This window comes from Thunnus thynnus, chromosome 1 (genome assembly GCF_963924715.1).
Source record: "Thunnus thynnus chromosome 1, fThuThy2.1, whole genome shotgun sequence".
NCBI classification, from domain to species: domain Eukaryota; kingdom Metazoa; phylum Chordata; class Actinopteri; order Scombriformes; family Scombridae; genus Thunnus; species Thunnus thynnus.
In genome coordinates, this window is record NC_089517.1 from 37455566 (window position 1) to 37599744 (window position 144179).

The following is a 144179-nucleotide window of genomic DNA, read 5'->3' on the forward strand; positions in this document are numbered from 1 at the left end:
ATGTCTAAATGTGTCCCACAACATCTCTGCTGTAGACCTACAGTACTGCAGTATGAGGGAGGGATTTTTTTTTTTTAAATCTTTTGATAAGAACTGGTTACAAACCTTGAGTATTTAAGAGTATTATTGTTAAATAATCTGTTAAATATAATACTCTACTATGAAATATCAACATCACTGTAATAATTTGGGGTGACGATATTTTCCAACAATATATGTGATTAAAATTATTTTTTCAAACCGTTTACTGAGACTTTTTATCAACTGTTGAGTTCAATATGTGACATTTACTGTGTTTCTGGAATCTGATGCCCCAGTGGGTCGTATGGCTAATGATACAAAATAATACAAATGATGACATTACCGCTAAACACACATGTATGTTTTCAAAGGGTCAGAGTTGAGATAATATGTGTGTAATGAGTGTGTGTGTGTGTGTGTGTGTGTGTGTGTGTGTGTGTGTGTGTGTGTGTGTGTGTGTGTGTGTGTGTGCGTCTTACTCAGCAGCCTGCTGAGCTCCCTGGCAGCTGAGGACTTGGAAAGCAGCTCGGATCCCCAGTCGCCTCCTGATGATGGATGTTTGGACCGACATCTGGACCGAAACATGAACAGTTCAAATATTTGAACATAACATCACTGTGGATTTATGTCCATTTAATGGCAATCTGTAGAATCTGTCTTGTTGTTTCCTCTGCTCACTGACACGCTCTTCTGAAGCTTAAAAAGAATCAAAAATACGGGCAGACCATCTACACCATTTCTGTTATTATTTAATCATGGAATGTGTATTATGTTACCGCAAATTGTAGCTTATATTTTGTGTAAAAATATTGTTTTTTTAAGTATACACTGAAAAAATAAGAAAGTAAGAAAGAGAGAGAGAAAGAAAGCCTGGCTTTCACAAAAGGGACCAACACTTCTAAAGCTCACTATTCAGAATTTCTAGTATGGGCTCAAATTGGACATGGTGGCCAAACCGTGTAATTACAACGTCACGTGATGCACACTGGCCGAAAACACTTTTTTCCATAGATTTACATTGTGAAAGAGACGTCTGTAAACCAGCAGATACATTTTTTTGAGCGTCACAACCCCCATGAAATGACTCGACTCACTATCAGAATTTGATCCATTCAGTTTGACCACGTTCAGTCTCTAGTGAGCATGCTCCATGAGCGCATGCGGCCCATAGAGTGTGCGCAGTATGTTTTCATCCGAGTAATTTGTTTACAGCGGGAAGTGGCTTTTTTAGCCTCACGCACCACTGAATAACTTTCATAGGAATGAATGGGGCCCAGTTCTCTTTCTACATCCATGGGTGCAGTGACTGTGCTCAGCTCCCTGGAGTCTTGTTATGACATATGAGGTTGCCAGGTTTGTCAAACCACCTATATATGGCAACTTGTGCTATAGCCAGAGCATCTTTATGCTATAGTGGAGAATTTCGCTGCTACAGAACCTGATATTTCAACTTAAAAGTTGATGATATGTCAATGTTGTTTGAAGTTTGATTTGAAGTACCACTAATCTACTGCACTGAACGTCTCTCAGCTGTAGGCCTGCAAATCAGACTACAGTATGTTAAAACTAGCCAACGATTTGCCAATGACTGAATTTATGTTTAGCACAAAATAATACATCACTACCTGATGTAGGGTGTATCTCTCTGCATATGCCAACGCTTGGTTTTCCCATTCCAACACACGTCATAGTCATATTTCCATCTGGGAACAATTTCATACCAGCGGTCACCAGATTTGTCTCTACTTTGTCTGCCACACATAATCAAAACATCAGTCACCAACAGTGCTCACTGGCCACCAGACTGTGCTTGCACGGGCAGCGGGTGTGAATGTAAATGTTAACTGCTCAGTCAATGTTCCCTGGATAAATAAGCATGATGTTATGCTGAATGCGTGACTCACCAGTAAATATCCTCTGAACTGGTTATAGATGATGGCTGTCAGTAAGTTCATCAGAAAGTAGGTTCCTGAGAGGAAGCAGAACAAATGACCTCAGACAGTTCGATAAAAACAGGTTTCAAAGTAATATAATAAACTACTGTCACTTCAAGTTATTTGAAAGCTGCTGCACAGACAGCGAGAGTCACTGCTTACCGATTACACTGAAGGTGACGAAGAATATGGCGTAGCCTCTGTTTAGGGAGTAGGCGGGGATCATCACTGTAACGAGACAGAACAAATGTGGAAAAGATGATTAAACTATTCAAATAGTACACTTCTATAACATCATAGCATGTGACTGACTGCGTACCGTCAGGGTTGTTGGCTGTTGTGAGCAGCACCAGCAGAGAGGTGAGGGAGTTCGTAAGGCTTCTGAAATGCAGCCTCCACTCCTCGTTCCTCTTTGGATCCTGAACAGAAACACAGAGAGAGAGAGATTTAGCAGAGTACTAAAATGTGATCAATATCAAAAGGCTTCACACGTTTGCTGTTTTTTTTTCTTTTCTTTTTGTACACTGATTAAAGACATGACTTTACCCTCCAGGGATGTCTGACACACATTTATTGTTGATTTTAATGTTTTATAGACAATTTGACTCATAAACATATCAATATATACATTGATCATGAAACAGTTATTAGTTGCAGCCTTTAGTTAAATCTGTGTTTCACAAAGGCAGATAACATATGTCTTTTATTGACCGTATGATCGTTATCTACATTATTTCTTTGTTCATTTAATTTCCACTTTTGTCTCTTGATTTCTGATCTCTGTTCTCTCACAGATCTCTATTTCTTCACACAGTCTTCAATACATTTCTCAATGTTTGGAACACACATCCACATTTATGAGGAGGTCATGTGATGTGACACCACCTGACCTAACACCACCACACCCACTGCAGATACAGGAGTTAAAAGTCTTCAGCCGACCAATTGGTACTGCCATACCAAGAGTTATGCCGTTACCATGGCTAATAAAAAACACACACATGTCCATGCAAGCTCGAGTGTCAGCAGTACAGTACAGTAGTGTGTAATTAACAGGGCGTGACCACAAAGACTGGAACTCACCTCTGTTTTAGCAAACAGCAGCATGCCGATCATAGTGAAGAGACAGAGGTGAAGCGCCAGCAGCAGGATGACACTGCAGAGACAAGAGAACATACACACAAGCTTGAGTGGCAGTGAATCTAAATCTTTCCTGACTTTCCATTTATTTAGAAAAACCTTCATTCAGTTAGAAAGGAGCCACTGCTTCCAGAAGTACTGTATGTTTTCCTCTATAAATTCCCAATATTCCTAAAAATAAACACTCCTGAATAATGTAAGAATACTATAAATCTATGCTTTGGAATTCCATATGAATAATTTCAGTTTTCAACTTTCTGAAAAATCATGTTTTCCCAGTTTGGCTCTAAATACCCATGAGGCTCAGCTGCTGTTGCTACAGAGCTGCTTTGTCATTGCAGTTGGGATCAAATCACAGCACCATAGTTACTGAATTCATCCAAAATTGACCCAGATTCTGTTTGAAACTGCTGTGTGTTCTATCACCCTTCTAACAAAGTTTAAACTTCAGCTTCTGTTTACATGTTAGAGGTGGACACAACAGATCTTAAAGCTTGATGATTGCATGGTTCTCAGTGAAATTCTCCCTGAGACTTATCTCCTTCAGTTTTCATGTTCACAAACTTGTACTTTTGACTTTTTATCATAAAAGATATTTTCTAACGCAGGTGTTGATCTTTTGAGCTGATTATTCAACCAGGAGAGTTTTCACCCAACGCTGGTACGAGTGTTCCAAGTCAGATTCAACAAACTCTAAACTGCATTAACTTGTTGTAAATTGCTTGTTTCAGTCTGATGAATGTCAGCTTTTCATAAGCAGGTGCATATGTGCTCGTGATATGTAATAAATAGCAAAAGAATCCTAAAATTGCCATATACAGCAAGGTTATGTGTTCTGATTATTTCATTCACAAAAATGTTACCAAAGAGTAAAAGGAAGAATTTCACACCACAGACCTTCAAGTCCTGCTGTCAGAAATCAGCTGACAAACACATAAACACAGGAGTGCTTGCAGCACGTGAAAACTTAACTGAAGTATGTAATCAACCTTAAAAATTGTCTGATTTGATTTTCCGTTCATAATGTGTAGTAAAAGTTGATTCAAAGTTCCATTCATAATGTGTAGTAATGCAGTGCAAACTGCAGATGAATTTGAAGCATATGAATTGCATGTACTGTGCAGTGATAACATATGATGTGATCTTTGTGTGTCCAGCAGCAAACAGCAGACAGATGCAGTTAGTGACTAGCTGGTGAACATAGTGGAGAAATTGGCAGCTGAAGAGACAAATATTTTCCTCAGGATTTGGTGGAGACCAAACCAAAGCTAAAGGAGAGTGAATGTTGGACTTACATTTATCAGGTGGCTAGAAACATGACTCCAAATGAATGATAATATTGTTCCATGTCTGCTGATTGTATAAGTAGGTAAGCTAACATGTATGCTAACAAGTTAGTAGTATAAAAAAGGTGACAATATTTCAATGTGTTCAGCAGCTTGTTTCCACTATTCCAAGTGTCCTAAAAAATCAGTCATCAGTTATTACAGGTTTAAAGCTACCCTATGGAGTTTTCTTGTAAACAAACCATTTGTCACCAAAACACTGGTTTGTTAGGTCACTGTATCCTTGTGGTCTAACAAACCTGTTGAATGTATTTCATTCCTCATAAAACATTTTCAATACTAATCTTTAAAATATTTTCAATCCTGTATTGTTTACATCCATGTTTGCTAGCTTGCAGTCTTCTTCTCTGCCTTTGCTGGCAAACTGCTACATTTGTTGGCAGGTCACTGCTGCCAGATGTCAATGAGTAAAACGGTGTGAAATCCTTGGCAGGATTGTGTATCACATTTCTGTGTGTTTATGCATGTGCGTCCTCATTCATGTGGAACAAAACTTGGAAACCATCCCTCCATACCACTACTAGTGAATCAAACACTCCACAGCGTACCTTTAAGTGGTGATAGCATGATCAGTCTGTGGTCACATTATAGGGAAGCAGGGACTCGTTGACAGAAGTGAGAGTGCTCTGAAGTCTTTGGTGGCTTTTTTATTTCATCAGAGGTGAAATAAAATTCAAGATAACCGAGCCAACTGTGGTTTGACACAAATAAACACACCCACACCTCTGCGCAAACCTGCAGGAAGGTGCCACAATGCCAGATTTTGTGTGAATGCAGAGCTTTATCCTGTCCGCTGTGGCCTCTCTGCTCTGTGTGTTTGTAGCTCTGCCTCGCCCTCGGTCAAGCAGAAACACACACCTGCAGCTCTTTATACATCCATAACACAGAGACAGAGAGCAGAGCGGAGAGACAACCATGTAATCTGGTAGCATGTTCCCACCTCACACCTGCATGCTGTTATTGGCGGGGGGCTACACACCTGCTGCCAAAAGGTTGATGCCCAGAAACATCCCGAACACAGCAAAATAATAAGAAACTAAGAGAATACAGGCAGAGTCTCTGTACATACATACACCATCACACACTTCTAGTGGGTCATAAGTGATGATTGAGAGGGATTACTTTTGTATGTGTCTATCCGTTGTTTTAATAGTGGTATACCATACCTCATACAGCATTCCCATTGCTGCATTATAAAGCACTAACCCTAAAATCACCTATCATTTTCTTGATAAAGACCTGATACAATGCTTTGATGTTATATAAAAAAAGTTTGACAAAAATTCAAATTATTATTTCAAAGGTTAATAAAAACCTTTAAACTCAATAAATAACTTCAAGCCATTTTATTTCCATCTTTAGTACAAAGAGCGCTGTCTATTACTGAATTATCTTTGATTGATGATTAGTTGTAGCACCTTTTTAGGAGAAAAATCTGTAATAAACGTCATATTTACTCAAACGAGCATATTTACATTTCAGTCAACTCAGAGCTTCTTCCATTTGGATTTTGGCACCAACTAAAGAACACACAAGAACTAAAACTGTAAAGTGAGGAGGATTACAAACCGATTTTGAAAAGTGAGGGGGATTTATAGTTGTGTGTTAACTGCTTCAGTGTAGTTAAGGAGCAAAGGCATGTAGGCTACCCAGTAGCTGACAAATGCCTCCTCAGAAATGTAATACATGTTGAGGCTGTAGCAGCTACAGAGATACCACATTCTGATGCCAAATGTCTAATGCCAGTAGATACTGATCAGAGACAAGACATCGTTAAGGAACTTAAAGAAAGGTTCAGTAATGTTGTAAAGGCACCTCCACTGCAAACCCTCTGCTTGCTGCTCAGTCACAGTGAATGACATAATGTAAATGTTGTGACATCATGACAGTGATTCAGTGATGTGACAATAGAAGCTAACTGGATGTAACTGCAGCTTTGCTGCTCTATATCACAAAACCTACTGAAATTGAAGCTCATACTCTTAAGTTATTTTCTTAGGACTATGTCATACTGTCTTAAGGCTAAGTGCACAATATAATACTGTCTTCTCTGCTTTCTGTGTGAAAATATCCAATCCATTCAATCAATTTCAAATTCAGCCTTCAGCCTTCACTTCTCATAAGACAGAGGTAGAGAAGGAAACTGCCTTGGGAGGAAAGGCAGATAAAGATTCAGCCTTCAACTCTTAATTCTCAGCAGAGACTGACAGAAACTCCCTAGAGATGCAGCAAATTAATTAAAAAGATCTGTTAGGGTGATGAATATGGGATGTTTTGTGATGCACACGTCTGTATGTACAAATACTTTCACTGAACTTCATACAGTATCTTTCAGCCTCAAGCGGTCTGATCCATTTGCTGATGTTGATATTGCAAAAAAAGACTCTTGGAGACAGCGAGCTGTTTGTGCAAAACTGTAGGTATCAATGGTGGAACTCCTGTTAACCCCTTGAGTGATATATAAATCCAGCTTTAGAGAGGCCTGCCCATGTAAAGGAGTCGCATACCTGGCAATCTCTGGCAGAGTCCTCTTGATGCACTTGAGTGTCTTTTTCATCAGGGAGGAGTTTTGCAGGAGAAAGAATGGCCGGATGAGTCGCCGTACTCTCAGTTTCTGATCAGTTAAGAAAAGAGAAGATTACTTATTGGAATGCAGAGTGACTGACACATAGTTTAGTTAAATTCTGTTTCATGTTGTGCTGAACCACTGACAGCTCTACAGCTACAAACATACTGTGCATAAGATATAACACTGTGACTAGTAAAGACAACAGTTGTTAAGATGAAATCATTATTGGTTTTGGTCTTTTCATGGGATTAGTTGCTATAAAGTCAGAATATCACTTGCCTTATTCTTTTACAGTAAATTATCTTATCAAGCTCATGTCATGTCTTACTAGCAGTTTTTTTCTGTCAGCTACAAGTTTTTGTTTCACTCCTGTATCAATCACTTTAATGAACTCTGCTGTTTGATTCCACCACAACCTGAGCAATAAATGCTGGAAAAGCCTCACCTCATCACAGACCATGCTGACAGACAACACCCAGTCGATGACGGAGATTGAAATGACAACAGTGTAGCCGATCAGCCATTTGCTCTTCCTGAATTCCTCCCAACCAATCAAGTAGCTCTGAGGATAAAACGGATGGAGTGAGGCGGTGCTTCAAAGCCAGATTATCACTTTGGAAATGTCATATGTGTGTGTTTAACCAGACAGCTGCCAATGTCCTGGGAGCAAAATGTTTCCATCCTGGCTCAGCTCACCTTGACAGCAAGATCGAGAGTGAAGATGATGAGGCAGACCATCTCAATGCTCTCGGTGAAGCCACAGGGAGGCTGCCAGGGCGGAGAGCGATGCCGAGGGTCCGAGGAGACGGACAGGGAGGACGGGCGCTCCACGAAGGCCAGCAACAACACCACCGCAATAGTCAGGCCTAAGCCCCTGCACAGAGAGAGATGGGAGAGCGGATGGACAAATGGCCAAAAGCTTGTTGTATAGATGTGATTTAAAAGAATTCGATGCATATCAGCCATTCTGATGTGTAAATCTTTCCTGTAGCACCACCATCATGCTGTGTTTTCCAGCTGTACGCATAAAATAGCAAAATCTAAAATACCGAGACATTAAAAAGGCTCCGAGAAAAAAACTCAACCTGGTAGACTGCTTCACTAACTTCCTGTTGTTGTATCTGCTTTCCCTCAAATTTCATTTAGGTTAGCAATTTACAACCTATAGTTCTTGTTTATTTTTTCAAAGGCCCAGAGGCTGATCTAGAAAATAAAGTTTTCAACAATTTGTCAATTAATAGTTTAGTCGATCAACAGAAAATTGGTGACTATTCTGATTCTGATTAACAGTTTATGTCATTTTTTCAACATTTGATGATTTCAAATGTGGAACTTTGCTTCATTTCAGTGCTCTATATTAAAGGAAGTTGATTCTCTTTGTGTTTTGGACTGTTAGTCAGACAAAACAAGACATGTGATGACATCACCCTTGGCCATAGGATATTGCACCAGGCATTTTCCCTGATTTTTAGTGTTTCACAGATCAAATGTTTAATTAATCAAAAAAGTAATCTGCATTTTAATTGATACTGAAAATAATTGTTTGCTGCAGCCCTAAAGTATCTTAAAGTAAGCGTTTAAAGCATCTGGTCAAGTCATCTCTGATCAGCGAGTGTATGTGTGCCTGCAGACAGTAAACACAGAGAGAAAGTGTGAACTAACCACTGGCATATCCTTGAGTAGTACCATCGATACAGGCGGAGTGACCTGGCGTCCACCCGGTGGTTGATGGACCGGTACTGTAAGCAAGCAAGCAAACTTGATTAATATAGGACTTTTTAAAACAAATGGAAGATGACAACATAGTCAAAAATAAAGGAGACAAAACAACAAAGAAAAGCAATGGAAAATACAGTATGCTTAATACTTTGATTCTCTATTTTGTGGGAGGCTGTATCAGACCAATCTTTGGTCTGTATCCCTACACACTCAACGCAGGGTATCTGCTATACTGAGTACCAATCCCCTACCAGTGCTGTCTTTCACCCAAATTCAAAACTATATATATGTACTTCACTGCATGGAGCTTATTGAGATCACTTTCAAGTAAGCTAACAGCTGGAGTCTAACAGAGATGATTTACTGAGGCAGATGAACAAGGTAATGTAAATGCATGAAGGAGGATGAGCATGGATGTTTAAAAGAGATCTGTGAGGTCCAGTCCTTCCCAGAATACCATGCATGGTAATTTAAGTACTCACCTGTATGGCGTCCTCGATGAATACAACAGCTTGTTGGATATAGAGGTCCTCGTCATCTGTGGACAGACAGACAAGTGAGAGTAGTCCAACCATCTGAACTCTTCCTTGATCTCAGAAGCAGAATGAACACAGATCTTTACATATTCCAGAGGGGCTATGTTCTGAATCTACATCTGTACCTTCACTCCGTAACTTTGTGCAATAGTCTGTACACAACATGTCCTCTGAGTGAAACAGACAGCAGAAACTGTCTCTGGGATGTTGTTGTCTGTGGAACTGGTTGGATTAGGAGTTTGTTTTTTCTTGAGGCAAAACTGGGAGCAGTAACTGGGAAACAGCTGTGTGCTGTGTTAAAGGTGTGGCTCTCTGGTCACGTATCAATACAGTATTTAAAATGTCAGGTCACAGGACATTTTAATGTTAGCTGTACCTCATGTTAGTGCTTTATAATGCAGCACACTCAGCTCCCTACAGATGGAGTTTAATGAAAAAAACTATGAAATTAAAATCTCTCATCTCAATCTTTTGACTCAAGTATTTGCAATTCCACTTTTAATTGTTTTTCTTAATTTGAATCTAATGTCTAACTTGACCTTTATTTGTAAAACTGGTGGAGTGCCCCTTTAAAGAACTCACCAGTAATTACAGTGTGATAGTTGGTCTTAGTAGTTTCAGTAAAATTGAAAATGGTCTTTAAAAATGATAAATTTGGTAAATACTGGTCTGTGCAGATAGATAGCCAAGACGCTGGACATTGTTCAGAAACACAGAGGCCACATAATTCCCTGAGTATCACAGATATTTTAAGATGATTTCTATGTCTGGTGCTTTCACGGAAGGAAAATCTACTTATTATTACAAATCCTACAACTGGCTGTCAGTAAGTGTATCATAATTAAATGGTTGTATAGTAATATAGATACAAAAACTATGAGAACTTTATGAGATGGAGCCAATCACATGTAAGCCAATTATAAGCCCTAATTTATAGAGAGGTGGAGTCCTGCAATGATGTTACAGTATTCAGTCCATTCTATACTGTCTTAATATACATACATACCATACATTTCCTGATAAATTAACTGACATGTACTTCTTTATTTTTTATGCATTTATAAGAGCAGGAAAAATGTGAAAGCAACTGGAAACTGGATAAAGATAAACTGAAATGTTAAAATGTGAAATTATACTGAACCTGTGCTGCACTGAATAAAATGCTAATATCAAAATAAAATCTAGGTAAAAAAAAAAAAATCATTAAATGCAAACACTAATGCAATATTTTCTAAAGCTAAAATTATTAGTTGAATAATTGAGTCAATTAGTCAATCAGCAGAAAATTAATCGAGTATTTTGATAATTGATATATTGACAAATCTTTCACAACTTTCTAATATTTACTGGGGATTTGATGCTTTTCTTTGCCATATGTGTTAGTAAATGGCACATTTTTGTGTTTTTGACTGTGAGTTGGATGAAACAAACAATTTAAGTCATTATCATCATCTTAAGCTCTACCAAACTGTTCACTATTTAATCAATAATGAAAATAATTGTTCCTGTAGTTTTAACCCTAAAATCTTGTAAACGCCACCAAGTGTCAAGTCAAGTCCATTTATTTTAGTGAACTAAAGCCAAATCAAGCATATCTATCAAGCAGAAACATCTGCCTTAACCAGTTGGGTTGAGAGAGAAAAAGGGAGGGGGAGAGGAGAGACAGAGACACAGAGAAGCACAGCAACAATAATAATAATAATAGAAATATGACTAGTAATAATAGTAATCAGGGTGGACCATGGGGGCAGCAGCCACAGAACCATAGAAACCCACGACACAAGAACGCACATAACTTCGGGGAAGATGTCGAGTTAATAACATGCATTGATGGGACATGAATGTGTACAGATGGAGAGGAGGAGGAGGAGAGAGGAGCTCAGTGCATCATGGGAAGTCCCACCGCAGTCTAGGCCTATAGCAGCATAACTAGGGGCTGGTCCAAGGTGAGCTTGGTCAGCCCTAACTATAAGATTTATCAAAAAGGAAAGTTTTAAGCCTACTCTTAAACATAGAGAGGGTGTCTGCACCCTGGACCGAATCTGGAAGATGGTTCCACAAGAGAGGAGCCTGATAGCTGAAGGCTCTGCCTACCATTCTGTGTCTCTCTCTCCTCTCTCCCCCTCCCTCTTTTTCTCTCAACCTGACCAGTCAGGTTGATCTTAGAGAGAAAGGGAAAGTCAGATATAGGTCTATAGTTGGCTAAAATGCATGAATCAAGAGTAGTTTTCTTAAGAAGAGGTTTAATTACAGCTACTTTAAAGGAATGTGGTACATAACCTGTTACTAAACACAGATTGATCATATCTATTAAAGAAGCGCTAACTAAGGGTAAGACTTCCTTAAACAGCCTAGAGATGAAGAAATCGTTGAAGTTAGTTCAGGAAGGTCAATTGGAGAAAAACCGTCTAAATCTTAAACAGCTCATGAAGTCGTTACTACTGAGAGTTATAGGAATATATGAATCAATAGAGTTATGACTCTTTGTCAGCCTGGCCAAAGTGCTGAAAAGGACCCTCGGGCTGTTTTTATTCTCCTCTATTATTGATGAGTAATAGGCTGCTCTGGCATTACAGAGGGCCTTCTTATGTGGTTTAAGAGTTATAACTTATATTAAGATATCTTTTTTTGTTTTTGCCAATCATGCCTGCAGCCAGACTCAGCCAGAGAAGGGTGTGCTTTAGAACAGGGTACAGCAGTATAAAGCAGAGTAGCATTATAGAGATAGTAGAGATTATAGAGATAGTAGAGATCATAAAAGAATAGAGTAGAATCAGTCAGGCTGTTGTTAAAGGCTATCACAGCACCAGCTTGACTCCCAGCTGTCAGGTCATTATCTTCAATGACTGTAACTTTCCTATACATGGTTACATAGACATAGACATGATGAGTCAGATCTGGATGCAAACACACAAACACACAAACACACACACACACACACACACACACTTGACTCAAAACATCACAGCAGGATGTGTCATGGTGGTTGTGGAGGAGGGTGCCAATGACAGGGGACTTCACATTTAAAACGGTCACAGTTCTAACACACCCCCAACACACCATGGACAAATGAGTGTGAGCTGCATATCTCTCTCTCTCTCTCTCTCGTGTAAATATGAATTGAAGTGGCTGCATTGTTGATATGACAGACAGATAAAGAGATTTCGTCATGAAATAGGGTTACGCCACTAAATATCATTGATAGAGGAGTTTTACGTTATTACTGTTTTGAAATTTATTGATACCTATTATGATCTGTGTGTCTCCAGTGCAGAGATGTCCAGTTTAGCCTAGCTTAGCACAAAGACTGGAAGCAAGGGGAAACTGTTAGCATAGTTCCCTTCAAAGTAAAAAAACAAACACCTGCCACCAACTGTAAAACTGTCCTTTCACCATATTTTTTCTGTCTCTATTCTTAAGAAAGGGAGAGAGGGACATATGACATGTGACAAAAGTCTCTAGCTGGAGTCAAACTGGGGACCCTGCACTAAATAGTCCAATATTTACTCTCCTTTTAGCTTCAGTTTTACTCTCCACCCACTCCTGAGGGAAATATCTGTCTGTTTAGCTGCTAAATGTTCTGCTTTCTTCACCAGCTAGTTGCTAACAGTGTCTGTCTGTTGTGTGGTGCTGAGCAAGTAGTGTACAATGGTCTGCTGCTGATAGATAGACCATCCAAACAGTAAAGCTAAACAATAAGCTAAAAAGAGGATATAAAGCTCTATAGAGCTGAGGGGAACTGCAGAGTCTGTGAAAATTCTTTGTGGGTTCATCACTTTGAGAGACCTCTTTCACATTATACCTAGTCGTTTGATCAACTGTTAAAATATTAATTGTTTAATATTGATTAGAGCTGCTTTAACACTCTGGGGTTTTATGTGCAAATGCAAAAGTATTCATTTGTCACTTAACAATATTTCTAAATGAATTGACTTGGCATTATGTGTCAACTAAATAAGCATCCTTCTAAATGAACTTGATATACTTCCATAGAATATAATAACTTAATCAATGAAGACAACAGCCTATCACCACCCTGTGTTCACGGTGAGATCGGCAGGACTCCTGGATGAACCCATGTCTTGTTCGGGTTTGAAAAGATGAGACAAGATGAAAAATGTAATTACGACAGAAACAATAAATAGTAAATAAATCAGATGTAAATAAAACTTTGGAACTGTTACTGGGTGTATTTTTCACTTTTGATGGATCTATGCTAGCAGTTTCCCTTTGCTCCCAGTCTTTGTGCTGAGCTAAGCAGATGTATCTCTGTACTGGATGTACAAACATGAAACTGATCTTCTCATCTGAATCTGGGTATGAGACAGCACAAAAGGATTAGAGCTGCAATTATTAGTCACTTAATTGATCGGCTGAAAATTAATCAACAACTATTTTTATAATCAAGTAATTGTTTCAGTCATTTTTAAGAGAGTATGCAAAACATTCTCTAGTTACAAAAGTGAAGATTTGATGCTTTCTTTTGTCTTTGATGATAGTAAACTAAATATCTTTGGTTTTTGGACTGATGGTTGAATAAAATGATGTTGAAGGGAAATTATAACAAGCATTTTTCACATTTTTGTTACCTTTTATAGACCAAACAAACAATCGATTAATTCTGAAAGTAATTGGCAGATTAATCGATAATGAAATTAAAAGTTAAAAGTTGCAGCCCTAAAACTTATTTCCCAAAATGTTGCACTATTCCTTCAAGAATCATCCTTAATCAAAGGAAGTCTGATTTTAATGTACAGTAACTATTAGTTTCTGGAAATATTAAACATCCTTTGTGTGTAAATGTCACACACTCAAGTCCTTGTCCTTTGATAATGGACCATGAGGTTGTACCAATAGCATAGATTCATCCCTATAACAGTAATATATAACAGTATATATTATAAGGAGATTTCATCTGCCTTGGTGTGACATTAGGATTCCATACAAACTTAGCATCCAGACAGAAAACAGATTAGACTGGAGACATGACAGTGGAACCTTTCATCCACAATACCCTGAGTCACAGGATAGATCACTGCAGCTTTAACTCTATTAGCTTTAAAGAACATAATAAAGGACAATACCACTCATACTTCAGTTTATCCACTTAACTTGCACAGCAATGTACTACCATGACTGGAGATCCATACAATGATGCTGTTTGTCACAGGAATTAGACTGAATGTGTGTTTTAATTTTACAAAAGGTTAAAGACACAGTCTGTGTCAGTGGAGTGTTTACTTAAGTAAAATTGCCAATAGCACATTAAAGTAAAAGACACAGTCCTGCATTCAAAATCCTACTTCAGTAAAAGTACAGAAGTATTATCAGCTAAACTTACTTACAAGTATTAAAGGTAAACTTTTTATATAAATATTAGATTATTAATAGTGAAGCATCAGTGTTAGAGCAGCATGTTACTGTTGTAGCTTCTGGTGGTGGAGCTAGTTTACACTACTTTATATACAGTTAGCTAGTTTAGTCCAGTGGTTCCCAACTTAGGGGTCAAGCCACTCCAAAGGGTCACAAGATGAACCTGAGGGGTCGTGATGAGTAGGAATGAGAGGAAAGAAGAAAAAACAAGATTCTGCAACACAAATTTAAATTCATTTTTTCTGACTTTTCTCAAATCTTTCCTTTTTATGTGAAATATTTGAAAGTTGTACCTCTGTGGGTCTAGACACTTATTTAAACGAAACCATGTGAGATGTTTAGAGAGGAATGTTTAGAAATATTCAGGAAAGACTGAACGCCAGGTGGAATGTCACACAGCAACATTCTTTAAGACCTGACCTGAACATCAGGAGAGAAAGCAGGACCCATATTAAGGTGTTTTATTGGTGGATTTCCCCAAACTATTTCAATGAATTTAGCACAAACCAGGTGACACACAATGTGGATCTTGCGCGGCCCCTCATTTCAAGGGACCACGGGGCTGTTGCCTACTTTGGCCAGTCAATAATCTAGTGTTGCTATTTTGACTGCAAACAAGTTGATGGTGTTTGCCTGTTTATTGTTTTTGACGGTCAGAATAAGATTATTTACTCAAGTACTATATTTAAGTAGAGTTTTGAGGTACTTTTACTTGACTTAACTTTTTCACTTTCACTTCAACTTTATTCTTCCGCTTCACTGAATTTCAGAGGCAAATATTAGTGACTTTATAATTACAACAATCAAATAGAACTTACACACTAATGCATTAATAATTCAATATAATAAAACTGAAAGGTAAAGCTGGGTTAACAACTGGGCAAAGCTATTGTCTGTTAAGTCAAAACACTGGAAAAAGTTAAGTAACGTAATAATGTAATTAATGTTAATTTGATTAATAGTATTTTTGAATGAATCACTAAATTATACTATCACCTGAAATCCAAATCATAAGAGACTCTTAACAGGTCTCACATTAACACCTGATCTTATGGCCCGGTATCAAAGACTAGATTTAATGTGTATGTATGATTTAAACTTATAATACCGGTATTGTGCATATTCCTATATAAATCTGTTATAGTTTGTATGTTTAGTTTGTATAGTTTAAGGCAAATGGGTGGGTCACTGGGCTATGCTGACAGGAGCCATTTTTCTTCATTAGTTTATTATTTATTTATACTTAATGTACGATTTTGTACTTTAACTTCTGTAACATTTTGAATGCAGAACTTCTAGCTGTAAAGGAGGACTTTAAACCTTCATCATACAGTCATCATCCACTACACTAGTATGTCTGTCATGAAATGAACACTTTGTCTCATCTCCGTGGACGACCTGAGATTTCATCAAACCCCACCTCACCTGTTCTCCCCTCCACACTGCACGACTCCCCGGCGACAGAGTACGACATCCGTCTGCTGCCCGGGGCCCCTCCGTGTCCCGTGCCCGACCCGGAGCCATACTGCCCGGAGGCTCCGTTCACACTCCCGCTCAGCAGACTCTCCGATTCCATCCAGGAAATCTACAACTTATTGTTTCCCCGCTGTAATTCTTCTGCCGTGAAAGTGAAAGTGGCAGATCTGGTAGGAGACGGTGTGAAATCCGCTGCGGTGGAGTTTAAATGTAATCCGTGTGTACAGTCAGTCAACACAAACATGTAAAGTTACAAACAGCATAAGAAGCTTCCAGCAGTAAGCAGAGGTATGTGTTTTTAGGAAGTCGCTCGCTCTGCGCTGCTCCTCCCTCCCGTCCTGTCCTCAAGTATCACTTTACACTGACTTTGAAAACACACACTCCACCTACAGCACACTGCACATGCTGCAAGCTGCAGCCCACACACACACATGACAAACTGACAGGACAAGACAGAAAGTGGAAAAAGTCCCATGAAAAAAAGAGGTTGTTGTAGCAGCAAGCTGTAGGTCTAATCCATAGAAACTAATGTAAACTCCTCTGAGAGAGCGAGAGAAAGAACTGGTTTAAACTAAGTACACACACTGCTTATAACAAGGTCACATCAGCAGGCCCAGAACTAGACAGCTGTCCAGAATCACGGCAGAGATCATACATACTGTACTGATCAACTGTCAGGTATGGAAACCCATTTCCATCAGAAAACATAAACATTATAAAATTATAAAAGAATTAAAAGTTAGAAGTATCAAACCAGAGTATCAAACTTTGAACTAGCCCATATATATATATATTTTAATTGTCGTAAGTGGTTAATTTCAACTAATCAACTAATTATTAGTCACTGTTGTTTGCAGTGACTAACAATTAGTCATTAGCACTGTTAAAAGGTAATCATTTAGACGTAGTGTCTCATAGCTGATTTTAAAAGTCAAAGTTTGAATTATTATCTCATAATTTTTTAAAACCTTAGTAGCTCATAATCGTGATTTACTGTGAGTATTTTTGCCATTCCTAACATTTGATTTACTTTTTTTCTTTTCCTGGCAGATATGAGCTTCTGTAACCAAACATTCACCAAACTCATTTGTACGCGAGACAGACGAGCTTCTTAATTTGTATTTAAGCAAGTGATTATACGAGCACCATCCACTTCATATGAATGGCTGACTGAGTACAAACAGTTTATCCAGTGCAGTTAAAGGTTGGAGCTGCAGAGGTCCCACTAAAGTCATTAAATACTGGGGGGGAAACAAATAAAAGAGGACTATATGTACATTATAGAACATGTGCAAAATAGTATTTACTAATGAGGATTAATTACAGCCCTTAAAACACACATCATGCTACGCTGTCATCTGACAGCTAAATAAAGCACCACATACTTTCTCTACACTACACTTGCTTGCAGTTGCGTATGAGAGCTTTCTCCAATATGTCTTCCACCCATAATCATTTACTTTGTCATTAAACTTTTGACATGTAGAAAACATGTTCAATCCACTGTGTCAATGGGAATCACTTTATTTCTACACCACACTACCCGTCCCATACAGGGTGTCTCACCAATGACATTTAACTCCAAATAGCACACAGCCTGTGTGATCCCATAGCAGCAGTGTTCCTGTGATTGGAATAAAAGGTATTTCACATTCTTAATCTAATCTGGCATAGTTGTACTAAATTAAGTACCATTACTCCTTACTGAGGATAGTTCCAGGAGGAAATCATACAGAAGTAATTGAGTGATAAGTCACTGTGAGGGTTTCAAACACTGAAACTATCATATTAACAGCATATTTTAGCTCAGTCCATTTCCTTGTCTCGTACAGACATTTTCTATCACTCGCACACTTTCATACAGAGTTGGGACAGTTTTTAGGGTCCAAGCAGCAAATTTGCCAGAACCCCATTGTTTCTGTTAGGATTCTTCTTCTTCTTCTTCTTCTTCTTCTTGTGTCCTAAAAGTATCTGGGTCTCAGAAACTAGAACAGCTACAGTTCCTAAACTTGGCAGATAGGTTGGAAATCTCACCCACTACTGAGACAAAAAAAAAAAAATACTGATTGACCAGATGGTGGCGCTGTAACAATGCATTTTACATTTTGGCCTATAACTGTTGTACCCTAAATCTCACAAACAAAATTATTCTTTTCCTGGATTCTGTGGGTCCAGATGAATCTATCCATATAAGCCACACCCATTTGCACCTAGATAGATTTTCCACCATTTTGAATTTTGTCCACATCTGTTTTTTCGCTAATCCTACAAATTAGCTTGTAATGGAGTGTGTTTCATTGTGGTATTGTTAATTTTACAAAATATCTCAGTACTTCTTCCACCACTGGACATTCCCATCAGCCTCAACTGTACTTTGTCTTTAGTGCTAATTACCAAATGTTAGCATGCTAACACGCTAAGTACACATAATACCTGCTCAACATCAGCATGTTAGCATTGTTACTGTGAGCATGTTAGCTTGCAGAATTTAGCTTAAAGCACTGCTGTGTCTAAGTACAACCTCAAAGAGCTGTTAGCATGGCTGTAGACAAGTTCTGTGTGTCTTGTTTTCATTTATCATAAATGGCCAAATTCTCTGTAACTCTGTAAAGAAAACTACTTTTACTATATATCTTAAAATCCAGAGCGTTTTTCACCGTAAAGGTTTGGGTATCGATGATTGAGAATCTGTAGTAAAATATACAACCATGGTTTAGATAGGGAGTCATGTTTCTAATAACAAATGTACAAACTGATCATTATATATGCAATATTTATTTGAAATGCAATTTTAGGATTCTGAAAACATCTTAAACACGGATCATGCAAGTAAAACCTCAAGAGCCATCCTTACAGCTACTATTGCAAGTCACAGCAAATTCTGTACCATGTTAAAATAAAAGCTTTTCCAAAGTTAGAGTTTTATTTAATGTTGTTGGTTTTTAGTGCCGTATGACTAGCATGTACTTATGTATTCACTGTACCACAAACTGGACAGTGGCTTCAGCTGTATGTTGTGGCATCATCAAGACTTTGTTTCAAGTTCCACCTCAAATGACTATATTTTCACATGTGATAAGACTTACAATGATCCCATACCTCTTAGCAAAGTTTGGAAATGAAGTTAACTATCACATTTGTGTCTAGGCTGCTAGCTTCTTTGATCAACTTCACTGAGGTAGAACAAAGGTTCAGTATAGTCACAGAAAAATGGTTCTTACATTGGTTGGCTTACTTGGCCATTCAGGATAAAGTCTTAGACCAATCGAAAACATCAAGTATTATCTGATAGCTTACTACAGCTACAGTTCTCATGGATTTATCTGGATCCTCAGGCTCTTACTGCTTGGGGTGGGTGTTTGTTGCCATCTGGGACACCTGTGTGAAAGGAAATGAAGAATGGAAACAACTTCTTAAAGATGTCCATTGTAACCAATGATAATTGTTTCCAGCTCTACCAAATACTATAAATCATGTTAACCATCCTTATTCACACATTACTCCTGTATGTCTGTTTTATTGTTCTTTTCTCTGTCACATTTTACACTGATTTTCTAAGTGCAACAATACATCGATTGCTACCTGGTTGTCGATGCACCTAAACTGCCAAGTCCAGCGTGCGTTGTAGAGGAAAGGTCGGAGGTCAAAGCGGTTGTCGTCGGGGCTGTAGCTCTCGGCGTGGTAGGACGGTGTCACTGTGGTCATCTTATGGCGATTCACTGAGTACATCCTGAAGAAGCGCTTCACCTTCTGCGCCACCTGAAGGAACACAACACAGTTACTTTTAGATAAAAGCCTTGCTAACAGCTGCTACAGTAAACGTACGATAATTTTTTTAACAATGTTCACATTATTCATGTCAACATTCGACACCAGTTTGACAAGGTCAGATAAGTAGCTAGTAGGTAGCTTGTTAGCTGTAAATGACAGACAGCTGACAGCCAGAGTTGCAGAAATCTCTCATTACACTTTTTAAGCACATCATATTATCGCTTTAATCTTCTCACTTTGAAAGCTTTGACTCTGAACCTTCAGGTTTTAGTGTTTGTCAGTGTGAAGCTAATGCTAATGTTAGCTCAAGCAGCTAAGGTGCAGAGCTGTCAGTTGTATAATCAGGCACTTGACAGGCAGAAACATGACTTACCTCTGTGGGCGAGAGCGCATCCTTCCACATGTGGATGAGTTTACAGAACATACTGAAGGGGCCGCATTTGGAGATCTTCCTCAGTCGTCCAATCACTGATAACTCGGAGTAGGTCATCCCCATGTCCGCCTAAGGAAGGAGGTGTGGTGGTGGTTAGAGAAAGATGGAAGAAAACAGAAATGTACATGTAAAGAGGAACTCAGCCAACACTCATATTCCAGTTTAGAGTCTTTACAGGTTAAGTCATGAACATGATTAATTACTATCCTGCAACAAAGCCCCGCTCAAGTGGGATTTATTCCTAAAGGGGAGACAGAACTGTCCCTATAAAAGTTGAAATTGAAATTACTGGTAAATACTGAAATTATTGGTGAATATTTAAATAATACTAATATGACAAAAAAAATCAAATAAATATTTGAACAGGCCCTCTATCATACTCAATGATCAACTGTTTACTTTCTCCTGGACTTAGCTGTTAGCTTCTTTTTATTGCAGTTCTGCTAAAAGATCAATAGTTATATTTCCATGTGTATTATGAACCGTCTCACTACCTCATCTGTCTGCGACACCTGTCCATCTGTAAGCGGCTCCAGTTCAGCTGTGGGCGGAGCGGCCAGGATGCTGCAGAGGAAACCAAAACCACTGACAAACTGAAAAACACCCCAAGATGCTTCATTGTGGTTTGACTATACCAAAGTGTTCATGAAACAATGACTGCGGCAGGAAACCTAAAAAAAAATGCAGACTTTAAGATGTGCTGCAGTTAGTATGTGTGAACACACATGCCGTTGCCTGTTTGCTTCAATGAGATCATGGCCGAGTCTCTATCTCACAATGAATGTACTGATGTTTCTCTGCCTCAGCACCTTTTCGGTGTCTGTAATCTCAGTACTTAACAAATATGATACCCAACTATTGAATCTCTCACCCTCTCAGAGCGGTGAGCTGGAACTGCTCCACACAGTACAGCAGGAAGCTCTTCAGGTCTGTCTTGCTGATGCCTCCTATTGGGTTGATGTCAGCACTGGAGCAGTCATACTTGGTGAAATACCCTGTCAGACTGAGCAGGAAATCTGGTTTAATGGGAGGAAAGATGGGTCTCATGCAAGAAGCATTCATTTGTTCTTAAGTGGCACATATGGGTGGTTAAAGAGAATTCGTGCCATTTGCCAATTTTCCTGTTCCTGATGTACAAACGAAATTCACCAGTGTTCCAAACCAGTCATACCAGTCAAACAGTCTGACTTTCTCCACAGGGAGGAAAACACTCAATTGGTTTAAGAATTATAATGCCTTAAACTGAATCAATCTGGAGTTTAAATATAAAATATATAACTACAACAAACACCATATCATCATCACCAATATACTGAGATTTTTTTTTTAGGTTTTATGATTTTTAGTGTCATATTTCAGCTCAGCAGTATTACTTGTAACCAGCTGCCTCTTTCTCAGGTCTCTGTCCAGTATCATGTTGTATTGCAGCTGACAGTGTAACATCATCTACTGTAGGCTGTAATATTCTCTCCTCTAATATCTCTGTGACTGTCACACGACCGACTCTCATATTAGTCATGGAGCGTTTTGCTTTAGAAAGACTTTTTTTTTAAACAATTTCATGTCAAAGCTCTTTATTTCTCTCTGTGGTGTAAAATTATTCTTTTTCCTCTTTGGTAACGTTTTTGTGAATGAAACGGAGCTGAACAGGTTGCCTTCTTTGGTAATTTTAGGCGGGTTGATTATGCTAATGATCATATCTCTCCAGTGCACACTTCCTCATGAACAGGTGGCATTTAAAAGGCTGAACCGAGACCCTTCAAAGGTTTACTGGATGCCAAAACACTGCACAGCGAGCTTTGAAAAGTTATTACGGCCACAATCATTTAAATCGTTCATGCACACTGGCTTAGTCTGGCTCGTGGAGGCCACTTTGATCTTGAGCTACATTTATTTTCCCTGTGAAACAACTGCAATCCCTGAACTTATTTTAGAAAGCTAATAGCTCCAGTAATACCTCTCATCTACGTTGGCTGAGCCCAGCACCAGCAAGCCGCCTGGCTTTCCTCTGGCCCACAGACTCAGCTGGGCAAACAGGTAGGCCAGGACCATCCTGACCCGAGCCTGGGAACACACACACATACAGAATACAAAAGTGTCTGTGACACTGATGGAAACTACAAAATGGTCACAGTAGTGTTAGCATCAGTGTGAGGAGGACTGTGGTTAAACTGTCATTACGTGTTTGTTAGCAAAGAAGGTGTGATGAGAGAGAAAAAAGTGATACACAGAGTGAGGCAAAGAAGCTGTCGTGATGATAAAGGCATCATGAGACACAGTCAGAGCGTGAGTGAGTGAGTGAGTGAGGGTCTAACCTGTACATTCTGCAGAGCCAGGTTTTCTCTGTGACTTCCTCCGTTGATGCGAAACTGAGGCAACCTCCCAGTAACCACTGAGAAGATACCAAGAACGGCTTTGACTGCCATGTCTATGCTAATGTTCATGTGTGTGCTGCAAACCCAGAGATAAACGACAGAAAGGAAAACATGTTTACTCCATAGCTATTAAAATATGTATATAGTATGTTATTTTTAACAAATATTATTGTCTGTTGAAAAACTAATATGCATTTATGTGTCCACCTGTCATTAATCTGAAAGGAACCAAACAAGCCAACAGATACGCCACCTTCCTGTTTGTACTAGTGTGATTTGGTCTTTTCTACTCCTTACCTAGTTATCTCTGCTTTAAGGCAGAGTCCCTGAGCCTCATGTCAAATATGATGACAACTCATACACTGATATTTACTTTTTAACATAAACACACATTTTTGACAAAAAACCATTAAATTTGGTTATTGAAGAATTGTGACAAAGAAATAAATGTACTAGGCAGGACAGTTTACAGTTGAACATACATTTGTTAGTGCTCTCTCATGGATGAACTACAGTATGTTACCTACATATCTGGGAAATGTACTTAATTGCCAAGACTTAGATGAGAAGACCAACACCACTCTCATGTCTATATGGTTAGTATGGAGATGGAGCTAGGAGGCAATTAGCTTAGCTTAGCATAACAAGGAATGGTTGTTTACAGGTGTTGAGAGCCAGGCTAGCTGTTATGCCCCGCATCCTGTCTTTAGGGTAAGCTAGGCTAACCATCTCCTGGCTCTAGCTCCATACTGAACATATGAGACTGATATTCATCCTCTCATCTCACTCTCTGCAACAAAGTGCATTTCCAATAATGTCAGACTATTCCTTTGATGGCTGACATATTGTATATACAGTACCAGTTAAAGGTTACATACCAATACAATCTATCTCTGATAAGCTAAAATCATATTGCCACACTGATCAGGCTGTACTTGGAATTTGTATGTTGATCCATAAACTCAGATGGATTCTACTTTGACACTTTCATTCTAATAAAATGATTTTATTCATATCCTCATGCCATTTGTCATATATTTGTTTCAGCACAAATTTGTACATTTTTTATTTTATAAATACCACAGTGAACTTTTCTGTTTTCTCACAGTATGCTCTACTTTTTTACCCCCTGCGTAAACTTTTAATTTATGATTTGTCTTAATATTATCTCATTTTGATTTCACACATTAACAACAATGATTCAACTAGTATTTGGCACTCCATTAACAACCATTTCTTCAGGCAGATGCTACTTTGTATGGTACATAGCAGCTTACAATAACACCTTCAGTCCCACCTACCTGCCGATCTGATTGGCCAGGTCTTTGGCCCGGTTGCAGGTGTCCGCTGAGGAGTTTTCACTGGCCATGTAGCAGGTGGTGAAGATGCGACCGCACAGCTCCTTCGGGTGCTGAGGACGATAGGATTCATCTCCAACCAGACAGCGAACCTCCTTCAGTACCTGACTGTCTGAGAGGATGGAAGGAGGGAGGGAAGACAGAATGGAGGGAAAAGAGCGATGAAAGACAGGAGACTGAGGAGGGTGGCGTACACTCATGGCGGGACCCACAGTAAGAAGCTGTATTTATCTTGTTGTTTAGATATCTGTAGCTTGTGACGACAAAGTACACAGAGGTTCATTTCACTGTTTTCTCTAAGTGGCAGATTCCAACAAAGATTCAATCAATTCATTCATCTACTTACTGACTTATTCACTGAAGTGCTGTGTGCAATCATTGCTTTGAATGTTCACATAAATGTGCTCTAACTGTTGTCCTGAGGAGAATCAAGCTGTCATGACACAATCATCAAATGTGATTCAAATCAGAGAGCCACACAGAACCGGCATTTATTATTGTGGTTTGCAAAATGAAAAATCTTTTTGCAGAAGGCCATAATCTCATGTATAATTATCTACTGCTAACAGGCATGTCTGTGCTCATATTAGTATTTTTTTGTAAATAAATGTATTTATGCGTTTTCTATGATCTATAACCAATAATCCTACTGGCAATTGAATTAGAGACAACCAATCAGTAATCAGTTAGTCTAAAGTTAGGCTATTCATTTTGCACGTGTGTAGTACTATACATGCTCTACAAGGCTTTTATAATTATGAACCAAGATCTCAAGTTATAAGCAGCGTCTTTTTTCTCTGATTGCAAAGTGGATTTATTAATGTTTACCTTTAACACATCAAAGAGAAACTGTCATCTTTGTAAAATCAGTTGATTTTTTCAGCGGGTATGATGTCTTTTTTCGTTCTGGTTCTGATTTTGATGCTTTGATCCCTTTGATAGCAGAAACAGTTGCTGCATATGAAAGAATGTCATATAGGATGTATACCAAGACAGAAAAATATTTCCTCAAAGTGGTGCATGTATATTTCTAACCAACAACGTGTTAGTTCATCTCTCAATACTTTCAAACTTTCCTACCTGTCTGTTTCACTCAGTCCCAAACTCACTGCTTCCTACTGAAGATGTAAATCTTTACAAACAGTTCATGAATATATGTGTTGATTTTAAAAACAGCCGGATACTCAAACAGGAGGAAACTGTGCATTTGCTGGGGACTATTTTCAGCAGCGGATTAATCCACGTTTGCTGCTGTACTGAGTATTTCTGCTGTGTGTAGGATTGAGTGAAAATAAACTACAGTGTCTCATGGTTGTGAAGGAACATGTCACCCCGTGCAAAACAGTGTGACCCAATGAGGTGTTTTTAATAGTTCTTGTACAACAATGGAGCTCTGCGGCACAGAGGAAGACGAGGCTTTGATACACACACAAGACTTAGTAGTATGTTGGTTTTTGTATTTTTATGGCATTTGTTGACAATTAAGAAAAAATAAAGAATATCAGCAGATTGTTTGTTTAAAAGAACATGTTAAATTTAAAGAATTTGGCCATTTGACAAACTGAATGATACTCACTGCCGTCCTCTACAGCCTGGCAGAGTAGCACACACATGGAGTGGACAATACAGGCAGTGGAGGAGCTGTCGACGCCTCCACTCAGAGGCAACAGAAAACCAGCCTGGAACCATCAGATACACCAAAGTAAGTTCACACTGTCAGAATCTAATTATCTTGTTAGTCTGAATGATTTATACTGTCTGTGTTCCTCCTCACCTGTCCACTTCTCCTCAGGTAGTCCCATAGCCAGCAGGCAGGTCCGAGACTGAACAACACAGGAGACAAATGTGTTATGTTTACATGAAGGTTTCTTTTATTGGCCCTCATGAAAAGCTAAACATGATACTGGTTTTTCCACTGAATCAAATCTATTTTGTACCTGATCTCTTCCTCTGCTGTGTGAAAGTGCCATGTTATTGGTTGGTGGGTGGGGAGGTAGATGTCATCACCACTGGATAAAGAGAAGTCAACTTTCACTCTGTGGCAAGGTTTGGGTTCACTTTCCTGGAACAGAGACATATTAAGAGTGATATTGATATGGAATGACAAAGGGACACATGTAACTGAGCTATGTGTGACTTTAACTGAACCAACTACAAAAATATAAGAGAATAAACTTGAGAAATTTGAAGTGTGATTACATACAAACAATCAATCAAAGAGGACACAAAGAGTGAAGAAAACAGTGTCCTTCCTAAAATTCTGTATGTGCCGAAGACACTTACAAGAAGGGGATACGTGTATGACTTGAAATCATGTCGGCCTCAAATCACCTATTTGAATGTATGAAATGGACAGCTTAAAGCTGCAGTGTCTTATTTTGGCATCTTGGAGGCTGTGTAACAAGCTGAAAGTGTTAAACCCACAGAGTGCAACCTGACTCAAGGGGTGACAAATTTTAGAAATTATTTATTATGAAAGAATAAATGAAAAACACAGTAATCAGCTGATCCTCAGAGGCATCACTGGTTCAAGTGCCAGCTGAAGAACACAGCACAAGCCCACAGCTGATACACCTGCAGGTGATCTCATGCCTTTTATACTCAAAATAGAAATGTTTGAAATTGATTGGGGGTTGTCTGTAAACATGCAAGATGAAGTGTCTATATATAAAATAACACATCTAAGGAAGTGGGCAATTACACTAGCACAACTTTTAATATATTATCCCCCCTCAATTTCCTCCATCTCCACTTGAAACCTGATTTTGGCCCACACCACGTACTGGCACAGATTTGATGGTGCTGCTACTTGCTCAGACCTCTGTATAGAGAGCTCATCATGAGAGCTCATCATGAGAGCCTGATCCTAAAGCAAGCCTCTGCTCCAGTCTCATTAGCTGTAATATGTGACACATAAACGTCAGGCCTGCTACTTTCACCTCGGGTCATTAAAGACATACAGTATGTACACTCAACTGTAAACACAGCTACATCTCACATCGTATATAACCAAGTCTCTTTCAAATTCAAATTTCAATACACTTTCAATATGTTGACGTAGGTTATAGCGCCACAGACCACAGAATAAATATAGTAAAAATGCTAAGTTTAGACTAGATTTATTTGTGTACCTACATGAGGCTTATTGTTTATTTTGCCACTTAAGATAATCAATGAGACAATCACGACCACAGTTGAGGGAAATACTTGTTTCCTTACCTGTGGTAGTGTTGTTGATGAATGGGCAAATCTAGTAATACGATGCATCAAGACAGCAGTTCATCAGTTAAACCACTGTACTAAATCACCATGCAACCTAAAGTGCATTAACAAACAATAGGTAGCCATAGCAACAATGCTTATGTTTCATACCTCGCGCACCTCTGATGGAGAGAGACACATCTACTCTAATCAATACAGTTGTCTACATAGCTCGTGTTTTACTCGTGCTATATGCAGATAAAGGCAACCTGAAACATATTTTTGCACTTTGAGTCTACAGTGATCATGTATTGGGATCCAAGCACTTCCAAAATGTGGCTGACCTACACTCAGTTCTGTACCTGAACACATCCTGCTCACAAAAACAAAGTTAACATTTTGATGTTTTGACCACGTTCACCATCTTAGTTCACCCACGTCTTGGCAGTGTTCAGAGCGCAACACACAATATCTGTAGTCATGTGCATCAATTAGAAGGAAATAGACTTTCAGTATAAAACGCAGCTGAAAGCCCTCCTGTGTAGACAAGCCTTATAGCAAATCTTCCTACTATAGTTTGTTTCATGGTTTGTTAACATAGCCTCCAAGCATCTCACCATGTGTGGCTGGCACATTTCTCCTCTGTAGCTACGCACATCCTCGAGGTCAAGAGTAGCTGCGATCACCTCCTACAACACATACACACAAAAACAAACATCAGTCTGGCTCTCTTGTGCTTACATCATCTTCACATCACATTTGTCTGTAGATTCAGGAAAGCTACCTGCCTGGAAACACCTTCCCAATATACATTTTCACATTGCACTGCATGACTGATCTGCCTTCCTCTCCATTACCATTTATCATTTTCAAATACACACACAGAGACTTATTTTGTGGGTACATTCTGACCCAGGTCTGGTTCTTCTCATGCCCATACATACCACATCATTTAGGGAGAACTGTGCTCCCTGTGCCACTATGTCCCCGTTGATGGCCACCATTGCACACCCATCATAATAGAGCCGGTCTCCATCACAGCCCCTCTGATTGGCATACAGATAGATACCTCCACTCTGGAGGAACACCAAAAACACACTGAATGTAGTACTGATTTTAATATTGCATGCTCAAAAAATATCGCAGGAATTATTCTAAAAAGACACAATGTTATGGAGATGCTAAGTCCTAGACTTGTGGTACCATGCTGCCCTCTGGTGATCTCTGCTTCACATTGTCTGTTTATGTACAGATGGGTGACAAATAATGTTTTTTTCCATAAATTAAACTCCAAGTCTATATGTGTCTTAAGCGACATATGTTTGTACAAAGCGTAATCACAAATTTGTCATACCTTGGTAGTGGCTGACTTGACCAGGTTTACTCTTTGGTCAGCTTTGCGGAGCTCGTGATGGCTGGCAGAGGAGTTGGTAAAGATTTCAACCCCATCCAGACCCATCTGAATATGAGGGCTGAAGAAAAGAGAGAACATCCAGTCATCTGGAGTTATAACGGTTTCCAATATTACACTATTGCTCTACCTTCTGGGGTTCCATAGCTCTGCGCAGATCTCCGTGCCAATGCAGGTGTCCTTTGTGGAGAGCACACAGTCACCAAATGGGACTGTATCCTGATGGACACAAAAGCACAGGGAAATAAAATACACTGACCCTCTCTCTTTAATGTGCAGAATAAATGGCCTGGATCTTCTGTTAAAGTCTTCACAGGTGATGATGGGATTCTTACCTGCCCTGTTACCTCCTGGATCATTCGGGGCAGGAAATACTCCTCTACTTTCCTTGAAAAAAGCAAAATGACAAGTACTTTTATTACCATCCATATCCTTTGACTTTTGAATGTAATGGTGACTAGCTTGCTAGCTAACAAGCTACATCATATAAATAAAACAGCTTGACAGAGTTGTAAAAATGTGTATTATTTCACTTTTAAGAAGCGCTAACTGTTTCCCCAGCTCAGTCTTTGTGCTAAGCCAGGCTACAGTTACAGTATGTTTGTACTGGACCTAAAGAGGTTAAATTAAAGGACCAGTGTGTACGATTTAGTGATCTAGCAGTGAGGTTGCAGATTGCAAACCAACTGAATTCCCCTCCCGTCACGCTCTCCCAAGTGTGTAGGAGAACCTACAGCGGCTTTTTGTGAAACTCACAAAAAGCATGAAAAGCCCTCTCTAGAGTCAGTGTTTGGTTTGTCCATTCTGGGCTACTGTAGAAACATGTCTTATTATCATGTGATTATACACTTAAACATACCTATGAATATTATATTCCATTTCTGCCAAGTCTGTTATACTAAATGCCACTAAATTCTACACACTGCACCTTTAAGACAAGTAAGCATATTTCCCAAAGTATCAGAGGTCTTTTAAAGGACCACTACTAATTTTTAATTCCCTCTTCCTGTTGGGAGGCGGGTTTAAAACTGATCCAATAATGCTATGATAGTACAATTATAAAAACAGCCAGGCCAACACCTCCATACCCCTTGTGATTGTTCATTTATGTGCAGGAAAACCATTTTACTGCATTTTGAAAGACATTGGCATTTACCAGGCAGAGGAATAACAAAGAGACGCTATCCTGTTGTGTTTTGGGAAACGTAGGATCCAGTGTTTTTGGAGTTTAGCCCATACTAAGAACTAAAAGTTATCACTGAGTTCTGATTTAGATGGAGAGGCAAACTTATAATGTTCAATAATTGTTCAATAATTGGAATAAAGCTATGTGGAAAACATCCCTGTATTGACCTGTTCATATCCAAACAAAGACCTAAAAATATAATGTAAGATTAACTGCACATGAAAGTACTAAAACATCAAAAATTTTTGCTTAAATTTTTAATAAAATATCAAGAATCTGGGTTCTCATGGAGATACAAAGATTATGAGGGTCTTAAAATATCAATGCAGCACAATCTGCTATGGACCAACCTTAACTGGTTCCAAGGTGAGAACCAGCGCATCTCTCTGTAAATCCCATGGTTGGCCATCAGCATCTTTGGTCTGATCAGCAGAATCTTTCTACAGGATGGAAGAAAAATGAATCAGTTCTGTGTTCTTAAAGCAGTTTAATACAGAAAAAACTATTGATCAATCTGTTGAGTAAAAATGCATGAGTGTTACATCATAAAATAAGTCATTTGCATCTGCTGGTGCTCCATATGCTCCAACTGACATGAAAAAAGTCCACTAAATGTATAAAAATAAGAAAAAGCAACATGTTGTGAGGCTGGACCAGTGTACGGACGTACCTGTTAAGGAACAGCACTCGACAGTTGTAGCGGACATTGTGATGCATTATGGGCCTGAGGGGAGCAGAATTCACAACTTTGTCAAATGTGATACCAGACTTAAAGCTGCACAAAGTGAGATTTTAAGGTAAAATACATTTGTTTTGTTAGTTTAAAGATCCCTTCCAGACATGTATTAAGACATATACAAATACTCTGCTAAGAACAATAATGTGTGCCTGATATGTTTTTTCCACAAAAAAAGTATAATTGAAATATGCAAATACATTTCATTTCTAAAGTTTAACTGCTGGACACAAGATGTCTCCTACTTCACTGTAAAGTCCATTCTCACTGGAGGCTTCAATTTTCCACATCACACTTGTGCGAGTTGAATATTGGACCAGGAGTGACTCCAAATAGTTGTGATGTCACAAATCATGCTCATAGACCCAACCTTAAAAATCTGATTTTCAATGAGCACAGAGAAAATTTCCACTTTCAGCAGATGACTGTGAAAACAGCCTTTTAGTGTCAAACTCTGCACATACATCATTCTGCACAGTGAAGCACAAACACTCTACTGTTGGAACAAGAAGAAAAACATGTTTTTGAGTGGAGGGGGACTTTAAATTCGGGGTTAAGGGCTTTAAAAGACAAGAGAATATATAGGGTCACAGCAGTCTGCAGTGCATCAACTGTTGCCTTTCATGATTTATGGAAAATAAACTTTCAAAAGTTCAATTCTATCCTCCTGCCACAGGGTGCTGCTGAAGTATCACGTTGACTCGTGCAGCTTTAAGACTGTATACTGTTTTTGGACTGGTCTGACTGTTTGATGGTGATACCAACATTCCCACGTCACAGATGATATCCTGGGTGATGGGAGATTCCAGAAGCTTCCTCAGGACCTCAAAGCTGTGGAGTAGTGTATCTGATTCATAGAAGTGGTCTGCACAGCCATACCCACTATAAAAATGCAGTTAATTAGAAAACAGATGTCAGCTGAGTAGGCAAAGGACAGAAAAGGAAGCTTAGTTTAGTAATTAAAGTGATGATATTTTGCACAATAACCATTTCGGCCAAGATTCATACTGTGACCTTTTAATATGGGAAAATACTGTGCATACTGTCTCATAAATGGAAGAGGTGCACTTCTTATTAACAGTGTGAAACCTGAACAAGCACCTTAAAAGAATTTCCCAACATACCTAATCTCCAGCTCAGGGCCCAGTCTATATTTGGCTCCATGAGCCTTTGCAATCTCAATACCTGCAGGGAAACACAGATACAGACAACAGAGAGAACAGAATCATTGCTTTTTTGGCAAAAACGATTGTTGGTTTAATGTGTGCATTAACCTGTGGTGGGAGAAGAAGTCAGTTCCTTTACTTTAAGGGTTCTCCAGTGTTTTATTGTACTTCCACAAAGTCAGGGGACTTGCAGGAGACAAGGTTGAGAGGTATCCTGTCTTTTAGTTTGTAGTGTGGTTCATGCTCCAAAAACACTGGGTGCTTGATTTACATTGTGCAACTTGATAACAACTTGTTAGACTTACTCTGAATGAAATGCCTACATCTTCGAGCCCAAGCAGAGATAAACCTAATGTAGTGTTTTGTTTCATTATTCCTAAGCAGTGATGTCTAAACTGCTGCATCTGAGCTTGCTTAAAAACTGCAAAAACCATGTGACTGATGACATGTGAAGCAGGCACACATCTGAGTCACACAGAGGCTAACTGGCTGTGCTTCCCTCCGGTCATGCTGCGGCTAACGCTCTGCTAGCTTCTCAGCTAACATTAGCCCCGGTTCTCCAACCGGAGCACCGAGTCCCGGTTTGTTATTCAGGTTAAAGCGGGAAGAAGCAGCAGGTCTGGCGGGCAGCTTAAGTGAATTGGAGCCTGCGGGGGAAGCACCGGGACCGTCAGGGTGAAACAGTCCGTCGAGGAGCTGCTATGTTCGGCTGCACAGAGAGGAAACACCTCGGCTGACAGGATGTACCCATGGATGTATTGTAAGAGCTGGATACCGGACTAAAAATGGCGCCCATTCAGTTCTATAGGAATTGCTCACCTGGCGCATACGCCAAAAAAGTTTCTAGCTTCCGGGTTTGCTTCCACGTTGTGCGGCCCACTGAATGTGTGCAGTAGTGTTTCCCCCGCTGGCCCCGCCCGCGAGCTCCCGCTCGGCCCGTAGACTTTAAATTGTGATGATGTCACAGATTTTTAAATCGCTTTTCTAGGTTCGAGGAAAGTTTTACTAACATAAAACCTCCATGAATGAAAAGTTCATAATCGGCAATCGGCCACAATAAGTTGGAAATATCGGCATATTGGATATCGGCAAAAAATCCAATATCGTGCATCCCTACTGCAGGACATTTCTTTTACCAGTAGATGGCAATATGCACTGTGTCACATAAAGCTCTGAGTAGTGAACCTATAGTTTCTTCAACACAGTGCATCAGGAAACATGGAGAGAGCTTTATTTTGCCCCTATTATCCTGATGACATCATCTTATCAGGTTATTTTCTCAAACTCAAAGTCCCTCCAGAGCTGTTGTTACTGTCTCTGTTGTGGCTGGAAGTGAAGCTAATTATCACTATATCATACTCTGTCATGTAGTTCAATCTAAAACATGCATTTTAAAAGATGTGCATATGTTTTACATGTTTTTGAATGTAAAATTTTACTTTAATAACGTAACCCATTGTCTGATAAATATAGTGGAGTAAAAAGTTCTAGCTTGTATGGACGAATGCAGTCCTACAAAAGGAATAAGTGAAGGATGTATGAAGTTAAATGTGTGTGCATTTGTAATCTGTGTGTGTGTGTGTGTGTGTGTGTGCGCTATTAGAGGCATGTGACTCCCCAAATTGTGTAAAGCACTTGGGTAATGACATTTGAAATGTAACACAAACTTGTTCCCTGCAACCGGTGTTACCTTTATTCTTGCAAGTCCCATACATTATGTTAATATCATTTCACGCTTCATTTCCACTGAAGAATCCAAGAAAGCAACATTGTTTAAATGTCATAACTCCACGAGGTTAAATGTCAGTTATCTAAATGAAACGTCTATTACAGCGTCAGTCTGTCAGTGATGTACTCCAGATGAAAGTGCCTCAAAGACACAACTGTCCAGTAATATATGTGATAAGCATATGTAATATAAGTTAGTAATAGTCTGACTTACTCTTCAGTATTCTCTCCAAGTTGCCGTCAAAGTCCAAAGCCCACTGATTCAACGAGCAAGTTGCAAGGGTCACTTTCCTTCCCATTTTCAAACGGTGAGTATCTAACGTGAACAAACCAGGTGTACAATGCAAACACTGGCATTCACTCTAACGTTGTGTGCAAGTGTAGTTTTGTAGTCTATCTATAGTTATGTTTCTATATGTGACCGTAAATTTAAGTAGGCGGTGCTCCAGTTCCTGCTGCTTCTTCTTTATGATGTTGTACGGCGGTTGGCAAGAAACAAAATGGGGCATTATCGCCACCAAGTGGTAAGAAATGTAATTCGGGATTCTAATATTAATACTGTACTAAATAATCTCTTAAATAGTAATTCAAGTTCATTTCTCTTGGGGCTCAGAATCAAGTTTATTGTCTCTGTATAACATCTTAAAACCATTACTTGGTCTACACTCTCTTATCAATCACAAAAATCAGACCTTCCTGTATGAGTTAAGATAAGATAAGCCGTTATTGAGTAAAATATAATTTATATAGCACTTTTCATGGGTTACAGGTGCTTTATTCATTTATTTAATGTTTATTATAGTAGCCTAGAGCGCTGACCAATATACGCTGTGATGACACACCACGGCATTTATAGCGTAAGCTAGATGGGCCTTCATAAAAATACTCCTCATCCTAAACGTCCAGAAACCCTAGAGGCTTCATCAAGTCACAGCACCTGAGGAGCCTGCTTATTTGGGCATTTATTAATGAATTTAATATCAGCAATTTTAATGACATTATCAAATTACAGAGGAACGAAAGTATCCTGATTGGAAACATCATAAATTGGCATGGGATGTGTATATATATATGTCTATAATATGTCTATAAACCTTCAGTTATGATTATTTAGAGATCTACGCACATGATTGATTTAAAGCTGTTAAATAGTCATATTCATATTATTCTTTGCTGGCACTGTGATTGTGGCTCTGCTTCCTGACAGGGTGTTTGATTAATCAGATCATCAGACATTACAATGTGTAAAATTTAACATATAAATGGAAGGGTGTGAGGGTAAAAAGACTTTCTGTTGGCTAAAGGCAACAACATACAGTAGAGACTTAAATTAATTAAGTTTGGTTTAGAGTAAATAATGACCAGTTTAGGACATGAAACACAAAGTTTATAGGACTTGGACTCGACTTGGACTTGTAGGTCTCGACTTGGGACTTACCTGTCTCCTCTATGGGCTCAACTTAGGACTTCATAGCTGAGAACTTAATACCTGGAATTTACTTGTGACTTGCAAAACAGTTACTGTGTCCCACGTACTGTATGTTCATTCATCCAGTTTATTTAACCCTAAAAACATTTGATTGTTGAACCAGTTTAACACATATAAACCTAGATGTCATATTTCAACTTAATGTCCAATAATTCACATGTTAAAATAGTTTAAAAAACAAAAACAAAACAAAGCATAAGCAAAGGTCACATTCAAGGGACAAACATCACGAGAGCTATACCATTAAGTAAGTAATGGACTTTATTTTTTTCCAAAACATGCACTTGGTGTGTAGACAGTGTAAATGGTGAAAAGAACATTTTGTCATTGATTACAAAGCTAAGGGGTCATAGCCATTGGTGAGAGCTGACACTGTCATTGCGATAACACTACAATCACAAACACGCACTACAACCATCTGGTGCTTTCAAACCATCCTGTTTCTCAGCTATTTTCATCAGTCACCTCCTCCACTTAGCACTTTGTTTTGTCACTTACACAAGGGGTGTTTCATAAAGCAAGAATGCCTGTCAAGCCATGCTTACTTCAGTAAATCTGACTTATTTTCAGGAAATTCTGATTAAACCACCACTTTGGTCCAAACTGAAACATCTCATGTATCCTAATAATTTGGGTATTTCCTCTTAGCATCGCCATTAAGTTGACAGTTTTGCTTGTAAGTGAAATACTTAAACAAATACAGGATGCATTGCTGTTAAATTTGATTTAGATATTCAAATTTAATAAAACTTAGTTATCCAATACTTTCGTTTATGATCAAATACCAACAAAATTAATGACATGTCCATCAGGCTCAACTGATACCAAGTTAACATGCTAAACTAAGCTAAATAATTCATTCATTGCTAACAAAAGTATGTTAATGTTGTAATTGAGAGACTGTTCATATGCTGACATTAGCATTTACCTCAAAGCCCCACTGTACCTCTGTAGCTGCTTGCATGGCTGTAGACTCTTAGTCTTGTTTTGCTTTTGGCTATTCAAGTAATTAAATTAAAGGTAATAAATACATCGGATCCATGGTTGTAACCCTATAGTAAAAGTAGCATTTTCACCATTTCTCTCATAAAAATTAAATAAATCCAGAAATACTACTATTCAGAATGCATGCAGGGCAGACAGGTATTTAAACAGAATTACAAGCATATGGAGTTTATTATATCACTTGTCCAAAATGAACTTAAGAATCCTAGAAAATGCAAATGATCTTATTTTCTTGCAATAAAACCTGACTGGGGCTGTATTTGATACTTCAAAGTTGTTTAATACATATTGCACGATTTTAGCACTTAATACAAAGAAAATTCATACTACTCAAACAGGACTTGAACCCAAGATGGGATGATAACAAGCAGACCTGGGAGTTAAGTGGTGCTGAGTTAATCTCTACTTGTGTGAGAGTCTGAGCTGACCTGGTCCACAACATGCTGCCAAAGGTTTCCTTTTGCTTTGTTTATAACAGTACTTTTGTTCCATTTTGCTTCAATACTTCTATATTACAAACTTTCTACAAACAGCTCTTTAATCAGACTTGACTTGAGTCTGATTACATTAGCTCAAACTTGGCACCATGAAATATTTTTAATCCTGGTTCAATTTGTAAGGCTCATTCAAGTCAGGCTTTTCACAGTAAGCCCTGCTTATCTGAGCCTTCTTTATGAAACACCCCTCTGTGGGATTCCTTCTGCTACAGTTTCTTTACAAAACCAAAACAGCAGCATGGCACAGACATAAACAGAGATGATGTGATTAGTCTAAGGCCAAAAAGATTCACACTGTGAGAGGGGACAGTGCAGAAGACAGGATGGTACATGTGTTCTTGTTGTGCACTCAGGTGCAGAATTATGTGTGATGAGCCACCCTGACAAAGTGTGGACTGGCTACCATCTGCTTGTTCAACACTACAAGGTACAAAAAACATGGTGAGTGTCTGCGTTTTAAATGAACACATGTTCCAATAATCCCTCATGTCACACATCTCTCTCCCTCTCTCTTTCACACACGCACACACACACACATGCACACACGCATATACACACACACACACACACACTCATACGTACACTTCATATGAAATAAATAGCCATATGTACAAGAGTTCCTCAAGTGGGCAGCAAACTCGGGTTAAACAGTATGCAAGTACACAAAAACACATCTACGCACAATATACAACTTACATCATGTAAACAACCAACAAAATGCTTAGCCCTGTCATGATAAAAAACATAAACCATAAAATGTTAGTTGCAAGGATTCCAGCATTAATCCAGCTAAATCAGATCTAGACACAATCCAGATACGAGGCATTTTATAATTGTGTAAAAGTGGTCAGTGTGTTCCCAGACATCACACTGCTGTGGTAAAATCTCCACGGTCAGATCAACAGTCTTAAACGCTTACAACAGAATTAAAAGGCAGAATTCAAAGGATGATCTCCCATTAGAGACCATAGCTGAGAAAGCACGATTCGACCTTTTTTGTCTAGGCAGCCTGTCCTTCCTGCATGCTAATCATCTCCCTCCCACCGCTACCTCACCTCTGAAGTCCCAACAAAATGAAGAGCTAAGTTCTTTGTCAGACAAGATATAACAGAAGGCAAAGGCATTATGTAGCAAAGTCAAGCTGTCGGGATGAAAGACAACAACCTTAGATGGTCACCTTAAATGGTCATATGGACAGCTTTGGGGTATATGAAAGGCCTGTGACGGGAAGCAGGGTATGAGAAAAAGTTAACATGGTTTGACTGGTATGTACTACTAGGGTTTCACTCATACAGATGCAGGTCTAGTTTAGTGTCCTCCAGTGATTATGATACATTTTGACAATAACAGAGTTGATCAATACTTCATCTGTGGGAAGACTTTGATCTCCAAAAATGCTAATAACACTAAACCTCCTTAAGAATGAGGATGTTATCAAAGGATAAATCTGGTTTATTACAGCTTGGGCCTTGTTTCAAGCATCAGTGACAATAACACTGTGCTTACTAAAGTAATTAAAGAGATCTGGGAACATATTGATGGAGAAAAAAGGTGTAAATGATCAGACAGGCTGTAAACAAGCAAACAGCTTAGCCAGGGGATCTAACCCATTTTATTTGGAGGTAAAACTGAAAGGCAGGGTACCCAAAATGCTGATAATAATCCCTCATTGCACTGTGCAAACAACTACAGTACAGTTCTACAAGGACCTAAACTAAGACCTGGATCCAGCCTGTATCCACATCCTTTCGACCTGACTGACTGAACCTGACTGTTACTGCTAAATATGAGATCTGAACCCGACCCAAGCCTGAAGCTTTACACAACACACCAGCATAAACCCGAACCAAAACTTGATACTGTCTGGACCTGTCAGGTTTGAGCTGGGTTGCAGAACTCTTAACTCATTCCCTTATTTCGTAACAAGTTTCATCCTACTGTTTCCTGTCCCATTGAACTTCTTTTTACTTGCCAACATATTCCTTGATGGGTACAATGATATTATTAATGATAGAAATGATGGACAAAACTACAAAGATGACCTAAGTCGTAGTAAATTCTACTTTAACAATCTGTTTAAAAGATCGCCCAAGTGATGTGCCTTGTGAATGCAATTTCCATTGATCAGACGATGTCCTGATACCAGATCAGGTCAACTTGAGTGGAAGCAACAGAAAGTGTGGAAGAGGCCATACATGTGAAGCTGAAGAAACCATTACCGAACAGACTATGACACAACCTGTCTGCTTATGACGACACTGCTACTGTATAACAGAGATTTCTTGGTAATTTCTGTAACCTAATGAGACACTTTTAGGCTTCATTTTTGCCCTATTGTCATATTATAGGGGCACTTCAGTGGTTGAAGTACCCCTTGCTTAGCCAAAGTGGCCCTTTGATTGGCCGTAGTGCCTTTCAGGTTGGCCCAAATACTCGTATCATTTACTTAAAGGTCCAGTGTGCAGAATTTAGGGGCATCTAGTGGAATGGACTTGGCAGAAATGGAATATAATATCCATAAGTATGTTTTAATTAGTGTATATTCACCTTAAAATAAGAATCATTGTGTTTTTGTTACCTCAGAATGAGCCCTTTATATCTACATAGGGAGCGGGTAGTCTTCTACAGAGCCCAGGGTACTCAGTTGGTTGCTGCTCGATAACACTCAATCCTAGACACTGGTCCTTTAAGTGCCACTCTGGTGTGACCTTTGGTAAAAATGAATCTTCAGAAAACCTTTATTTAACCATGCTGTGTCTGCAGCACAGTTCCATGATTCATTTTGGACCCAATTTCACATATCACTGAGGCTTTTAGAGGCACACTGAGTGCCCCTTATGTCCCATCTGATTAGCTTAAGATCTGCTCTGGTGTGACCTTAGGGCAAAAATAAATCATAACCCTGTGGGAAGAAGAGATGCCCCTTTATTCATTTCCACCTCTGTCAATTAGAATCTGTGTATGCCAACGCTCAAACATGTTTTCTTCTGTTTCAGTGGAGAATTTCACAATATAGTATGTAGGGTTTTGTCACTCTAGTAAGGAAAAAAATATTAGGGAAAAATGAATCTCATTAAAAAAAATCTGGCATTCAAGTAGTCAAAAGTAAGGACACTGAATACCAGTTATTGGCAGGTTCAATCCAAATGTATCATCAGTCAGGGCATTCAAAAATGTATGCTCTAAGCCTCCCTTCCATTTCTAACCCTTGAATAATATAAGAAAAATAACTGGCTTGTGCAAATATAGCAGAATGTAAGTATGTGGCCACTAGGAGGGGTAATAAGACTACATCCCAGAGAAGACTGAAGCTCTAAGGGCAAATGAATATCCAGTATAGTACAGGAGCCAATCCAGAGAAAATGAATCCGATCACAGTTTCCTTCCACAGTTCAGAGCGGTTCAGAACCTCAGCGCAGCATACAGATCCAGTAACTGCAAAGTCACATCAGTTATCAGCAAAGTCAAAGGCATCGATCCAGATGCAGACATACAGTGAAATGATCAAGTGTTCTTCATACGAGTGTTTCAGCTGGCACTGGTACACTGGGAAATTTCCTCATGGGAACTCAAATTTCAGTGTACTTCAGATGATAGCACAGTCCATGTGGTGCTATTAAGGCACCATGCAGCCCCGGTCCACATTGATCCCATGGCAGCTATTTGAAACTTGTGTCACTCTTGGAGGTGAGAAACTCAAGCCAGAAGAACAGATCCAGCTTTGCTAGTCCTACTGTATACCCATAATAAAAAAACAATGGGCATTGGATGAAAATTTGGCATTTCATTGATTCATCACTAAAAACCTTGGTAAAAACGCATGACTCTCACAAACATAGGTGCATTTTGTTAGTCCAATATATCTGGATCACCATAGCTAGCCACCAGATCTAGCCAGGTAGCTAGCTAGTAGGTAACAAGATAGTAACTATTCAGTGTATCTGTAAAGGTCTCAGTATGCTTCAAACAAACCAATTTGAATGTCTTCTGACCACATCTAAGAGCTAAAGCATTTATAGCTGTTCTGAATGGCTACACTTGAAGCTGGGCCTGGTAATCTTGATGCAATGTATCATTTAACATTTGTGCTGTAGGGTCAGGGAAACTGACTGCCCTATGTGACGTCATGCAAGATCTCTTCTCAGGGCATTGCTCAAAGTGAATACTCTTACTCTGAATTTCTACCATTATGGCTTGTAAAACTTTAGAATCATCATCATAATTTCCAATAAACTCTTCCAGTGCAGCTATTCAGAACATGTCTTTTAGACATGGTTAGACAAAATGTAGTACAACCTATGTTATTTTAAGCACACTGAGAGCTTTAAATTCTTACTTTACAGAGTAGACTATACAATAATCTTCAAGGCAGAGTTTCTCAGCCTGAGAGTGGAGAAACGTCAAATATCCCCCCTCTACTGTGGCATTGTGGGAACTGCAGTCACGTAAGGAAGCCCAATTTCCTTGCAGTCTTTTGCAGAGTTCTGTTTTCATTTCCTGCTTTCTGCATTCAAGATGGTCTGTCGGCCAGTGTTAGTCCCGCTTACAATATCTCCTGTGAGGTGTAACGTTGGGCTGTAAAACAAATATAAGAAGGGAGTGTGGGTATTTGTTTCAGTGTGTGAGTAGTGTGTGCCTGCATGCATGTGGGTAAGTGTGTGTGTGTATTTTTCAATGTCTGTTTCTCGTTCTGTGTGTGTATGTCACTGTCCAGGGTAGGTGGGGTAGTGTGTCGGGGAGTGTGTGTGTATGTGCGGCTGGGACTGTGCATGTGTGTTTGCCATGGGCAGTGTGGCGTGGCGGTCAGGAGGCAGGCGGGTGGACAGCAGGTCGTCTTCTGCGGCATCACCTGCAGATGGAGCAGAAATAAAGCTGTTACTGTAGCACTGTGACTTTATGTCTCCTGGGAGTTAACAGAACGAACCATTACTACAACCCATCATTTTACTTCTTTGCAATAGAAACAACCTGTTTCAACAATTTTTTTGAAATGTAATTTGCTTGATACCTCTGCAGTTTTCTACAAGTCAGAATAAAAGGAATACTTAAGAGGAATAGTTAAGTATTTTGGGAAATAAACTTATTTGCTTTCTTTCTCAAAGTTGGATATCAGTCAGGATGCTGTTAGTTTAGCTTAGCATAAATCTAGGAGGCAGGGGGATCAGCTAGACAAAAATATACTTTCCAACACATCTAAAACTACTTACTAATTAACATGTTGTATCTCGTTTTTTAAATTCGCACACAAAAAAGAATTACTTGTAAAAATGACAGTGTGAGCTTTTAGGTGGAGTTAGGTAATGGAACCAATGTATTTCTTGGTCAACAACAGCTGGGTCCAGTGACAGCTTCCTGAAGTCACAGTGATGTTGCCAGGTCTGATACCATCACACCTGTACAGAGACCAAAACCAAAAGATGTGCTCACTGACTCTATCTGGTAACCTGCGCTGTAGCCAGAGACACTGCATGAAAGTGCTTGATGGTTGGATAAACTCTGGTTTGTCAAAAAACTTTTCCAGCACATAGCTCCCCCTAAATTCACAAAGTGGCATTTTTTTCAGTTTTAGTAAAACATGTTAATTAGTGCGTTTTAAAAGTGTCGGTGGGTGTATTTTTAAACTTTGGACAGAGTCACGGTGGCTTTATCGTTTACAATCATTATGCTAAGCTAAGGTAACCTCGTCCTGACTCCAGCTCTGTATGAGATTCAAAAGTCATCTAACTTTTGGAAAGAAAGCAACTTTATCAACACTTTTAACACTGAATATGAGATCATTATTGACTAGTTAAAGGATAACTAGTTGATAAAGGTGATATTTAATCAATTGAAAGATAATAATGAGAAGCTGTGAGTATCATCTATGGTAAGAATCACCCATTAATCTAACCCAGTACAGACTCTATCAGTCCTATTATATCAATTTATATCTTGACTAGATGAAAAAAAAAATATTTAAGTGAAAAACTCAACATAAATTGAAGGGTTTGTTTTCAAGTCTGTGTGTAGGCACCTTTAACAAATAAATCATAAAAATTGCTCTTTTTGCATGTAATAAGAGTAATTGGGGCATCAAGGAATGCAAGTGCAATTTTATGTCTATACAAGTACAGAAATTGCACCACACCAGCAGATAACCGAACAACCTCCATGGTACAATCACGAAATTAGTTAAAAGCAGAATGGACTGGTGGCAAAAATAGATAAAATACACAAATATTGTTTAAAGGCTCATGTGGCTTACCGCTGCCAGGGTCCATGCCGCTCTGGTTTCCAGTAATGTGGTGCCAGTAAGCGGATCGGGGCAGGATGGCGGTGGGGGTGCATGGGTAGGAGCCAGATTCTGAACCCTTAGACATCAACTGGAAGTCACACACACACACACACACATCATCAGGGATTTAAAACAAGTGCAATGTGTGTTACATACTTGATTAGTATTTCAACAAACCTCTTCAACTTCACTATAACAATGATATTTTAGTGAATTTTTAACACTGCATGAGGATTAATAGCATGGTTTGGTAACACCTCTAATAAAGATCAGAAGTGTAGCTGTAGGTAGAAAATTGCCACAACTGGATGAGATGTATACCATCTGCTGAGGGAGGAGGGCACAAGAGTATTATCAGTGACATTACCCACCCAGGTCATCACTTACCTTTACACCTGTTCTGTTCTGTAACATCCACTTGACAGTATTACTATCATTATATAGTGTATTATATTCAGTACATATTATAGTTTATTTTGCACCTGTAGGAGATCCATGCTTACACACACACACACACACACACACACACACACTTATTCTCCCCCTTTGGTTTTTCACTTTGCTTGAAGTTTAGTTTATTAAGGATATAGTCATCTTGCAACCTATATATTATTGGTCACAAAATAATACCAGTCAAAATGGTCCAACTCTGAATTTTCTATGATAACATTTAACTAAGTTAATCATGGATAGATTAAATTGCCACACACTGCATATAAAACACTGCCCTCCACTGGTCACCTTTAGTAAGGTTTTGAACACTGAACAGAGACCTGCTGTAATAATGTATTCAATTTTCTGGCTATTTTATTCACTAAATTGTTGTTAAACCTTATATGACTTGTAGTAGGAATTTGATGTGTGTATGAAGGATTATTTTGATAGTTGCAATAAAGAACTGATATTCAGTGGTCCAATAGAAATATAACTTGGAATGATATTATGCATGTGTAATAAACTGTAGATATTTTATTGTGCTTTTCCAATCATTATATTTACTATGTACTAGACATTAAAAAGTTTGATAATTTTATTGTGTAACCTAATGAAGTTGTTCAACCAAGGTATTGGGAAAATGAATTACATTATAGACATGTATTGTCTCTGAATATTCAAATTATGTATTGAACTATGCAATTTATGTATAGATGTGATTGATCATGGTGAGCGTGGAAGCTTTGATTGTAAACTTAATCTCGAGTAATAATTTAGTGCACCAACTCAGAGGGAATCACATGTTTTCTCTCAGACAAAAGATTTTCTAAAACACGCCCATGCCGGAGGCCAGGATAAATAACATGTCAGCCTCCACGTTGCTCTTCCTCCTTTTTGCATCTCCAAGGAGACACATGTCACGTATCTAAGGGCTTCTGTCATATTAACTTTGTCTGCACTATCTTCTTGTATCACATGATCTCCTAAGTTAACTTCATTTTCTTTTGTCGAGCTACGTGCAGTATTGTAACATCCAGTGAAACAAACTTTATGTTGAAATTCTTTTGTGCTTAGTAACATGAAGTATAGTTTTGTTTCGGCCAGCAAGGTTATTTTTTCAATTTATTTAGTAAGGAAGTGAGTATACTCAGTCAGGAGACTTCAAGGCAAACAACCCGCTCTTCCACAGATCAAGACATCTTTAACGCCGTGTTCCCAGAGACAACCGTATCAAATTGTTTTTTTCTCTTCCTTGTCTAATAGTTGAACCTTGTGGTGATTTGGTGACTCACCTGAAGAGACCATTATAACAACACTGTGTCTTAAGGATCCTACAACGTTCACAAGCAGAAAACATCTGCCGGGACGCCACAGCCACTTAACAGCTGATTTCTCATTGACCTGACGCAGCAGACAGCCTGCTGAGTCACCAGTTCATCTGAGGACAAATAGGAAATGTAGGATAAACAAACCTCTCCTGCTCTTCATCCTCTTCTGTGATTAAAGAGTTGGTGTTGGTTAGTCAGATTACCTTACACTATAGAAGAAGGTTTTAAATTACAGACTGTGTTTTTATTATTCATTGTATGTATTTTGTAAGAAGCACAAACTTTTCACTGCATCAGAATACATCATTGCCAAATTAACCTAACATGTTAGCAAACTGTTACCTATTTACACATCAAGAAGACACAGAGCAATGTAGCATACACTTGGAGTTGTGCTTCTGGCCACCTGATGAATTCCAATATTCCTTCTCCTTTTAGCTCTGCTTTAGTCTCCACCAACTCCTCAAACAAAAAATATGTTTAGTTTGTGGGCAGCTGTGGCTGCGGAGGTAGAGCGGGTTGTTTACTAATTAGAAGTCTGCATGTCGAAGTGTCCTTGGGCAAGATACTGAACCCCAAATGGCTCCTGATGACTGTGCCATCGGTGTGTGTGAGTGTGTAGGTAAGTGAACGAGTATTAGAACTCCTGATGTGCCGATTGGCACCTTGTATGTCAGCCTCTGCCATCAGTGGATGAATGTGTGTGGAAATGGGTGAATGTTGGCATGTAGCATAAAGGGCTTTGAGTGGTTGGAAGATTAGAAAGGCGCTATATAAATGCAGTCCATTTACTATTTAGCTCTTAAGCTGCTAAATGCTCCACTGTGTTCAAGAGCTAGTTGCTAACTTGGGTTTATTGGAACTTCTTCACTGAAAACAGCTTCCTGCTGCTGCTAGAAACAAGAGCTGTTGAGAACAGTGAGACTGAAACAAGTCAGTTAAAGAGGACCTATTATGCTCAATTCAGCTCTAAATTTTTATTTTTGGACTCCACTAGAGTAGCTCTGCTCTGACAGCTGAGGGGAGCTGCAGAGTTGGGTGGTAACTCTGTGGGTCTGTCACTACAAAGGACCCCTTTCTAATTATATGTAGTTATTTAAGCCATATTTAATACAAAAATATTGATTAGTGCAGCTTTAACCTTACTTGAGGTTAAAGTTTACAATAACAAATGAACAATTAACATAACTTGATTTGTATACAGGGCTCCTTTACAAGACAGGACCACAAGATAATGTAATATTACAAAACGTAATAAGAATATCCATTTAGACCATGACTAAAAAAGCAATATAACATCTGTTGACTGATTTCTGAAGCAAAGGTTTCTATGTGTGTTAGCCATGCAGCCTCACCCTGCTGTTTTTCTCCATCTCCAGCAGGACCTTCTTGTGCTGTTCAGCGATGGCCAGCGTGGAGGAGTGAACTCTCTGGTAGATCTGCTCTCCCTCTCTGGTCTGAAAGGTGTAGAGGCCTTCACCGCTGTCACACATCCTACACACAACAGCAACTCCGTAAGGACAAAAAACATCTTTGGCTGACATACAGCAGTGATACTGGGCAATATTATGGAGGATTTTAATCAACAGTCTGTAGAACCTGCAGTACTGCCGGCCTCATTGTGCCTTAATGAGCTCCTACGGTAAGACACTTAATGGAAGTTCATCAGTGCAGAGTTTTCTCATGGAATTCATGTTCTTTGATCTAAATTCTGTTTCATTGACTCTTCCATCCTCACAAGAAAACAAATTTTAGGGGAAACACAGAATTATTGTCAGCTTTAAAGCCATTTGATACAGGGTTTGAATCAAAGTTCCAATGCAAAAATGCAAGAAGTGCACAACTGGTCAACAATAGATTCTCTGAGCTCTAGCAGCAAAGATAATACTTTCATACTTCTCAACAAAATAAAAAGGAAGTATTGGTGAGACGTCAAGAAGATGGTGAGTTTGATGGACTGGCAGTGTTAGGTAGGATCATAATGCTTTATTTGTTTACAGGGCCACTAAATCTTTGTTGTGCATGAAAGAAAGAAAACTCTTTTCTGTTCCTGAGAACTGAAAATGCATAAGCTTCGTAAACACAAACCCAGACCAAAGGTGAAGCTAGTGATAAATGTTAGCTTAATGAAATGCACTGGCAGTAAACTAGCTAGAAATGAACAAGTCCCAAGATCTGGTGGCAGCCTGTTGTAGCAGCTCCTTCTTTTTCACCCTTGTTTTGACTTTCTCTCCCTATTTCCTCTACGGTAAACACTGAATTTCTCCCGAGTATTGTAATGTTTATAATGTATATAGATTGACTTCCATTTACTTGACTTCTTATTTTGTTTGTATTTATTACTCCTAGTTCATATCTGTTTCCCTTGTCTCCTGCACTGCTGTAACATGCGAATTTCCCCTCTGGGGATCAATAACGTCTTCTTATGACAGTGATGCAGTACAACAGACCCACAGCCAGAGTGCGCTCCTACTTTTTCGCTTTGTTCCAGACCTCACACACATACACACACATACACACACACACACACACATATGCTCTGTTATCTGCATGCTGACCCAATCATAGCTTGTCAGGTTTTATCAAAGAAGAGGAGATAAGGAGGTCTGGCCCAGCATTGATTCAGCGTCTAATCTATTCAATCAATCTCTTCATGGGGCTCAGCCCAACACAACCAAGCAGTGCGTGTGTGTGTGAGAGAGAGAAAGAGAGAGAAAGAAAGAGAAAGAGAGAGAGATAGAGAGATAGAGAGAGAGAGAGAGAGAGGGGTATCCTTGGACTGACCGGAGACTGACTGACAAGTACACACACACACACACACACACACACACACATACACACACATGTTGGTTGTAAGTTCCGATAAAGGTCTTAAATACACATCGATGTAACAAAGGATCCCTAATTTGACATTGACTTTGTATGTATGTGTGGCAAACTGTGATGTATATAACCTGTGTCTATTTGGGGACAGTCAGAGATCAAACATCTCCCCCACCTTCTGCCTCTCCCTCCCCCTGCCCTCGTATCTCTGGTCTCACCGTCCGGCTTCGAAGGTGAAGCGGGTGGCGTCACGTCCGTAGCGCCGCAGGGAGCAGAGCGGCCAGGTGACCAGCTTTGTGCGAGGGTTGTGGATGTCCCAAAGGTAGATGTTCTCGTGGGTGATCTGCATCATGCACTCCCCGTAGATATCCAGGTTGGGACAAGGGAGGAGGAACACATTGAAACGCTCTGAGGAGACCAAGCAGTGACAGGAACAGTGTCAGGCACTAATTATCAGTGTGGTTTGATGATTTGCTTCAGGAATTTCACCAGAAGGAAGCCATGGTAGAGATCTGAAGTGCTCTGTTGCACTGGCTTTCATTGTTCATGGTAATGTGTCATGGAGAAGCTCTTTCATCAGTCTTTCTGAATGGTTTGGCCTAATTGGCTCAACAATTGTGTCTAAGGTGAAGAGAACTAGAGAAAGGTCTGTTTTTAAAAGCTATCAGTACTTCTGTAGCCTCAAACTGAACCTCTGTGGAGTTCCGCTTCACTTGCTCCTGTTTGGACTTTCAGATATCAGCCTCATTGCTTTACATCCAGATCAGAGTTAAGTTACTGCTAATGCAAACCCATCATTTCCTGCTGCTGCTTCATATTAAAAGTTTACCACTGGTGAATCAGTCGGAGGTTTTTATTGTGAAGCTGCAATAGGAAGTGCATCGCATTTGTTAAAGGGTTAGTGGAGCTTCATCAGTGGTGCTATTCTTCAGTAAAAACAGCTCTACACATCAAGATACGGACATAGTCTGTGTTATTTGGTCAGTGGAACCATTTTAAATATTGCAGGGAGGAGCAGCACAAGCAGAAACAGCTACAGTGAGATGTTAGATAAAGAGCTCTTACTGCATCTGTGCTGTGCTGGGGAAACACACTCACATCGCACCAGCATGGCCTGAGCGAATGCAGCTGGTCACAGCTCAGCTTGGCGCAAGTATCCCCTCTCACATGAAAAATAGCCGAACAATATTTTGTTAACATTTAATAAAGTCACAAGGCTTTGATAGTGCCTGTCTGGTTAAACACCTCAGTATGCTTTACATTAAGGGCTTGCTGGATTGTCTAAGAGCCTCTAAAGCCCACTTTCCAATGGATGTGTAGATGATTGAAAGTAGGCAGTACTTCTTCTTAAGTTCTCTTTTTATTCTTCACACTGTTTCAATTAAACTGTTTCCATCACTTTTTGTGTGCACAACTGGGCATAACAGTACGAATGCTTTCAGTGAGCATCTGTCTGAAAGTGTGCTCCATTATCTGGCTCTGTCTTGTACACACAAAGCACACTGAATTCCTGCAGGGAGATTGAGGAGGCAGAGGGATGCCGGCCATTCAACACTTTCGCCTTTACACATGGTCTGACAACACATCGTATAAACTAGTCTGCAGCCTTAAGACTCCTGGCATATGAAGATGTTGAATGCTGCAAAAAAACAACAACTGTTTGTTTAATATTTGTGAAACTCCAGGAACAAGCTTTCAGCTTTTAATACTGACTAGTGCAGTGCCTGTTCAAAACGTGCCTGTTCAGAACGGGACGATTGCTTAGCCTCTGGCTGCTACTTCAACGCATAGAAAAATTAATACAGTTGATATGAGGTGTGAATGAGTATATACACCAACAACATGAAAGAGACTAACGTTCAGTTATACACAGATATAATAAATAATAAGTACTCTAAAAGTAAATAAATGTTCTTTTCTCATTCCAAGTAGCCTAAAATAAGGGCTGCATTTAAAAATAAAATAATGCGCATCCTAAAATAAAGTAGATCAATCATATTGGGCTCTTAAATCGCTCCTATTTTCTGTGCCTTCAGTTCGGATTTGAGTGGGTAGTGCTGCTCCAAAGATTTGTGCTTTGTCCATAGTGACGCTACACAATCGCCACGGTCTTGGAACATCTGAGACAAAGTAGTTTTGAATTGCTTTTGGGAAGTATTTTCTACATGTTTCATGCGTAACTACAATCATTGTGTATTGGGCTCTGGGTGCTTCCAAAGTGCCGGTGACCTACACTCAACAATGTACCTGAACGCCTCCTGTGTAGTCACTTGTTGCTGACCTGCTAAATGTGCTGCTAATGCAATGCTTTCTGTCTAGACATGGCTTGACAGTGTCCATTCTTGATCAAAAGCTGTTTTTGCTGTCTACTTTTCTCTTTTTAGAGCATTTTTCTTTGACTTGTGTCACACCTCGTCTCTGGTCTATCTGACATGCTGGAGTACATACATACAGAGATTCCTTCCTTTAGTAGAGAGATGATATGTGAGTAAGCAAATACGTAAAAATGAAAAATGAGATAAAATGGCCCTAGATTCCAGAAATTGTTTCAAGCAAGTCAACTTTTGAAACAAATTGAGTTAAAAACACATATTTTATTGCATTTTTGCCTCTTATTTTCCTATCTATTTCCCTATTCACTGCAGTCACTGCTAGCTCCACTGTTGAGACAGACAGGTGTCTCGTCTGTTATACGTGGTGCAAGCTGCGATCCCTCACTGGCTTCCCACTCACCAGCACTGTCAATTATGTTTGAGGGAGTGCCAAACTGAGCTTGAAGCTGGAGCTGTGAATTACCTGTGTGTTCACACTGCACCCCCGCTGCCAGGAGGTCGGGCTCTCCCATACTGATGTCATTAAGCCGTGTGCCCAGACACTCGATTGACAGTGTCTTGAACCAGTCCTCTGCTTCCAGCTCTGGACAGAGAGACAAATATGGTAAACTCCCTCCAGCAGTAAGAATTGTTAAATTGAGAATAACATCCAGTGGAAATCATGCATGCAGAATTCCTCAAAACTGTATTAAGATTACAGAGGAATGTACTATAGCCCACACCACCTGCGGGACACAATTAGGTCTGATCCCTTAAATTCTGTTTTGTAGTTTCACACTATTCCAATAATCTGCAAGTGGCTGTAATGCAAGAAACACAGCAATGTGCAAACAAAGGAACAAACAAAAAAGTTGTGAAAATAACTGAATTCATGTTTATTCTACGAAGACATTCTAAAATAGCCTGGACAAAATCATTGGTACCCTTTAGAAGAAATAACTGATTTGTAGTGATACTTCAAGCAGACTATTGTGTTTAAATTAGTATCACAGATGTTTTCAATCTTATAATCACTCATGCAGCTCAGTTTAAAAGGAGAAAATTACTCACTCTGCTGTTTTTGCCACTGTGTGCATCACATTGAGCATGAAAAACAGAAGGAAAACTAGAGAGTGGTCTGAAGACAGTAGAAAAAAGGTAATTCCAAAGCATGGTCAACATAAAGGTTACAAGACCATCTCCAAAGAGCTTGATGTTCCTGTGACCACTGTTGACAATATTGTTAAGAAGTTAAAGGCCCATAGAACTGTAACCAACATCTCTGGACGTGGTCCCAAGAGGAAAACTGGCCCGAGATTGAACAGAAGGATTGAATCGAATGATCGAGAAAGAATCAAGGAAAACTTCAATACAGATCCAAGCTGATCTTCAAGTTCAAGGTACAATAGTCAATCAAGTCGCACCATCCATCGCCGTCTGAATGAAAATGGGCTCCATGGTAGAAGACCCAGGAAGACCCCACTTCTAAGAGGGAGACAGAAAAAAGCCAGACTGGACTTTGCCAAAATGCATGTTGTCAAGCCACAGTCCTTCTGGGAGAATGTGTTTTGGACAGACAAAATTAGAGCTTTTTGGTAAATAACACCAACCCTATGTTTACAGAAGAGAAAATTAAGCCTTCAAAGAAAAGAACACCATGCCTACTGTGAAACGAAAATGGAGGAGGCTCAGTGACATTTTGGGGTTGCTTTACTGCCTCAGGCACTGGGTGCCTTGAATCTGTGCAGGGCACAATGAAATCAGAGGAGTATCAATTTTGCATTTTGGCATTTTGGAGTAAAACGTACAGCCCAGCGTCAGAAAGCTGTGTCTTAGTTGCAGGGCATGGGTCTTCCAGCAGGATAATGACCCCAAACATACATCAAAAAGCACCCAAGAGTAGATGAGAAGAAAACATTGGACTGTTCTGAAGTGGCCTGCTATGAGTCCTGTTCTGAATCTTATTGAACATCTGTGGAAAGAGCTGAAATTTGTAGTTGGGAGACGGCACCCATCAAACCTGAGAGAATTGGAGCAGTTTGCTCAAGAAGAGAGGGCCGAACTACCAGTGGAGAAGTGTAGAAACCTTAATCAGAGTTACAGTAAGTGATTGACTGCAGTTATTGCCTCCAAAGGCTGAGCTACAAAATATTAAGTTAAGGGTACCAATATTTTTGGCCATGCCATTTTCATTTGTTTTATTGTATTAAATAATATGTTAAGTTGTAAATCAAAATCAAAGTTTCAGTTATATTCAATTTTAAATAAAGAAGGATGGATACCATATACTTCTGTCAGTTTCAACTTAATACAGAGAAATTTTTTTTTTTTTTTTTTTAAAAAGTGGAAAGGTACTAATATTTTAAGCCATGTCTAGATATAGTATATATAGTCTTGCTCTCTCAGCCAAAAACTGACACACTATTCTCAATATAAAAACAGTTTCAGTAGGACTGTACAGTGTTTATGCATTAAAGACAAAGTTCAACATTTTTGCTTATGTGTTTTCCTCGCAGGAGTGAGATGAGAAGAAGAATACCACCCTCTGAAATGAGTGTGGAATTGATCTTCTCATCTATTGTACAAAAAACTGTTTTTCACAATGTGAATCCACTACTTCACATACATTATCCACCATGTTGAATCTCCAAAGTGCAGAAAACCAACCTTTAATGAACTGAAAATCAAGCAGAGTGTGTGTGGACTACAGTTTGTCTCCTGGGTCTGGTGTGACATGACTGTATCCACAGTAGTAGGCATGGTCAAACATGGTTGGTGCTGTTTATCACCCCATGCCATCTGAAAACTGAACATGTTTGTGTGTGTGTGTGTCCATACATTACCTGATTCACAGGTAAAGGTGCGTGAGGTGTCATCCGTAAACACAATGGCCACAGCCTGTCGCTTGGTATCCCGCGGCAACCGTGTGACATTCTTAACGTTGCTAATCTCTGTCACCTAGACAATAGGTCAAAAGTAAAACAGTCAATGAAAATATCTTGTATTGGTACATTATATGTGATCAACCTTTTTGTTATTGTTTGATTAAAGGGATGAGACCACAGTAAAGTCAGCTTGTGAGAAAAAAAACAATGTCACTAATAAACTGGAGGTCTTTGAATTGAGGTTGATTAGGGCGATACGCTGATCATCCTGTGAGATTTGCTGTTACTTTGGAGAGGAGTAAATGGCAGTTCTCCTGAATACACACCTAAATATGCACTCTATCATACTTTCTCTAAACTATCACATCCTTCAACAGCTCTTTGGGAAACTGTAAACCATAGAGTTGCAGAGTGGGAGGAGTTATTTTCTGGTATCGACGGTTGAGGTTCAGTTCATTCATCCATAAAAACATGGAAATTACAGTGTTACCAAGATAACTGACCAACACTGATTACCAAAACATAGGAAATAAATACGCATAAATACCAGTACCAAAATGGAACTTGGTTGTTGCCAGGTTTGTGTGCTTGTAATCAGTCACTCCGACTCCAACAGAGTGATAGGTTTTCTCTCTAGAGGATCACAACATTTTTTCCCATTCTCCAGTTAAACTTTCATTTATATCAGATCAGTAATTTAAAGGAAGCTTTCACAATTTTTCAAGTCTGTCTTAAAAAAACAGTCAGGAGCCGAAATGAACATTGAAACATGTTTTTCTTGCTGTAATTATTCCTCCTGTTCATACTGACCATTAGAAGATTCCTTCATAATGTACTTACAATGGAAGAGATGGAGGACAAAATCCACAGTCATCCTTCTGTGCAAAAATGTATTTAAAAGTTTATCTGAAGCTAATATGAAGCTTCAGTGTCCAAATGAGTCAAATCAAGTAGATATCTTTCAACGTTACAGTCTTTTTAGTGCCAAAGTCCCTCTTTTTGGTACTATACTTCCACCACACCTCAACAGGGAAACACTGTCTGAGGAAACACAAAGAGGGAATTTGATGGTAAAAAGACTGTAAATGTGTCAGATATCCACTTGATATGACTAACTCAGACTGATAAAGCCTCATATAAGCTTCACATCAACTTTTAAATGACTGTGTGGACACACTGTGGATTTTGGCCTCCATCACTTACATTGAAATCACATTTGAAGGGGATCTTTTGATAGCCAGTATGAACAGGAGGAATGATTACAGCGAGGAAAACCTCTTTCACTGTTCATATGGACACCTGACTGTTGTTTTAAGACACACTTGAAAAATTGTGAACCTGTCCTTTAAATTGATGAGTTTAATAGTTTTGAACCAGGACCTTCAGTATTTGGATTAAGTAACTCCTGAAAAATGTTTGCCAAAGTCAGCAGTCCTCTGCTGCTATGTCAATAACTATCGGATTTGACTCTGTATCAGCAGATACCCGATATTAACAGATTAGGAAACTTGAGTGGAACACCCCAGTCATTGTACTAATTATCTGTTTGGTTTCAGATTTGTGATGTGTGTTCACTCTGCACCTTCCAGACAACAATATGATCTAATGGAGAAGCTTGACTTAACTCATGCTTAACTGTGATTGGCTCAGCTGTTTCAGAGCTATAACACCAGTGATGTGACTGGCTAAGAGTGTATTTATTAATCACCACACCACCACTGATCTATATTCACCTTAACCCAGACCTTTGCACTTTGTAGCAAAGTGGCAGGTGGAGATGCACACACAGTCCCTGTTGAGCCAAGAATATCATTTTGTGAAGTTTATTGATTTGTGGAATAACACTGATTGTTTTGTATAATAGTGAAACCTTCAGTTACACCTTCACAGTGAAAGTAGAGTACACAAAGCAAAGACATTCTACAACTTCACCTAAAGTCCGCTGGTGTGTTGACAGATGCTAAGTGAAGGAGTGTGAAAGTAGACAAAAAAGGTCAGGTGAAGGAGAGGTGATGATGATGAAGAGTGAAAGATGAATAAGATCTGAGAGAAAGAGAGAGAAGAAAAAGAGAACAAGAAGGAATGTTGGTTCATGCAGAGCTCTGAAGCAGAAGATTTGACTTTAATGTGAAGGCTGACTGCTTTCATCCCTATGTGTTTGTGTCTGTCAACTCTTTATGTTTGGTTTTCTGCTGCAGAAAAAAAAAAAGAGTATACCTGTCGCGTGCACGCACACACACACACACACACACACACACACACACACACACACACACACACACACACACACACACACACACACGCATTCACCTTAGGACAGGCTCTGATGTAAGCAGACTTCTCATCAGGATATTTCTCGAGACGACGAGGTCCTTTACTGGATGACTTCTTGAACACCAGCCAGCAACGCCGATAGATCTGTAATACACACACACACACACACACACACACACACACACACACACGCACAGAGTTAGGATCAAAGAAATTTAATATCAAATCCTACTTTTACATCAGTCAGAAACAGTGAGTTGATGTGACGGAAGCTAAGAAAGATGGAGAGAGTGAGGTGAAGTAGAGTAGACCGCACTTGATACATTTTACTCAAGAATTTGTTATTTAAGCAACTTTTAAAACTTTGCTTTTGCCACATAATGGAGGGAATTGTAAGTTTAACCCATAATATCACCACCAGCCACCCAGCTAACCATTTCAAAACCAGTGGTGGAGAGTGAATAAGTACATTTAAATATTGAAGAACTTGCACATTATTTAAGTATTTCCATTTTATTTTACTTGATACTTCTACTTCACTACAATTCACTGCGGGACACTGCTTTACTCCCTTTTGATATTAAAATTTACATTAATCATCTTACAACCTGTCAGATTTATCTGGTGACCCTTTGGAGGGGCCCGACCCTTAGGTTGGGAACCTGTAACTGTATATGAAGTAGTTCAATAGTGCCTCCTTGACCAGCTACAACAGCAAATCAGTATTAATAATGTTGTCTATTAAAATATATACTATACTGTATATATTTTATTTATTCATATAAATATAAATATATAGGCTGATTTTCTGCAAAACCAGTACTTTTACTTTAAAATTATAATAAAAATATTATCAATATTATATAATATATTAAATTTCACTGATAATAGCCTTTTCCTTTTACTTAAATATGATTTGAAATGCAGGACTTGTAATAGAAGTAAGTAAAGGGTCTGAATACTACAACGTGATTGGTTGTGGATTTTTTTCATGTCATAAGCCGAATAGCTTTTAGTACACAGAACAGCATATTGACATGAATTCATATGCAAAACTCATCCAGCCATCCCCTCTCTTTCTCTCTCCTTTAGTCTCTCAGTTGTTTACAAGAGCTTAGTTCAGTCTCGAGGGCGGGAGTGGGAGACAGAATGAGAAGTTCAGGCTGATCTTTACTGAACAAGTGTGGAATACAAATACTTTCCAACCTACATGCTCAAAAAGGAAATCTGAACACAACAGTTCATAGATTTTGCCTTTCTAAATTAGGATTGATACAGGGTAGGTCAACGGAGCAGACTCTTTCAGTGACACCCCTGCCCATTCACACCTGGACACTGATCCATAAAAATGATTTTTCTATCTTGTGTAATCACAGTCATGGTGTTCAGCTGATGCCTTTATCAAAAATGATCAGGGAGCAGTTCAGAGGCTCACTCAAGGACACTATGACCAGACATGATTATTGATGGACAGAACTGGTTGCTGTGAGGGTTTGATCATACGTGTCCATGCTGTGTCACTTCATGGTCACCCTTAAAGCACTTTTATTGCCTGGAAACGCCATTGTTTCTTGTGTGGAATTCAAATGCATATGCACACACAAGAGATGGACAGGAAATGAATCCCTTGTGAAATGAAGCTTACACATGCTCAGATGAGGTGATATTATAACTTTGAGTTTACACGAAGTTGGTGCAACATTCTGCAGCGCAGACTAAACTACAATCCCTAGTTTTCCTTTAAAACATACTTGCTGTTACCACCAGTAACCACAATTGTTGCCAAATCATCCATTTCTGAAATCTTCAGGACTTTAAAGGAAACCTACAGGTTTGACTTCACTATAACTTCAAGCTGTTAAAGACAAACACAGCTTCTTAGGGGGGTTATAAACCTGTGTTGTTTAGTCTGAACACAGCAATCTTACTCGGGTGTGGACCAAAACAACTGAGACATATTTAGAAGAAGTGGTCAAATTCTGGAGCGGTTTGTTTGTTGTGGGAACATAATCCAACCTTGATGTGACCCAACTACAAGGCTGCAAGTTTGAGCTAAATAGCTCCTGTAGCCAGGTGCGCTCTGCATGCTGGGATGTGGATGACTGAAATCAACAGTTGCAAGCAGCTAGCCGGAGAATGAATCAAGGTCTGACCTGGACTAACAACCAAGTATGTTGCCTTCTTGATATTCGGCCAGATGACCTTCTTCGTGCGTTAACATTCTCACTCCCACCCAGACACCAATGAGCAGAGTGAACATTCTCATGTGGATTTTAGTGATGCTTTTTGATTCACTTGAATTTTTTGTGTGAAAAGAACCCAAACTAAGAGGAAATCTTTAGCAACTCAAAAAACAGTGTACTAACTCATCCACTGATTGTGACCAGAGAAAACAAACTGGGTTCAAAAAAAGGCCCTTACACTGTCAGTACATCTGTGATGATGAAATGGTCCTCAGTGACTTCACTGGTGTTCCCTTAACATCCTCTCTACTTCTGCTTCAGTTGGTTACTTTCCCAAAATTAAGCTGAACACTCCTGAGAGAAGCTGTGACTCTTTCCACCCTTTCTGAAAACACTGCATTCTGGTCTGTGATGTCTTAGAAGACACCACAAAGCAACAAAATAAGCACAGAAATGAAACACAGTCATTTTTACTCAGCACTAGGATTAAGCCAGTTCCATGTGACTTTTTGGCTTTAAGTTTTTTGTGTAGGGTAAATCTGCAAGGCAAATCACATAACAGCCTTAAAGATGAATGTATGTATATATGATAGGCATAAAAAATAAATAAGACTATTCCTTTTGAAACAAGGAGGCTGGAAGAAGGATTTCGAAATTTTCAGAGCATTCTTCAATTAATAAGAGGTATCATTTTCTGATAAATAATTCTGTTTTGCCACTACTGTTGTGTGCTGATGGAACGTAACAGTGACTCACCCTATGAAAGGATGAATAAATATGAATAACATTTTCAATAACACAGCAGTACTAAATCATCATATGTCATCCTTTTCCAATCCCCTCTTTCTACTTCTCATCTTTGCTCAATAGTGTCTGAACTTTTTTTTTTCAGGTTTTGACATTTTAAGTTCACATTTTTACGTTAGAAATCTACTCTGAGCACACACAATTCACTGGCCGGTAAAAAAAAAATACTATCAAGCTATTTTAGTTGAACAGAGGGGCAAATGTGTGATCAAGGAAAACAGCCAACCGTTATTCAAAATGCACATGTATCCATTTAAGTTTACTGTCGACACAGCACTTCAAGGTTACTCTAATGCCACGCCTGGCGTAACAACATCATTTTCTGATACTTTCATGTGAGCAGACCCCCTCTGGAATTACAGCAACTCCAAACTGTTTGGCATCAGTTTCATCTTTGAAGCTGTGAGAAGGGAGCAATTAGCACTTTGTATCTTCATCCCTCCCTCCCAGCCTCTCCTCAGCCCCCTCTCTTTAACTTCACTTAGCACTCCTTACAGCTAGTCTGTCTGCTGAGACCCAGTTACTTCAAATACTGGATGGTTGAGAGATAGAGGGAAAGGAAAGATGAAAAGTAAGAGGGAGGATAGTAGAAATGAAAGCAGTAGGGATATGTTTAGTAGCTTTAAACAAAAAGCTACTAAGGAGTTAGTAGCTGATCATTGTAAGATGAAAAACCCAACATTAACACATAGTATCTCTTTTTTAAGGGCACATCCTTTATCCTCCGTCTGGTTTACTGTATCTGACACCAGTCCAAAACAAATGAAGACTGAGATTGGCTAACAGTTCTATAATTTGAAATCATGCCAATAACAAAGCTGTAACAGCCTCATATTAATGCCCATGGTGGATTTTAATGAGATGGAGCGACACAGGTGGGTGGACATTCAGTTGGCCATGTAGTGTAAGGGCGTGCTCAGACAGAACGTGAAACAAGTTTTCCCCTTGTTGTATCTGACCCTCGGAGTGTTTTTACAGTCCGTATTTATTTGCCCCTGGCGACTGATTTACTGCCTGTATGTTAGCTGTAGCTAGCTAGCAGCAGCTAACTACGCAGCAACTGTGTGTGGATTGTGTCTCTGTTTGTTCATGTGAAAGTCACCCCCCAACTTATATCAGAACTTATCAGGAACAAAAAGTTTTGAAATAAGTTGGCAGGTTGAATTAGTTAACAGCTAACAACTTCAACAACAGAGCGGTCACTCCTGCTGCTAAATGGATTGGACCAGGGCACCCCCTCAACAATCAGTAGTCCCAGATGACCTTGGTGGTAATATGCCCAACCAGCTAAAACTGGACAAGTTTCCAGCTCAAATGATTTCAGGGAGGGGGAAGAAATGGACTTTTGCAAGTGCATGTCCCATGTCCCACGCTGTTTTCCCTGGTGAAGCACTAAACATGGCTACTAATTCAGCCCCAAACCAACCTGCTTGCACCAAGTTTCACTGAAGTACGCAAGACATCCAGGAGTTTAAGACAAGTTACAGGAGAGGGACTTTCCATCACTTGCTGAAGTAACTTACTGGATGTTGTTGGAGGTGTCCCACAGGATAAAACACACAGACTGAACTCTCAATTATTGGACTAAGGTTACTGCATGGCTCTGAGAGAAAACTTAATGGGGTCTTGCGCTGTTGTTTCTGCATCACTGGTTTGATAACTACTGCTTGTCTTTTGGTGCCTGCTAATCTCTATGTATGGTTAATGCTGCTGGTCTGCCAGCTCTGTGTGTGGTTATCAGGTGATGCTGGACTATTTGTTGCTTTGAGTGTAGGTAGATTTACGTTAGTTCCTGTAATGCCTATTGACTACACTCTGGTGAATAGCAAGTATAGTTATCACTGAAAGCTTACTGCTGGATGAGGCCACCAATTTAAATCATACATATTAAAACATTATATAGCCTTCTTGAGGCTTCATTTTAGAGCTGGTACTATTATTTTCTTTATCATTTAATCTGCTGATCTTTATTATTTGGTTAATCATTAAGACATCAACACAAAATTTCCTCTGTGTTTGTCTGAATACACCTTAAAGCAGCTATAATCAAAAGTTTCATATTAACATTCATTTGAAATCTCATTTCTAGCCACCTGAGTAAGTAAGTCCAATATTCACTCTCCTGTCAGTTCAATTTTTGGTCTCTGACAATTACTTACGTAAACTTTGCCTGTTATACATATTATGGCCTTGTAAAGTTGATATGGCTAACATACACATCCTGTAGACACAGAGCACCATTTTCATTCATTTGGAGTCATGTTTCTGAAGAACTGATGAATATAATATATTTACTCTCCTTTTAGCTCTGTTTTGGTTTCCACCACTTCCAGAGGGAAATATTTGGCTCATTAGCTGCTAAATGTTCCACTATGTTCACCAGCTAGCAGTGGTGTAACGGAACGTAGTTGATCCATGATCCGTACGGATCACCCCCCATGGTTTGGCACATATGTGAACCACAGATTAACTGCAAAATTTAATGTCTCATTTAAGACAAAGTAAACAAACTGCTGTGGCTACAAGTCATGGACAGTCAGTGTGTTGCTAACAGGGATTTTGAAGAGCAACGACCAAACCAGCATCTAACTGGTCCATAGTGACATCTGCAGGTATGTTTACATGGGCAAAAGTTCCTTGCTGTAAGTGTGTTACAGAATATATGGAAAGCAAAGTTTTGCCCCCCCCCCCAACCACATGGTCAAGGTTAGGGGTCATGGTTTTTAAAAAAAAAGTTGGCTCACAGTAAGAAACAGGAAGTAAACAGTGGTCTCCCATCTTAAAGTCAGATGCTTTATTGACCCATCCATCCACAGGATTTTTACTGTAGACCTCTGTTGTTGTCCAAAAACCATTAAAAACACGTCAGTGAACCACACAGCTGCACTGGGTGACATGTTCCTTCTTTATGAAGAGTTTAGTCACTTTAGTTTGTCTGGAAACAGCTCCAAAGACTAACAGCAATCACGTTTTCAGTTTCTGGAGAGTAGTTCTGTGTAAGGCAGATGCACTGTGCTACATATCACAGCCTCATGACTTTGTATTAAAGTTATTTACAATGTATAATGTAGTACAAAGTCAAGAATTTTGAATCAGTTGGCCCTGTTATTTACATCAGGTCACATTACTGCAGAATAGCGTGAGCCACCATGTCTGTTTCAGTACCAAGGTCAGTCATATGCTCTCATTCTGTGGTTTTGGTATTGAATATGTCGTATGCTAAGTTGTCTTCTGCGCCACTTCTGAGTTCAATTTTTAACTTGCCTTAAAAAGCAAAAATTGTGTGTGCGCACATGTTGAGCCTTGACTGAACCATGCACTGGTTATCAGCAAGTCATTGGTGTTACATTGTATAGAGTATGAGGCACACTGGTGGTACTTTTCTGCTCTGAAATGATTCAGCTATCATCAAGATTCATTAAAGATAAATGAGGCTTTTAGAAGAGCCAGTGGCTGCCCGGCTGCTGACCTCACTGCACCTCACTGCCCTTTGGACAGAAAGAAACATTCAGCCTCTGTCTCTTCCTCTATTGTATCTACTGCTCTTTTCTCTTTGGGTTGAATTTAGAAAAGAAGAAAAACATCTTCACTGTCTGGAAGCATCAAGGCTGTCCATGAAGACACAACATGCAAATAAGCAGTAGTTGAATGTAACAAAGTACATTTAAAAAACTTAGCAAAGCTATTTTGCAGATTATTTTTCACACCAGACGGAAAATATATCCGTCTTATCGAGTAATTGAGTCATTGAGTTATTTTACTAAAAAGTCTGCTGTTGTAGTGAGAATATTTCAACCTGTGCTCAGTGTAAATCAACTTGTTCCAAGAGCATCATTCTAGTGCTTTTAAATCAGTTTATTTAAACACAAAACAGGTTGAAATAATCTTACTGCACTGACGGATTTTTTCCACTCATTTAAAGGCAGAAATGTCTTTATAAATTAAAGTTTAACAGTATTAAAAGTATTAAATTAGCATCACCTTAACAAACCACAATAACAATGCTGCTCACACATAATTATGACAATAATCCTATAATATATAACGCTATGAAAGTGGCCATTTGGCTGATGAGTATTTATTGTGGTTTTTCATCAATAAGGACCTTTTACCTGTACTACATGTAGTGGGGTATTTTTACTTTAAGATACTTTTTATTTTATTATTTTATTTTTTATTCACAGTAATAATGTCTTTCAACCTCACACTGTTCAGGTTATTGTTAGCATGAAGAAATGAGAGTGAAAACTACAGCTAAATTAGCAGTTGCAGGAGTGGTAGGAATCACCAATAAACTGTAATTGCATCACACACACACACACAAAGACACAAAGGGAATTGGAAAAAAAAAAAGCAATATAATAGCAGCTGCAGTAAATTGACTTACAATTTAAAAGCCCATTAAATTTTGTCAAACAATATACAGAGGATGAAGGGAGGGAGGAAGAGGAGGAGAACAGAGCAGAGGACAACAGGGACAGATAATGAAGCAATAATGAAGGAAAGAGGAGTAAATACAAAACACTGTGTGCTGGTACAAGATTGCACAACAGTGGAGGACGGAGGTTTGTGACTGAGAGGGAGGAAGAAATGAGAGAGAAGAAGACAGGTGAGAGAAGAAAGACGTGGAAACGACTTCAGTCACATTAGGGGATAAGAGCAATAATACACCCAAATTAAACCACAAAGTTTAACTGCATCATTACAAAATCTTTATATGGATAGTTACACTTAAACACATCATTTTTCACACACTTACACTCTCTATAGCAGTTTTATGGAAACCAGTTGATTAATATTAGCACGTCTGCTAATTTTATTTGTTAAAATATAAACATGCTGTAAAATGTGTCATGTTGCTCTTAACACACAGACTTCATTGGTGCTGTAAAATTTTAGGAAAATAAAAGAAATTCTGTTTTTTGACTTCCCTCAATTTTTTGTTTTACTTTCGAAATGACACCGTCCTCCAAAGAAAAAAGACAGAGTCAGTTGTTCCAGGAGGTACATATGTTTATGTTCAAGCGCTCTCTCATGGCTGTAGTAATGATGATGGAAGCAAAGAGGGAAATCAGCTGAGGTCGGGGTTGATGGATGGATCAACAAAACCTCAGACTTTGGCAAAGGAGATCACTGTTCATTTCCCAGTTTCCAACCAATCATCACATTCCAATCAACACTGTTTTTAAATAAAACATGACCAAAGTCATCCCCTAACCTTAACCACATAGCTATTATTGTAACCATGACAACAGAGGCCCCCTAGCCTTAAGGAAGTAGTAATCCTAACTATGGATGCCCCCCAAAACCCATTTCTGAATTGGAACCGGTCTAAAGGGCAGGTCATAGTCCAAAAACTGAATGTGGACAGTAGATGCCCATGTGGTTCTAGTTTTTCTCCATTTGGTGTCTGAAAAATGTGCGTATCTGGGCGATGTGTTTCCATGCATCGTTGTCCTTATTCAAGTCCCGGTGGCTTGTTAAAGTTTTATTGTAGAGAATTGGGGAGCTGTCCTCCATTTTGTTTGAAGTGCTTTTACATAGTTGAGTGGGGTAGGAAACAACTTCTGCTTTACAAGGGAATCAAAATGAGTATGACTGGTTCTCTGTGGGTTGTTGCTCCTGTATGTCAGATGACATTTGCATGAAGTTGATCCTTTTTCAACTTCCCTGCCAATGGGCCACTTTTGATTCCTTAAAATCAATGAATCATGAAATGTTCAAACTTTTTCAAGTGTATCTTAGTTTGCCATAGTGTGGAAATTTTCCCACCGGTTAATAAACTCATAACACCGGTGTTACTGGTTACAATGGACATTTTACAAGATAAGATATTCGTTGATGATGCTCAGACAGATCGAGAGCAGGCTGAGCAGACAGAGACGCGGGGAGACATGAGAGCAGCTGCTCGCTAACAGCTACATGTGTTTACAGCAGAGAGCAGGAGGGAGGACAGACGTCTCACTCTGAAGGAGTTTTGTATTTCGCTGTAATGTAGCACAGTGTTAACAATAATTAATATAAGGTCAACTCTAGAGCCTTCTTTCACTCCTTACTCTCGTCATATAGGCTTGCCGTAGTCGTCGATGTTACGGGTGTTACATGGTGTTGGGACAAACACCGATAACATTCCCTGCCCACTGCCCATACCGTAGTTTTTCTTTATTAGTTTATTAGTTGGTGGGAGAATTTCCTCATCGTGGCATCCCTATCATCATATGATAAGTGAAATCTGATTCCACCATGGACTCTGCTAGTCTGTGCTGCAACTCTGCTGCATACGTGGACGGAGCAAATACACAGAAATGAACTAAATGGGTTTTGTTTCTAATAAAAAAAAAAAAAAAGCTAAATGACAGTGTGGGTGGTGGGCATGTAATTGGTGTATGCCCACAGTAACAGCGACTACTGTAGCAAGCATAATCTACCTTGACCATACTCACAAGCCCCTATGTATGAAAGAAACAACTGTCTCACTTGCCAAAGAAATAGACCTATAAAAGCTGTCAGGTCTGTGTATGTGAATGGGGGGCAATCAAACTCAGGTTCAGAGTCAAAAGGAACCCAGTATCTGGTAATTCACTCCTGACCTTGCTGTTTCCCAGGAGAGCAATTCATCACCTCCCAGCCCCCCCTGCTGCCACGGTGAGCACCTGCCTCTTCATGCTGCCACGGTAACCAAACCATCCCATTGCCACAGTATTACAATCCTGCTGAGTGTGCAGTTCTGCATCAGTCCTTCTGACATAGACAAAGGGAGAGGTGTGTTTGTGTGCCCAACTGAAATCACTAAAGTCATTCCTTTCTGTATTCAAATATTATATCTAAGTGATTTTGTTTACTTTTCACTTTTTATTACTGTAAGGAAGTTAATAGTATTTGCAGGTATGTGCTGTTTAATGTGCTACTGCTGACCAGCTAATTAGCTATCTGCAAACTGATGTTAGCAGTGCATGCTTCCCTAAGTAGATGTTTCTTTCCAAGTCCAACTTGAGTCTATTAAAAAAAAAAAGGCCTGAGCCTGGCCCGAATCCATTCAACGTGTCAGGACCCGTCGGGACCTTTCAGGACCCTGGAGGCTTGCAGACCTCTACATTGCTTGTGGACAGTTGTGTAGAATCTGAGTCAGTTTCTGCAAAATTTGGAAAATATGCCAGCTGGTGAAGTGTGACACAACTGGTCTTTGCTGATTTTAATGTGTGAAATCACAAACATAATGTGATCTTCTGGGGTGGTGGCTCTGCTCTCTGCCACTACATGCTGAAAAGTATGAGATTCTCTAACCACTGTGAATGAACTAGTTTTTATGTTCAAAGTGTCCTTAATCCTGAAAAAATACACGCATTACAGCATGTATGCAAAATGTAATCACAATCACTAAAATGATGACCATGTATCTCTCTGAACATCAGCCAGGTGTGTGCAACATATGGTGCTTTCAACATCAAAGCAAGACACATTTAAGGACTACCAGCTGAGGTATACTGAGGTTGCAAAGCAACATTTGCTCGCCAGCATTTTTTGACAATTTTAAGAAGTTGAAGTGCTAACGTCAGCATGCTAACATGCTCACAATGTTAACATGCTGATGTTTAGCAAGTGTAATCTTTACCATGTTCTCCATCATAATTTAGCATGTTAGCGTGCTAACAATTGCTAATTAGCACTAAACACTAATGTACAGCTGAGGCTGATGTGAATGTCATTAGTTTTACAGATTTGTCAATCAACTTTTTCAAAGGTCAAGAATGAACTGTCATGCTTAAATTAGGATTCATCCACTAGGGACATATATCTGAATATCTGTTCAAAATGTGATGGCAATTCTTCCAATAGCTGTCAAGAAATTTCACCCAGAGCCAAAACTGTCAATCTACTGGTGGTGCTAGATGAAAGGTCAAGGGATAACCAAAGTCAGCCCTGTAATGCTGCTTTATCCTCTAGGGACCATGCACGAATGTACCAAATTTCCTGGCAATTCATCCAATTTTGGATTATTTGAGTCTGGATCAAAGTGGTGGACTGACTGACAGACAAACTGACATTGCCGCTAGCGTGGCTATGAAATAACATTGTGTTTTAGTGCTGCATGTTTTTTGTTAATTTAGCACCTCCTGCTGGCCATTTCGTATAATAACAACAGACTGATGTAACTTCCTGTTGTGGCCGTTTTGTAGTGCCAGGTGTTGAATGAAGGGGATGCTCATTGCTCTTAAGAGGCACTACCTTTAAGTTTTTATGTTTTTTTGAATATATGTTGTTTGTTTGCTTATATGTAATTAACATATATTTGTTTCATACTGTTTTCACTTTCACACTTCATTTAAGCAAAGAGTTTCAACATCACATCGTGGTGCTGAGAGGGACTTATATGGAGGTGTTTATCTTTCTGGATTATTGGCAGAGAGAGATTCAGTGATACCAGTACAAAAAGTAATAGTAAGTCAGTCATCACATCTCAGTCATTAATGAGAGCCTTAGAACAAAATTCTTTTTATTAGCAACATTAGCGGAATGGCTCTAGGGATGGCTATGTCTGGCTGTTGCTCAATTGGTCCATCACTGGTCAAGAGATTAATGTCCCCAGAGGATGAATCTCAGTGATTTTGGTTATCCCCTGACTTTTCATTTAGCACCACCAGAAGGTCAAAGTTCAGTTGTTCATATACTTGATGGATTGGTACAAATTTGGTACAAGCATTCATGTTTGCCCTACATTTGGATCAGTCAGGTCAAAATTTCACTTTGTCCAATGTTATCTAGCTACTTTTCTTTACAACGAGGATTAGAGTTGCACAGAGTTACTGGAATGGCGGCGGACTGTTTCAGTAGACTAAGCTAACAGAAAGGCAGAACTGATAGGAGTGTCTTAATAATTACAGTAAGGTATACAGCTGTAGCTACATATTGCTTAAAATAAACTAAAATTAATGCAACTAAAAAAAACAATTAGGAGGTTCATACATATAATGTTATCGAGAAAGAAATTTGCCTTTTACAGCAGCAGCTAGCTTCACGTTTTCACTGCTTACTTATACAGTTACACAAATTCATCAGTGGGAGCCTTTACTGCTGACCACACACCGCCCAGTGTCAGTCCCTGGTCCACTGGAGTTATGTGCCTTGATCTAGTGCATCTTGATAGTAGTTTTAGAAGCAGACAAAAACATCTCCCTCCACATCAGCACTGCGCCTGCCAATCACACAGAAGACTGGGGTTCAATTCACAGATGGTGGGTGAGCTGCACAAACAAGTGCGACCTATTCCTATCAGATTAGACGCATCTATCCCCAGCAGGACAATCAGCTTTGAGCACGGCGGATCGATGTGTTGTTGCAGTGCCTCTGGGAATGCTGCTCTCTCTCTACACAATGTCCCCACAGGCATCATTAAAGTTTGATCTGATCTTATCTTACCTTACCTGCTTCATTAACCTTTAGGCTGCCACCTCTGCTGCACTAGCCTAAAGCCTCCAGACTAATGGCAGCATATGACTCCTTTCAGCAACACTGGCTCTGTAATAGTCTGGCTGCTATTTTTGGCGATGACTCGTCTCATAGAAAGCAAGGTCAGTGCTAACTGCTACCAAGATAATGATTTTGAGTGATCATCTGGGTGTTTCACTTCTCAATGTGGAGATGGAAAAGACATTCAGAGTCATTTCAATATCTCCCCGTAAGTATTCCATCATATCTGGTTGGTCAAAATGTGCTGCACATCACTGAGTAACTGCTAATGCCTTGTTGACAGAAGCAATGTCATTCTGCACAGGAGAATGAGGAGAGTGCTGCATCATGGGATGTGGGTGATCACGCAGAGAGGTTATGTTGGTCATCACTGCCAAGGAAATGTTAATTAGGATTAGAAAATCTGCCAGGAAGTGTGGGAAATGTCACACCAGCACTGGCAAACATTAACACTTTGGCAACAACTTTCTTGTGAAATGGGTATTTCCATTTTGTCCGTTCACTCTATTGCATTACAAAATTTCATTAAGAGATTTCTCATTTGGTCTCCATAATATTTAAACGCTAGTCTACTTCTAAAGGCTCTGTTCCAATGAGGTTAATGAGGACGATGACACTGAACCAAAATAGTAAAGTTGCAGGTTGGAAAACCAAAACAACCTAAAACGCTTCCTGAACGCTGAAGGGAAGTGTAGAGTCGGGGCAAAATTCTTGGTGGGTTTGTCACAACACAAGACCCCTTTCACATTACACATGGCAATTTGACCCACTGCTAATGTAAAATTAATTATTTAAAAAACAACTGCAAAAATGTCCCCATTTACTCTAGTTTCAGGCTACAGCATTCCTTGGAAATTCTTTCTAAAAAGCCTGTATGAAAAACTTTTCACAGTGAAATGTCCTTTCTCTTTTTCAGCATTTACAGGCTCAAGGTTGTTGAGCCAGAGGACAGAGGTGGACAAATGAACCTGGGAGCAGACCAGTATGGAAAGTCTGTGTGTGGGAGGCAGAGCGCCTAGAGCACAGAGATGCTCATCATCCAATGTGCATGCATTCACACATGACATCTCACTTTAAAAATACATCTTTAGTAATTTTAGAATAATGCTGGTGGTTAGTGCGTGTGTGCGCACTTGTGCAGCAGGGTCATAACTTCAGCATGAGTCCATCTTTCTCCTTGTGCCGCCACAAACTTCCATTTGCTGAGCATACAGAGTTTTATTGTGCATAAACTGCAGACATAACAAATGAGCATCATGCTGCCTTCAGGTGCCTGATGGTCCCAGTCGACTTATCAAATTAACATTTTTCTACCTTCAGGTATAATGTCAGAAATACAAACAGAGTGCACATGAACACTATAAATGAGGGAGTAAATGTGACAAACAGGATTTCCTATGACACCAGTTCATGTCTGAAGGCAGGTTTTGGTGCATGGTTCCTAGAATATATAACAGCATAAATAAAATTACAAATTACTTGTAACTATTTGACAGCATTTCAAGCATTTAGCTTTAGAATTTCTCTTTATAAACTGTTTCGATAGGTTTGGTGACTCAGCAAAACATTAACACTTGATATTGAATTCATCTTTGGTAAGGATGTTGAAATTGAATGTGTCTTTCATTCACCCAAACAAGATGGGTTATCATCTACAAAGCTAGTATTTACGTTCTTCACTAGAGAGAGTAAACATCTCCCCTCACCTTTACTCCACCGTGCAGCATCCTGATCATCATTTTCAACAGTTGGTCACTGTCCGAGCTGTTTGTCAGAGCAAACAAGCTCCGACATTATTCGAGATTTGGCCTTTAATTTGAGATTTCACAGTAATCTTATTTTAATCTATATACATTTTTTTTTACATATATACACATACATATTTCTCATAAATCTTCACACATTGAATTGGCAGATGATACTGTATTCTTGCAGTGCACTATAATAAAGCTTATGAAGCTCCATCTGTCCAGACTGAGTGACTGAATTTTTGCCTCTTGATAACCATGCCACTGACTGTAAAAACACAGAAAAGGAGCACCAGATGAGGAGAGGCGGTATCAGTGTGCGTAGAAGCAGAGGAGGATATTGTATGTGTAGGAGCAGGGAGGTCAAAGTGCCTGCAGTCAGAGCAGTGCTGGGAGGAGAAGTGAAACTGAATGCCAGATCAGGGAGCTGAGCTCTATACAGCAGGCTACCTATAGTCTCAGAGGGCTGCTTACATAATGATGCCTTCAAGGTACATAAAACAGATTTACAGGTTCTTTGGACTGAATAGAGAAAGCTGGATGTGGCAGGCTGAGTGTGAGATTGGACTAGACTGTAAAAAGATTTACAATGTGCTTTCATTTTAGTATATTCCTTTGTGCCTGTGGATCCATTTCTTTAGTTTTGTGTGCAGTATAGAGGTATGTTAAACTGTGACATTAGTCTATTTTAGCTAAATGTTTGTATTTGATAATATTGAGTCTAATATTAAAGTTGCACTAATAAATATGTTTATATTATCAATGGATCATGTAATGTGAAAGGGGTTGTTTGTAGTGATGAACACACATAAAATTATCACTTCAGCTCTGCAGAGAGTTTCAGCATCTTTCAGCACATGGTTTTGATTTTATGGCCCATGATGTTATTGTTTTGGTTCCTGGTCTCATTAACTTCACTTCCAGCAGCAGTAGGCAGCTGTTTCCAGTGTAAAACTTTGATAAACCTACTGTATACTTCATGCTCAGCACCAAACAGCAGACAGACAAAGTCAACAACTAGCTGGTGAACATAGTGGAGCGTTTAGCAGCTAAATGGCCAGATTTTTCTCAGAAGTTGGTGGAGACCAAAACAGAGCCAAAAAGAGGGAATGTTAGACTTACATTCATCAGGTAAACACAAGCACAACTCTAAATTATTATTTCTTTAAATTGTTAATGTTGCTCTGTGTGCTGGGTGTGTAAATAGGCAACCGTTTGCTAACACGTTTCCTGGAACAACTTTATGAGGTGATATTATGTCAAAGTTGTGTTTACAGCTTGTTTTGCCCTCAATTGGCCAAAAAGCTAAATTAATGCTGCTTTACACATATTTGCTTAAAAAAACAACATTTTGACAAATACATACACAACACAAACACCTACGTCATGGTTTTCCCTGCCTTTGAAAATTCCGGCATGTGATGTTGACATAACGAAAAAGGTGGAACTCAACTGCGAGGGCAGTGCAGCACCCAGACAGTCTACAATGTGCACACGCCAGAGTTATCTTGCAGTTCATCTTCAAAAAAGGCAGTGGTTGCAAGCATTTTTGATTTATTGACTAAATAATTACTTTTGTGAGACAAACATGAAGTATATTGTGAATACCTTTTACGCCGTCACAGAGACTAATGTTAGCAGAGCAGACATTAGTCTGCTGGCTGACCAACAAACAGCAGTACTGAAACAACTTAAACCAACTCTGAGGTGAAGAAAATAACTCGGTGCTCAGTAGGTTTCACATCAAAAATCCTGCACATACTCAGTGTCTTGGACAGCGATACGTTTCCCCGGATCTAACGGTACAGCAGAGAGGCGTTAATAACACAGCAGAGCACTCCGCCTCTCCCTAAGTTTATGATTCTCATACAGGCAGTTAATACCGTTAACTTTTTAAAATATGAAAAAGCTGCAGACCATTTATCTTTTATGTTATGTTTCATATTGTATTTCAGTGGATTAAGGACACCAGTGAATGGTTGGCACACAGTATACTGGAGAGAGAGACTGAAAATAATGTCCCCTTTTCTAGTCATTCAATCAAGAATCAGTTTTCAATCAAGAATTGATTCTGAATCGTATGTGTACGTATCTGCAGCCAAAGCTTCCGCATGTGTCTGCAGCCCTTAAATCCAACCCACTTATTTGGTGCGTTTGCCAACAGCGAAAGTGATTTTAATGGAAACACTCTCCAGCATGCTTACTTACTTATGATTACCGAACTCATCCTCTTGTCTTACAGATATCTGTGCCGGATAAGCAGAGATCAGAGCGGGTCTCTGAAGTGATACATCCTTCATGTTAGCTCAGCTACATCCACCAGCTCTCACCTACGCATGTGTCGCCTCTAAGTTTGCTCAGGCCTCAGGCGATGTCACATTTAATTCCATCTGTGAGATCCTTCCAGCACTCCAGGGCACTGAGGTAGGTGTTTTGGCTTCTATTAATCTATATGAATAATTTACAGTTTGTTTTTTCAAACATAACATATCTGCTGAGCAGCCTGTATGGTCTTTTAAAGGGTGCTAAAGCTAAGTGTAGGAAACATGAAATATTGTGGACCATTTTTGCTTGGCTGGTGTATGGATGCATTTTTAGGGTACTCTAATCTCTCCTGAATGCGCCATTACTGGAAATGATGTCCATGAACTACTTGAATGCCAGAGTCGTGCATTAAGTACAGCTCTCTCCATATTCGTATACACACTTGTCTAGAGTAAGGAGTGTTTAGCCTGCTAATCTCAAAGTCTGGAATGCGTCCAACGCTTCAGTGTGTGGATGCATTTGAAGGATTGAGAATGTATTTTACTGCTACTTGCAGAATGTGGGGGGAAAAAAAACTACACAAGCATTTCTTTTCTTATACCAAAAAAAGCACACCTAAGCATGTGAACAGATGGGCCAAACACATCTCACATATGCTTCCAGTCTTGGTGCCTATCAGCTATTTGAATGCATTGACTTCATGCTTAATCAGTGGAAGACTGGTTATGGAGGATGTGGGGGTTTGAAACCCTTGTTCCACACCCACAGGCGGATCAATAGAAATCACATCAATACAATAGTTCATTGTACTCAGAGGACTGTGATAACACTACAGCAGGAAACGAAAAACAGACCTTTATGTGTAAACATTAAGGCTCTTAGGGTGCACCAGTGCGCCCGAGGTTAGTTTAAGTCAGTGTGCACTGGGACTTGGCATGTCTGGGGCTTTTTCCTTTGGCTTTGTTTTTCCTGTTGAGATAAATTAAGCATGACTTTGGTAGTCTATCTACCGAGCCTTGAGGAGGACCTCAGCTGTGCCAGTCCTCTGTGCCCTAAGGATGCAGAGACTAACTCAGATAACCCTCGTTTTTACCTCTCTTTGTATTCATGCCCTCCTCTCTCTCTCTCTCTCTCTGTCTCTCTCTCACTGTCTCTCCCCTGGGTTTCCCACAGCACTGTGTTAACTCACTGAGTGAAAATGTTCACCCTCCAGGGTCTCCTAAAGTTTCATCAAATCTGAGGCTTATTAAGCCTTAATGTTAATGCTATACTAAATTTGAATGCATCACCAATTTAAAAAAAAAAAAACCTAGCAAAATCAGACTTGATTTTCCAACATAAACTAAATGGACTGCATTTATATATCCAAAGTGCTTTACAATATGCCTCTCAGCTATCCATCCACATACACACACTCACACACCAATGGCAGCAAGCCAGCATGCAAGGCACCGGCCTAACCATCGGGAGCTATTTTGGGTTCATTGTGTGGCTCAAGGACATTTCAGCATGTGGACAAGAGGAGCTGAGGATGGAACTGCCAACCCTGAGATTAATAAACCTGTCCTACCTGCTGAGCATCTCCACTCATCAATATTTTTATATTAACAGTGAATCTAATTATGTGCAATGTGAAAGGGGTCTCTTGCAGTGACTACCCTTGCAGAAAACAAAATGTCAGTTTTCACATTCATGTTTGGGAAAAAAAAAAACTGTTTCTCTGGAAGATAAAGGTTTCAATGAAACACCTGAAACCAGAGTAACAGGGACATTATCTCTGGAAAGAGATATTCCTCATGAAATTTTTAAAGCTGCACCGACCAGTATTTTTATATTAACAGCCCACAAGTTTACTGTTTTGGTTCAGTCATAGCATCAACCCCCAGCAGCAACAGGCTGTTATGTTCAGAGAAAAACCTCTCAAGAAAACAAAGCACGCCTGCAACACCTATCTGCAAACAGCAGACGGACAAACTAGCTGGTGAACATAGTGGAGCATTTAGCATATTTTTCTCTAGATAACAGAGCTAAAAGGAGAGTGAATATTGCACTTACATCTGTCATGCAACTTCATAAGGTGATAATATGTCAGTGTTGTGTTTGCAGTTTGATTCTCTGCCCCCAAGTGGAAAAAAATAAATAAATGAATTCTGCTTTAACATTGTTGATGAAGGTTCTGACCTTACACACATGCTGCATTCATGCCATGTTGGCAAAATGGAAAAAACAGGAAAACCTCAAATACTTAAGTTTGGGAACATTTTTATTTAAAGATCCCACTGCTAGCAATGTAGCTCCCCTGAGAAAAAATGGAAATTATGCCTAAATTAGCTGTTTAGCATTTTGACAACAAGTGAAACCATACAATCCTTTTTAATATGCTGAATCACAATCATTACTGTGTAATACAATTACAGTGCTGTGGATGTTGAAGCTGAGCACTACATCAGTTAAAACTCTCTTTTTACCAGTCACTCATTATTTCAACTGTCACCTGTGGTCATGAGCTTTAGGTAGTGACCAAAAGAATTAGATTGCTGATACAAGCGGCTGACATGAGTTTCCTTCAGGATGTCTAGGCTCACCCTTAAAGACAGGTGAGGAGCTCAGATAGAAGAGCTTCTCCTTTGCATTAATGGGGGAACAGTAAGGGTAGACTTTTTGTAGTTCTTTTTGACCACATGGAGATGTTGTAGTCAGAAACTCCTGATATCTCTGACTCAGAATTACAACTAGGAAGCTGGGTTTGTGTATTAATCTAAAGAATCAACAAAGAAACATCAGAAGTTATCATCTTCTGTCATTTTTAATGTTATCCATCACTTTCCCAAAGTAAAACCGAATGAATTAACTTGTCATATTGGCAGATGCATTCTACTAGTGCCGAACCATCTCTGCTCCACGCTACACATCACAACGTCTGGACAGACCGCTAGCAATACTGGCACAGGGGAGAAGATGGATTAAGAGAGCAAATGAAAAAGGACAAAGAGAGAGAGATGGATGACACAGAAAGAATGTGGCGGAAGGAAACAGATAATGAGGCAGAAAAGGAAGAATGAGATGTGAAGAATCAGAGCTCCAGGCAGAAAACCACAGAGAGAAAAGAGAAGACACAGAGCAATTAAATGACAGGGGCAGCGTGAGAAAGTGAGGAAAAAAAAATAAGACAGGGACAAAAATCCAGAGCAGTTAGTGTTCAAAACAAAACACGGAAAGATTAGCAAACAGCAGAGAGAGAGAGAGAGAGAGAGAGAGGCAGACCATAAAAGCCAAATTTGTTTTGGTCCAGTTAATTCGGCTACCAGCTCGAGGACCAAAATGTACTGTCAATACGTGTAAATGATTTACAAATAAAAACGATGCTGGTTATGCCAATCATACCACTTCCATGCTCTTGTCTTTGTAGCACTCTTCATGGGCCAATCAGTTTAGTTTGAATACTCCCAAAACTCATATAAAATTAGTGCTAACTGAGAATCTGTGAGATAAAAAAAGGGAAAACAAACAAAAGCAGACATATACTCAGACCTCCGGCTCTCAGCTTTAAGACAGAGGACAGAAAACAGTCATTCTCATCATCACAGCCAGAGAGTTTCTACAGCCCAACCCAAGCCTGCTGAGAGAGGACACACAGTACAAGGAGACAGAAGAGGACTCAGAAAGCAGAGCTCTGCCCTCACAAAACCTCAACTGGGAAATAATCTGCATTGACTCCGCCGTCCGACCTTTTTATATCAAAGCCCTGCTTCTTTAACACAGAGCGCAGGGATCCAGCACAGCCCAGTGTCCCAGTGCTGGATAGACAAAAGCCTCCAAGGCTTTATGAAGAACAAGGATCCCGGCTATGGTCTACAATGCTGCCTAAAACCAGAGCTGGAAGGTGACTTTTCTCTCATTGTCTCAGCCAAGGGCGTCATGTATTCAGTTTTTTTTTTGAGGGGGCAGTTTCACAGTCCTATGCATATGTTAATGTTCACTCCAAACCAAGATGTTACCAGTAAGTATCTGCTTTGTGTGCTATGTTTATCATCAAGCCGCCCACCTATCAGTAGCAAAGCAAAGCTCATTTTATTTATATAGTGCATTTAATTCCAGGGGAGATTCAATGTGCTTCACATTAAAAAAACAGAACCCACACACACAAAAAAGCTTTTATATATGCAGTATGTACATGTATACATTACCAGTCAAAAGAATGGGAAGGTGTGTTCAAACTTTTGACTGGTAATGTACATCATACACATATACTGTACAATACATACTGTACACACACTGCATACACACATACACTGTATACACACACTGTACATACATACACATGCAAACATAGCCAAGTAACCAAAAACTAATCAAACGCACAGGAAAACAGGAAGGTCCTCAGTCTGCTTTTAAACAGGCTTGATGATGAAGCACATCTAATACAATCTGACGAGGTATTCCAGCAGCTGGGGCCACAGAAACCAAAAGCTGCTTCACCATTTTTGTTTTGAATCTCAGAACAACTAGAAGGTCTGAGCCTCAGAGTTCAGATTGAATGAATAGGTCAGAGAGGTACTGTGGAGAAAGGCCGGTTAGGACTTTATAGAAAAGGAGTATAATCTTGCAGTCTGTTCTGAAACTAACCAGTGGAGAGATCTACAGGTGTGCTGTGATTGAATTTGGTCTTTCTCGTTAAGATTCCGGCTGCGGTAGTCTGCTCACAGTCTGTCTAGGCAGACCAGTGAGGAAGGCAGTAACCATCTAGAACAATAATTGAATGACAGTCCAGTAATTTACTGTTCAATATTGAATTTAATAGCATTATTGAACAAGAAAATGTTGGCAAAAGACTAACAGTGCTGTCAGTTTTTTGGGGGACAGCAACAATAATAAGTTATCTACTAATAATAGAAAAGGACAACAAGCCAACACTACGTTAATTACTTGTGGGTTATACTTAAGACCACTGATGATAAATCACTTTTACAAATTCATTCCAATAATGTCAAACTGTTTTATGGCGTGAGCTGAGAATGCTTATTCATACCTCACACTGCTGTTATGACAACCACAATTTACAACAATTCAGCACGACTGCCACAGTCTACCAGCTCCGCTGATACTATGCAGAGCTTTCAAGCTGGAAGGAACCAAGTAGCCTAAGGGGGGGGGTTGTTTGTGGCAGGCTGAGTTAAATATGAATACAAACATACAGGAAAGCATCTCTTGTTTCTAAATGATATTATAAAGGCTAATTAAAAACACTTATTGTGAAAAAAGAATTTAACATTTTCCAAAGCCATCCAGTCTCAAAAAGTATAGAAAAAAAATCAGCCTCTTTCACTTTGTTATACAATTCCAAGTCTGTGCTGCATTAGATAAATACATTTTACAGATTAAATTCACATGTCACATGATAATCTGGGGTTTGGGAGAAAAATCAGCGCTGATATTCTGTTTGTTGCCCACAACTGGCGGGCGAGGAGCTGTTTGGTGCCAATGTTCATGTAGTGTATTTAATATTCAACAAGTTTGCAAGACAAATCTCCGCAAAAGCACTGTCAAAGCAGATTCTTGTGACCGTCTGCTTTCATTCACAACACAGCCCTACCTGCATTTTCCCTGAAATGTTACTAGGTCTTGAGGTGGGAAACGGTACAGATTTCCCTGAATATCAATCCCTGCTCCCATTCACACATGACCCCATGCAGGAAATGTTCCTGAACATTTCAGTGATAGACTGCATGTGTGAAAAGGGTTTTAGATATGTATGTCAGCAAGTAGATGTTGAGGTAGTTCACTGCACTAAAGGAAAAATAAAAAAGTCAGGATCACAAAGGTCAATAGGATTCATCCTCTGGGGATCATGAATGTCGGTCCAGATTTTCATAGCAATCCATCCAATAGTTGTCAAGATATTTCAGTCTGGATCAAAGCGGTGGACTGACCTACATTGTCATCCTTGGAGCCATGCTTCTATCATGTCTACAAATCTGAGTGTGTGGGCTTTATTTCAAGATTAAGCCAAACTCTAATCCTTAAGGCAATTTTCAAGTATGCGTTGTTGACTCTGTGACTGTGTGTTGCTGATGCACACAGACACACATGCAGCACATTAACAATCGCTTTCCAGCCTTCATTTTTTGTTGTTTCAGCAATAAGGTCTGGATCTGCAAGTAAGAGTAGGCACAAAAACACCACACAGTTTTTCTCTTTCTCTTACACACACATACACACACACTCATACACAAGACACTTTAAGAATAAACAGAATGGTCAGTGTAGGTCAAGTATTAAAAAAATCAACATTTTTTTCCCATAGGCCATGTTGTTGTCAATATTTAAGCCATTAACTGAGCTAAAACTTGAAGAGAAGAAAATGTATTTTAATATGTTATACACTGAGTTCATGCTGGAATGTGAATTTCATCCGTCCCCTCAGAGAGCTAACCAGCATCATTCATTCGGCTGTGTGAGCAGTGATAGGAGACCATTATTTGAAGTGAGAACCTGACTCAAATTGATTTGTGTTGGTTTCCATATTATGAGTCATGCAAAAGAAAAAAATAAGTTGAATTCCACTGCCTACGCTATTTGAATATGACTCACACTCACTCAAATTACCATTCCCCATGCAGTTCATGCAGCTCGAGCCACAGGCAGGAGCACAATGTACATAGACTGGATGGTGGAGATGTTCAATCTGTTTAACAAGAGGTCAAACAAAATATACATCTTGAAGTCATTCAGTAGCATACATACATATGTAGTTTTTGCCTCTAACATAAATCTACTTCTTGTAATGGTTTTTCTGCTGATCTGCTGGCCTTGTTTCAAGACAATAACGACATTAACCTACTTCTCATTATTGTCATCTTTACTTAAAGAGTTGGTTTACCAAAATTACAAAAAAAACCCATATGTTTCCACTTACATTAGTATCTTGCCATGCAGATAGTTTTATTGCCAGTTTAAGAGTTGTAGTAGTAGTTCGGTCTTTTGTGTGTGACACAGACACATTAATGCAGTTTAACTTGCATTTTTAATTTGCACAACATAAACACATTAGCATTTTTTTTTTACCTTTTGAAGGGAAGTATATAAAAGCCACTCTGAACCATTCTGAGTCACACAACGGGCACCATTGTGGTCTCAGTCTTGTCCTGTCTTAAGCCATTCTGGACACTCTTGACTCATTCTCAAAACTGCTTGGATCTAGACTTGTCTTGGACTTGACTTAAAGGATATGGCTGGCGATTTTCTAGGGTTTTCAGAGCCAAACCAACAATAAATTGATGTTCTTACAAGTTTTATCCAAAGCTTGATATATCTCCGTGCTGTAGACCTCCGTTATTGTCCAAAAACTATTAAAAACACATCAAGGAGCCACACTGTTTGGGCACATAAGTTTGTTTAGAAATAGCTCCAAAGACTAATAAGAGTGATCATGTTTTCAGTCTCTGGAGAGTAATTCTATGTAAGGCTGACGCCACTGAGCTTGTGTGGGAACCTGGTTCAGTTTACAGAGCTTTGCTAGCTTGTTGTGTTACATATCACAACCTCTTGACTTTGTACTACATTGTTAATTTCTCAGAGGAGAGGATGTGAAATGTAGCACAAGCTAGCAAAGCTATGTTCACCAGTGTGCAATACTGAGCATTTTGAAATTTGAATCATTTGCACTGTAAACAGGACCGAGTTATAAATATAATGGGGGTGAATGGGCCTCCATAGACTTTTATCAGTTATGAAACTTATACTTCTTTTAAACTGTACATGTTATTATATTGAAATCTTGTACAGTTGATCAATGTTAGCAGTCTCAAAACTGCAGGAAGAGATACAAATGAAAAGTGCATGTTTTCAGGCATATCTCATTAAATATGCAAATGTAAGCAAATTCCATGAAAAAGCAAGGTACAGCAAAAAATTACACCCATATTAATAAAGTATATGAACAGTAAACAGTATGTAGCATAAACAACATCACAGTGTGATTACTGCTGCACAGCTCACCCAGTTGGTGGAAACTTGCAGCTACTTTAAGAAAAATCTAAATTTGAGAGAAGTCGACCTGTTAACAATGTTGAACTTTACAGTGTAAAGATGAGATTAGTGATTTGAGAAGATTTCTGATGGATGTAATAAGTCATCAATGGAAAAACAAAGGTACACACATGCACACACACTCACCCCCAGCTTGCGGCTGCGCATGCGTACATAGCCCTGCTTGACGATGTCATTGAAGTTGGAGGCCATCTTCGGAGGGGGGGTAACCTGCTGGCCGTTGCTGTGGAGACCATTCAGATGTTTATTCCCTCCCTTAACCAGTCCCTTGCTTTCCCTTCCTACCTCTCCGAAGCTTCCAGCTTTTTTTTTTTTTTTTTTTTTTTATCTCTCTCAAGACTTTTTGTGTTTCTCCTCCCTCTAGCTCTTCCTGTTTCTATCAGTCCTCAACTCCGTCTCTCCTCTGCCGTGGAGCTTCCCTCCTCACATCTCCCTCCCCTCTCTCGCCCTCCTGTTTCCTTTTGTCTTCTCCTGATGGATTCGTTTCTCTCCTTCTTTGCCTCTCGTCCCTCTTGTGTTTTTCCTTCACTCCGTCCTCCTTTCATTCACTCTTCATCAGACAGGTCTTCCCTCATCTCCCTCTTTGGTATCTCTAAGAAATGGACAGACAAAGAGATAGAGAGACAGAGAGAGACAGAAATGGATATATATATATATTATTCATTGAAGAGTGAGGAGCACAACATTATCGTTCATTATTCATGCTGGTGGCACACACTGTTACTGAGGGCACGTATGCAGGATGGCTGCTTGTAACATGTCATTGTGTATGTGTTTGTGTGTGTGTGTGTGTGTGTGTGTGTGTGTGTGTGTGGCACCATGACATGAAGCTGTAACTCTACAAAGGATATTACAGGAGGTAGCATCAAGGAGGCACTGTAAGCAGGAAATGAAAAGGTACAAGGCCTAACCTGTTCTCTAATCAGAGTCCGATGTGATTACCCATCATGCCAAGCTGTTTATTCCCTGCTTCCATCTAGTTCGATTTCCATTTCAAACACCCTGATCTCTTCATCTTTCTCTTTCAGCATTCAGTATGTTGTAATGCCACTGGTCACGCAAGGGTTACAGTATTAACTTCTCTGTGCAAACATGACTGTGGTGTCTTCATTTGTCCCTTAACCGTTAAAACTGCACCGTATTTTTTATGTTAATAAGAGATCAAATGAAATGCAAGGTGCCGCTCAAGTTCCCTTCAGCTCCACACAATCTTTTATCCCCTCTCAGCTCACTGTTTGATTTTCAAATTCTGCTCTCATTTCCAGCAGCATCAGCAGCAGCTGTTTTTACAAAATAAAAGCTCTGATGAACATACTGTACTCTTAGCCTGTGTCCTTATGTCTCCTTTATAGAGAGTTCATATCTTCTCTGTTAAAAATGTCATCGGTCGTGACTGAATTTGAACAGATCCTCACTGTGGAGCTCTAATCCTATGAGAATGCATTAGTTAATTAGATAAGGAGACCTCAAACTATATAATCTGCTTTGAGTATGGACGTGATGTTTTCAAAATTAATTAATTCATTAATGTTATGTTTTTTTCAATACACTTCTTCAGTCTGTGAATGGACTAGTGCGAGCACAAAGAGCCATGGAGGAGATGACACTGTGCATGACCCAGTGCTGGAGTAAGCCATGTGCGAAGTACAGCACAAATATGACCAATTATGCATTCTGTCTATGCAGATGAACATGTGCTGCCTTGTGTGTGTTTGTGTGTGTTTGCCATCATCCTAGGAGCAGTGGGGCAAACATTTCACATAGGGCTCAGTGGTAAATCTCCCTGACAACAGTGGAACAGAGACATTAAACTTTAACAAGGGGGTCATTAATACACACATAGTTGCACACACACACACCCACAAACACAAGGCTGGCAAAAGAGGAGACAGGGAGAGGCTTATCATTATGGTAATGTTGGTTTAGCTAAGTGGCTCAGGACAAAAGACTATTAAACATTAAACAAACACACAGGATCAGACTAAATGGATAAGTACACAATCATGTAAATACATGCACAGATGTCATTGACTGGAACAAATGTTGTACACATGAATGTGTAAATACAACAATAATCTTTGTTTGTCACATTCTTAATGGAAGCAGAGTACCTCTAGGGCTATGACGAACCTGTATTCAACTGACCCACCTTAAATAAATACTGTGCTCAGGATGTACTGTATTCAGGATTCCAGGATGTGTATGAATTATACCATGAATAAGTCATCACTGCAATCATAAGTAGACATTAGTAGGTTCACCATAAATAAATAATCACATTGCTAGGAAGCCTGGAAGCCTCTGTTGGCCTCCACTCTTCATTGAGTTATGCCAGGTTCAAGGGCTGAAGGAGTTGAGGGAAATGTCTAATTGAAATTTTTCAGACCAATGTTGCAATTGAATTAAAGCTGCTCTTATCAATATTTTTGTATTAACACTATCTGTGCCTAAAGCCCATACTGAACTGGGAAAAATGGTATTTAAATATGCTGCTCCTTTGGCTTGGAATCAGTTGCAAAACTACTTGAATCTTCAGGAACTGGTCTCACTGGATGCATTTAAAGGTTCAATGTGTAAGAATTGGCTACCTGATCCAAACAAATAGGGGGAAGCACATCACCCCCTCCCCACCCTTCTCCCCAAACCTCAAATCACCCCACCATTATTATCACTCACTGAATATAGCGTAAAGCTTACTGTTTACAGTGAATCTGTGCTATGGCACTGCTAAGATATCAAAATGCTATGGACACATTAGAGACAACAGTAAATTACAAATGAGCTGCACAGATTAGAAAGCAGTTCTATCACGGAGATAGATTACAACATAACGCGAAGTAACAACTAAATAGTTACACACATGCCCCTAGGATAGCTGTAAATCGTAAAATGTCATGGAACTCACTAATAGTAAAACAACAGTTTTTCTGGTCGAGCTGATGTCCCACACAGCCAGCATCTGCGTTGTTGGAGAAACTTTCCAAATAGACGTTATTTGGATAAACTGACCACAAATTGGGAATGATGTTGATGTCTTCAACGAATACTCATGAATATTTTAATATTTTACATTTCTGTAATTTATTCTTTATTTTCATTGTAAATTGTTATATTTTTGTCTGCAACCCTGTTAATTGTGCTGCTGTCCGTTTATGACAGGACACTCATGTAAAAGAGATTCTCACTGAGACTTCCTGGTTAAATAAAGGCTAAATAAAAATTAAATGACAACATGCAAAGTAGTCACTCATAGTGACAGACATTTCCCCTCAGCTCTACGAAGCATTTTAGCATCTTTTAACTCAGTGTTTTAGTTTTACCTGCAACTTGTCTCTCTGCTATCAATCTTGTTTCCAGCAGCAGCAGACAGCTGTTTTTAGCCAAAAAGAAAAAAAGGCTCTGATAAACCCACTGTACACTCCTCCACAACCTCTGTGCATGTGACGTTCCTGTCATGGATGCTTGGTTTTGTACCATTTTTATGTCTCTAGAGAGTTGCGAAACTAGATCACTGCATTTTATATTATTTCTTTAAGTATTCCGTTTCAGGTCATGTGCTCAGTACAGAACTCAACGTTCCATTGGCTATGTTATCATAACTCGGGTTTGATGATATGCTATTATGTCCAGTGAAACGAAACCAATGAGCTTCAGTATCAGCATAAAAGAGCCATAATGACTAAGCTTGGATAAGCACCATCATGCATAGAATGAGCAAATGTAATGCATTTATTTAGTGCCCTACTCTCCAAAAAGTCCTCTCCTTTCCTTCCATTTTCTTTCTTTAAGCGTTCATGTTACTGGAATATTTGATCACCTCAACATCAGAAACATATGGAAGTCCAGGAATGTCAGTATTAAAAAGACATCATTTAATAATTATATTGAAATTATAATCAACCAAGTATCAATACTGCTTTCCAGTGAGCTCTATGTCCACACTAAAATCAAACAGGACAAGGACAATCAAACAATACTCAAGAAAAACATGCACTGTTCTGCCCTCTGATATAGCTCAGTAATAAATGGTTAATGTACATTGCTTGTGCTAATTGATCACAATTCATGCTGAAATAGACTATCCAGATAGACACACAGTATCACATTGGTTTGTACTGAACTCATGATTGACCTTTATTTTGATATGTTGCAAGAGATATGCTGTGCATTGTGTAAGTTTTTTCATCAAGTCAATTCATTTTGATGTTGAAATGATGCTAATTTACGATAGCATTACTTGCTAATCTATGACCATGTTAGTCATTTGCTTGTAATTCTGTTGAACATTAGGACTTATTGTCCAGCTGTGTTGTAATCATACAGTAACTTTGCTATGCTAACTAAGAGACATTCTAAGTCTCTTCTGTTTTTTGTTTATTACAGTTTCACTCATAAATTTTCACCTGTCATACACGGAGATGGTCAATAAAGGAGCAAGGCACTCACTTCCTGGCTCATGGAAATCGAGTTTGGCTGGCTAGAACACATAACGGAAATAGTACATGCACGAATTTGCTAATACAAGGCAACCCTGACCAGAAACATGTAGCAAGGTGTTCTCTGGTGTTCAACGTGGTGCATTCAATCAGATATGATCAGTTATATCCTGCCACAGGATTTTAGTGCATGACTTTGAAAGATTTCACAAAGGAGGGCTGGAAGAATCCTGCCATTATGAAAATAACCAATGCATTTTATTTCTATTAGAAAGAGCTAAAATAAGGATATAATTCAAATTACAGTTTGCAATTTCATTTTCAAGTTCTGCTTGCACATTGTCAGTCAATTTGACAATAAAAATTAAAGAGTTATGTAATCAAATATACTGAAACCTATTTGTCAGTGGAGTTGTTATCTTAATATTGGCAGTAATTATGCATTTTCAAACATGAAAATGAAGATAAGATATTTTATTTTGAATTGTATATTTTGTTATACAGAACATGACGCCTACATAAATAAAAATTGTGATTTCAATGTGATTTAAGTATTCAGTTTCAATACTGGCAACCCTTGACTTCCAGAAAAGAGCTGTAATCTTTGCAGCAGAAGTCAAACTATGCAATAGACTAAATAAGCATTTAGGTGTATGTGATAAAAGTAGACACCAGAAGCCGCAATATACCATCACAGAGAAGAACAGCGCTTCAAACTTACATGAAAAGATACAAACAATGAAAAACAGTACATGTGTTTCAACCTGTGTACATAAAGAAAAATACTAATTACATTTAAATGGGTTTTGATTGCACTATCTGACTCAATAGGCCAGTCGTTTACCTGCATGAATAATGATCAGTTATTAATAATACACACAGAGAGACATACAAGGATGGCAGCCTGTCAAAACCAGATGTAAAGCACAACAAGGGCACAATATTGATTCACAGATGCTCTCTCATTGATACTGTGTTGGCCCTTCCTGTGTGTGATGACACGGAATCAATAGTGTTCACACGAACCAGCAACAACAACACACACCCAACCACAGTTCAAACTCTTCCCAGACATACTGAAGAAAGTGTTAAACGTCAGTGTATCAGTGTCAAATGAACTGTGATACATTGGTATAATCAGTGTGAACAGAGATGGCGTGCCTCTATCACAAGTAATTATCAGTTGTGGGACTTCTTACAAGTGCACTCAGTAATTTTTTAGTGGTAAAAATAAAATGCCAGCAAGGTTTCGCAGTCACTGTACATCAGTGACACCCCTCTTACAAATCAGCGGCTGCTGAGACTTGATTTCTACAGTTCACTGTTTACATTCTACAGCACAAGAAGACAAGCTAGCAAGGCTACCAAAAAGCACCCAACTTACACCTTTGGGTGTCTCCATCTGTAACATTCAGACTCTTGAAAATAACATTACCTATGAGGATTGGGCAATATTTAATCATAGCTAACATTAGCCATGTAAGCATGTTAGCCAGGTTTATTGTTGATACAACTTAGCAAACGTCAGCTGGAATTCCCTAACAAAGAGGAAAAAACAGAGGATTGTGGAGGATACATTTTTGACTAGCATGTCTGTATGCTAAGTAAGAAGCTAGAACCCCTAAATGTCTTTATGCTGAGCAAAGCTAATTGCTAATTAGTTCTAGCTTCATATTTAGCGAACAGACATGAGTGCAGTCATTTCCCAAAGTGTCAACCTATTCCTTTAAGAATAAGGCTGGTGTAATTCTATATTTTTGATGTTAGCAAATTCCATGAAAAGTCCAAAAACCAACGTGTCGGTGCATCTCTCAATATTTTCTGACTTTCCTATCCTGTCTGTGGCTCTCAGCCCAAAGCCCACTGGTTCCTACTGAAGATATAATTCTTTAAAAACTGATAACAAAAATATAGTTTCATTTTTTTAAAAGGCTCAGTAATTTCCTACAACAGCTGGCCACTGTAGTTTTCAGCAAATGTTACTCAGACTGGAGTAAATAGCGCATTAGTTGGCGACTATTTTCAGCTGCAGATTAATAAACATTTTGTCCTCGAGTGAGTATTTACATTCATTGTTGTCTGCCATAGTGTCTTTTTACCACTACCACTAGACGGCACCAAAGTTGTCATTTTCAAATGCTACACATAGGAGCTTTAAATTTGGTATTTAGAAATGGTAAAAGGCTTTGGTTACTATTAATTTGTGATGACATGATTTAATTTACAGATCTGAAGAATACTGACCCCCAGTGAAAATGAACAGTTAAGTATGCAATAGATGACACTTTTGTCTGTTCAAAAATGTGTGTTTATCTGCTGTTTGTCTGTATAAACCTGCAACTGGGTCGATCAACCACTACATTTCCTATAAAAGTGTGTGTGTGTATGTGTGTGTATGTGTGTATGTATGTGTGTGTGTGTGTTGTGACCTTTATCCTCTCCTGAGCATATTCCTTCTCAGGATGGCACTTTTGAACATCAAAGATCATGTCTGGTCAGTATCTCTGTACGCTTAGACACACACACTCACACAACTAATAAGATTACTGCCACACACAACACAGTAAGACATGGACACACACACACACACACACACACACACACACACACACACACTCAGCCACCTGTCTCTCCAGCCTCTCGCCTGCAGAGAAGTGACTCATGAAATCAGTCAGGCAATCAGCCTCTATTCCTCCACACCTGTCTCCATTCTTCTTCTTTTCACATTTAACCTTCCTTTTACACATTCCCTCCCTCATATCTCACTTTTTTCTTCCAATCGTACTTATTCATCCCTTTTGAGAAATGTATCTATAGAATCCTTCAGCCCATTTATCCCTTCATTCTTTTGTGGAAGATGACGCTGTGTTTCTGCTGACAGCTAAGGAATTCTGATAGCACTACAAAGTTGTGAAGACATTTTGTTATATCACGTCCTATTTGATAAAGAATTCACAGTGTATGCGGGTGCTTTCACACTTTACTTGTTTGGTTGGGTTTCAAATGAACTGTGGTGTGTTTGGTCGTATAGTTCAGTTTGTTTAGGCTGGTGTGAAAGCAAAGACCAACCGCAGGATTTTTTGATACTAGATACGCGACTTTAGTACAAAATCACATGTATTCAAAAGGTTAGGTATTATTAAATCCATCTGAACTGTCACGCAAGCAATCTTTACTGAAGATCATTTCTACGGTAACTCCTACTGTGTGAATGTCAGTATATTAGTGCAGGAATTTTCCCATGATACATTAGAAAGTGAAAAAGAGTGTGTCCAACTCAGACTATTTTAGCAGTTCTTCATAGAAAAGTGAGTGACATGTAACCACCCATTAATCCCAGTACTTTTACCATTCAGTAATTTGCATGATTGTTGACTTCTCGCCCAATTTCCTGAGCAGCAAAACTGTTTTAAAAGAGTACTCCTTTACTTTAGGGCTGTACTCCTTAAACACTGTCGGACTGATGGACAGTTTCAAAAAAGGATCAAAATCGATGCAGCAGAAGCAGAGATATCGTGTTTTTTATTCCATGTGTTATTCTTTTGTGTGAAAACCTGTTGCCTACATTACCCATGATGCAGCTTTCAGTTAATGTATGTGTGTGAAGTCACTTTTTCTTTCATCAGTTCATTCAAACCCAGGTGGAAATAATCCAAGTCTACACAAGCACATGCACAAACACACGCACACGCACATGTGAAAATATAGACTCCTACTAATTAAATTGAACTAATCACAGACCCTCACCTTCATCGATTCCCTTCATTGGTCAGTTTTAGAACATCCAAGCCCACACATACATCAAATACTTCAACCTACACACACACATACACACACACATAGAAAAACAGCACAGACATTGATCTGTAAATCAATTAGGCAACTCTATTCAGAATGGATTGTGTTCCCAGTTTAGAATATGTGAATTGGGTCTGTCAGGCAGCACATGACACACACAGTGTCCAATAGAGATCTGTAGAGCAGTTCACCCAGGAGATAAAACAGAAGCCAAAAAAGATGAAGTTGATTGCACAATCGACTGGTGCAGAACAGTGTATTCAATGACACCTTCTCCATAACAACTGGCATATCTGTGTGTGTGTGTGTGTGTGTGTGTGTGTGTGTTGGGCTGTAGGTGCTCAATAGAAACATGGGTATCCTTTTACAACAATACATTAGAGCAGCAAAGTGGTGCGTATAGATTTGTTCTGTATAGACTCTTTCCATTACATGTAATTATATTAAGAGGAAATTTTGACCTGCTAACCTGGAGTAAGGGTCAGGGTGACAAAAAACATTTGGCTTCATCCTCATGGGATCATGCATATCCATAACATAATTATTATCATTATCATTATTATTATTATTGTACAATTTTCTTAATCAGGACTGTTTGTAGACTCTTTCAGACATGTATCCCTTTACGTTAATCTGATGGTAATTTAACATGATGATCTCATGTCTGAACAAGGGCCCAAATTTTTACTTAAAAGTCACGACAGCAATTTCCACATGACTCTTAACACAGCACGGGGCTGAGACAAATGTATGTCTTGTTTTACCTTCTAACATCACGGTAATACATTTAATACCTCAATCACCATCTCTTATGCATCAAATCAGTTTCATATACTTGTAAAGATCAGTCTACAAAAACTAGCTTTTCCCTCAAAAAAACCCTCGTATAACAAAAGGTGATAATCAGACCAGCACGTCCTCTCTGTATGTTTAGTTTTCATAGATGTCAACTGTTAAATGGAAAGGCCTATCACATGATACACTTATATACATATATACAGCATGTGAGCAAATGGAAATTAAATGAGAGTCCCAACTTAACATCCTGCCATTCAATGATTATGCATGTTGGACTTAATAAAACAGGCAGCAGAATTTGCTCTCCAATAACAATGATGAAACTGACGTGAAAATGCATCAGTGGATTGACTGTAAGGAGCAGTAACAAGCGTCCCTCGTGCTCATGATGGTCATTCATTAAGACTTAAACGGCAAAATAAAGCAAAACAAAGAAAGTCTTCATTCTTGCCATTATAACACTATTAACTCGCTCTGTTTCTGTAAATGTCCTGAATGATAAAGAGCCATCACTTTAACATTTGGAGAAGCCAGCAAATTTACGTATTCTCTGTTTGAAAAGGACTTAAGCGGTCGCCAAGGGTGCAACCAGCTGGCGAGGTACCAAAGTGGAGGAAAGAGTTTGCACAATTCATTTATAGACACAGCAGTTTACACATGGTGCTGAGAGGAGTCTGCAGGTTGAATCTATGGGAGGACTCTCTACTGGGGGCTGATACTAGCTGCTATATTATGAACTAAAACTGTTGGCTGTGATTTCATTTATCACTGCACAATTCATTCACTCACACATAAACATAGAGGGATATATAACCAGGTTGCATAGAGTATGTTCCATACTATCCAAAGGGCCAACTGCTTATTAACATTTTGATTATTTTGATTAATAATATGATAACTAGCATTGCAGACAGAGCTGCTTAAAAAGGCCATATTATGAAAAACTCATCTTTTAAGTGCTTGTGTGTATGTATTTAGGTATCTGATGTGCCTACCAACACACAAACAGTGAAATAAGACCACCCAGTCAGTTTGGTGTGGGCTGGCTTGCTCTGTACTCTTGTGATTCAGCAAGCCATTCAGGTTCGATCCCCCATCTTACCTCACACAGGGTGAAGCTAAGCTAAGGCTAGGCTAGGCTAAGCTAAGCTGAGGGCGAAAAAAAAGCGAGGTCTGCAGAAGAGAGCCAGCCAGGAAACAGAGCTGAAGAGTCCTGCGTCACTGCTGATGGTGTCTCATCCTCTGGAGGAATAAACACCAGATTTTGCTCTGATCCGGAGCAGTTTACCAGTGGGAGCAGTTTGTTTTTTAGTTTTTGGGATTAAGTGGATTCATCTTCAATCTCGTTTCTCAACCTAGCTGGAGCTAAACTAACACCGGAGTCACACAACACCGCCGCTGCTGTCATCAATAATAAATATCTTAAATGTCGTTGAGTTTATATAATTTTAAGTTACACTATTTGTAGATATTAATGTGTATAAACAATAACATAGCTGCTGTATTTATGCCTTTAGATGACGTTATTTTGAGTGTGGATGAAGTAGCTACAACGTTAGCATAGCTCTGATCGATCCGAACTCCATTCAAAAAACAAGCGTTTTAACAGTTGTTTGCTTGTCATCTTGAGGACAGACCTGACAAAGGATGAATTCAGGCTTTTTACAAATCGACATCATTATGTAGTTATTTCGGTATCCTTCTGATCTGTTTATTGCAATTAAATCACAGCGAAATCTAAGTTAATTACACTCAAACCAGCTGTTCTGAACAGGCTGTTCCTGTTTAGACAGGATGAGAAGGCTGCTGTAGTGCTTGATCCTTGTGGTATTTTGACCAATGCATGTCAGATACATTTTCTTAAGACCTCAAAGAACTGTGTTAACTTGTGAAAAAAGGGTATAATATGACCTCTTTAAGGTTTAAAACAGTCATTTCACGTCTATCTCACACTTGGCAGGTGAACCTCTAAACTGATGCTTCCTGCAACAATAAATCCGTACTGACTCGTTCTGCAGGTATTAAAAAAATACTGCAGAACATTAAACAGAATATTACAAGAAAACCATCAGAGGAAAGCTCTGATGCAGGTTATTCAGTATGTTTTAAAGTCTACCTTTTCATACAGTATCCAAATGACTTTTTCTTACTTTTTATCATTTTAACACAGAGCTATTGTATGCTAAGTGGGTAATGCAAGCTGTAGCACATTACATACAGTAGGAAAAGGTTCAACAAAAATAGAATTATAATAAATATTGGATCAAAACTTGTGGTTAGAACCTTCATAAGTGTAAGTCAGATAATTCAGTACAGAAAGGACAGTGTCTGGCCCCCGGGGGAACCAAACAGGCCAGAAACATCCCCATTCTGAATGCACTTCATTTCACTTTCTCATTTTGTCACCAGACCACCAAATCACTTACTCTTACTTTCTGAGTAAGAGTGATGGATCCAGTGGATAATTTCCACTGGGTCACAGTGTGTAAAAGTCTGTGTCTGTATCTAATTTTTGGTGAACAGTGCAAAGCTGATTTTTCATGAATGAATTTTCAAAGCTTGGATTGTTGTTACAGTGCTTCTATCAAGAGAAAAGCCCTCACATCTGAGTACACATCATCTCAAAGTGCTGTATAAAATCAAGAAAGAAAAAAAAGATAACAGCAAAAACAAAGACAGACAGGAAGAGAGAGAAACAAAGAAACAAAGGAGAGAGCTGCTGAAAAATCTAAGTAATCAAAGTTAAAGTCAGATGATGCTTTGATTGAATTTCCTTGTTACAACAAAGATGAAACTGCAGCCACAGCCAATCCTTTTGGCATTTTACAGTGTGTGTGTGCATCTCCATGATTGATAGCAGGCTTTACTGTAGGAGGAATTGGGCTTTTCTAACCCAGTTTCACCCTTCAACACCTCACAACAAACATCTCTCTCTCTGTCACGCACACACGTGCCCGCATGCACACACACACACACACACACACACACACACACACACACACACATCATTTCCCTTCCTCTCACTCTGGTAATCTTTCTATCACATTGTCCGTAACCTTGCTAATAATTGTATCCTAATACTGTGACACACAGCTGCACATATTCTCAACAATAGTATGGTACACAGTATGTGTACAGACACACTTTTAGATGTATTTGTAATAAGATTATCTTCAGTTCTGTTTTTGTTGGGATGGTATTACTGAAAAACGTTACACATACATTTGCAGCAGGAAGCATGCTAACCTGCTCACAATGACAGTGTTATGTTAACAGTATTGGACAAATTAAAATGTCGACCTGATGATGGCACGTTCCTTTAATGCTTGTACAGATTCTGAGTATACATTAACCTGTTTTTCCAGACAAAACGTACTTGCACATGTTAAAGTTTGAGACACAAAACTTTAATATTTTCATTACTAAATGACGATGAATTGTGACATAAAGAGGATAATACCCGGGGTGCTTGTGACTCACGGGTTAAGATACCAACCATTAATCACAACAGTCTGAGTCTGGCTGGGAACCTTTGTTGAATCTGTCTCTCCCACTTTTTCATAGTCATAACTCCACTGTTGCTTAACATTGTTTGGGTTTTTGAAGATAAAAATCCTTTTTTTCCCCCAAATACAGTTTTACATTTTCAAGAATATTCCCAAAGCGTCACTGTCTTGATACTGATGGACAGACCTTTTTCTGAGCTGTTTCAAAATTCCAAAGTTGGAATTTCTGCCACAACTTTACCTTTTTCCAAAATCCCTACATGTATTATAGTAAACAACTGAAGCAAATAGTTTTCTTAAAGGGACCATATCAGGACAGCCTGGTGGCCTATTAGTTCAAGGAGCAAACAATGACTCATGATGTCCCCGGGGTATCAGACTCCCCATCTGTCATCTCTCTACTGTCAGCTCTCTGTTAAAAGGCATAAAATGCACCAAACTTATATGTTAAAAAAGCACCACAAAACAATGTTACATATCTACTAGAAATCAAATAGATTTTACATCACATGACCATTTTCCGAAACAATATGTAGTGTTCAAGATTTTTGCACCTGGTTACTATTGCATTGCATTAACTAAGATTATTTTAGCTGCTGGAGGGCTGTAGAACAACCTTGTAAAGCTGATATGGCTACAGTGTTAGCAAACAGTTGCCTATTTATACATCTAGGAGACACGGAGCAACATTATCATTCATTCGGAGTCATGTTTCTGGCCACCTGATAAATTTCAGTCCAATATATCTGGCTCTTCAGCTGCTAAATGCTCCACTATGTTCAGCAGATAGTTGCTACCTGTGCCTGCTGTTTGGTGCTGAGCAGGTAATGTGCAGTGGGTTTATCAGAGCTTTTTTTGTTGAAAACAAGATTAATGAGCAGTGAAAGAGGACCAAAACAGCTGCTGGAGGTTGATGAGAACAGTGAGAGCAAACTAAACAGTAAATTTGTGGGGCATAAACACCAAAACAGTGAGATGAAACAGGCTAAAATGTTGGGTAGAGCTGAGGGGAGCTGCAGAGTTGGCAATAATTCTTTGTGGGTTTGTTACTACAAGCGACCTCTTTCACATTACAGTCATTTGTTCCATCTTTTCTTCTATATGTGAAACAGAGTTTTACAGTGAATCTGACAAAGTGTAATCTGATCTAATTCACTGTTCACTGTGATGGATTACTCAGGCAAGTTTCAATTCTCTGCAAGGACTATGTGTACTGAAATGAATGGAGATGGGTTTCTATATGAAAGCGTGGCTGGATTAACCTGTTCCAGGGGCTTCTGGAGGATCCAAGTAGAGCTGCTGTCTTGTGCTGTTTTACTGTGTGGTTGTGTTTGCACTACATTTATTTGTTTTGACCCATAAAGGATGTATGTTGTGCACGGTATGCATGGAACTATGTTGTTAATGTAATATACGAAAAAACAAAAACAACATAATTGCAATGAAATAAATGATCGAGGATCAGTTGCTCACTGTTGGTAATCATACTGTAAAACAAAAACACTGGCTCAGCCATATTGAAAAAGAAACTGAAGAGAAACTGAGAGAAAAAGAAAGAAGAGTAAAGAGGACGGGAGCAATGATGGAAAGAATGAGTAAGGAAACAAAAAAGTGGGGGAGTTGGGGATGAAACAGAGCATTTCAGACACTCATCTCTTCCTCTCTCTCTCTCTCTCTCTCTCTCTTTCTCTGTGTCTCTCTCTCTCCCTCTCTCTCTCTCTCTCTCTGTCTCCCTCTCTCCCTCTCCCTCTTTCTCTCTCTCTCTCTCTCTCTCTCTCTCTCACACACACACACACACACACACACACACACACACACACACCCTCATGCCTCTCCCCAGTCCGCCCCAAGGCTAACACTTGGGAAAGCGTCAGTCTGTCTGCTCATAACTATCTGTCACAGATAACGGTGGGGATAAACACACACACACACACACACACTCACACACACACAAACTTGCACTCCCACGCTCACACACAAACACGTCCCTGGACAGCTGGGCCATAGACAGACAAGACACTCCGTCTCCAGACCCATATCAGATGATTGTATGCATTCACTACACACACACACACACACACACACACACACACACACACACACACACACACACAGCCATAACCACTCATAGTTATCTTACAAGAGGCCTTTGAATTGCCAGGCACAATTTTTCACATCAGGGATCCAAAAAAGCCTCAATAAACGTCTTGCTTCAGACTGTGAGAGTGGGTGCTTTTTGGATTTCTGAAATATTTGCAGTAATACTCGCTGGAATGAAACACACAGCATTATTCTTTTTGTCTGTAGAGAACATAGAGGAAAGTGGAGTAAGATGTGATTTGGTCAATATGACCATGAATGAATTGAGGTCAGCATGTTAAAAATGGCGGGTGTGTATTATATCAGTGAGTGAGACTAAATGAAGCCCTATTTTCATGCAGCACAGAGTACACTGACTGTGACAGCAAAGTGCCAATTATGTTCATTTCGCAGCTTGTCATGACATTGCTTGCTCTGGAACAGGCAGAGCAGCCGGCTGGAGAGACATGTCAATACAAATTGGGTGCTGCAGTGCAATGTTGGTATAAAACATTATGCTTGGGTCTCTGCCTTCACAACAGTATCACACAAAGCCAGCACACTGAAGTGCTTCGGGCAGAAACACACAGATGTCACCAAAAACACAGAAACCTTTCTTCTACAGTATGTGTTATGCCTGCCTGACACACTTTGATATACATTTCCTGACCCGTGGACACATTTACATACATGCATCACAGTTATGTTCAGTTTTACTTGGTTCTGGTTCAGTGTAATTTGGGTCCAGGTAGAGCCATGTTCCACTGCTGATGGTCTCAGACTCAGGTATGCTTCCAATGAAGTGCTTGTTAGATTGTCTAACAGCATTAAACCCCTAATCAGTATTCATTTCATCAATGGAAACTATGACGAAAAATATTTGTTGATGACATTTTCACAATGAAAACAAGACTAAAACTGAATAAAAAGTAACTTTTGAGAATGAGAACTATGATGAAATGTTTTATGTTTATCATCCAAGAATAAAAACTAAATAATCAAGTGAAAAACAAACAAATGGACAAATGAATTAATTAGTTTTAACGCAAAGTCTTGTTCAGCATCCTGCACTGATTTAGCTGTTTGACCTGTTGCACTACCATTAAGAAGCATCTTGATATGAAAATAACTAGACTAAAATGTCTTCAGTTTTTGTTGACTAAAACTAATAAAATAAAATGACTAAAATTTAACTGAAACTAAAATATTTTCATCAAAAGACTTTGACAGAGTCACAACTCAGTCAAATCTGAGCACAGACATGATAGACATACTCCTGGAGTCAGAGCTTGCCTGAGGCACATTCAACACCATGAATATATTTGAGCAGAGACTGTCCCAAAGTGTGTGACATTATCCTGCAGTGCATTGGGCTCTCTCAGCCACACTGAGCCGGATTTAAGATTCTAACCAATATGTTATGCAAATGTGGATGTAGGATAGGTATCAAGGCCCTCCTTCATTTTAGATGAGCTGAATCCTTATAGCCCTCAATCTGCAGATTGGTAATTATTCAATTTGCAACCTTCATTATAAGCTCCACTACAAGTGCCACTGGATAAAATTAATTTCATTCACTTTTTAATCACACTAGCAGTCGGTCCACCACTTTGGTCCAGACTAAAATATCTCAATAAATGTTGAATGGATTGCCATGAGATTTCTTACAGACATTCGTGGTGACCCTGTGATCTCCCTCAGGCACCAACATGAGGATGGCCATTTTGGTTTTAATTGAAATGTCTCTACCAACATCAGATGGATTGCCATGAAATTTGCTACAGACTAGGGATGTCAACGGTTAACCATTAATCAGTTAACCGCCAAGAATATTTTTGAGCAGTTAAGCATGTTGGTCTATAGGTTCATTTGCATACTAGGGTTGGGTACTGAACTTGTTACTTCATGTTATTTATGTGAGATCAATTGGTGCCAAATTTTGGTAATTTTTTTGGTAAAATAAGTTTTAAAAATACACATTTACCGACCGAAGCGCCTAACACGGAGGCTCCAACACTGACAGAAGCACCAACAGACAGATACGAAGAGAAGCAACAAATCCATTTTACCAACCTGCACAACAGCTAGCAGCTAGTTAGCATGGCTAGCATCGTTAGCATAGCTGTGTCATGCTGTGTGTAGCACATAGACTGTATAAAAATAAGGTGTAGCCGTGGTGTCGTCCAGTTTAACAGCACCGTGCTGGGCAGGTGACAAGTGTGTTTACGGGGTTTGTGTGCGCTGAAAGACATCACAATGCAGATATAAAGTCATACAACTGATGGACTGTTAGCCTAGCATGCTAATCTTATGTTCTATCTGTTATTATGTTATTAGGCCATCACCCAGTTGGTGTGCCAAATGTGTGAGACCGACATCTGCCAATCAGTGTGGTTAAGGGGTGAGGCATTGAAAGAGCTGGCTGAGTATGTTATGCCATTGAGAGCTACTGTGACTAAACACACTGAAAACACTTTGAGGTGAAGAAGGATGAGCTCATTGTAATCAAGTTAGCATGCTAATATCAGCATTTAGCTTTGCAGAGGCACTAGCGTGACGACTCGTAGTCTTGTTTAAAATACGCACATAATATGTTTACACATTTTACAAAACATATATCTTGCCAATCCTTGACTTTTCCTAAAACTGTGTTATTTAATACACTCTAAGGTAATAAGGTTGTAGAGCAAAGTGAAAATAGCTATTAAATATTTATACTGAAAAGTGCCAATGGGTCATATTGACTTCCATAGACTTAAATTATTTCTTATGCCGCAGAAAAGTGTTGCATAGTGAGACTACAGACTGCGTTGGGTAAAGCAACCTTATAGGTCATACAAATTCATGCACATGTTTTCCACTTCATTTTACTGCATGACTCCATCCAGTTATATAAGCTATATACACTCACTGGCCGCTTTATTAGGAACACCTGTGCAATCTAACACAATCCAACACAACAGCTCTGCCATAAATTCTACATTTATGAAGCTTATATTTGTTAGTTTTTGTTGACATTGTCAGAAAGGTGATAGATCTACTTTATGTTTATTACTGAGGTTGTAGTGGGTGATGGTGGTGAACAAGAGTGCATTATATTGAATGGTGTTCCTAATATTTTTGCCCACTCCATAAACATACATGAGGGGGGCAAAATATTATCAACACTTAATATATACAAAGAGATGTGTAGCTGCAAGCTGGTGTGTTTGAAAGCGAGCTGGTTTCTTCCCTGTTCCCAGAAAGCACAGGGATGGATAGCGTGCTCTAGAGCAGACTAAACAACCCAAATGAGCATAATCAAATAAAAACAACAGACGTTGTTTAGGAATTGAAATTCACACTGAAAAGAAAGAAAAGAGTGGATAGACATTTCCATTGACTTGTAAGGTCGCAGTGCCCAACACAGTCCTGCAGAAAAGCTAATTAAAGCCTGTAGGGGTCAAAATGTCTCACTGTCACTGTTCAGTATCAGTGTAATCCTGCTGGTTCTAATGTTCAAGGGCACATTTTCAAATGGCTGTTCTGTTCCTGATCTGATGAGTCTCTACAGGTTTCAAAGCATTGCATTTTGTAGTTCAAGAAGACAGGCGAGTAAAGATAACATAAAGTGGTCTGTCATCTTAATGCATACAGTACATTTGGGTTGAGATCTGGTGAAGGTCATTGCGTATGATTCCCATTATTTTCATCCTCATCAAGACATTCAGCGAACCCTCGCGCTCCATACGGAAGCATCTGTATTCACTATGTTTCTACATTCATTTATTCTTTGACATCCGTCGGTATATTCTGCAGGTCCTTGTGTCCTTTACCTTGCTTTTAACTCTGATAACAGCCATGAGCATCAATATTAATAAGAGCGCATTATGTACCTGAACGAGAGCAGCATATTTTTTTTCCTTCCTCAACATGTGGAGTCATAACTGGAAAGCCGCTTTTGGTTTCTTTGTTTCTAGAAAAAAAAATCCAATTTCTTCAATTCTCACTGGTTAATCAAAGTAAATCAGACATGTAAACAGGATTATTCTGGGCTCATATTGATGAATGCAGTTAATTCAATTATGTAAACAGATTAAAATGAACACTGCCTTGCTCACAGTATTGCCATAAGTGGCAGCTACAAGCAAAGATTTAAATTAGGGCTGCAATTCTATTATTTCATTGTTATCTGTTATCTGTTGATTATTATTTTGATAAATAAAATAATCGTTCATAGTAAAAGTGTCAGAAAATTAGCAAAAAAATGCCTGCCACAAGTTCCAAGAGCTCAGTTCATATTGCCTGTTTTATACAACAGTCTAAAACCCAAAGATATTCAATTTACAATGATATAAAACAGAGAGAGGTTGCCACTCTTCACATATGAAAAGCTAGAGCCGATGCTGAATGTGAATTAATCTTTGAACTGACTTGATGCAACAGCCTTTACAGCTGCAGTGGAGGTTCTCCTCTGCTGGTCACTATTTGAGCTCATACTGTGAACTCCCACCTGCAATTTGATTCCATTCGTCTTCTCCTGTTCTTAAGTGCTGCTGTCACACTGTCTTATTGGAACTAACAGAGAAGCTTGACAAAATATTTAATTCATGAGGTGGTCCATGACAGGGTTATAGCTGGATGTATACAATATGCCATTACTGCAGTGGCATCTCACGTATAAACCAATAACACTGTAATGTATCTTGTACAGCTTTTGACAAAAAAAGTCTGTAAACCTTGTTGTTGTTACAAATCAGGTGCTCCGACAACAGATATCAACTTTGAGAAATAACTGAAAGCAAAATCCACAAGGCTCTGCTCCATAATGTCGTTTTCATTTTTAACTGATATAATAATACACATGTTCCATCTAGTGTATGTTTCCTGGCTGCAAAGAACATTTTCATGTCTTTCTTTCCTACATTAGCAACATGGCTCCTGAGGAATGGCAACATCGGTTGGTCTATTGGACAGATTGTCATGAAGTTTGACATTCAGGTCACCGTCAGAATAACTTCTAACTTAACTTTGGTGATCCTTTAACTTTCTATGTGGTGCCATCATCAGGTAAACATTTTAATTTGTCTAATACTTTGGTTTATGATCAACTAATGATATTCTCATCAGCCTCAGCTGTACTACTGGCAAATACTACCTGCTAAAATCAACATGCCATTGTCATTGTGAGCATGTTAGCATGCTGATGTTGACATGTAGGTCAAAATGCCACTGTGCCTACAGCCTCACAGAGCCGCTAGCAGGACTGTAGACTCTTATTTAATAACATGTATTTCACCTTCTCCTGACTGTTAAAAATGGAGACATCAGCCTTATTTTTGGACTATACCACTGCTGTAACAGCAACATTGCTATAGAATGCAACACAGCTGGTAAATAGACTACATCCTGGTTGGTGCTTGTTTGACTTCCACCATATTGCAAAAACACTGCATTCAGTAATTCACATGTACAGGCTGGGCACATTGTGAAAAGCATTAGAGGTGAACAAACAAATGAATATCCCTTAAACCTGCAGACCTTTTACATATAAAGGAACATTCAAGCCCTTGCCAAACAAGTTCACACAGTGCTGATTAAGCCTATCACTGCCAGATAAATCTCTCTGTATTTCACAGTATACCAGAGTTTTTAATCTGGCGTCAGGTTTGACATAAGCTGGCCTGACTGAATGAATACAGAGTTGACCTGAGACTTCCACTGGCTGAGCTGGCTAACTTCTGGTTAGCTCTCTGCTAATTTCAATGGGGATAAAATAATTAAGTCGTGCGGCTCTTCTAGACTTTCCAAATTTTATCAGACTGAATGGATTAAATTCTGATAGTGAAATGAGTCATTTTGCCGAGGTTGTGTGACGCTCAAAGCAATTTATCCACCATTTTATAGTCGAAACAGTAGCGACAGCGTAGGGAGAGTAGGACTGAGCAAAAGTCAGAGGACCAGCCGAGATTGTCACTAAAATGAGAATAGCTGGTCCACCTTAAATGAGTCTGGGCTGAAGTTGTCCCTAGCTTCAGGGCTAACCCTCTTCACTTCAGCTGGGTGGTAAGCAAGATACGGGAACTTGGCTTGGGTCTTGTAGTGTGTATTCACCGACAAATAGCCTAAATTGTACACACACTGCAACGTTCACAGCAATACTGCTGAGTTCCGGTCGCCAGCCTCGTCATCACAAACTCTCCCTAGCTCATGCTCTCTCTTTCTCTCTCTCTCTCTCACTGGCGGAAACCCTGGATGACCTTCAAACTTAAGTCTGCTGGTTCTTTCCTCCAAAACTGTCTCCAATGAATGAGGAGACAAACTAATTACAGAAGCAGAATTTTAAATAAACATATTAATCCTTTTCCTTTTATTGGCAGTAATGCAGTTACTCCGATATACAACAGCACACAACATGGCACTGGCAATGAAACTCTGATAGAAAACATTTAAAAAGCTTTTACAGACCTTGAAGGACTTTCATTTCCTGCAGAAAAACAACCCGGACTGTGCTCTTATGAAGCCTTGGAAGTAAGAGAAAACTATTTCAAGCTGCTGATTATTAATAACAATTGTGGATGGTCTCGCTTTTCTTTTTGGGAAGTCAATCCATAAGTAACACTTTGAAGATGTCATGACACCTGGCTGTGCCTACAGTCCTTTTTTAAAATGTATTATATGTATTATTCTATTCTTTTTATTCATTCCCTTACTGTTCTTACTGCTGCTGTTTTCTGAGGGTTGCCACACTAAATTTTGTTGTTTTGCATACATTGACAATAAAGTGTTATATGTCTTCAGCTTAATCACTTCAACACTGATGTACACCATCACAGCTATGCCAAAACCACGCAAGCCACAAACATTTACAGAACAGTCAGCTTCATTTGATCAACCTCATCTAAAGGTGGAAAGAACATAAATAGTTCCTAGAAGTGAACGATCTAATTGGAAAAGACAGTGAAAAGTAAAGTGATTAAGAAAAACAAAATGTAAAATGGAACAATTCCCACAGTAAAACACCTAATTATTCTGATTTACTGCACTATAAAACGTCCCCCAACAGTTTCATCCCTGCACGTAAAGCTGGGCCTGGACTCCAACACAGACAGACTTTCCTCTGGGTAAATGGGCTGACTGTTTCATCTCTGTTTGCACACACACACACACAAATACAGTATACACACATACAGGGCACAGCGGGTAGCACTAAATCCTTGGCAATTGCTACTGTCTGGTGAGGGCTTTCAAAGTTCAAGGCTAGTGAGGGACATGCCTTTAGTGCTGCAACTAAAGATTATTTTGATCATCAAATCATCTGTTGATTATTTTCTCAATTAATCAATTAGTTGTTTGGTCTATGAAATGCTTCCCAAAGCCAAAGATGATAAAATGTCTTGTTTTGTCCCGACCAACAATCAACAATCTGAAGATATTCACTTTACTATTACAGAAGAAAAAAATTCATTTGTATTACAGTATATTCATTTAAGAGACCGGAACCAGAGAATTTTGGTATTTTTTCTTAAAAATGACTAAAAATGATTAATTTATTACCAAAATAGTGATTAATCTTCTGTCAGTCGACTAACCGATTAATCGACTAATTGTTGCAGCTCTACATGCCTTCATCTAAACTAGATGTAGAAAGGAAAGAGGGAAAGAGGGAAGGCAGCGAGGAAGGAAGACGGGACAGGGCACTGGTCAATGAACACCATCTGCCAGTGCTGGGACAGAGCACTGAGCTTTCAACAGATATTAAAGAGACTGGCGCCCGTCAGGTATGTGTGTGTGTTTGTGTGTGTGTGTGTGTTCAGCAAAGACAGAGACACACACAAAAACAAACAAATGGATAGAATGACATAATATCCTCAAAAAGAAAGGTTTAATTTATACAGACCTAACAGGCAAGAGTGTAAAAGATACAGCAACCACAGATAAATGTATTTTCTAAATACCACCTTGGATTGTGCCCACAGTGTTGTTGTTGTGTCTGGGGAGCTTAACTCGTTAGGCTTGTAAGAAGTGTTTTTGGTAAATGCCTTGGAAAAATACAGTGTGTGTGTGTGTGTGTGTGTGTGTGTGTGTGTGTGTGTGTGTGTGTGTGTGTGTGTGTGTTGTAATTGGGCTTGTGAACAGAAGATTTTGAACAAAGTAGAAAGCGGGCATCCACTCCCAGTGTTTCCATAGCAATCCTGTGGATACACATCAAACAGCTGCACACTACTAGGGGAGGTGTGTGTGTGTGTGTGTGTGTGTGTGTGTGTGTGTGTGTATGTGTGTGTGTGTGCGTGCATGGGTAACATCAGTATCATCTGTTACTAGACTCAGAATAGGCCCGGAGATAAAAGAAGTCTAGGAGAGATCAAAGAAAAGAACATAGATTCTTCGTCTGTCTCTTTCTATCTACATCAGTCTGCCTCTCAGTGTCTCTGTATCACACACAAACACACATGCATATATATATACATACATCAGTGACCGCACTGATAACAGCAGTATAGCTCCAGTGCAGGCGTTTGGGCAACAGTTGTGAGTCGGGGATGTAGATTGACATTTTGGACCAAAAAAAAAAAAATCTATGGTTCCTGGTTGTGATTACTCTCAAAGTTTCCCCACTAGAAAACCTCAAAATGTTACCTGTCTGGAACCATCCTCAGGCTGCTTTTCTTTCCATTTCTTTTGAAGAGTTTCATCCAATACGAAAACATTTTAATTGTTAATGATGTCCACATTGATTTTGACATCAAGCCAATTATCACGCTCTCACTCAGTGTCAGTTTAATTCATTGGCTGCTTTACTGGCATGAGACAGCAACTTCATACGTTTGCAAAGTAAGAAGGTGACAAAATAGTCAATAACAACGCAATTAGAGAGGATTATACATATATCATATATTATACTTCAGTACGTATCCATTGTTATATGAAATGAGATATTTCAACTAAACTTGTCACTAAAATGAGAATATGTGGTTCACCTTAACGGAGTCCACATTAAGTGAGTCTGGGCTGAAGTTGTCACTAGCTTTGGCGCTAACTGCCTGAACTTCAGCTAGGTGGCAAGCAAGACATGAGAACTTGGCTTGAGTCTAGGGTTCACATTTGTGGTTTTGAGTGAAACGTCTCAAAAACTATTGGGTGGATTGTTGTGATATTTCGTACAGCCAGTAATGTTGTCCCCTTACTTTGATGATCCCTCAACCTTTCCTCTAGCACCATCATCAGGTCATCTTATTTGTCCAATACTTTGGTTTATGACCAAATACCTGCAAAACTAATCACATTCCCATCAGCCTCAGCTGTAGTGTTTAGTGCTAATTAGCTTATGTTAGCATGCTAACATGCTAAACTAAGTTTTGTTAGTATACTGCCAAAGTACAGCTGAACAGAACCTCTAGCATGGCAGCAGACTCTTTGTCTTCTTTCACACTTGACACAGGCTAACTGTTTCCTCTGTATTCCGGTCCTTGTGCTAAACTAAGCTAACCACATCCTGTTGTGGAGATGAAACAATTATTTATCGTCTCATTTGACTCTGGGCTGAGAGGGAAAACATATTTGCCAAAATGTCTTAACTTTCCTTTAAATTCCACTTCTTATCTACAGGCATGCTACAACAGAAACTCAGACACACAGGCAGCGGCTGCTTTATCACACAGCCATCAATGTCATCTCATCAACATCACAGTGGTAGGAGTAGAACAGGCCTATTATACTATATCTGCTCTGTGTGTGATTCCCCATAATAGTAATGTTACAATTAACAAGTGCTTTATGCCCAAACATAGTCACAAAAGCAAATATACACCAAGACTCAATAGTTAATTCATCCAGAGACCTGCTTTTCAGTCCTACCACATAAACACACACAAAGTGAATGTGTCGAAGACAAAGGTCAGTGATCGCACACACACATAAACACACACACACACCCTCCCTCCCACTCGTCATGGCCTGTCAAAGTGTGACAGGCTATGACACATCACTACTGACAGTAATCACACAGTTGTATTGGGGCTGGAAAGGCAGGATGGAGCAAACAAAATACAGCTGGGCATGGCCCCCCACATGTCTATATACACCTACACAAAGAGACATTAATGATTGATCATGTGACCACTTGAGAGTTGCTCTTAAAGGTTATTCAAACACTTCGCTGTAAGTAGAAGTAAGCGGAGGTCGCTATGGTCAACAAATGTGTCTTATTTTTCACTTTTAGCAAATAACTTTTTAGTCTTTGGCTCTTTTGAACATTTGTAAGTGTGATTCAGTGTTTGAAGAATCTCATCAGGCTTGTATTCTTGTAAAACCTTCATTGTTAGAAAATTCTCTGTAACATTTGGTGATCAAGTCTCACTTGTCTTTCAAATGATAGGTGGAGTTCCCCAAGGTTCTATTCTTGGGACTTCTCTGTTTTCATTGTGTTGCGTCTTTATTTTCTTACAATTTGAAGAAAGATTTTCAAGCTTTTATATCTTGTCTACAAGACAATTGTATATCCTTGTTCTCTTCCCTCAGGCAGTGATGACCTGGCTCCCACTGGTGCAGAATGCTTCTGGCAGACATTAACCAGAGGTCCCACATCACCTCATCATGGACCTCTCTGCACTGGCTTCCAGTCAAGCACAGCATTGATTTCAAAATCTCTCTCGTCACAAATGAGGCATTGTTCGGTCAAATTATATCGTTAAACATTACTTAGGACTTTTTCATTTGCTTACTCTGACGTTGTTTGTTATGCTTTATCTATTAAGTCATTGTGATGCCTAAGTTAAGAAACTGATTGCTAAATGTCATCATAATAAATCAATTTCCAGCACACACTACTGCACTGTATTTGGTGTTGGTTTGGAAGTACATCTGTTCAGAGTTTTAACATCTACAAACACACATTAGGCCAAAGGGCAACTGTATGATAGTGGCTGTTGCTTTTAGATAGGTGTACTGAAATGCTTGACTGTGAGTGAGGCTTATCATTTTTAGTCTGTTGCTTTTTTTTCTCTCCAAAGAGAAATAGTAAGAGTAAACTGTCTTTCAATGATATTCACCCAGATTTAGTCCCCACACATCCATTGTGTTCATTGTTGCAAGAAGACTCCGTTCAGCACAGTTTAGACTAAACAAGATCCTCTTTTAGTGAGGTCACACACAAATTATCTAAGTAACAGAAAGTGAGGAGGAAAATGAGGAGAAATTGTATATCGTTCCCCAGAGTCTTTCAAAGTAATTGTAAATTTTAAAAAACCCCAAAACAGTTAAAGCTGCACTAGTTAATATTTCTAAATCACCAATCAATCGAATGACTTTTGTAATGTGAAAAGTGTGAAATTATCACTGACTCTCCAGTTCTCCTCAGCTTTGTTTTTAATGAAAAAGCTCTGATAAACCAATTGTATAACTTGTCCAGCACTAAACAGTAGGCGCAAGTTAGCGACTAGCTGGTGAACATAGTAGAGCATTTATCAGCTACAGAGACACATATCTCCCTCAGGAGTTGACGGAAATCACAGCAGCTAAAAGAAGAGTTAATATTGACCTTACATTCAATTTTAAGCTGTTTTGCTTTTATTCAAAATACATACAACCAATAAACCAAAAATAAAGATCACTAACTGGAGGACATCATCTCACATAATGACAGTAATGTCATTATGTCAGTTTAATGACAGGCAAATGCACTATTTTCTTATTTTTATTTGGGATATAAACATCTTCTGAGCTCTGGAACTATAGTTCCCATCATGCTTTGGGTCATACAAACAGAAAGTAAATATTGCCATGAAGTCAAGTTTTAGGTTAAGTGTTGGAAGTAGCGCTGGGTTCTGCAGAACTTACAGATAAAATACATCAGAGTCTGATTTGGTGCTCTCTTGCCCTGTAAAAAAGAATGATTTGATATTGACTGGGCTTTCTCTATGGAGACTGTCACATATAGACTGAAGCACCATCAGCCAATCAGAAAACTGTTTGACACAGAGGACAGTCAGCCAGCACCCTGCTATACATCACACTGAGAGGGGAGAGATTTGGGAGTAAAACTGAACTGCAAATCATCAGACCATAACACATCACATACTTCACACATACACACACACTATGAGGGTGAAAGAGCCAGCTCACTACCACAAACACATACGCACATGCTTGTACTAAAAGTACACAGACATGCCGGTCAGTTAGGTCACCTTATGACAACTGAGAAACTCCTTCTGCTGAGGAAGACCTTGAGGTATGTGGTTAAAAGCCTCAGAAAAAGCTAGTAAATGGACCTTGTTTTTGTCAAATATACTCATTTCTTCTCATTATTTACTGCAATTGTTTCCAAAAGCAAACTATAAAAGATTTTAAGCCAGAGGTGCACATACACAGTGTATACCTTCCTGCAGGCAGATGAATTTAGCACACTGTACCTGCTTAAAAACAAAAACAGGGATATGTTCACTGTTGGTGTTACATAGCAACACGCAGCAGCATTTAAAGCAGTGCTTCCTCCCAGCCCTAAAACACCAGACACCAACCTCGGGTCTCTTACCTGAAATGAATGAAATCCGTTGGCTGCAACTGCATCTCATTCTGGCTCTGTGACCGCTGCTGTTCTAGCCAATGTGTGCCAGTGTCCATCAGATATGTGAGCAGAGTGTATCAGTTGCAGCTCATGTAGGCTCTTTTCTCTACTCTGCTATCTTTATGCACCGGATCTATTTTTGCTGGAGGATCTAACCTCTCCAAAGGGGGATATTTACTTGTGAATGTCAAAAAAATGCCTTTATTTTCTGATAATTTATGACTTTTTTAATGATGCAAATAATTTGTTATTGACTTTGTCTATATGTACATACAGTAAAACTACTTTTCTGTGTTTGTTTATTTCACTTCTCCAAAGTCTGTGAAGCACACCAACAAACATCAAAACACATTAAATCTAATGGCTACAAGGATTTTGTGGCATTAAGTGTATCAGGGTGTTAGTGATCTGGTTTAGCACAAAAACTGGCGTGGTCACCTCGAGTAAGAGAAGAAAACCAGAATTCAAGCCTGAATTCTGGACTGAATGACATGATGGGATGAAGGGATGGTGTCAAAAGAGGAAAGGAAAGGATGAGCGAGGATAAAGGAGGAGGAGGAGGAGGAGGAGGAGGAGGAACGCCTTCGTCTCCTTGCTCTTCTGGAGGGTGGGATGCTATGATGTGGAAACAACTGGAGACTGTCTGAGCAGGAGGTCGAGAGACATACAGACAGACAGAGAGAGAGAGAGTCCACCCTGCACTCTGTCATTTACAGATGTGGAATGTGGCAGTCGCTTGGCCTTGAGCACTAATTACAGACCATCTCTCTCTCTCTCTCTCTCTCTCTCTCTCTCTCTGTCTCTCTCCCTCCTCTGTCAAGGCCAGTCAACCAGAACCAGACTGCACCCACAATCCTTTGCTCCAAGCTCCAGTCCCCAGACACAGAAAACAGGCAATACCCATGATTCACACACACACACACACACACACACACAGTGATGCTGGCGCTCTAGCTGTTGAACTTGAAGCTGCCTGTACTGACTATGATCCATTCAACACAAAACAACCAACTCATTCATTTAATTAAGTCTCCGAGCTTGTTTATTTGGTGGGTAAATAAAATCAAAACAAGCAGTCAGAGAGAGCTTCCCACATACTAAAAGAGTAGAAGAACACTGCCTCACTTTACTGATGAGTCTGTTCCTTCCATATATGACCACCCATTATGTCAAGACTGAAGTAGTTCACATCACCTGTTAACATTCCCTACAAACTGTTCATTGATCGATTGATTGACTGTGGAGAAGTCTCGTCCTCAACAAAATAACTAATAAATGGGACTCAGCGTTGACTGAAAAATGTGTGTCATCAAATCTCAAAGTCTGCACTGGAAACACGCCAGCACGTATTTCCAATGCAAATCTACTTGATTTGTGAATCTAGATACTTGATACTTGCAGACTGATCTGCCTTCTATCAGGACACTGACTTTAAACAAATTGTGAAACAAATAAAACCAAGTGAAACAAGTGACATTAACTCTCCATGTTGGCAGAACTTACCACTTTGTACAATATAAGAGAAATAAGACTTTAAAGCTGCTTTAATCTGAATTATTTGCCACATGAAGACGCTTCACAAGAAGCTGAAAATCACACACACTTGACATATTGCTGTATTATAAAGGTGCTAACATGTTAGCTCACTTCTGCCTGTTCAAACATCCAGCAGATCAACATTAGCACTCAGTTGCAGTTGTGTTTGTTGTCATCTGATGAATCTAAACACAATATTCACTGCCTTTTAGCTCTGCTTTGGTCTCCACCAACTCCTGTTAAAAAAATATGCTGCTAAATGCTCCACCACGTTCACCAGCTAGCTGCTAACTTTGTCTGCTGTTTGCTGCTGGACAGGTAGTGAAAGCTCTGCTACTGCCAGCTCTATATTCTATATAGAGTTTGACTTTGATAATAGCCATCAATAATCGAATGTTTCATATCATTTTATTCAGACAGAAGAAGGTTAAGAAGCATGTGCTCAACTGTGAAAAATAAATACATAATATGTGAGGTGAAAGCAGCTTTCTTTCTGACAGGCATGGTGGGGTCTGGTTGGGGCTTCTGTGTCAGCCACAAACACTCCTCACACAGAACGTTTTTTTGTTATTGATTATACTAATTATTCCGCCAGTTAAATCCCCGCTGTCACCCCTCCAAGTGAAGAAAATCCCTCCAGACGACATCAAGTTCCCCAAATGAGCCAAACACACTCCCACAAACAAATCTCCAAACTAACTAACTGTCAGGAGGGAAACTGACAACAAATAAGGACAGTAACAACACCAAATATCCGTCTGGAAGCAGGTAAAACAACAAGCAGCTCTGGTTTGAACTAATATCACAGAGAGAAAAGAAGCTCCGTGTGTCACCAGCTCTCCGTGCTGGAGTTCCCACCAGAGAGGCTCCCTGGCCCTGCATGCACAACACAGACTGACCTGCAGTGATGACACTTCATGTCTGTGACATATTCTACAGATATAGACATTGAAACTATAGTGAATGGTGTAATGTTGCTGGTATGATGTCAATATGACAATAAACAGATCATTTTCTCTGTCTATTTCTGCTGACTGCATGCGTCACGTAGAAAAAAATAGGCGAGACCCCGAATCTCTAGACGATGTGCCGCAGCAGCCGCGGTCACATGAAGGCCGTGTGGCTGCTCTAATCTGTTAACATGAGCGCTGGAATGAAAAGCAAGAGATTCTGTGATGCACACTCATTGCTCACACAGGCTGTGTGTCCCAGGTGTAAAACACTTTTTAGAGTTGAGGGAACTGCAGACTGTGTGATAATTCTCTGTGTATTCATCACTGCCAGTGATCCCTTTCACATTACACACAGTCATTCTAGTCTCATAGAAAAAATATTGAACACTGCAGCTTTAATGCTGAATATAAACTAAATGATGTGAAGATGTTTAATGCTTGCAGTGTAATAATACATGTCATGCTTTATAGCTTGAAATGAATTTAATAAATTACCAGCATTATGAACTTCTTATAAATTCAAGTTTACCCTTATCACAATTTTCAAAAATTGTCCATTGCCCATATAATTAAACTGACAATAACACAATACTGTATCAATCAGGACAAACACATCAGAAATGAGTGAGCATGAAAAATAAAATATCCTACAATGATACATTAATAAAATATGTTAAATCTGAATCATATTGTTTGTCCTATATGAGGAAACTTATAGGAATCATGTGACATCTTGACAACTTGAGTTTCTTTCCAAACTTCATATGCTGGAAAAACGGACTTTTACTTCATCGGACTGAGCACTCATCTATTCATATCTATTGATATTCAGCATTCACTTCCATTTCCACATGTGTCTTCAGTGTGGCATGTGGATAGGGAAGAAGAATTGCAGCTGGGACGGTGGACAGTGTACATACTGCTGTGACAGCTGACATATGACGCCCTTAGGGTGCTACATGATGACATACTATCCTCTGTCCCGAAGCTATCTGTCACAATATTCTGTCATTCCCTCGTCTGCTGCTCTCTCTTCGTACGACTCATCTTTTACTCTCACCCTCCTACCATCAATCTGCTTCCCCTTCTAACAAAAACTGCATATGTGCAAATGTACACACACTCAGATACTCAGGTATCTCGAAATGAAGTGTGAGTAGAAACTGATGGACAGGACACAATGTAACCATCACAAACATACAGCTCAAGTTAGACCTACACCAAGCATGTGTGTGTGTGTGTGTGTGTGTTTGGGGCGCCTGTTAACACAAGTCTGGAAAACATCATAAACCAGAGCTCCGTCTAAAGCCTAATTGTCACTTTGTCTGTGTGTAAAAACAGGCTGTAAGTTGTAATAAGCTGAAATAATATAGTGGAGGATAAGACAAACACACACACCTGTAACGTATCATCACAAGCAGGTGACACTCAGCCAGCATGCTGGTCACATTCTTTCAATTTGGACAAAGGGGGTCATATTAGTGTCAGTTCTCCCATGAAGTATGACTTCACAGATCCTCCATCCACTCAACAGTCAGACTAGTGAGCGAGGTTGTCTCTCATTATTGTTGGAATCTTCTACTCTGTTCGTGGCACTCAGCTCCAAAGCCCGAAGGTTAAGTAGTATCCAGTATTGGAGACTCTGAAACAAGCTACTTCTCATTGGAAGGAGTTAAATAAATACTACTACTACTACTTCACTAAGTAATATAATGGATGAAAAGAAGTAACACAATGACTCAGAGCCACTATATTTATTTAGATGGACGTTTCGATCCAAGTCACATCTTTGTCATGTCAAACTTTTCATAAGTGCTGCTTTTTAAATAGCCTTTCAGCCATGTGATGCGTGTAATTACACCCCGTCAACAGAGATATAATAAACAAATGCTCTCATTATTTTGTGATGTACTAAATTACACCATAAAATAACATAAAAGACAAGACAGTGTAGCACAAAACATAGCAATATAGTAACCCTGCAACATCATGGAATGATACAGGGGGATGTGGTTAAATTAGAGGCTTTGTTTGGATTTTTCCAATCTTTATTCAAGAGCATGATCTTTCAATTTGAAAGCATGATTTATTGATTCGCCTGCCTCCTTGCGGGCATGTTTGCTTTACTTCTTAGAACGTCCCATACGGGTGGATACTCTTTAGCCGGGTTCATCCACTCCCACCCTCAAGGGCTTTATTAAATTATACTATCCTTGCTTTCTTTACGACTTTTGGAATAAAAAGGACAGTTAATATATATACCAGCGCCCATACTTTTTACTATAATATGAGAGTAGCCATATAGCACACCGACAGGAGGTCGGTCATTTCATTGGTCAACACTACACCTGGCGTTCTGTTGGTTGGAAATGGTTTTTGCACAAAAAAAAAATCAGAGGACAAATCAGAAAGATCTGAGAGTAGACATTTTACAAGTGCACAGAAGCAGCCTGAGTGTGAGGAGAAGCAACGATATATCTGAGCGCAAGAACACAGTTTGAGTAGAAGCACAAGCAGAGGCTGTTTGAGAGTGAGGGCAGAGTTTGAGGGAAAGAATTACAAAACCTGAATGTGAAATCAGTAAATCATGCTCTCAAATTTAAAGACTATGCTCTTGAATAAAGACAATAAAAAAGCCCCATATGTTTGCACGTTGCATCACTACACCCCGACACTGGTAATTTCCCATAACAGCTGGGCACTGTAGCAAACTTGAACAGGAGGAAAATTGTGCATTTGTTGGGGACTATTTTCTGTGGATTAATCCACGTTTGGTGCTCTGGTGAGTATTTACAGCAGCGAGATGATGTGTGTGGGATTAAGTTCAAATAAACTACAGTGTGTGTGTTCATGATAATGACGGAACCCAGTGTCACCCAGTGAAACAGTGTTGCTCATTGATGTGTGATAAAAGTTTGTGGACAGTGATGGAGCTCTATGACACAGAGGAATAAGATATATCAGGCTTTGATACACACACGATACCTGTTAGTAGAGCAGGTCATTGTTGGTTTTGCTCTTCTCATGGGATTTGTTGATGATAGAATAGAACGTCCCCAGTCTTCTCCTTTATCCAAGACCTGATAAAACATGCTAATATTTTTTTCCTACTGATTCTCGGCGAAAAATACAGAGATTTTTTTAAAGAAGTCGATGGCTTTAGACTGAATTTTACCCAAATTTTGTGGGACTGTGCTTCAAATTACCTCGTTCTCTAGATTCTTTGGTGGTTTACATGTTCCTCTTGTGGCAAGAAGCTTAGGAAATGGGTAGAAAATGAATTAGTTTACAGGTATACTATAGAATGTATAGATTTTTAAGTTGATTGATACTCAAGTTTCATAATATTCACAATTAAAACATGTAAATGATAGAGAAAGTTTAAAAAATAAATAAACTGAAAATAAGAGCTAGCCTAGCTGTTGTAATTACTCTGCACAGAAAGCAATTTGTGTTTCTGCTTGGTTTATAATACAAAGAGCAGGTAGTGGATAATTAGCGTGAGCAGAAACTACTACAGCAAGCCTGTGGTGAAACTATAGAGCTACATCAGTCTGACTGTAGTCACTGTAGCATCACCAATTAAGCCATGTTAGAGAGACAGTAGGAATACTTAGCGTTTCTCTTCCTCCTATACAACGTAAAGGCTTGTTCAGAGCCTGAGACAATGGAGCTGCTGTCAAAGCAAATTAAAGCAGGAAAAACACTGGAAAGAAGCCTCCCTCCCTCTGCCCCCCCCCCCCCCATCTTTTCCTCATCCTCCTCTCATCCTCCTCCCTCCATCTCCCCACTGTATCCCCCTCTCCTCCTCATTCACCAAGAGACTGAGCCGCACACACATACACACACACGCATGCATGAAACTGCATGATCGACACAGACGCAAACTCAGTTTTGAATATGCATGAGCATATGCGGGCCTGTACACACACACACACACACACACACACACACACATCCCAGAGTACAAATCATGTAAGAACGTACATTTACATCATTCAGGATACACTGATAATGTTCACAGTGCAGTAGAGCTGTCATACAAACTAGACAGCTTCACCAATTAGTGTGTGTGTGTGCACTATTAGCACTACAGATTACACATACATGACAACTGCGACAACTGATCCATTAGCAGAGGAGCTATGCTCAGTAGCACAGATGTGTGTGTGTGTGTGTGTGTGTGTGTGTGCGTGCGTGTTTGAGTGTGTGTCCACATCAGACCTAACCATTGCAGGCAACAGAGGTTACAGTTACAGTTCACCAAGGGTACAGGCTTCTCTCTCCTCCACAGAATACACACACGCCGTCCCTCTCCATCAGCTTTTTATAATACTAATATCTTCACCGTATGGATAAGCAGGCTAGTATGTGCCGTCCTCACGCGCCTTCACTGACCATTTTCCAGTTGTAACAACATGCAAGACTCATCCTTCACCCTAGATACCCTCCAAACCCCCCCCCCCCCCCCACCCTCCCCCTACCCCTACACCACCCAACCCTCCTCTCCTCCCAAGCATTATAAAACTCTTATTACCAGGATCACTTCATGGCTGCTGAGATAACACACACCGGCGGTTCATTAACAGCACTAACACAGGGGCTCCATTATCAGCTGGGGTGAGATCCCTCGTGAAAACAGAGTTATTCTATGATACCTTTAATATAAGAATGAAACTACAGGACTATAATTCTATAAAGTGACATAAAATATAAAACAAGTGCTTCAAGGTTGCTAAAATAAAATAAAAAATCATTATTTTGCACTATAGAGACATCATACCAGATATATTTTTTTTCAGTGAGAGCAAAACAAATGGACTCTTGGGTACTTTTAATGAATTGCTCAGGGAGGGATGAGAACCCACAGAAGGTCGTTGCCACAGCATCATCATCCCCCCCTCAAGACAATTAAAGCTATGAGAACTTGACCCATAGTCATTAAGGATATCTGTGGAACACTAACAGGCATGTTTGGATGAAAATGTTAACAATTTTAGACAACTGACTCTGGATGTTGTCCACTTAAGAGACCCTAACTGCATCCTTAAAATGGAACTGGAGTCTGAGTGACGGTTGGAAGTAAAGGAAAGAAAATTGCCTCGTGGTGGATCATAGTGTTCAGATAAAGCCTGATGCTTTGTTTTTAGTGAGCAGGGCTGCAAATAACAGTTTGTTTCATTATCCATTAATCTGCCAATTCTTTTTTTCAATTAATCCATTATTCATTTTATCTAAAAGAAAAAAAAAGTCATAAAATAGTAAAAAAAAAAAAATGCAGATGACAATTTCTCAGAGTCGACATGTTTTGAACACGTCGACTTGCTCTAACTGTTTTGAACAGTTCAAACCCCATATTCAGATATTCAGGTCATATCATACAAAAAACCAGCAAATATTTACATTTGAGAAGCTGTAGTCAGGGAAATTTAGTAATTTTGCTTTAAAAAACAACTTAACATCCGACTGATTATCTAAATTATTGCTGTTTCATTTTCTGTCCATACTTGAATTGATTATTGACTAATCTAACTAATCGCTTCAGCTGTATTTGTTTGGTTGTTTTAAATCTTGCACTATTCCTAAATTTGGGAATAATACCTAAGTTTCTAAAGACATGCATGGTGAAATATTTTATTTTTTTTATAAAAGAACGGAATATAATTGAACAGTGACATCATAGAAGAAACTTAAAAAGAGGCATTAGAGAAGCAAGGTGGTTTAAAGCTTATTGGTATGATATATTCCATAATATGTGACTGTAAAATGCCGTCAAACTTCCACTTACTTTGAATTTGAAAACAATAGAGTGTTACTGATATTTAGTGGAATAACAATAGTGAAAGTAGAATAAACTCACACGCTGTCAGCTCTACAGCTATGTTATGGAATTAGACGGAACACGTCGGATAAACAGTCACAGTGTCATCATAAAGCCACAGCTACATCCATGCTCCAGCCCTCCATAGGTGTTACCTGGTTGACAGTGACCGTCTGCGAGCTCCAGCGCAGCGGGGGAAGGCTGTGGGCGGGCGGGGTCCCGGTGTTCGGACGGGGCCCCTGTGTCTCCGCTCCGCTCCGCTCCTGAGCCTCCTGCTGCAGTGGCTCCACCGGCTCTTGTCTACCTCCGCGCAGCAGGAGTCGCCACGGTAAATCCAACCGGTCTGTTGACACACGGGTGGTTTGTTTAGACTCACAGTCCCTCTCCGTCCCTCTTTCCGTACGTGTCTACGACGCTGCTCTCGGCGCTGTGCTGAGCCGTGCCTTGACGTGCAGCAGCGGACAGGAGCCCGACAGGACAACACATACACAAAGACAAAACACGCCCAGCCGGCCACCACGCTCCTACAGGACCCGCCTCCTACCGTAATACTCCTAGTGCTGCCCCCAAAGAAAAGCCTCCATATAAACACAGTCCAAATGCAGAGCATGACAACAGTGCAACGCCTTCTCAGTCAACAAAAGTAGGTGTAACTGCGAACTCGCAGTATCTAAACGACACGCCCACTTTACGACATGACACACCCACTTTACGACTTGACACACCCACTTGGTTGGGTCTAGGTATACTCAAGCAGGGAGATGGTGAGGGTTAGGGCTAGGGGTCAGAGGGGTGTGTCGTCTCCAACAGGAGGTTTTCAACCATTGGGTTGTGGACTCATGTGGACTTTACAATATTTTTTTGGCTAAACCCTGATATTCTTACCCTAATCCTAACCAGTCTCACTCCTCATGCCTGAACCTAAGAGTCACGACTTCACCATCAGGGCGACAAAAATCTGGCCATCACCATTTTGGGGATTTTTTGGAGCCAGAAGTGATGAGAATTGACCATATTTGGACAAGAGCATGGAGTTGGGGAGGAGCTCCCCAGGGTCCAACGACAGCACCTCACGCACTGCTGTAGTAGCAAATTGCCAATCACAAGGTAGCCACGCCCTAAAGCATACCCTGTTTTATTATGTATTTACTCTAAATGTGTCCATAATTTACAAAATGGTCATCATGCTGTATTGAAGAAGACTTGAAACTACTGAAGTAATAAATAGACTTCCATAAACAAACAGAGCCAGTGGAGTTGCCCCCTGGTGGCCTTTAGAGAGGATGCAGGTTTAAGACACTTCCGCAATGGTTTCACTTTTCAGATCTGGAGCTACCTGCTTGGTGCTACCAGTGGTGGAATGTAACTCACTATTGTAACTCAGAATGTAACTCAGCATTTACTCAGGTAGGTTACTGTAGTACAATTCATGAGTAAATATACTTACTTGAGTATTTCCATTTTACTTGCTACTTTTACTCCACTACAATTCAGAAGCAAATATTTTACTGTTTACAGTGTTACATTTATTTGACAGCTTCAGTTAATTGTTCAAGATTCAAGATTCAAGATTTAGTTTATCGTCACTTCCTTGTGTATTTGCATACACAAAAGAAATGAAATGCTGTTCCTTCCAGCCCACAGCAGTGCAACAATAACAGAAAGTATAAAGATATATTGTATATCTAAAAATTCCCTTTAAAAAAATGATAAAAACATTTAAATCCCAAGAGAAAAAAAACAAGAACGAGCAGTTAGCAGCACAGTGCATTGAAGTGCATTTAGAGAGAATCATCAAACTGAGACCTTTGCTAAACATTCTGTGACATTCATTCATTTAATTTGTTTTCCAACAGTATCCACTCTCGTGGATTTCTCACAAGAGAAAGTAGAAACTCAAGCATGATTAACATTCATTAAGATTAAATAAGATTTGAGAGAGTCTTAGTTAATTATTGAAAAAGTCCAACTCAAAGCACCAGATAGGACATATTGACTTTATTAACAGTTAACCCGGACCACAATCTTTCCCTAACTGTAACCAAAGTGCTTTTGTTGTCTAAACCTAACCACATGCTTGACTCAGTATGTAATTCCAGTGACAAAGTTGTGCTCTTCGTACACCCACCCTACACCCCAACCACCTCCTTACAACTTATTATGCATAAATATAATTTCTAGGAGACAAGAGTTGGAACTGGACAATAAGCGGATGTGAGATATAGCAGTCCTGTTTCTTATATCTTCACTTAACTTATAAGCTAGAAAAGCATCCTATAGAGCATTTAGACCCTGGAACATGACAGTGTCCACATGCTTTTCAGCCAAGGGTCGGCCTCATCAGAGGTTAAATAAAGTGCAAAGCTTATGGACAATGTATTCGGAATACGTACATAATTTCTAGGAGAAAGTATTGGAAGTGAACACTAAAATAGCTGCAACAAATTAGCAAAGCCACTAAAAGCTGCACTAATTACACTCTGCATGTTATAAATTCAACCATCTGGGCTAAATATTTCCATGAAACACAATAGACCACATTAATTTCTGCACACACACAACAATGTTTAGTTTAGTCTTTTGAGACCGTGAATAAAAGCCCAGCTTTTCATGTCAGGTTATTTCCACTTTAGTTGGAAAGTGTACACAACTGAAAAGTTGACTATTGGGGAAATAAGATCATATATATTTCCAGACATACATGGCTGCTGAAATATTCGAGGCAATGTATCACGGTGAGGATAGAATACAATTCATGTCAGTTCAACCACAATGAACCAAGCATATAATGGTAAGGCAGGTTATTATGGAGTTCCATTAGCCTACATGAGAAGGTCACAGGAGCTCACACATCAATCGTGTGTGACGACAGTTCAGTTTCACTAATAGACAGTTTGAATAGGGGTCAACTGTGAGACTCGGGGGAGCTGTACCAGTTACTATCAGAATGATAGATGAACACACCGCTCCCCAGCTCTCTCTGTTCACTGAGAAATGCTGATTGGGGAGCTTTCAGGTGTCGCATCAGTGCGTTACCTTGGATATGTTGGATATGAGCACCAACATCATCAGTCAACCTGACAGCCAATCAATTAGCCAGCCAATCAGGTGAGAGTATGAGTGAAGAATGCAGGATCATAGTGGCATGATGCTCGGTAGAGCTCAGACTGTACACACCTGCTGTGCACCGCCGGTCAAGTCTGTCACTATCAAGGTTTCATCCTTTACAAGAAGCCAGTTAGTTTAGAGTTTTAACGGATGTGTTGCTCTGAAGGCAGACCAACAGGAGGTAGACAAAATAACACAAACACTTCATGAGAAAGGACTTGATTTTTCAGGCTGATTCCTTTGACAGTTTTACAGTTTTCTTGACTGATGCTCCTGCAGTTTGGCCACAGACGCTTCAGTCTCTGTGGAATTGTGGTAGTTGTCTCTTTGGAAACTCATATATCACCAGCTTGTTCCAGACAGGCCTGTTTACAGCTGACAAATGCTGCTAACTGGCATGCAACTGAACACAATGTTGTAGCAGTGTTTGCCACTGTGATGAAGTTGCTTCAGAGTTATAGTCCTTCTGCATCAGATTTGACATTATTTCCCCCTTTCTCCTGTATCTTATATCTTATCTTCAATTCACTTAGCATTATATTTATTAAGTTTATTTATCAATCCAAAAGATTACAAGAAAAATTTTGTTTCTCCCAAAATTGTATTGTTGCTCAGCTAGAAGAGCATCCTATAGAGCATTTAGACCCTGGAACATGACCGTATCAGTCATCTTTTCGTTCTTGTCAGAAGTTATATGAAATGTAAAGGTTATTGGACAATGTAATGAACAGGTAACTGTCCTGTTAGATACTCTAAAATTGGAGAGCAATTTCTTGGTCACAAGCAACTTCTACAGGTAATAAAACCTCTTCAAATAGTGCCAATTAGAACTTTTCATCTGTAAGTATGCTTTCCTGCTCCGTCATAGTTGCCTTTAAACAACTCAAAATCCTCAACACCCACATGTTGCATCTTTGGTATTTAACACATGTAGAAACATAAAATAAAACATTTGTGGTTTAACAAGCAGGGAGGATAGTTTGGAAGGATTACTGACCATCCAACAGCTAGTGTTAGCATAGCCTCAGTGACTGCACACAGCACTCCAATTATGTCCCTCCAATTCTGAACAAAACCAGAGTAAGGTGACTCCCGAATGTAGGCGTACCCTACATTCAGGAGGCGTACCCTACATCTGCACTGACAAACACACCTTTCCTTCCTGATCGCACAATGTGACTGGCTGTTGTTGTGTTGATTCAAAGTATACCTGCTGTCTACAGAATGAAGAGTTGATGATATCAAATCATTTTAAGTCAAATAAGCAAGTGAAGTTATGGCTCAATGGTGTTTAAGTTAAAGTTGAGTTGCAAGACTTTTTTGATTCAAGTCAAGTCAGACTTGAGTGAAAGTCATGTGACTCGAGTCCACATCTCTGATATGGAGAGGAGAAATGATTATGGCGACTAATAACTCTTTCAATGTACATAGAACATGATGTGCATAATGCACTTTTAATGACATATTGTAAATAAAAAATGGTATTTTTATCCAAAAAGAATAAGAATTAACATCCCTGTGTTATTAGTCCTGCTTAAAATAGAGGGGTGCTCTTTTACAAGAATTACGGTTGGGTTAACAACAAACCATCATCTCTACAGTATATAGTGTGTGTGTGTGTGTGTGTGTGTGTGTGTGTGTGTGTGTGTGTGTGTGTGTGTGTGTGTGCATGTGCGTGTGTATGCATGTGTATGTGTGTGTGGGAGGGGGGGGGCATGCACACTCAAGCTTTTGCATGCATGTGTGTCCCTAGGTGTCTGTTGAACTGTATAGTGATGACACAGTGGAAACTTCATACACACATATACCCGGAAGGTTGTCTCACTCTCTCTGTCTATCTCTGTCTCTCTCTCCCTCTCTCTCCCTCACACACACACACACACACACACACACACACAGCTTGGCATTGGGACTACTTGGCACCAAAGATGTAGGAAGTGAAGCACAACAGAGCAGCCGAGTCTTACAAGTACATAGAGGAAACAGACAAAACAACCCCCCAAACACCCAACACCCTCCCACACACACACACACGCACATACACACGTACACACACAGTTTCAAGCATGAAAGTAAAACGCAGAAACAAATGCAAATATGAAAATGCTGCATCAGCTAATGCCGTCTTGACCATCGCTCAGAGTTTATGACATAAAGAGGGAATGAGAGGAGAGTGTTCAGTGGGGTGGAAAGAGAGGCTGAGTCTGTGTGTGTGTGTGTGTGTGTGTTTGTGTGTGTGTGTATAAGAGACAGAGAGGTTTGGTACCAGTGAGCTGATAAGGGTGTGATAGCACTGACTCAGTGAGGCGCATGGGACAAACCCCAGAGATGAGGACTCGCACTGACAGGCCTCTACAAAACACGCTGTAAACACACAAACAGATGCACAGACACACATGGAGTCACACACACACATACATGCATACAGTAAACGGGCTGCAAAGATAAATGCTGACACTCATATTTATTACATTGTATGTTCCTTCTATGCTGTCGCAATCAAACATGTCTGGTTTCGTGTACGTGAGTACTAGTGTATAAGTGCATGCATGTGTGCGTGTCTGTGTGTGTTTGTGTGTGTGTTTGTATATGTGTGTAGCTGGTGTAGAACGTTCATAAATGGGTGTAATGGGCTCCATATGGTGCAGTCGGAGAGCTGGAGCACAGTGAGTCTGGGAGAAATATCACCCCTGTCTCCACCTTTCACACACCGCTGAGCTAACACACACAGACACACACACACACACACACACACACACACACACACATATTACAACTTCCTGTGGGAATAAAGATGCTCTCCAGACGGTGTTTGCATGTTTGTGCTGCGTGTTGTCAAATGGAAATGATTAGAGGGAAACAAAATTATCACTCATGTGATGAGGAAACGAGCAGAGAAACGGGGGAGGGGTGAAGGAATAGCAAAATATTAAAGAGCAGAAGAGTGAGAGGGGGAGGGGGGTATAAAGTAATTATAATATACTGTATGCAGTGCTGGTTGGTACAGAGCAGAGAGAGAGAAGGGAGAGTGCTGTGTGTAGGTTTAAATCTCTCCTCTAAAGTATAATATGGTCTGAATACAGAACAGATCAGAGCATCAGGTGTAGGGTCAGACTGGTGCACGCTTGTAATATTGGGCTTTAATGAAAAACCATATGGTTCAGTCAGTGTCTGAGACGATATCTTTGTTGATTGTGTTTACACTGCCAGAAAAACCTGCATTAAATAATAATAATAATGCATTTAATTTCTACTGCACTGTTCATTCATAGTGAAACTCAAAGTGTACTAATAACATAGAACACACAACATAAAGAAAATAGGAAGTCAACAGTAACATCAAATTCACTGATAATGTTTTTTTTATGTCCAATGCCTACAAAACATTCATGTTTTCACTATCTACTGTATGATTCAGGCCAGCCAAAGATCTTGGTTATGGCAAATAAAGTATGGGTAAGGTATGGTTAGGGTAAATCACTTGGTTAAGTTTAAAGATTGTGGTCACAGTTAATTAAAAAGGCCTGGTCAAACCAGCATTTAAAGGACAGGTTCACAGTTTTTCCAAAGCTGTCTTAAAACAGTCAGGAGCCCAAATGAACATTGAAACATGTTTTTTCTTGCTGTAATCATTCCTCCTGTTCATACTGACCATTAGAAGAAAAAAATCACAAAAAAATCCACAGTCCTCTTTCTGTGCAAAAATATATTTAAAAGTTAATCTGAAGCTAATATGCAACTTCAGCATCAAAATGAGTCAAATATCAGTAGATATCTTTAAACCTTACAGTCTTTTTAGTCAAAAGTCCCTCTCTTTGTTACTATACTTCCACCACAGCTCAACAGGGAAACACTAGAAACAGAAAGAGGGAAATGGATGCTAAAAAGACTGTAAATGTGTCAGATATCTACTTAATATGACTAACTCAGACTGCTGAAGCCTCGTATAAGCTTCACATCAACTTTTAAATTACTGTGTGGACACTCTGTATTTTTGGCCCCCATCACCTACATTGAAAGTACATTTGAATTGTGAACCTGTCCTTTAAAACAGTGAAATTTTGCAGCAAATTCAATGTATTCGGTGGCTTGCGGTCAAGGCAGTGAAGTAAATCTGCACAATTTTTTGTGTCAAGTTAAACCGATAGCCAACAACATTTAAGGTGAGAGAGAGCCGGAGAGTCCAAAATGGAGGAAACCATTGTAGCTCATTAGTTGTATCACACCATTCACTTTTATTTAAAGAGTAACTAAACCCTCAAATTCTGCTAGCTCCCTCCTTCTCTTCCAGAATATTTAAAAAAAATGCAGCAAAAGGCTGGGGGGTAATGACTGTAAGAGTTGTGGCCTCATGGCTACACAATGTGTGACGCAGGGTTGTGGGGACACCATCTGACCACCGCTAAGCCTAGCATGAATAGCGATGTAGAGCTGGTAGCTAACCAGTTATGAGCAGCTGCTGTCAAACATTTCCGTGTCCATGCTGGAAACACAGAGTCCACACAGTTTCTGTGTGGTACCTGTGTTGTAGCGGAGCTAGCAGCTCAGCACCAAGAGGCTCTCCGGTGTGTGTGTCTGTGGGGGAGTGTCAGCACGTAGCCGCAGCCCTGCTGTTTGTCATGTTAACGTTACTGTCATCAGCCCTGAATATCTTGTAAAGCTCTGCATATAGCAGTTATCAGCAGGTCTTGTGTTGTGTTTACTGTCAGAGTAATAACTGTTCCACAAAAGAGCAATGGCTTGCAGACAGTTATGAGACAGTAGTCAATTATCTAACTATAAAAGAAGGACTCTGTATCTCTCTCTCTGTCTGTCTTTCTGTTTGTATTTAGCGTATCTCCAAAACCATTCGCTGGCTCGACTTCACACTCGGCGGGTGTATTGCTTAGGACCTAAGGCAGTGCAGTGTCAAATTTTGTGCAATTTAGACACACAGTACATTTAATATTAATAAACTTTGAATAAACAAGCGATCAATGAGCCGCTCAGCTCTGCAGCAGCAGGGCGGGGCTTCAAGGCTCTGTGACTGCATGTCATGAGCACACACATTTGATATTACTAAACTGTGAATAAACAAGCGAACAGCAAGCCACTAGGCTCTGTGTCTGAGCACAGAGTATGCTGTCCAGGTGTAAGGAAAGAGCAGGGTGTTGAAGTGGTGACCATCCTCTGCTGCTGGAGTGGAGCATTTCTCTGAATCTGAAAATGAATTTGGATAAGTGTGAATGGATACTTACTTCTTGCTAAGGATAAAATTTGATGAAATTGCATAGGGCCTAACTGGAAATGGCTAAATGTGATGCATAATAGTCAAATAACGAAAAAACTACTGAACATGTTGAATGTGAGTGCTCATTAAACCCTCAAGTCCCTGCATGAGTTGTTTTCACCCAAAAATATTTTTTTTGATTTTTTTGTACTCCATAATAATAAAACCATAAACATGAGCACAGCCGGCGATCAGAGCTGTACAGCAAGTTAGAGAAAGGTTTTTTCACATGCTCTAAAAAGAGAAAAGTAGACAGTGAAAACAGAGCTTTTAATCAAGAAAGGACAGATTCTTAAGCTACTTCCCACAGGCAGTTCAAAACCAGTATGTCTCATATAAGCACAAATCTTTTGAGCAAACATACCCACTCAAATGATCTGAACTGAAGCCAAAGAAAATAAATGATCTAAGAGCCCAATATGATCGATCCACTTTATTTTAGGATGCACATTTTTTCAAAGGCTCTCTGTTACGTGTTTTATTTTTAAATGCAGCCCTCATTGTACTTGAAATGAGAAAAGAGTCACTATTACAGAACTTAACATCTGTGTATAATAGAATGTTATTTTCTTTCATGTTGTTGGTGTATATACTCTTTCACACCTCACATCAACAGTATTCATTTTTCTATGTACTGAAGCAGCAAATCGGAGGCCAAGCTATCGGCCGTTCCGAACAGCCACATTTTGAACGGGCACTGCACTAGTGTCTTTAAAATGTGTGAACTTATTGTCTTGCTCTCAACTGAGCTAAACCAACAAGTTTACTACCTGACTATGACTTCTCTACAGTAGAGAGTGCATGAGAAGAAACAAAAACTGAAAGACCAATAAAGTATGTCCTTTTACTCCTGGACTTATCAACAGTGTGCTCATGGTGAGAGACTACTTGGAGCTGCATTGTAATGTATCAGGCTTTTCCCAGGCGTGGACCACTTTTTATTCTGCTGTGTGAGCGTGTACCAAGGTATGACTGAAATACTGCTGTGTGTGTGTGTGTGTGTGTGTGTGTGTGTGTGTGTGTGTGTTCTATCTAGATTACAATCCATTAGCTGTGGGCTGTATGAGTGCTTGTGCTGAATGGAGCCTTTTGTTCACTAGGTGTTTAAATAAAGAAAGCTAACTCTGAAATAACCTTGCTAATGAGATGCAGCATTTTAATACAAGCACAAATTGGCCTCTCCTCTACTTTAGAGTTTTTATTATTTCAGTTTTGTCTGTGTGTGTGCGTGTGTGTGTTTGTGCCATTTATTTTCCCAGAGAGAGAGACTCCAGAGTAAGATGTAATGTTTCAGATTAGATTATTTCCAGACTTTGTGTCCTGTTTGGTTTGAAATCCATCTGACATAAGTCCACGTACCTTCAGCTTAAAGTAGACACAGTGGCTCCATAATAATCTGACACATCCCCACCTTCCCACTGATGTGACTCATCTGTAGAGGTAACACCCACACCCACACCCACATGCTTACACCTCCTCCCATATTAGGATTTGAGGAAATTAGGCTGACAGTGATGACAGCGTGTTTGTGCTGTGAAACAACCTCCATTCTGAGTTGATACTTCTCCCTATTTTCTCTCTACTTTTCTATTCATTTCCCCTTGGCATTATGTTTACCATTGAATGCCATTTCAGTCAACAAAAAGTTATTGAAGAGGGGGAAATAAAGCTAAAGAGCTTGTTAACAGTCACTTAACAAACTCTTTAGCTTAGCTTGGTTGCTAACGGGACAATAACTTCACATAGTTTATTGTTTTGTGGATCAGTTTTTACTCTGACAGAGGAGCAACTCAGTTAAGAAGCTACAATAGCTTCCTCCTTTTTAGACTCTCTGGCACTCTGTCCCCTCAAAGCTCAGCTCTGTCAAAACAGGTTGCCATGGGTCAACGGTGTGAATTCACACATCAAAGTGAAGCTTGAGGGAAAAAATGTGTGCAGATTTACTATGCCCTTGCAAGTGAATCCACTGATCGCAGCAATTCTATTGCAATGAATTCAATTTTGCCATTTTAAATCCTGCTGTGACCATCCCTTAATCTAAACACACTGGTTTATACAGAATGTGGGCTAAGAGAAAATAATGAGGCACATTTTAAGGGAATCATAGGATCATAGGAATGATGGCCAAAACTTTTACTCACCAAAGTAATTTCTGAGATCTGGGAACATGTTGAAATCCATACAACAAAGTCCAACAGGGTAAGAAACACAACCAGTCTGACAATCAGAAAGGTTGTAAACAAGTCAACAGTTTATTTGGAGGGAAAACCAAAAGTGAACACACCTATTAGAGGAAAAATGTCTAACTGCGCTAAAAAAGAAATATTCAGTCAAAGACAACTAACTGGGTTTGCTGTTTAATTCTTAAACACATTTTGCTACTCTTCAAAGAGTCTTCTTCAGTTTTACAGACTGCTGTGCACACTTCACTACTATCTTTCAGCAATATACAGGGAAGTATACGGGTGAAAATGCATCAGCCACACATCATAGTGCCAGACGACAAGATTGTAGAAAAGGAAATAAAACAAACTGTGCACATTCTATCAGTTTCATTTGCCGTCTCCACAGTTCTTCATTTAGGGCAATATTGCCTTGCATGGGTTTGTGTAAATGGAAAGCACAGAGAGATGAAGCCTGGGATCATCATGTCCAGGTCCCCACCCCTGCCTGCTGCCCGTTTAACAGTGCACCAGACCCCCGTCTCTTACCCCGGCAGGTGGTGGGCCCACAGGGCGGTGACTCCATGTCATTTCTTTGGGTGGTGCACGAACTGAAAAAGGTGGACTCTGGATTGGGAGTGAGTTGCTGCCCCAAGTGGAGAAGTTCAAGTATCTGGGGGTCTTGTTCACAAGTGAGGGTAAGATAGAGCATGAGGTTGACAGGCGGATCAGTGCAGCATCAGCAGCAATGCGGGTGTTGTACCGGACTGTTGTAGTGAAGAAAGAGCTTAGTCAGAAGGCAAAGCTCTGAATTTACCAGTTGGCCTACGTTCCAACCCTCACCTATGGTCATGAGCTTTGGGTAGTGACTGAAACAATGAGATTACGGATACAAGTGGCTAAAATGAGTTTTCTCCAGAGGGTGTCCGGGCTCAGTCTTAGAGATAGGGTGAGGCGGAGCTCGGAGTAAAGCCGCTACTCCTTCGCATCGAAAGGAGCCAGCTGAGGTGGTTTGGGCACTGATTAGGATGCCTCCTGGACGCCTCCCTCTGGAGGTGTGCCAGGCACGTCCAACTGGTAGGAGACCCCAGGGCAGACCAAGAACACACTGGAGGGACTACATATCTCTTCTGGCCAGGGAACGCCTGGGGATCCTACAGGAAGAGCTGAAGGGTGTTGCCGAGGTGAAGGATGTCTGGGTTTCCTCACTCAGTCTAATGCCACTGTGACCTGGTCCGGGATAAGCAGCACGAAAATGAATGGATGGAAAGCACAGGGATATAGATTCTAGGAGCACTGTTGGATATCAGTCCCATTTATATCAGCAGCCATGAATGTTGTATGCAATATTTGTTTATATAGTCAATTCTTCTTTCCACACAGTAACTGGTCTGCCACCTCCTCCCTCTCTACCTCCTCCATTATCCTTCCTCTCACTCTACACATCCACAGTAAAAGGCTAGTTGTACAGGCGGTGCTCAGTGAAAGACTGTGGGTGTAAAGCTAAAAGATTTGGTGCTCTGTTGGCTCAAATAAGGTTAAAAATGTTACTTACTATTATCAATGCTCAAAATGGGGGTTCAGGCCTCATGTTCAAGCTTGGTGACTATGCACTGAAAGAATGGGAAATTACTGTAGGATTATGTGAGGCATTGTAGACATTAACCTAAAAGTTGTCCCGGGGTCATTACTGCCTGCTTTCTGTAAAAAACACACCTTTGTTTTCATCATTACTTGTCAGTCAGAACTTGTCTTGCCCGGTGTGATAGAGTGGTGAAGTGGAAGGGGTTATTTTGGGTGTCCAGGGGATGTTATTGTTATGATAATCACAGTTAGAATCATCAGTACAAAAGATAGACAATAACATTTTTAAAAAGTCAAAGACAGTGGTACAAAGTACAAGACAGTGTACATAATAACTAAAGCTGAGTAAACTATAACTCCCACAAAGTGCATTTTGGCAAGAAACATTGAATAACCTTGCTTAAAAAGAGTGTAGACTAAAAACTACACTTTTTAGAAGAATAGATAATACAATGTGCACATTAAATGAATTCATTCTCTAATTCTGGCTCAGTTTTGGATGAATTCTGCAGCTATGGTTCAATGTTTAGTTCCCAACTGCAACCATGTAACATATACCATATAGTACATTGCTACAACTCTTACATGCACTTCTGACTGGCTTCCTCTCACGGTTACCAAGGCTTATGGGTATCATAGTATGTAAAGCCATCCGCCATGCCAAAATAATCAAAAAACGATTGCTCAGAAACAAATTTTAAATAGTTCAAACTGATGGCCGTGATGTAAACCTATAATATAATTACACTATCCAGGAGACTCCTATGTTTCATTGAGGATGTGAAACAAAATTTACAGTGGTGAAAAATACCAGCAGCATCACCCATCATTTACATTTCCAAAATATGATGAGATCTTTAGGGCGACGTTCAAAAAAGTCAAATTGGTCAAGAACCTGAACTGTTGTATAGTTATATAGTATGATCATCTGACCATTTGTGTTACTGAACTTATATTTATAACAATGTTGCCATTGTTTGAAATCTCAACATCATTGGTGTTGGAGATGATGGCAATGGAAATAAAAGCCAGGTTGTAATTCACCAAAAATGTTTCCATTAAAGCTGTTATTTTCAATATTTTTATATTAGCAATACATTAAATAACTATGTTTATGTGAAAGTTGTCATTTTCTCTTGTAACACAGATAATTATCACCAAATTATGCTGTGCCATTCAGATCTATTGAGGGCTTTAGTATCTTTCATTGTTTTGGTATTATAGCTTGCAACTTTACTGTTTGTGTTGATGTGATCTTCAATGATAGATCAGCAACTTATTTATTTGTCTAAAAAATTGACTTTGATCCTGCTATAACCTGCAAAATCCTGACTCTCTTTCTGTTACCTCTATGACAGAAGACAGACAGTGAGGGAAATACCCTACAGGAAATAATGAGATAGACTTTTGGAATAGTTTGGACACAGAAACCTTGGATTGTGCTGCACAAGCTGTTTGCACTAATTTGATGGATATTTTATGCTTATTTTGTGGCTGTGGGAAGATGGCCCTCTTAACTTCAATAGTTTTGGATAAAGGAGATAGAATCATGAGTATACTCTCACTGTTTTTATTGGTCCTACTTACTTCAAAGAAATTTCATCTGACATGGAGGGTGGGTAGATAATGACTGCATTTTCATTTTGAGGAGTACTGTTCTTTTAAAATAGACTGTTTTTGCAGTGTAAGCAGCAGTCGCTGATAAAACTGTGAAGGCTTATAGACATCATTGTGTCCCTGACACCACAGGAGCACAGAACTGATTCAGCATCTTCAAATCCTCACATTTCTCTCTCCCACTACACGAATAGCAGCTTTTAGATGGAAAATCATACCTTGGAATGGGATAAAATTAAAACTAAATCACTGCAAAATACTCAGAAGAATTGGAGGCAAAATCTTTCTAGTAACAACTCTGAGCTGACTTGATCAATGAGATCAGGTCAGCTCATCAATCAGTGTCGTAGTTAGTAATGACAAGCTGTTTTGTTCGTAACACGTTGATCCCTGATGTATTTAAGTATTATTTATTCTACTTCATTATGTTTTAAAGCAGGAGAAGATGCAGTTACTGTTTTCTGGATATGTTATGATATCTACAGTGATTTTATGACAGTAAACTATGCAGCCTACTTGAGTACTGTTTTTGTCCATTGAATCTCTGATGTTCAGTACCAGTCAAAAGTTTGGACACACTTTCTCATTCAAGGGAACGGGAAGGTGTGTCCAAACGCTTAATTGGTACTGTACTAGATGACAGCCTGTTGAAGACCGTTTGGCCGGCTGCTGAAAGGACAGTGACACCATAACAGAGGTTGGAATCCATGTGCATTGAATGGATGGAAGCTTCTGTGGTTAGCCTAACATAGCATAAATACTCCAGACCTGGCTCTGCCTGGCTCTGTCTAAAGTTCAAAAATACATCTACCAAAACATTCTGTTGCCAGGCATGATGGTGCCAAACCTGGCAACCTCACTGTGAAGACTTCTTGGTCACTATACCTGGCTGTTATTTAACAAGAAATAGTTCCAACATAATTATTAGCTCATAATTAGTGAGCTTTGGACGTGTTAAAAGGTGTATGTTTTGACAGAGTAAGGCTAGCTGATTGCCCCTGCTTCTGGTTGTTATGCTAAGATAGGCTAAACTCTAAGCTCTCTTCCTGTTGCCAGCTGTGATCTTAACGTGCACACATCATAATGATATTGATCTTCTCGTCTCATTCCTGGACAGAAAGCAAATAAACATATTTCCCAAAATGTTGAACTCTTTCTTTAAAATTAGGACTGACAGAAAAGGATCAACATCACACTGTCTATTCAGTGCTTGTCCAATTCTTGTGTTTATAATCCAATGGAAGATCCTGCTGTTTGCCACATGTCAATGATCCCATGAATTTGCTTCAGGAAAAACTATATTTTCATTATAGGTCATAAAACACTTATTTTAGTCATTATTTAAAAAAAAAAAAACTTAACCTGTGAACTAATATAATGTAGGAAAAACACAAATATCCAGATTAAATTGTCATTTTTTGTTTTGTTTCTCATCACGATTCTGTTCTCGTAATCCAAACAGTTGACTGACTGCATTTACTGTGTTTTGTCGGGATCAGACTACACAAATTCATCCTGATTTTGACACAATTTGGTCATCGCCAACAAATTTACGAATTTACGAATTTTTTGTATTTTCCTGCCTAGTTTGACATCTCCTGCGACCTGTTCCTTGATGTTGACCAATAGGATGACAGAATACTCTCTAGTGCACATATGTAAACACTGACACAGAAAGTCAAAGCTGTTCACCATCGGTTGTCCAGCTATAACTATATAGTTTTTCAGAATAACTGCTGATTGATGGCAGGTTTTCCTGCCTGAATCAGCCTGTTTACATACAGCGAACCTTTTTCTTTGAAGGATAGACAGCCCATACTGTCCTCTTCATGACACCCAGGAACGGGTCAACAATTGTTTTTTTTTTCTTTTCTTTTTGGAACACAAGACCGCCAGCATCACACATAGCATCATCTGTAGTCATGATTGACAACTTCTTGACACTATGATTGCCTAACTGACATGATGACCATTGTGAAAGACAAAAATATTGCATAGTTTGATCCTGGTATTAGTTGGACCATGAGATTGAGGGTGAATAAATGCAGTGGAGACAGATAAGTAAATCACACACACCAAGGAGTCACCCAGTTCAGCAGGAAAGTGGACGTCTACACCATCTCCTGCTTCCTGCTTACTCTACTTGTTTCCTACCTTCCTAAAGCAACATCAACAGCAACAAATACAGACAAACCCAGACCGGCAGCACCAATAGTTGTGGCATTTTGCACTTTTGTCATTATTGCCGGCTCAAAAACCAAGACAAATAATGCAATGAGGTGTAGCAGTCAGTATGTCAGTATTGTTGGTGTGTATGCATGAATGATAAAATAGTCAGTGGAGTGTTGTATGGTAAAAGGAAAAACAAAGACAAGGATGGGGAGTGTGGAGCATCTTGTAGTAGTTCCTGTAGAAACTGCTCTACAGCAGCACCTTTGCTTGCAGACACTTGGCCTGGCCCACAACATGTCCAAAGTATGTTACTGTTGTGCAAGCAAAATCACATTTCACCAGATTAGCTGTCAGTTGTGAAGCCAAACATTCAAACAATAAGTGAATGCGCAAAACCTAACTGTCCCAACTGTCACTGTAGACAACCACGTCATCCAAATACACAGCACAACCTTCCAAATCCCCAACCACCATATTCATCAAACAGTGGAATTTTGCTGGTGCGTTCCACAAGCCAAAAGGTATCACTTTATATGAATACAGGCCAGATTGAGTTATAAATGCAGAAATCCCTTGCGCCCTTTGGAATAACGGTACTTGCCAATATCCCTTAAGCAGATCAGTTTTACTCACGAACTTCGCAGATTCCAATCTGATTGATGCATTCATCCATCCACATAAGTGGAAATGCATCTGGCTTGGTGACACTGTTGATCTTACTAAAATTGGAGCAAAATCTGGGGTGTTATCACACTTAGGGACAAGCAGACATGGGGAGGCCCAGCTAGAGGATGATGGTTCAGCAATATTGTGTTCAAGCATATACTTGACCTCTGCATCTTGCGCTTATCAGCAGACACAGTAAAATTGCTGTTTGATCAGTTTTGCATCCCCCAACCCTATATCATGCTCTACAAGGCGGGTTTGTGTAGGTGTATCACCAAACAAACTTGTAAAACTGTCAGTTAGCTCAGCCAACTCAACACACTTTGACTCTTGGAAATGGCCTAACAAATTATCCAAGTTTTTAAGAGCTATATGTTCTTTAGCCGCAATGCTTGATCAAAAATGAGAGACTCTTTCATCTCCATCACTGCTGCTGATTGAGAGGGGGAACCCACTCTGAACTACAATTTACAATTTAATTTAACAGACGCTTTTCTCCAAAGCAACGTACATCTGAGAGCTGATACAACACAAGCAGGGATCTAGTCAGGAGTGAACAACAAGAGTAAGTACCATAAGGCTAAGCTGGGTTTTTAGTCTTTTCTTAAAGATCGAGAGGGACTCTGTGGATTGAACCGAGTTTGGTAACTCCTTCCACCACCGGGGAACTACAGATGAGAAGAGTCTGGCCAGCGACTTAGGACCCTGTTGTGGTGGTGGTACCATGCGCCTTCCATTGGCAGAGCGTAGTGAGCGGGAAGGAGCGTAGACCTGAATGAGGGAGTTCAGGTAGGTGGGAGCTGTTTTAGTTGGTTTTGTAAGTGTCAGGGTTTTGAATTTGTGGGCAGCAACTGGGAGCCAATGGAGGGATATGACCAGTGGAGTGACATGTGCTGTTTTGGGCTGGTTGAACTATGTACATTTGCCGCACCCAGCTCAACTGCATTAGAGTAGTACAGCTTTAACAGGTTGACATGACAAAGCTTGATTTCTTCCTCCACTCTAGAGAAGAAATCAGATAGTTCTCTTATGAAGTCTGCTTTACCACCTTGTGAGGACCTGTGAACCTGGCCTGAAACGATGACCCAACAATTGGCAAAAGAGCCAGCACTTGATTGCCAGGACTGAATTGTCAACGCTCAGCCCATCAATTATTAACACACTTCATTTTCTCTTGTGCTGTAGCCAATTTTTCTCCTTTGCCAATTCCCCTGCAACATACAACCTATACCTGAACCTATTTACATAGTCAGTCAGGTTTTTTTGAAGATCACTGCTCTTAAAATTGTCCCTCAACACTGCCAGAGGACCATGTACAGGATGTGCAAACACCAAATCATTGGGCCTAAACCTGGTGCTCTCCTGGGTTACCTCCCTGGCTGCCATCATTTACCATGGAAATCCTTCCTCCCAATCCCTGCCCAACTCAAAATGCTCGCAGCAGTGACTTAAGTATCTGATGAAAACATTCCAGTGCCCTCTGATTTTGTGCATGATAGGCTGATGACTAAGAGTGCTTTACCCGAGGTTCTTTCAACACCTGTGCAAACATATAGGAAGTAAAGTTCTTTAACCATAGACCCGGTTGTTATTGACTGCAGAGGATATGCAGCTGGATATCTGGTGGTTTGACACATGACAGTGAAAAGATACTTTGCTCCTGACCTAGCAGGAGGCAGAGGTTCAACACAGTCAATGATTAGGCGCTCAAAAGATTCACCAATGACAGGTGTTGGGTGCAATGGAGCAGCCCTAATAACCTGGTTTGGCTTGCCAGTTATTTGACATGTGTGGCAAGTTTTGATGTATTCTGACACCTCCTTTATTAGCCGAGGCCAAAAGAAGTTCCATAAAATATGGTCATATATCTTCCCGACCCCCAGATGCCCTGATTGGTCATGAGACAGCTGCAAAACCAAGTTACGAAATGTGGCTAGTACTACAATTTGAAAAATTAGGTTCCCCATACGAACCTCACTACAAGACACCCACTTCCTTTTTCGCACACCATTGTCAAGGAAATAACCATGTGCCTTGTACCTCACCTCTGCAACAGGGATCGTGGTCTCCAGCAGTTCCTTAATAGAGGGATCTGACTGCTGTTCTGCTACCAGCTCTGCATGTGAAACAGACAATGGAAAGTCAGACAAGTTCACACATGGTTCTTCCATCACACTCACTCTATCAGGTTCACCACCAGCACAAGCCCCAGCACGCGTCACAACACATGCTGCAAACACCTCCGGGAAGACACGCTCACTCTCATCTGGTTCACTGTTAATTATAGAGACTGGATTAACCACTGAAGGTGGAGGAACATCTGGCCACATGTGGCCACCAGCTAGCCCATTCCCAAGAAGGAGATGGACTCCTTCCACCGGAAACACCAGGCACACTGCGATGCACACCTCCCCTTGTACTAATTCTGAAAAGAGATGCAGCCTGTGCACCAGAGTAGACAAGATAGACAATCCCATACCTAGAACTAGCACTGAATCACCAATATCAGACTCTTCTGAAAAAGAGAAAACTGACGCTGGAATAAATGGACCCAATGCACTTGTGTCTCTCAGGATTCTAACAGGCACCTAGTAACTGTATCCTGTCAGGGAAACATAAGCACTTGTTATGAAAGGCAAATAAGCATCATCACAAGGAACTTTCTAATGCACAAGGTAGGTCTGAAATCACTCACCACTGGAGCGGCTAATGGAGCAGCCTTTACATTCATTTGTTTGTTCTTTCTCTTTAGAGAATAGCAATCCACTTTCACATGCTCCTTTTTGCGAGAGTAGTGACATACTTTTTCCATGTTACACAAATCTGTCACCTTCACTCCCACCTCAGGCTTGACTGAGCCCACAGACAAAAATCCATGCCCAACAGCACTATCCTTAGAGCCACCGGCACTACGCATATTTCCCCAATCACCGCGAGTCAAGACATACTGATCTGCTAACAAAGCTGCCTCACCTGATGCTCGGTTATATATGTGGCAAAATGGCTGGTAATTTTTTTTTAACTGTTCCAAAACAATAATATAATACAAATCATCAAAAGTTTCCTAATGATTAAAAGTATTCAGCAAATTGTGTGAACACTCAAGGTAGGATTGTTTATCTTCCTTCCTACCATTCCTATACCGCTGGTGATAAGCCTCAGGAACCATCTCATAGACCTTAAGAACAGCGGCTTTCACTGATGCATAACTCAAGCTAAATCTTTCACAGATAAAGCTGAATATGCCTCCTGTGCCTCCTGCTTCAGTACACACTGTAACAGGCTCAACCTACAGTACCTTCTCTGATCAAACTTAAGTTTTCATGCTCCAAAATTATCCTAGCCTACTTTGTGTCACACTTCATTTATTCCAAATCCAATTCTTTATCAACTTCATGTTTCCTTCTCTCATTTTTCTCAACTTCAACCCAGTGCCTTAACTTTTTATGTTCCATTTGTAACAACAGTAGCTGCCTCTGCTGTTCAAAGGACAAAACAGTACTCTGACCTAACGACAAAGACAAACCAGTAGCATCCTCAACAATACCTCCCGCTTCACCTGGCAACAAATTCATCTCTTACTAGTTAGCCTTTAAAATAGACTTAACTGTGTCCTTGAGCCTTTTGTCACTGATTTCAACCCTACAGTGGTCAGCAATTTTCAACAACTGCTCCTTTGTGCAGCCATCTAAAAACAAATTAAGAATGCAGTAGTCAACACGCTGGCTGCAAAAAGGCAAACAGGAGCATCCCCTCTATCTGCCCAACCAAATATTAAACTAACTCACCCCTGGTCTTCGTGTGCCTACTTGTGGTTGGTACTTATGCACTAAAGGCCGATGGTATAGAGAAGCAACCAGTATCTGGCAATCTAGCAACCCCCCCACCGAGACAAACCTCTAACCGCATTCCCCACAGCACTACAAAAAACAACAAACTTGAGAAACTCAAAGGAGCTACATTGCAATGCCCAACAAGGGAAAATAGCTTTAGCTCCAAAACAATTACACACCAGCATGTCAACACTTACATTCCTTTGGTCAAACAGACTTCCAATCCACAACTCCAATAATGCCCTTCTGAACACCAACAAAGACAATCAGCTCACCCAGGTGTTTTCTCCGACCTCAATTATACAGAACAAGGGCCAAACCAGAATATGCAAATGAATCAGGGAATCCCCTAAGGACCCACCCTGTAGGTGGTATACCTACCAACCCTGGCCCCTCCACTCCGACTGCCTGGGAAACCCCTACAATCAACAGCACCTGGACTAATTCCAACACAAAGAGGATAACCGATTAAATGCAACAAAACACCTAGGAATCATCTTGGATGAGCCCCCAATTTCTCATGGCCGGGTCAAAAACCATGACAAATAAGAGGAGGTGATACAAGAAGTTAAAGCAAAGAAACCATTCATTTCTTTGAAACAACTACAAATGTCAAAATGCTATGAAGTGTGGCAGTCAGTAAGTCAGTAGTGTTGGCATGTATGCATGGATCATAAAATAGTGAGTGTTGTATGGTAAAAGGAAAAATGAAGACAAGGATGGGGAGCATGGAGCCTAGGGAGCAGAGTTTCCCCTTTCTCTCTCCTCCTTGGAACAAGTGGGGTGCACTCTTATAGTACTGGGAACACCAGGCCTACGTGTTCCCAATAAACAGTGACCCAAACACACCTGCTGGGCATCTCCAACACAAAACACAAAGACAAAGACAAGCAGCCCAGGAGAAGATACTTTTGCTATATGAGGCAAAATTAAGTTTTTCCAATATTTCTCCCTCCCGTTTTAGAGTTTTTAGTGGTCAAATTGCTCATTTATGGATGTGAAAAAAGGTATTCTGCCCTGTCTGCTGTTCTCCATTGTCTGTTAAAAGTATAGACATATAAAGTCAGTCTTTATTCTTTTTTATGTTTTATCTCCATCTTTTCTTGCTTTCTTCCGATGGATGAAACTTTAATGGTCCATTTAAAAAAAGTTAGTCATTGCAGCAGATAATAACAGTATACAACAAGAAACAAGATCACTCAGTGATCCTCATTCTCGTTTTTACCTTTGTATTCTCTTCCAAACAAGTATGGCAGTAAAAACAAAGGTAGGATTGGGGGATGAAGGGAAACTGTTACCCAAACTGTCCATTTTATATTTTTAACTATACTAGTAGTATGGCTCTATAGATGGCAATATGGAATTTTGTGCCCCCCAATATTTGTAATTGACACAACATCAGATCCTTCCAAAAGCTTTAAAAAAAAAAAGCTAATTTGTTCCCCGCAATATTCAGAGTTAAACTGACTCCAAAATGCTCTGGATGTGTATCATTCACAGAAAACCTCCTGCATCTCCTTGGTGTTCATGTCAAATAGCAACAGTGAACAACAGCTATGCATGTGGTTCGCAAGCTCACAAGTTCTGGGTCCGTTCTGTAGTCTCCATGCAGCATGCACAGATCTCTGATCTACACATGTTCACTCACGTGTCTACACAGGCAGTTATATTGTTAGGGCTGATCATTCGGCTTCAACCCCGTATGTTTTGAGCCGAACCTTTTGTTCCACAAAAACTGCTATTGTGGACCTTTAGCCTACATTTATTTACAACTTAGACAGGTGTGAAACGGGTTACATTAATGTCTGAATCTTACCAATAGTGTTCAGATGTCACTGAATGTAATCCAAGATTTTGCACAAACATAAATAGAACTACTAGAATAACCGTTTTAGTATTGCTTATTGCTTAGATAATTGCATATGAACAGAGATAGGTTTGACTGTAACATGCTGTATTAATGGATTGAAGCAGTACAGAAAAAGAGAAACCTGCAGAGAAAGTATCAAAGTGTACATGCTGTGTGTAACACACTGAAAAACATAAACTCAATCAATATGTGTGAGGATATTGCTGAATATTTTGTACTAACAGTGCAGGTGCTGATGTTCAGTCTTGTCTTGCTGCCAGCCCTGATAGAGCAGCTTTCACCTCAGCTCATCAGCCATATAAATGGAAGTCTGCACTGCTTGCCAGGACCAAGACTCCTTTTTTTTCTCACATGCTGTGTCTATGTCAGTAATTTTAGTCTCTGTGACAGGGTTCTGTTTTGTGATCATAAGGGCATCTGTGGTGCACACACACACACGCTATTTGCTAGTTTCTCCCTCCTTTTCTTCCTTAACACCTTGTCTTTTCTGCATTTATATCTGTCATATTTTGACAAAAGTGCACTGACAAAATGTCATAGAGGGTGGTAATTTTTCAATGATTACAAAATTATCATCAAGAAGTAATTTGTTAAAATAATGAGTGTTCAAATTTTATCAACCAGGACAGTAGTAGATTTAGCTTAGAATATGGACCAAAAACTGCAGTATCATGTGTCGACTTGTCAGACAAAAAAAGGAAAGAAACCCTGTGTGAGAAAAAACATTGTGAAATAAAGGTTAATTGAAGACAAGCTATAGACTAAAGATGGGGTAACTTAAGTTTGCACAGTTCTTGTGCAAACAAATCACTTAAAGTCAGGCAGAAACTTTCATTCTGCCAGTGATTGTGAATTACTGAGGATTAGATGTGCATGTGTCATTTAAATTCAGTAACCAAGCCACAGAGCCACTCCAACTTCTTGTTTTCTTCCCTTTTGAATCATGCTAATCATGTTATATGCCTCAGAATAGTTTCTCTTGTCTTTGGTATGTAGCTAGGAGAAGACTTAAAGGAGCAATAGTTTTAGTTTTATTAGATTTTTTGGTCACTTAGGGACAGTGGAAGGAGCTGTAAACACAATACTGACATATCACCATGTAAAGTTGTAATGATTGAACATGTTAGCAAACAGTCTATTTACACATCCAGACACAGTGTTGTGTTTCTAAGTTAAGTCCAACATTTACTCTCTTTTAGCTCTGTTTTTGGTCTCCACCAAATCCTGAGAAAAACATCTGTCTCTTTAGCTGCTAAATGCTCCACTTTGTTCACCAGCTAGTCACTAACTTTGTCTTTCTGTTGTTTGGTGCTGGACAGGTTTTCACTGAAAACAGCTGCCCACTGTTGCTGGACATACGGTTGATGGGAGCACTGAGACTGAACCAAAACAGTGAAGTTACAGACTGGTAAACCAAAAACAATAAAAGATGCTGAAAAGAAAGAAAGATGTCAGCTAAGGGGAAGTTAATTAGGCACAGGTGCTATAAATATGCCTGTCAGTTCAATAAATAAGCAATTAGCATTTAGTTGCGAACACCTGAAGATTCAGAAACTGTGCGTATATGACAAATACTTGATGAATCTGCAAAACAATGTTTTCTAATGTCCAATGTAAACTTTCTCAAATTCTTGCCGTCTACAACATCTGCATGTACAGTATGATTAAGGTTAGGGAAAGATCATGGTTATGACAACAAAAAAAACCTATGGTTAAGGTACGCTTACAGTTTGTTAACTATAAAACTGAGATTAGGGAAAGAAAATATGTGGTCAATAATAAAGGCTAACGTTGAAAATTGTATGCTAAACTCTGGTCTCAGACCTCCACACATACCATCCAATCCAATACATGAATCCCCCAATATAAACGTAATTCCAGGGAATACTGGGCTGGCTAATGACAGGTGGAAAGCCGGCCTTTCTCCATTGTCCACCTCCTCCCTTATCTCACCTGCCAGTTCCACAGAGAAACATGTTTTGTTTTGTTTTGTTTTGTTTTATTACATACTTCTCCAATCATTCTCATGTTATATTATCCTCATCCTGAGGCAGCCCTGGGGCTAAACAGTTAATGACTGTTCACACAGTGCTGGAGACACAGAGCTAACACACTGGGCAACCACAACACAGGGGAGGCTGTGTTTGCAGGTTATCCCAAACACCAGGCCTGAGGCTAGCATTCAATCAAATTCCCATTACTGGTGCTTACAACGTTTTTATCAGTGCAACTTCCATTATTCCAGGTGAGACATCTACCTGTGATGGCTATCTGTTGTATCTGAGGGCACACACACAGCACGAATTAAACCAGACACACACACAGACATGTAGACACAAACGATGTACATATTGGCACACAAGCATTCAGATGCCTAGTGTTCATTCCACTGATTGTATGCTACACAGGCTATTTAAATACAGTATAGCATAATGTGGTTACTACACCACCCCCATACCTGATAAAGTTCATTGTATCATTGACTTTCCAACATTTTTCACTGGAAGGACAGTCTAGGCAGTCTACTATCAGAGCTAGTCAGTTGCTAACTGGTCCCACTGGACCTAGCAAGAAACCACAAAGACTCGGCACACACACATGCAAACACAGACAAAAGGGATAACCACAGGCTGACATAACCATTGCTTGTTAAAGGAACTATCACATGACAGAGATAGAGTAATACACACTATCAGTGACAGATCCAAAGCAGCATGGACAGCAGCAGTGTGTCTCCAGGGCTGGAGAACTGAGATAGAGTGTGTCTTCTGGCTTTCACTCAAGACAACAGCCTGGAAATGGGAAGGATTTCTGGGAAAGGGGGACAACAGTTTGTTATAGTAACACTTTCCAAATTCATTGTATTAGCGCTCTCAAAAACAATTACAACAGTACAACAAACAACAGTTTGAATGTTTCTATGGTTACTTGTGTAGTAGGTTTTTATGTAAGAAAAAAGAGCCTGTAGTCACAAGCAGCACTGCAAGGCTGTAGGCCCAGCCTTGAGCTAAATGCCAACATCAGCATGCTAACATGGTCAAAATGACAATGCTAACATATTTATATAAAGAAATTGTTCACCATGTTCACCATCTTAGTTTAGCACATTATCATGCTAACATTTGCTAGTTAGCACTAAACAAGTAGTAGAGGCTGATGGAAATGTCAGTAGTTTTGCACATATTTGGTCATAAACCAAAGTAGGCTATTGGTGAAAAGTCAGTATAACCAAAGTTATTACAATTCATCCTGAGGGGGACGTGAGCGTCTAAATCAAACCTCATGGTAGCGCTAGAGGAAAAGTCAGAGGATCACCAAAGTCATTATAGGATCTGGGAGTCATGAATGTCTGTATGAAATTTTATGCCAATCCATCAAGTAGATGTCGAAGTATTTCACAGGATATGTGAAAACTTTGACCTGCTGGTGGCGCTAGAGGAAAAGTCAGGGGAATCACCAAAGTCATTAAGATTTATCCTTTGGAAACCATGAATGTCTCCACAAAACTTTATAGCAATCCATCCAACAGTTGTCCAGATATTTCAGTCTGGGCCATAGTCATGGTCAGAGCGACATTGCCATCCCCAGAGCCACGCCACTAGCATGGCTAAAAAGGCAGGAAGGCTACTAACAGGCCACAACATATACTGAGTGCCATCTGTTGCAATTGCCATCTGAACCCTGGTGAGTTTCACTATTTTTCCCCGGTGTCACTTCCCTGCATTGGGTGGTTGTGCGTGGCTGGGTGAGCGTCCTCTGATGTGTCACTTACTGAACATTGACAACACAGCTGGATGTTGGTTTCAGTTCATTTAGGTTAATATATAAACACAATCAGAAACTAAACCAAAATACTTCAGGGACAAGGGTTATTATCTGATGCTGCATTATTACAAGTGATGGAGTTAATAATATGATGAAGCACTACCAAACAGCTGTCTTTACACAAATGAATTATGTGAATGAACAAAAATGTTTATTTTTAAAGCCTTCACATAATTATAAAATAAATATAAAACAAATATTTTTTTATTTGATTTTATTTTTTTATCCCTCCGTAGGCTTCTTGAGTCTGTCCCAGGCATAAACACTCAGACAGTGGACAGCGTTCATCCATAAGAACCCCCCACTTGCCCCAATAATGAAATGACTGGATCAACTAAAAATGAGGAAAATGCTGTTGAAAGTGCTGAAATTGCAAGAAGACTATTATACAGTGAAGATAAAGAAACTTAACAATAAAACTGTATGACTAGCATAATTGTTAAGTTAACAATAGAGGTGGATGAATAGCTTCATTCATAATGAATGTATGCATTTTATGGGTCAAAGTGGGGTCACTTTAGGTCTTTATATCTGAAATGAAGGTTGGTAAAATGCTGGCAGAGAATGCAGTCCTCTCTTGTTCATCCTCACTGTCCAGGTCGTCCTCTGCCAGACTAAGTGGGATTTGCTGCATCTTGCATATATTGTGCAGTAGGGCACATGCAGAAATTATGTTGCAAACAGTCTGTGGGCTGTGGTGCACCTCTCCATGGACAACATGGAGTATTCTCTTCCATTTTCCAATTCACCTTTCAACTACATTCCCTGTTAAAGGATAAGGGTGGTGATTTTCTATATTTTTCTTATTGTCAACAAATCTCATGTGCAGAGCCAAACCAACAATGAACTGATCTACTAATAAGTATTATACTATCCAAAGCCTGATACATCTTATTCCTCTGTGCCGTAGACCTCCATTGTTGTCCAAAAACTATTAGCCACACCACTGCACTGGGTGACATGTTCCTTGACATGGAGGAGTTTGGGCATGTTAGTTTGTTTAGCATCATCTCCAAAGACTAACAACAGTGATCACATTTTCAGTTGGAGAGTAGTTCCGTGCAAGGCAGACACCACTGAGCATGTTCAGGAACAGCTTGTTGTGCTACATATCACAACCTCTTCACTTTAAAGTTATTCACAAAATAAAATGTAGTACAAAGTCAAGAGGTTGTGATACATACCCGCACATGCTCAGTGGCATCTGTACACAGAATTACTCTCCGGAGACTGAAAACGTGATCGCCGTTATTAGTTTTTGGAGCTAAACAAACTAATATGACCAAACTCTTCGTGATGAAGGAACATGTCACCCAGTGCAGTGTGGCTCATTGATGTGTTTTGTAATAGTTTTTGGACAACAATGGAGGTCCATGGCACAGAGGAATATTGGTTTTAGTAAAATGTCAATCAATTACGTTATTTGTCCCCAAAAGGCAATTGGTTGTGCACCAGTGCAACAGAATAAAAAAACAAGGCACATACACACAATGTATAAATATAAAACATAAAATAAATACAAAAGAAAACAGAGTACACAAGTTAAAACTATTTAAAATAATGTAACACAATATTCATTTAAATATATGAATACAAACAATATAAATATATTAGTAATGTAAAATCTTGAGGTGGTTTATGTGCTCAATTTACGTTTTCCTTGCATTTATATTGAGTTATGTTGAGTGATGGCAGAGGGGAGAAAAGGGTATCTGTTTTATGTCTGACCCCCTTGTTTTAACCTAACTGTGTGCATGTTAGCCATGATTGTGACTGTTGGTGTGAGATGTGTGAATGCACCCTTTTATTTGTTACTTTGTGAAGCAACTATATTTCTGTCAGTGTGCGCAGAGCACATCTGTATGCAGCTGGATGTCCCTGTCAAGTTTAATGGGCATGCACACTATAAGAAGATTACCAGGCCAAGTCCCTTTGGATGACATGGAGATCAGCAGAGGAAGGAGAATTTATGTTCATGGATTTCAGAAGACTGCATTCATCCCAGCAACATGTCATATGTTATTAATTTCCATTGATTGGTTAACTCAATAAATATCAATCTAATCCACATAATCTCTTCATATAAAGCAAGGAATCTGTCTGTTTGTGTGTATGTATGTATGTTTGTCCTTCGCATATCTCGAGAACCATTCATCTGATCTACTTCATACCTGGTGGATGTATTGCTGGGGAAACAAGGAAGCGCAATGTCAATGTGGTAAGTTGTTTGGATGAGTGGTTCTCGAGAAATATATAAAAATACCTCATAAACATGTGTCAGTTTGCTTCTTCTTCTGTCCATGGCGTCAATGAACAGAAATACAGACAGCGCCACTCTGCCATTGCAACCCACATTGTGGTCGGAGGTGGGATTACAATCGTAGTGTTAATGACTTGAAAAAGTTTAAGAGACTTATGCTCTACTATTGAATTGTGTAACATTACTGAGAACAAAACTTGGCATGTACATTCAAGACTTAGTGCAGGATGTCTCAGACACGTTTTGAACAAGCACTGCAGTTCATCTAACTAAAAAGCAAGGAATCTCTGTCTGTCTGTGTGTACGTATGTATGTGTCCTTCACATATCTCGCGAACCATTGAACTGATCTATTTCACTCTTGGCGGGTGTGCTGGGAACTCAAGGATGTGCAGTGTTGAATTTGGTGCAACTTGGACATGCAACATGTTTAATATTAATAAACTCTGAATAAACAAGCAAACAGTGAGCCGCTCAGCTCCGTGTCTGAGTGCAGTGGGGGCTGTTTGATATAAACACCATAACATCACAGCGGGGCAGGGATTCTAGGCTCTGACTCGACTTGTTTGGAACCGGGACAGGTTTAATAAACTCTGAATAAACAAGCAAACAGTGAGCCGCTCAGCTCCGTGTCTGAGTGCAGTGGAGGCTGTTTGATATAAACACCGTCACATCACAGCGGGGTGGGGGCTCTGACTTGCTGAGCGGGACAAAAGCACACATATCACTCAGTTAAACCACCTGAGAAAGAAGAACGAACGCACACAGGAGGAAAAAAACACAGGCGGAGGCAGTAAAACTAGCCAATAGGAGTGCAGACAGACTCAACGGGTGTATTACTGGGGACCCCAGGACGTGCACTATCGAATTAGGTGCAATCTGGACACGCAATACGTTTAATATTAATAAACTTTAAATAAAGAAGTGAACAGCAAACCGCTCAAATCTGTATTTGAGTGCAGCAGGGACTGTATGATATAAGCACCATCACATCACAGCCGGATGGGACTTACGGGCTC

The 144179-nt window shown here is 39.6% G+C and overlaps 3 protein-coding genes and 1 long non-coding RNA gene across 7 annotated transcripts in view; all 4 read right to left on the minus strand.

The window, feature by feature from the left end:
* The window catches only part of tpcn2 (two pore segment channel 2), a 29946-nt gene extending 13480 nt beyond the window's left edge, over positions 1–16466 (minus strand). Inside the window, exons 1-11 of the mRNA XM_067597237.1 lie at positions 16064–16466; positions 9212–9267; positions 8673–8749; positions 7707–7884; positions 7456–7572; positions 6949–7055; positions 3039–3111; positions 2275–2374; positions 2118–2183; positions 1926–1990; positions 501–592 (exon numbers count right to left, since the gene is read on the minus strand). Coding sequence (XP_067453338.1) covers positions 501–592; positions 1926–1990; positions 2118–2183; positions 2275–2374; positions 3039–3111; positions 6949–7055; positions 7456–7572; positions 7707–7884; positions 8673–8749; positions 9212–9267; positions 16064–16214 — 1082 coding nt within the window. The 5' untranslated portion in view covers positions 16215–16466. The remainder of the gene's footprint in view (positions 1–500; positions 593–1925; positions 1991–2117; positions 2184–2274; positions 2375–3038; positions 3112–6948; positions 7056–7455; positions 7573–7706; positions 7885–8672; positions 8750–9211; positions 9268–16063) is intronic.
* A 2404-nt stretch (positions 16467–18870) lies between these two features.
* On the minus strand, positions 18871–33945 carry nadsyn1 (NAD synthetase 1). Of its 4 annotated transcripts, none has more exons than XM_067597249.1 (21): positions 33694–33945; positions 31710–31770; positions 31351–31467; positions 30520–30573; positions 30200–30289; positions 28999–29050; positions 28794–28882; positions 28607–28724; positions 28197–28328; positions 27870–27941; positions 25989–26113; positions 25826–25874; positions 25628–25730; positions 23995–24163; positions 22634–22769; positions 22276–22382; positions 21190–21321; positions 20813–20882; positions 20259–20387; positions 19697–19873; positions 18871–19492 (listed from the first exon to the last, which is right to left on the minus strand). In XM_067597249.1, the coding sequence occupies exons 1-21, from the start codon at positions 33776–33778 to the stop codon at positions 19454–19456; spliced, it is 2106 nt and encodes a 701-aa protein (XP_067453350.1). In that variant the 5' UTR covers positions 33779–33945; the 3' UTR covers positions 18871–19453. The 4 variants fall into 4 exon arrangements, with proteins under 4 accessions (XP_067453350.1, XP_067453376.1, XP_067453358.1 ...); XM_067597275.1 differs by lacking the exon at positions 33694–33945 and adding an exon at positions 32571–32702; XM_067597257.1 differs by lacking the exon at positions 33694–33945 and adding an exon at positions 32057–32521.
* A 1266-nt stretch (positions 33946–35211) lies between these two features.
* Positions 35212–115357, minus strand: dok4 (docking protein 4). Its single transcript, XM_067597286.1, has 9 exons — positions 114951–115357; positions 79448–79913; positions 54838–54945; positions 52486–52600; positions 50127–50246; positions 47549–47738; positions 45863–46001; positions 42715–42832; positions 35212–41319 (listed from the first exon to the last, which is right to left on the minus strand). Exons 2-9 carry the CDS (start codon positions 79511–79513, stop codon positions 41174–41176), a joined length of 1002 nt encoding a protein of 333 aa, XP_067453387.1. The 5' UTR covers positions 79514–79913; positions 114951–115357; the 3' UTR covers positions 35212–41173.
* Positions 115358–125398: 10041 nt separating this feature from the next.
* LOC137189634 (uncharacterized) lies at positions 125399–135492 on the minus strand. The gene is made up of 4 exons (XR_010929691.1): positions 135404–135492; positions 133419–133489; positions 126890–126947; positions 125399–126564 (listed from the first exon to the last, which is right to left on the minus strand). It is a non-coding gene; the product is annotated as an uncharacterized lncRNA (long non-coding RNA).
* Positions 135493–144179: the final 8687 nt, after the last annotated feature.

Bases quoted from the DNA above. Each gene is read 5' to 3' on its own strand.
- nadsyn1 (XM_067597249.1), bottom strand. From the start codon at position 33,778: ATGGGAAGGAAAGTGACCCTTGCAACTTGCTCGTTGAATCAGTGGGCT. The intron at 28,725-28,793 runs GTAGAGCAATAG...TCTTTTCTTCAG, and splicing joins GAGCTATGGAACCCCAGAAG to CCCTCATATTCAGATGGGTC. The intron at 26,114-27,869 runs GTGAGATGCTTG...TCTCTGTTCCAG, and splicing joins AAATGTGCCAGCCACACATG to GAAAGTGAACCCAAACCTTG.
- dok4 (XM_067597286.1), bottom strand. From the start codon at position 79,513: ATGGCCTCCAACTTCAATGACATCGTCAAGCAGGGCTATGTACGCATG. The intron at 46,002-47,548 runs GTGAGACCAGAG...TGTTGTGTGTAG, and splicing joins TTCACCTTCGAAGCCGGACG to GATGTGTGACAGCGGTGAAG. The intron at 42,833-45,862 runs GTGAGGCTGCAT...TGTGACTTCCAG, and splicing joins AGATGGAGAAAAACAGCAGG to TTGATGTCTAAGGGTTCAGA.